The 128,067-nt window shown below is 49.3% G+C and overlaps 1 protein-coding gene and 4 long non-coding RNA genes across 9 annotated transcripts in view; 4 read left to right on the top strand and 1 right to left on the bottom strand.

The window, feature by feature from the left end:
* Positions 1 to 7,879: 7,879 nt before the first annotated feature.
* Positions 7,880 to 40,062, bottom strand: LOC139078997 (uncharacterized). The gene is made up of 2 exons (XR_011532245.1): positions 39,635 to 40,062; positions 7,880 to 10,738 (listed from the first exon to the last, which is right to left on the bottom strand). It is a non-coding gene; the product is annotated as an uncharacterized lncRNA (long non-coding RNA).
* LOC139079051 (uncharacterized) lies at positions 32,190 to 35,352 on the top strand. The gene is made up of 3 exons (XR_011532330.1): positions 32,190 to 32,476; positions 33,418 to 33,505; positions 34,238 to 35,352. It is a non-coding gene; the product is annotated as an uncharacterized lncRNA (long non-coding RNA).
* EMX2 (empty spiracles homeobox 2) lies at positions 39,938 to 46,982 on the top strand. Of its 3 annotated transcripts, none has more exons than XM_008525741.2 (3): positions 39,938 to 41,175; positions 43,091 to 43,275; positions 45,494 to 46,982. In XM_008525741.2, the coding sequence occupies exons 1-3, from the start codon at positions 40,767 to 40,769 to the stop codon at positions 45,659 to 45,661; spliced, it is 762 nt and encodes a 253-aa protein (XP_008523963.2). In that variant the 5' UTR covers positions 39,938 to 40,766; the 3' UTR covers positions 45,662 to 46,982. The 3 variants fall into 3 exon arrangements, 2 of the variants coding, with proteins under 2 accessions (XP_008523963.2, XP_070447715.1); XR_011532224.1 differs by having other exon boundaries at positions 40,299 to 41,837; XM_070591614.1 differs by lacking the exon at positions 43,091 to 43,275 and having other exon boundaries at positions 40,584 to 41,175; positions 45,494 to 46,348.
* A 4,405-nt stretch (positions 46,983 to 51,387) lies between these two features.
* On the top strand, positions 51,388 to 72,053 carry LOC103554431 (uncharacterized). 3 transcript variants are annotated; one of them, XR_011532180.1, is made up of 5 exons: positions 51,388 to 52,355; positions 54,615 to 68,599; positions 69,114 to 69,173; positions 70,185 to 70,231; positions 70,313 to 72,053. It is a non-coding gene; the product is annotated as an uncharacterized lncRNA (long non-coding RNA). The 3 variants fall into 3 exon arrangements; XR_011532184.1 differs by lacking the exon at positions 51,388 to 52,355 and having other exon boundaries at positions 52,773 to 66,193; positions 67,093 to 68,599; XR_011532168.1 differs by lacking the exon at positions 51,388 to 52,355 and having other exon boundaries at positions 52,773 to 68,599.
* A 53,103-nt stretch (positions 72,054 to 125,156) lies between these two features.
* Positions 125,157 to 128,067, top strand: part of LOC139078939 (uncharacterized) — a 6,056-nt gene continuing 3,145 nt past the window's right edge. The window contains exons 1-2 of the long non-coding RNA XR_011532143.1: positions 125,157 to 125,281; positions 125,580 to 125,726. This is a non-coding gene — a long non-coding RNA (uncharacterized lncRNA). The remainder of the gene's footprint in view (positions 125,282 to 125,579; positions 125,727 to 128,067) is intronic.

Genomic DNA, 128,067 nt, shown 5'->3' with positions numbered 1-128,067 from the left:
AGCAGCAGGTACTTGAGCACTGAGACGTTTGTGACTTTCTTTTCAGATTAATGAGCAGAGAAAGATTGGAGGTGGGAGGGAGCGAGAAGAGCAGGAGAGAGCAATTACACCCAAATCTTTTCTCTGTTGATTAGGGATTCCTTCTCCAGCCTGCTTTGGCTCCAGCTAAATCTTTTTCTAATGAGATGTGGCTTATCCAGATCAGAGCGCTGAGAAAAAAGTTGCAATTAACTTTAAGAAGAAAAGGAGTGAGTGAGAAAGAGAAGGAAGGGTGCAGAGGGAGCAGGGAGACTGAGTGGGGGCAGGGGCAGGGGCTGGGGCTGGCGGCCAGGAAGAGCGGATGCCGGATGCCGGAGGGAGCAGGCTCGCCTGCAGGCAGAGCAGCATCAGCCCTGCCCCCGCCACCTCCTGTGGTTCCTGTTCCCCCATTCCAGAGTTTAGGGAAAGTCCCCAGTGATCCCTGTGCCTGCCTGGGCCAGGTGTCTCAGCCACCCAGGCTCGAGTCAAGGGTGGGAAGTGGTGGGTCTCCTGGAGTCTGGGGCCTTCCCCACTCTGCACACCTGACACCTGGCGGGGATGCTGGGGGAGAAGGATGTTCTCAGCTGCATCTCTTTCATGCCTGAGCTCCTCCTTCGCCCACTTAACCCTGCAAAGACGTGGGGCCCTAAACCACCCGCCAGGAACCTCTGTGACCCCCAGATGCCAAGTTGGCAGGAACACTTCTCAGGTTTGCTGGGTTCAGCTCTCCACTGGCAGCCAGAAGAAATGGTCCTGGAGTGGGCCCTGGGCACTGACAGCCACAGCTGGAGTCTCTAACTCGCCTCACTGTTCCCATCTGGGGGTGGGGTCCCGAGTGATTTTCATGTGCGCCCTTAGAAGGGCGGAGAGGGCCTGGATTGAAAGAGACATTTCATACTGAGATAGCGAAGATGCCTCAAGCTCCTAGAAGCAACACAGATTGATCTTCATCTGCTTCTACTGATCTGTATCTACTGATAGAATCAAGCTTGACTAAGCTCCGCCTGGAGAATGGCCACTTCCTCCCTCTGGTGCTCAGTATCGTCATCTGTTAAGAACATGGGGCAGGGGGGCATCAGATCCAGGGTCCCTGCCAATCCTGATGCCCTGAGATCCTGTGAAAGGCAGTGACGCAGACTCTGGATGTCCTGAGTTCAGTGAGCACACCGTCCCTGACTCCTATGTTCTGCTTTGCACATCTACAGGACAGCTACAAATTCCTGTATGTCCTTATCTGTGTGGAGACTGGTTTTTGCCCTTTTTGGCAATAAATATCCAGCAATGCCTGAGGGCAGCTTTCACAAATCTTGAGGTCTCTAACTTGGCGTTTGTGGTGAGGTCTCAAATAATAACTTGGCATCTGTGTGCCGACAGAGCCGGGGACCTCAGGCTTGGGTGCGATGGAGTTGGGATAGGTGGGGGGATGGAAGGCCAGGAGCGGGCGCATTCTCCGTTCTCTTTAGTCACACAACCGCTTATGCTAAAGGAGTTTGGGCAGATCATCCCAAACTGGTTCCTTTAATCTCTCATCCCAACACTTCCTTTGCCCATTCCGTGCACCGCCCTGTGCGATAGAAAGGATTTTTTATTGCGCTCTTGGAGACTCAGTGGGAAAAAGTGAATCTGGGGTCTCTGAAATTGCCCCACCTGACAAGCCTGCCTGGTTCCCAGAGAAGAAGGGCCCCCGTGTGTTGGTGGCCACCCAGACACACAGGCCCCTCAGTGGTATGTCTGGGTGACCCTTTACTAAATAAGCCTTGAAGATGACACCAGGCCAGGGGACAGATGAGCTAAGCCCATTTTTCCTGTGTCTAACTTCTAGAGGGGTCAGCCTCTTCCTCAACTTCAAGGCCCAGGAATTTCCTTAGAGCCTGTTTCCCCAGGTCCCTGATGAGCCTCCTTTCTGCCTCGCCCTCCACCGGGGAGCTGCTGGAGACAATCCTGGCTTTCTCCTATCTCTCTCTGGCTGTTGCCGATCTAATACACATATGTGCTAGAAATACTAGCTGGAGAGCTAAGTTAGAAATTCTTCTTAAACATATAGTAAGGTCAGATGAAGAGGAAAAAAACCCCAGAAAACAAAACACAAAACCCCGAAACAGAAATTGGACACAGGAGGGCAGATGTAGACAGAACAGGAAGTGCTGGCCCTAGGCTAAATGAAACAGCTGTCACCATTGTTCTGGCCTGAAAACTGCCTTTGCAAACTGCGCGCGGCCCGGGCTCAGAAAGCAGATGTTAATAATTACAGCACATGAAACGAAGGGCACAGGATTAGGCAAGTGACGAAAAAGAAATGGTACCCGTAGATTTATAACTCGCTCAGGCAAATCTGTTGGGGCTGGCGGGGGTGGGCAGGGAGGCCTCGCTGCAGATGCCCCCACCCAATTCCCTTCCTAGTTTGGCATTTTGGGGGACTGTCTAGATTGTTTTAGGCTGGTGGGCTGTGGAGGCCTCTCCTGGCTGCCTTTCTGGGGACCCCAGGCCCGCAAGGCCACAGCCCATTGCCCCTGACCTAAAGGAAAAAGATAAAACTCCCAACACCCTACTCAAGTACCAAAAGGGGATATCTGGGCAGACGAATCCTGGAGCGGGATGGCTCACTGGCAAACAGGGACTCGTGGACACAAAGGCCGGCAGCTGTCCTGGGAGTTCTCGCCTTACCAAAGGGTTCACGTTTAAAGTCCAGGAGCTCCAGTTCTTTGCAGCTGAAAATGATTCACACTTTAAAGTCCGCCAGCCCCCAGCACCCTGGAGGAGGCAAGGGAGCTCTGCGAGAACGTTGGGACACTGGCAAAAAGTCAGCAGAGCCAGTTTCTTGGGCTAATTACATAAATAGAAAAGGCAGGGAGTCTTCACATGTTTTCTGAACATTCCGCAGAGCTTTTCCATGTGAGCCAGAGTTGTAAAAAGCAAAACAAAACAACACACACACTCGCATCCACCACCCCCTGGAAAGGACGTCTCTCGGAAAGGTTAGAAAGAAGGTAAACCATGTGTTTGCCATCTTTACGCCTGATATGGAAACCATATGCTTAAATACACTAGCAAACATACTTAATATAACACTCTCTTTTATTAAATGTGGTTTTATAAACGCTCTCCCCAGCCAGGGCACCTTTGCTTGCTGGAGGCTGGAACTTGGCAAAATAGTCTTCCCGCGGTTCCATCTATTGATACACATTTTTGGAAAATGAGTCTTGGACCCTTGGAAAATAGACTGGTTCTGATTATTATTGCAAGCGGGACGGGGCACACGAGGGCATCTTTTTTCCTCTGATAAATTAAAAGAACTGTAACGGGGGCTTTCTGCAACCTGTAAAAGGGCAGAGCCATCTGTGATTCATTTAGCAGCTCCTTACAGAAGATTTATTTGATTAATTCGGTCAGAAGAGAGAGAATATGGATTTTCCCCTGCTCTGAAAGGCACATACGGACTCACACATGCACACATGCACCCACCCATGGGTAGACATCTCAGGAATGAAAAATGACTAATCGTGTTATTGGAACTGGCCAACTCGGGGCCCCAATGGTGAGATAGCAGGCTCCCACCCTGCGGAGGGGAGGGCTAGCTTCAGAGGAGACTTAACATCTGTAGGCCCAATGCCACCAAAGAGTGATCCTAGAGAATAGTGCCATGGCCACCGGATCGCTTTTATTAGGGATGAGTACTGGTGTCGGGCTCTGTGCTGAGCACTTTGCATGCATCATCCCCTTGCACTGTCACAGGGACCCCTCTCAGAGGAGGCACTGTTACCGTCTCCCCTTTACCCACAGGGAGACCACCCCACTCCCAGGAGGCCTCTGCTCAAAATTCTTTTCCCTTTTTTCATGTGGTCTTTGGCTTTCTCAGTCCTCTGTGCCTAAACCATGTGGATAGAGGCCGCATCCTGCGTTTGTCTCAGAGTGGGTCATCTTGGAAGGGGTGATCCGCCTTGGCTGTGCTTCATGCCCTGTGGGTCTCAGGATAGCGTTGACAGAGAAAGACTCACTTTTCAGCTTATTTCCGGTCTCAAGGAGAGCCGGCCACCTCTGGCCTTGGTTATCACTAACTCTGGCCTTGGTTATCACTAACTCGCATGGCCCAGCCCTACAAGCAAACATCTGCAGGCCACTGTCAGTTCCTGGTGGGTGGGAACAGCCCCTGAAATAGCTCCTTGAGGAAGGTCAAGCAAACAGCACAGGCAAGAGGAATCATAAAATCCTACAAGATCTGGGGCAAAGAAGACTTCGGATATCAACGGCAGGAGTGGTAAATATATAGCAAGGGAAAGGGCGACTGCTCTCCTTCCCATCCTCATAGCAGACATTGCTAATGCATCCCAGCTCTCTCCCTCCCGCCAGCCCTCAAAACCCTCAACATGGCTCTGCAGGCAGCTTCTACGAATGGATCAGAATTAGGGTATGCGTTGAAAGCTGCTTGCAGTCCCTTCCAGTCAAATGTTTGATTTTGTGGGAGCAAGGAACAGGGACCCAGAGAGGGGACGTCAGCTATAAAGGCAGTTAGGAAGTTAGTTCCCAGCGGCTCTTCTCTGGCTTCCCTGCCCAGGATTCTTTGCATCCACACCCGTGGGGCTGGGGAGGCCCAGGAACAGCGAGTCAGGGACTTCTGTATTGTGCTGGGCCTCTGCTCTCACCCCTGCCTCCCACCCCCATAGCCTGTCACTGATGCTGCTCTGCAGACAGGATAAATGGTGTCCCTTGGACGGCTGAAGAAGAGTGAAATCTCTTTGTTACTTTAAAATAGTTAATTCCTAAATGGGGATCGAGTGGGGCAGCCTGCACCCACAACATTTTACAATGCAGGGCCTAGATTCTAGAAGCAACTGGAAGGTTTCGCTTTGGAAATGCTAGGGTCAGCAGACACTCCCCATGCCAGCCTTTCCCACCTTGCTCTCACTTGCTGGACCACAGGAAATGCCTACATCAAAGGCAACCAGGACTCAATAGGCTGAAGGTATGGACTGCTTGCCTCCACAGCGGCTGCCAGCTGTCACCCTGTCCTCAGACTTTTCAGCTAGGCGTGATTTCTCCTTGGGAGGAATAACAGGGTTTTGTGAAAGGAAGAAGGAGTCTCCAAGTTCAGAAGTCCCCTCCAGAGCCCCTTTCCTGCTGGTGGCTTCCTAGCCTCTGGTCTTCAACGTTTCTCAGCCTGGGGTGCCCCAGAGGATTCCGAGGCTCGCCACCTCGATCTTCTCAGTGTCCGATGGGCTGAAACAAGCCCTTTCCACAGAAGCGGTCTCTCCACAGGAAAGCTGAGGACCAGGGCTGGTTTGGAGAATCAGAGAGCTAGTCGGAAACACAGCACATCTTGGCGGGGGGCAGTCACGGTACGCTGAGTCCTGCGAGTCCTGTCACCATCTCGTTTAGCAAGGTACCTGCTGGGTCTCTAGGGCACCTGCTGGTGGAACGGATAAGAGTTGTGTGTCACTTGCATCTCAGCTGTGGGGTTGCTCCTGGGGGTTTCTGTGATTTTTGAGGAGGCTTGAAAACACTTTGTTTAAACATGCCTTCTGCAATCTTTTTTACACCTAGAATTTGTAAGGCATAGGGAAGAAAATGTTGCTAACTGAAACATCCTGTAGGCCAGCACAGCCTCTTGAAAAGATCACAAATACTGAATTAGTGAGGTCCCAAATAATGAGGATTTTACAGGCCCAAATGATGCCCCTTGAAGGGGTTTGTTGACCAACCCCTTGGGTGGGGTGCAGGTGAGGAGAGGGAAGGTGGGGAACGGGATGGAGGCTCTTGGTGCGCCATCTTGGATTCTACTTAGGGATAAATGGGCCAGCTGAGGTATGTATGAATTGCCCCTGAAGACACTAATGAAAAGAGGGCTCATGTGGCACTGGGAGTCACACACAAACTTGGGGACCAAGCAGATATTCACCAGCTACATGACCTTGGCAGGGGTTAGATCATCTCTCTGTGCTCCACTCTCTGTAAAATAGGGATAATGATAACACCTACCTCATAACTGGTTGTGAGGGTTAAAGGAGCTAACGCACTGAGAGCAGGGACTGGTAGGGCCGGCCTGGTGGTGCAGTGGTTAAGTCCACATGTTCCGCTTCTCAGCAGCCTGGGGTTTGCCAGTTCGGATCCCGGGTGCGGACATGGCACAGCATGGCAAAAGCCAAACTGTGGTAGGTGTCCCACATATACAGTAGAGGGAGATGGGCAGGGATGTTAGCTCAGGGCCAGTCTTCCTCAGCAAAAAGAGGAGGATTGGCAGTAGTTAGCTCAGGGCTAATCTTCCTTAAAAAAAAAAGAACAGGGACTGGCATATAAGATAGAGAAAACCTCATCTCCCAAACTGATGAATGGATAAACAAAATGTGGTATATCCATACAATGGAAAATTATCACTCCTACAAAGAAACGCAGGACTGATATGTGCCACCACGTGGCTGAACCTGGGGGACATTATGCAAAGTGAAATAATCCAGACACAGGGGCTGGCCCCGTGGCTGAGTGGTTAAGTTCATGCACTCCGCTGCAGGCGGCCCAGTGTTTCGTTGGTTTGAATCCTGGGCGCGGACATGGCACTGCTCATCAAACCACGCTGAGGCAGCGTCCCACATGCCACAACCAGAAGGACCACAACAAAGAATATACAACTATGTACTGGGGGGCTTTGGGGAGAAAAAGGAAGAAAAAAATAAAATCTTTAAAACCTCTTCCTTAAAAAAAAAAAAATAAGCCAGACACAAAAGGCCACATATTATACCATTTCATTTATATGAAATGTCTAGAACAGGCAAATCGATAGAGAGTAGATTAACGATTGCTTAGGGCTGGTGGGGGATAGAGGAACAGAGACGTGATGGTTAAAAGGGTACATGTGGTTCCTTCCTCTGTCTGGGGCTGGAGATACTGGGTTGACTAGCATTCCCCATCCCCACCCCAAGTTCATGTCCGCCAGAACCTGTGAATGTGGCCTTACTTGGAAATAGGGTCTGTGGAGATATATTCAAGTTAAATTCATACTGGGTTAGAGTGCCCCTAATCCAATGACTGGTGTCCCTATAAGAAGGAAATTTGGAAATAGAGACACACAGAGACAGAGGGAGGAGAATGCAATGCGAAGACGGAGGCAAAGATTGGAGTTACAGCTTTCTGAGCCAAGGAACGCCAGGGATTTCAGGCGCCCACCAGCAGCGGGGGAGAGGTTGGAGCAGATGCTCCCTCGGAGCCTCCAAAGGGACCTCCCCCTCCCCACCACCGACGACACCACAGTCTAGGACTTCTAGCCTCCTAAACAGCGAGGGAATACATTCTTCTTGTTTCAAGCCACCCAGTTTGTGGTCCTTTGCTACGGTAGCCCTAGGAAATTCATGCAGGGCCTGAGGTTTCTGCTCCCTCGTGTGTCAGTGCCATTTTGATGAAGGGAGGGAGAGAGAAAGCTGCCATGGGGGCACCGGTCACCTTCATGCACCATCCAGGCTCAGGAGGCTGCTGTGGGAACCTCCGCCTCTCCCTGGCCCATGACCTTTAGCACTGAACTAGACTAGACTGAACTAAGGAAGGCTGCTGGAAGCAGGGTTTCCTCATGTAATTTTTGCTATGATTAACATTAAAAAATACAATTTACATTGCAACCAAGTACACACATCCACAAAACGAGTTTCAGGAAACAATACTTGTTCTTACTTACATTTTGATATTTTCTATTCTGTATTTTTTAAATGTCGATTGCTACCCACTAGATTGATGTATGACCCCCTAATTGATTATAACCTACAGTGTGAAAAACACTAAGTCGGAGGAAAAGTGAGACTAGTAAGATTCGGCCTCCTTAAGCATATTCTTTTCCACATTTTTAGACCTCAGGGAGACAGTCTTACCATCAGCAAGCTTATTCATTCATCAAACATTTATTAGCATCTACTGTGGCTTTGAAAGGGTTGGGGGCTGGGAGAGAGCAGAGATGCCAAGATAATAAGATGCTTATAGAGCCACTCTCATATGCTAGGTATTGTGCTAAGCACATTATATGGATTTCCTCAGTTAAGAAAATTAATGCTGGGGCCAGGCCGGTGACGCAGCTGTTAAGTTTGCACGTTTTGCTTCTCGGTGGCCTGGGGTTTGCCGGTTCGGATCCCGGGTGCGGACATGGCACCGCTTGGCAAACCATGCTGTGGCAGGAGTCCCACATATAAAGTAGAGGAAGATGGGCACAGATGTTAACTCAGGGCCAGGCTTCCTCAGCAAAAAGAGGAGGATTGGCAGTAGTTAGTTCAGGGCTAATATTCCTCAAAAGAAAAGAAAAGAAAAGAAAAGAAAAGAAAATTAACGCTCAGATCAGGAGCCCAAAGTCAGACATTTAAGAAAACAGTAAGATCAGGATTTGAACTCAAGGCAGCTCAACCCAAGAGTCCATGAGCCTAACCACGTGGCTCTCCAGGAACATAAGGATAGACAGAGGGAGACTCATTTGTGAAAGTCTGAATAAATACAGCGAAATTCCACTTCTCTTCCTGGCAGCAACTACTGTTAACCATCTGTAGAGTGTCTATTCAGACCTTTCCCCACGTGTTTGCATTGTGGGTACAATCAGAAGTACAATCTTCGTTTGTGTTTGTGCTTATAGGAGGGTAAACTTGTCAGCTGTTGTTGGTAGACGTGTCTCTGAAGATTTTCACGTTAGTGCCTAGAGCATGGTCCAGTCTTCCTCACCCCTGCCTGCCTGTTCTCCTTCCTCCTACTTCTGGATATTGAGTTCATCTCTAATTTTTCATTATTACAATGAATATTTTTGTCTATGTATCTTTGTGCACATGCGTGACAATTTCTCCAGAGTGGATTACTAGAAGTGAGAGCACTGAGTGGGAGAGCAGGTGCTTTGTCGTAAATACTGCCACTCCTCCTCCAAGGAACCTGTGCAACTTACATTTTCACCATCAGTGCACAAGAGCATGTTTCCCTGCAGCCTCACTGCCAAGGATATCATCAATTATTTCAACTTATGTTAGTCTGATGGGTGCAAAACTCGTCTCTTTGTTGATTTATGTTCCCTTTGACAATGTGAAGCTGAGGACTGCATACATGGGATCTGTCACATACCCCAAAATCCAAATGCCAAGTATGTTCCTGTGCCTGGTCTCCAAGACCCCAGGGTGTGGAGAGGGAGGAATTGCCCCCTTGGGCTTCCATTGTGGGACGGGGGACCTGCCTCCCTCCATGACAACTTGCAACGGTGAAAGGCTGCTGTGTCCTGGAAGGTCAGCTAGGGTCAGGAGGAACGGAGTTGGGGTGCTGTGCAGGATGAACAATGACAAGTGGCCACAACCAACCTTCACGCGTTCCCTGCCTTTTTCTCCTCTGTGAGTCAGTGGATAAGCCCTTTGCCCATTTTCCTCTGAGACTGTTTGTCTTTTGTCTTGTTGATTTGTAGACACACATATCCTGCATGCTCCCTTTCCCAGATTCCTCTGCCATTAGGGCAGCTGAATTTCTGGGGGAGTAGCAAGACGACCACTCTTCCTTTTGGCTTCTTTCCAGAAAAGTACAGCCTTCCCAGATATGGGTGGCTTCTATCAGGGTTGCTGCCAGTCATGCAGGACCTCTGTGCAGGTTAGAAAAAGAGGACCCTTTCCCAAGACATGTTACTTCTGTCAGTTGGGAAAGTATTATACTGATTTTATTAGAATAGACACTTTATTGCAATCCAGAGAAATGGAATAAACATGCAGATCTACCATGTCCAAGATGTGATTGGGACCCCTTTGGTAGGGATGCCCTGATGCAGTGCACAATCTGCCCCACTGTGTGGGCTGACCCTGCTCCTAACTTCCGGACAGCCTCTTCATGGTACACAGTCCCTGTGTGCATCCTCTGGATGAGGCCTGGTGTGAGTGACTAGGCTCAAGTCCTCGCATCTCCACCGCCATCTTGCTGGACCTCAGATTTGTCACAGTATCTTTCGCAATCCCCATGGTATCTGTTCTGTCTTTCTCTCGAATGAGGCTTAAAGGACACATGGCCTGTGGGAAGCCTTTGAAGAGTCACACGGTACCTTGGTACCTTGGTACCTTGCAGAGGTGTTGTTAATACTCTGGAAGCACATTAAAGTTGACATGATCTAACCGCATTCACCAAATTTTCTTTGCAGGCTGCTGGTTCTGTGCGCCTTTGGCCACTTGTCAGGAGTGCACCATGCCCGGGCTGTGGCTGCCCTCGGAGGGGACACCCCAAGGGGCACACCCAGGATTTCTTGGCATCAGTGGTGGTGTATCTCATGCCATCTGGACTTGCTTTGCACAGTCACGAGGTGCTTCTGCGCCCAGCCAAGTTTCTGTACTCCATGCATTTGGAGGGCCAGACACCGAGTGGCCTCTCCCAGGAGCTGTCCTCTTCTTCCTCCCTCCTCGGCCTCAGCACTGCGGCTGGGCTGAGGGGCTCTGAAGCGGCCTGCAGTGAGGAGGGATGGAGGTGAAAGCTCGCTGACCTCTGGCACCAGCACCCCTGGCAAGAGTGAAATACACAGTCCAGGGATCCCGGGGCTCCGGGGCTGGCTGAGATTCTTCTGTGGATTCCTGAGCATTTTTGCAATTTCTGAGTCTCATGCAATGGTGTAGTTACTCCAAACAAGGTCACTTGGGCTGATGGACACTCCACATTCCTTTGCAGTGATCTGGAATGACATCAGCTGGACATGGTGACACCGATTCTCTCATGGTGGCCAGAAGCTGCCCAAATGGCAGGACTGCAGCTAGAACTTTTTCAAATAGGAAAGCGATTAGTACACAATAAATGCGTTTGCTTGGTAGACAGACAAATTGCACAATGTAGAACCGTAGGAAGGAGCCAAATATTGGAAAGAATTCTTGGGGGAGAAAAGCTTTTACTTTAGTTAATAAATACCTTTGAACAGCACCTGTGTGCCAGGCCCTGTGCTTGGGGCTGGGGACAGTGACATGCAAGAAAAGCAGGTCCCTGCTCCCATGGTCTGATGTGCTCACTGTGGGAGACAGTAAACAGAGAAACAAAAGTGACCTTCCTTAGGCACTTAATAAATGGTAGTTATTAATTTAAATGTCCCACAATAGGCGATTGGTTTAATATATTTTAACACACCCACACTTTGGACTATTTTGTGGCCATTATAAACGTGGTTTTTAAAGAATATCTAATGACACAGAAAAGTGCTCACAGTTCATTCATTCATTCAACAAACATTAGCAGAACACCTACTCCATGCCAGTCTCTCTCCTGGGCTCTGGAGACAGAACAGGGAGCAGCAGAGGCACGCTCGGCCAGCTCCCTGCTGTTCCGGAACTTCTATTCAGGGAGACAGTTAACAAGCAAGTGGAAAAATGCCCAGACAGGAAGAGGTAAGATGGAGAGCACAAACAGGGCAGCACCGTTGAGATGGCCTGGGAGAGGGCAGGGGGCTGTTGGAGTCTGGGTGGTCAGGGAAGGCCTCTCGGAGGAGGTGACCCAGAACTAAGAACTGATCAAGAGATGGCCCATGGGCGAAGATAAGGAGCCCCTGCATTTGACCATCTCTCAAGGGGCAAGGTGAGGCTGAGGAAGGACCACATGCCTCAGTTTGGCAGGTGGGAACTTTGCAGAAACTTTAGGACGGCTAGCCCTTCTTTAGTGCCATGGATGGGGAAACTGAGGTGATGCGGCTTGTTTTGGAAGTCAGTGGCAAAGCCAGATGGAACCTTGGGTCTGGGCTCCCTGGACAGCGCTCTTCCCATGCCATGTACCACCCTGGCTCTCAGTAAATGTCCCTCCTGGGTGCTTTTATGGTCCTTGGACCATACGAAGGATGTATCTCTCCATCAGGCAGGTCTCAAGGATTTCTGGAAGTCCTACACTGTGCATGGTGTGATGCCCAGAGCCATGAAGAGTATACCAGAGCAAGCCACGAGGGATCCACACCCAGCCAGGAAAATGAAAGCAGCCACACCAGAGAGCATGGATGTGGACCCGGCGTCCTGAGGTGCTGCCACCAGGCAGCAAGCTGAAGGGATTCCCAGGAGGAGAGGTCACTGTGGCCGGGTTGGGAGACTGAATTCTCATTTACTCACAGACAACTTCTCGACCGCCACTTCACGGGCCCCCAGCCCCCCACAAGGGGACCAGGGAGGAGAGGAGGCCTTCTGTCTGGCACCCAGGGTTGCAGATGTCTCAGACCTTCAAAGAGGCCCCAGCCCATCCGTGCAGCCACAGGAATGATATGGGACCGGCCTCACCCCTGCTCCTTTCTGTTCCTTGTTGCTCTGCCACCCCCCGCTGGCTTTGATCTCCGTCCCACTGAGCTTGGCCCAGCTTTGACGTCTCCTGCTGTGACGCCCCAGGCTGGGTCTCGGCTCACAGAGACTCTCTCTCTGTATCTCAGCCTGGATCTGGCCTCCTGCCTGCTGGGCTGTGGCAGCAGGATCCCTCGGGACCCAGGGGGAGGGAACAAAGGAAGGAGGTAACTTTGGGCCAGATTGGGGAGGCTTTTGTAGGCCAAGGGCAGCTAGGCAGATGCCCTCTGATGGGTGACAGGAGCCACCCCATGCCTGGCCATCGGAGTGGCCTGTAAGACCTAATGGGGAGGTTGTAGGTAGTGATCCAGGCATTCAGGCTTGGGGTGGGAGGACCTGTTCACATTCCAGTCTAAGCCGTTTCCTCCCTGGGCAACCATGGCCAAGTTCCTTCACTGTGTGCCTCAGTTTGCTCATCTGTAAAATGAGCAAGCCGCTTCACAGGGTTGTCATGAGGATTTAAATGAGGAAATACATGCCAAAGTGCCCTGCTCATTGTAAGCACTCTAAACTGTAGCTGCCATTGATGCTCAGGGCCCAGCCGACTTTGGGAGGAGACGGAGCCAGCCCCTTGGAAGCAGAGCTGCAGAGGCAGCGTCTTCCCTGCCCTCTGCATGAGAGCAGTCTGACTTCCCCTTCCTGCATCCGAGTTCTCCTTCCTCCTCTGGCCCGCGGCCCAGGTTGGATCTAATGACCTCTGAGGGACTGCCACAGCTTCTTGCTTCATCTTCCTGCTCCCAGCTTCTTTCTGCTCTGGCTTCTTCTGCTCACAGCTGCCCAGGGGATCTTCCAGCCCTGCTCAGAGTCCTCAGTGGCTCCCAGAGGCTGCAGAGGAGATGGCAACCTCCTCAGCATTTAAGACCCTTGGTAGTCTGACCTTTTCTTAACTTTTCAGCCTTATGTAGATCTGGGAAGCTTGAGCTTGAGTTTGAATCTGGGTTCCACTGCATCCGAGCTCTGAAACCTTTGGAAAAATCATACAACCTCTACGCACCTTGGTTTTCTTATGTATAAAGTGGAACTAATTATACCTGCCTTACCAGCTTCACAAGGATGCTTGAAGATCAGAGGAGTGGGGATGTGTATGCTGTTTGCAAGCTGGAAAGTGACTCGCTGTTTTTGGACCACGTTTTTGAAACCATGGAGTGGTTTCCTTTCTCTGGGCCTTTGTTCCTGCCATTCCCCCCACCTGGATTGCCTTGTCACCCTCTGTCCCCATTGTCCAAACGGGCACATCATTCAGAGCCCAGGGCAACCTCCATGTCCTCTGTGAAGCTGCTCTCTCCCGCCTGCCCGAAATGATCTCCTCCTCTTCTGTTTCCCATATCGTGTGCTCACACCCTCTCAGACACCGGGGCTGGCCTCACTTAATGCTTGTCCCCCCATGTCTGCCTTCTCTCCTTAGACCGTGAGCTCCTGGAGGGCAGGACTATACTTAAATCAGCTCTGTTTTTTCCTAGCACCTCATGCCCCGCCTCACCATAGGTGCCCCATGAGTCCTGGTTAAAAGGATGCTTGACCAGACAGATGAATGAAGGAATGTGGGTGGAATGTTGGTACACCGAAGCCAAAGAGATGCACCCAATGCCCTCTGGGGCCTGTTTTACGGCCCTAGGTGACTCTGTCTAATGGGAACATTTCCCATCCATGGCCCAAGTTTTCACAGATGGAATGAACCCAGAACACCTATGTGGGAAGGGCTTAGTGGCAGAAATCCAACTAGAAGTCGGGGAGGGGCCTGTCTGGAAGCCGTGTTATGCAGAGCATATACATATATAAGATTATATATGTAATATATACACACATATACGAGGATGACTGTGGATGAGTCGGTGCGACGCCTCACTCCTGTGGCGGGGAGTCTCCTAAAGCGCCTTCCTGGGTGGGGCTGGGGGAAGAGTGGGGTTGCATGGGAGCTGGGGAAGCGACTGCTGGTTCCACACACAGGAGCACCTGATTTATTACCAGGGACTGAAACACACGAGAGAACAAAGGGCCCTGGGGACATTTGTGACCCAGCTGCTCCCTCTCCATATCGAGCCAAGGCCTCGTGCTCTCAGCAGTGCTCAGAGCCACGGCCGCCGACGTCTTCGCGTGAGCCCTCTCAACAACCCCCCCACTGTGATGTTCTGGGGCCACACATTCCTCGGGCGATGGTGAATTCTAAGCATTTTAATGCCTGATATCTATCTCCGTATGGATTTTTGTTTTATCATGAGGCCACTGCAAAGTTTTTTGATATCTCTTTGAAACAGATGTCAGCAAAAGCTTCCAGCACAGATCAAGGGCAGGTCAAGGCCTTTGAGATGGGTCTGAATGTCCCTTTAACATCGTTCCATCTAATACCCAAATATACCTCGAGTCATTACCCTGTTTTTATAAGAAGCTCTGAACCATATGTTCGGGAACTAATTAAGCATACAAACCAAGCCCTGGGATCAGGTGGAACTCTGTCTAAATATCTTAACCTTTTATGATTATCTTAATTTAGAGAAAATTCAAAACACATTCAGAAGTCTTAGAAAATGAACTAACTAGGAATTTACTGGCCGGTTTCTTTTCTTGATGTTGGGATTGTTTCTTTACAAGCCCAGCCCGGATTCCTGGGGAAATCCTCTGTTCTCACAACTTCCCGGGAAATGTAGACGTCTGCGGGCCTGGGAAGCTCTGCCGGGGCTCCACCTGACTCCCTTCCACCAGCAGCTTCTCCTAGCCCGAAACCCCACCGCTGCCCACTGCCCACTGCCCACCCCAGATGTCTCCTGTTTGCTGGAAGGAAGGGGGAGAAAAGAGTGGACTCTGAACTTGGAAGTTTTCTCTTCTGTTTTAATAAAATAAGGGGAGGATGAAATGAGTTGGTGTGAGATATTCTCGCTGCCCATGTTTGGTGGGGAGCCACAGAGCAGGGCGCAGGGCGGGCTGAGATGGGAGCTGCACGGAGCTGGCTGCACGCCGGCTACAGGCGGCTGAGAGAGGAGCGAGAGCATGCAGGCCGCCCTTCTTTTCAATGCCAAGTTTATTCTGTTGGTGGGGAACAGGGACTGGGTGCTTAGTGGGTCTCTGTCTTCTCACCTACCTCACATAAAGGAGGTGCTTGATCTATAAGGCATGCTTAAAATATCTGTACTTACCAAATCTGACTGACTTATAACAAGGTCTCATAGTCTTTTGGTGCGCATTCAGTGCATCTTTATTGAACACCTATCGTGTGCCATGTTCTGTTCCAGGCACTGGGGATTCAGTGAGCAGGAAAGACATCGTCTTGACATGGATATTAAACAGCCTCTGACACAGGTGCCCAGTTGGTGTACCAAGACTGGATTAAGCCTCAAAAACATTCTTTCTTAAAGTTCTTAAGATCCTTAAACCTTTAGAATAGGGTTTCCAGATAAAATACAGGATGCCTAGTTACATTTTAACGTCAGATAAACAACAAATACTTGTTTACTCTAAGTATGTACCAATTATTGTGTGGAACGTATTTATACTAAATAATTATTTGTTGTTTATCTGAAGCTCAAATCTAACTGGGTATCCTGTACTTTTATTTGATAAATCTTGTAAGCCTACTTTATAAAAAAGGTGGAGGTAGGGTCTCAATCTTGGATGTTAAACAGTAATTTTGGAGGAAGTGCCCCAGAAAACAACCTTGCACCAGGCCCCTTTACCTATGATATTTCATTTAGACTTCATCACCCCTCCATGAAGGAGTTTCTATTATCATCCCCATTTTACCTATGCATAGACAGAAGCTCAGAGAGGTTAAGTGAGTTGCCCAAGGTCACCCAGCTGGAATCCTAGCCCAGCTCTACGGAACTGCAAAGCCTGGGCTCTTCCATGGAACCCCAATGCCAAGCCTATGGTTATCTTTGCAGAGTTCTGATTTTCCTAGCTTGTCCTGGCTTCTCTCAACTTCTTCCCCCTTTATCCACAAACGTTCAAGGAGAGATTCCCTCCGTCAGATCAATGTCACTGCCGTAATGAAAACCACCACCCAAGCCATGAAGGACGAGAGCTGGGGAACCCTAATGAGAATGGTTCCGATTATGCAAAAAGCAACCTCATGGTTATTCTAACGTTACAAGTAAATATAAAACATTTAGAAATACTTGGCTTAGGCTGTTTTTTTCAAGTACAGATGTCTGACTCCCTGCCAGTTTGTTATTAAAAATGCTACGGTGGTTTGGGTACAAAGATTGCTGTAAAAAGAAAAGCTGATGCACTCTGAGCTCTCGTTTTGACTTTGCGGGGAAAATCAGCAACGGTGAGGCCGGGGCAGATGGTGGCTAATGGCGGCTCTGAAGTGGGTACCCCAACATCCTCAGCTCCATCACTGGGCTGCGTAAGACCCTGCGGGAGCTTCCCGTTGTCCCTCCAGTCCCAGATAGGCTCCTGCCTCTCCAGCCCTGTCTGCTCCCTCTCCTTCTGGCTTACTGGCTTCTTCCAGCTCACCCTGACTCGCACTTGCTGCGTCCTCTGCTTGCTGCTCCTCCCCCAGCTCTTCATCCAGCTGGCACCTTCTCAGCCTCTCTCCTCCAGGCCTTCTCTGACCAGCTTCTCTGACACGGTCATCCTCCTTCTGCCTCCAGTCTCTCTTTAGCACGGCACTCGGCTTAGTTCCTTTGTTTCTCTTAGAACTCTCTGGAATAGATCTTGTTGCCTTTTTTGTCTCTCCCACCAGAAGGGAAACCTCATGCAGACGGGAACTCTGTCTGTTTTGTTTTCACACATAGAGCAGCAATGTTAAGGCACACAGTAGTTGCTCAATAAATGTTGGGTGATCAACTGAATGCATTTACCAAAGCACTTGGAGTCTTTATTGTGTCATCCCCTCTGGGTCCATGGACCAGAAGGAAAGGAGCAGTTTCTACAAATTTTAATCAACTCAAGGAAAACACGGAAACTTGGGAGAATCCTCAAGCTCAGTGAGCAGTAGTTCTGAGGCCAGCTGGAAGGTCCAGGATGGTTCTCCAGACCCCAGCAATGGAAAACACTTGAATGTGCTATAGCACTTGCCTATGTGTCAAAGGAGAAATGTAAAAGAGATAGAAGATTGAGGGCGCTCAAATGCACCAACATAAATACTGTCGCCCTAATCATCTTCCTATTCCATGAAAGGTGTTCGTGGCACCAGAACGGTTTTAGGGGCATGGGAGGGGGTGTACGTTCTAGAGGCTTTGCTCCTTAGCTTGGCATTCAAGGCTGCTCATGCTCTGGCTTCAATCTCCCTTCCCCAATTTCTTCTCTGACTCCCTTTATGCAGCCTGTGTTCAGTGGGTCCTGAACTGTTGCTCATGTCCCCTCTCCCTGCAAGCTTACCCAGCCCGTCCCTTTACTCTCGCTGTGCCCTCCACCTAGAACGCCCTTTTACCATCTGTGCAGATCCAAAGCCTGCTCACCATTAGAGCCTGGTTCCAAGATCATCTTCTTCTTAATCTTTTATTACATCCACCCCTACCTGGCAGTGATCTCTCTCTCCTCTGAACTCCCTGGGTATTTTTTTCTTTTCCTCATCATGTTCTACTTGATATCAAGCTTGATTTCCAGCTCCTTAAGGGTACGAGCTATGCCTCATGTCTGTGTCCCCCGCTGCCTCCAGCACAGTGATTTTTATGATAAAGGAGTTAATGACATCTCCTGGGCACACACAGCCTCAAGCCATTAGCTCTGGGCCAGAATGGGGCAGGGTCCGGAAGCTATGGCTAATCAGAGTCCATACCTTCACCTTTCTCTTTCCCCAGACATTTGGAAGAAGTGATGTGACTTACGGAATGGGCAATCTAAACTAGTGTCTACAGGACCCCGCGTGTCCAGATGAAAGGTCCAGAAAACAAACTGAACTTTCCCTTTTCCATTGAGATGTTTTCCTGTTGGGTGGCCAAAAGCCTGAAACAGCTGAATTCCTGGGCGCTCTACAAACCTCTCCCACTCCCAGCTTCCCAAATGTTCTATTCCAAAACTCTGTCCAAATAAAAAATCCCTAAAGAACCTTGAGCGCTAATACCGAACACATGAATCCGAGAGCTAGAGATCCGAGTGGAAACAGATACCCTGTTTTTGCCAGGTAAATGTTGTCAAATATATGAACATGCAAATATATTTATCTCAAGCGGGTTGTAAACAGAGCACTCCTCTCTCACAGGTCCAAATTCACTTGCGCAAAGATAGTAACCGGTTTTGGAGAATCTCACACATATTAAGCCAAGGATCCTCCCTTTCTGCATGATCCAGGAGGTTTGGAAATGTTCTGTGAGCAATGTGGTTTTCAAATGAAGCCCAGTACAAGCTTTCGATCTACACAGGAGAGTGTGTGCGCGCATGTAACCCTACTGAATCGGCAGGCTAGAACACTCGCCTCACGTACGGGATGTGGATTTACGATTGGGCTTTGGGACACACACATCTTTTGGGATTTCTACATATATGACACATGGAGAGGTGAGGGAGGGGTCCCGTGATCTTTGTCAGGCTAACACTCAAGTGTGGCCTTGGCAGCTGTGAGGCCATTGTCATATTTTCAACAAGCGACGGCTGTTACAGAGTGAAGTAGAAAATGTTTCCCTGAACTCATCGTGGATTGCAACAGGAGGAAACACTCCATCACTGGAAAGTGACACTAATGTATTCTATTAGATTTGCTTATCATGTTAAAGAGCATATTAAAAGGAAATGTTTGGAAAAGGGATGCCATAATGTGGTATGATGGATTGAAAATTCCTAATTTGGAAAAAATGTGCTAAGACAACATGATTGATGTGAGTGACCTACTTTATTTTATAAGAAAGTATGAGTTGCCTCGGGCTCGTTGGTACACATATTTGGAAAAAGTTGTTTTTTTTCCACATTAAGTTTTTATTAACATTTTCAAAAGAGCAGAAAGACCATAGAAGGATATAAGTTTCGACTTGTCAATGCAGATGTGTTTGTAGTCATTTGCTGCTGAGAAAAACTTATCTCCTTGCTGGAAGGGTTTCTGAATCAGGAGTTTCTTGCCAAGCGAACACCTGATGGGGAGAAATATGACACCTTTTCCACTGATAACAAAGACGGGGAAGGGGCGTTTCATTTAAAGCACAAATAGATCTTCTGCTACTTGTAGCTAGTGATCTCTTGGAATGAATAACATTTCAGGGAGCCCCCTGGCCACCATCCTGCTTCAGAGAGCAGACGATCGAGGCTGAATTAACCATTTTGTTTCTACTCTAGAGGTCAGAGCCTAAAGCTGAGGCCCCTCCTTGTCAGACGACGCTGCCCAGTCTGGAAGCGGGGAACTCTTGGGTTCATCCCAGGAAGCAGAAGGAACCGCAGAGCCTCCAGCAGAGGGTTGGTAGCTGAGAAAATATTCTGTTACTATTAAAATGATGTTGCTAGTGACTTTAAGAACTTAAGAAATGCTTATGGTATAATGTTTACTGAAGAAAGTGGGATACGGAGAAGAACTGGGTATTAAAAAGTGGAGGAGGGAGAATAAATTGGCACAAGCTTTCTGGAGGGCAATTTGTCAGTTCGTTGCCAAAGCCTTGGATTTCTGCATGCCTTTGGACCCAGAAATTCCACTTCTAGAAATTTCTCCTAAAGAAATAATCATGAATATTCACAAAGATTTAGGTAATAAGTTGTCCACTATGGATTTATAATATTAAAAAATGGACTCAACTAAATATCTGAAGTTAGGGGATTGCTTAAACAAATTCATACATTTAATGCAGCTCTTAAAATGATAATGTAGTATAATAATGTGGAAAAAAGTTTATAAGATTTTATTAAGTAGGAAAAGTGGGTTAGAAAATATGTATGGTACTATTTGAACAACTCTACGTACATGTCTACTTAATTCTTAGATATACACATATGTCTAACTGATAAATATACGTATAACATTATATATATTATAATACTATTTTAAGTATATATACTATGTACGTATATGTATACATGTATGTATGTATATATACGTATATCTGTGTATATATGCATATGATGTATCTGTTTTTTGGAAAGACATTCATCAAAATGTTACGAATGACTTTTTCTAAAGAGTAGATTTCACAGGCACTGTTTGTTTCTCTCTTCTTGTATGTTTTCATTTTTTACAATAGACGTACTTTATGTTAGTAATAAGTAAAGCAGTTATTAAATGGAAAATCCAAGAGATGCAACTGATTACTTAATAGAAACAGTAAGAGAATTCGCAAGGATTCCCAGACACAAACTAAAGAGTTTTCTCATATAATAGTAATAACAAGTTGAAAATATAAAATGAAAAGTTGGGGCCTGCCCCGTGGCCGAGGGGTTAAGTTCACGCACTCCGCTTCTCGGCCCAAGGTTCACTAGTTCGGATCCTGGGCGCGGACCTGGCACTGCTCATCAGGCTGTGTTGAGGCAGCATCCCACATAGCACAACCAGAGGCACTCACAACTAGAATATACAACTATGTACTGAGGGGCTTTGGGGAGAAGAAGAAGAAGAAAAGAAAAGATTGGCAACAGATGTTAGCTCAGGTGCCAATCTTAAAAAAAAAAGTTATTCCATTCACTATAGCAAAAACAAAACAAAACAAATCACCCACAAAACTGAAAATACAATGACTAATTTGTGTGAGGAACATGTAAGACCAGTTTAGAAGCAAATATTGAAGTACACCCAAGAAAATCAAAATAAAGTAAATTGCTGGAGTTCTGCTCGGGATGACTGGGTATTGTGAAGTTCTCACTTCTCCCCCAGACTGCTTTATAAATTGTGTGTGATTTCAATAAAATTTCTGAATAAAAGAACTGGTAAGTTGATTCTAAACATTATCCAGGAAAATAGATAATTTTTATGAAAGCAGAAAAATGAGAGGAAGCTTGCCCAATTGGCTTTTAAAAGATATCACAAAGTCAGAGTAATTAAGCAGGATGATAATGTTGTAGGAATATGAAATAGATTAATGAATAAAATAGAACATAGAATAGAATAAAACAGGTTACTGGAATAAAATGTATATATGGGGATCTAGTATGTGATAAAGATTGTATTTCCTGTTAATAGAGAAAGTCTAGATTGTTCCATAAACAGAATTGGAATAATTAGTTATCTATTTGGAGAGGAAAAAAGTGGGTTTTTACCTCATGCCACAGTCACAGAAAAAAAATTCCAAATGTATTAAAGATGCACACATTTTTTAAAATTATAAAATTTGCAAAAGAAACTAAAGAATAATAATTCCATAATCTTGAGAACGAGAAAGGCCTTTCTTAATAAGTGATAAACCTCAGAATCCTTAAAGGAAAAAACTAACAATTTTACCTGCATAAGTATTTAAATCTTTGGTATGGAAAACATATACTATAAACAGATGACAAACTAGGGAAAAAATGTAACTTGCATGACAAGTGACTGATAAAGAGCTTTACTATATAAAGTGCTGCTTCAAGATAAGAAAAAGACCATCATTCCAATGGGAAAATTGGGAAGACACTAGCCAGCTTTTCAGAGAATACAAATAGCCACTCAGGTGCAAAAATGACGCTGGACCTCATTAACAAACAGTTTAAAATGAGAAGAAAACAATATTTTCACTCATCTATCAAAGTTCTAAAAAGGAATGATAATATTCAACGTATTGAGGATGTGGAGAAATATTTTTGATCCAGTAATTTCATTTCAGAGAATTTACCCTGTAAAATAGTGACCAAATGGTCCAACAGATGCTGGAACACCATGCAGTTGGTTGAAGGAACGAGGCAGACTCATACACTGAAAGAGGACAGTCCAAGAGAATGATGCATCCTTGTGCTCTCACTTTCTGTTTAAGAAGCTTCCATAGCTATTTGTATAATGAGAAAAATTTTTGCGGCAGACTGTCAACGGTAGGGGAGAGGTACCCTCACTGACTTTTTCCTCCTCTGCCACATTTGCATTTTTTATGATCATGCGTCACTTTTATAATAAAAGACAATGTACATCTGTCCGTTGTGCCCAGAGACGTGAGGTGACTTGCCCAAGGTGACAGCGCGTGAGGACCAGAGACGCTGTATCTCCTGATGCCCAGGCTCCTGCTGCCCCCAAGAGTCCCTTCTCTCTGTGAAGGAGCCCACGGACCCAGGGAGCGCCTCTCCCCTAAATGAGCCCATAAGCGCCCTGAAAATACCACTTGCTGCCACCTCTCAGATTGCGAACATCCCATGTGCCAGGATTCTTGGCTCGGAGGGGCCCGCATACGACGCGTTGGTTTAATGGGTTTCAGGGCGGGGCCTAAACCCAAGGCAGTGATGGGGCCTCACCAGTCCCCTCTGCAGGGGCTGCTCCGCCAGTGCCAGCTTGCCTAGTCGCCTCGTAAGAGAAATCTTGTGAGAGAATCTGCTCGTGACGAGTGAGCAGGCCAGGGATTCCTTCCGCCGCCTCCATGACTACTCCTGCCCTCCGGACACTGAGAAACCTCACACAGCTTCGTGGCAAAGGGTGTTCCTGGTGGGGTGGGGGATGTAGAGGGGGAAAGCAAGAAGATGCATCGCTTCAAAAGGTACAACATCAGCTTGTATTTTAAAGTGCTTTCTAATTTACTTTTCCAGGTCGTTTGATCTCCAGAATCATCTCTTGAAGGGAGAAAACCCAGCACAATTGCTATTATTCCCATTTTACAGAAGAAAGAACTGAGGCTCAGGAGGTAGAGCCATTTACCTGGTCACACAGCTAGGAGGTATGGAGAGAGGATGAGAGGGTGGGTCACTTGGCGCTAATTCTCTGCTCCTGCCACACTGCCTCTTCTCCTCTGGGAGAACGTCCACCCATCCTCAGCCCAAAGAAGCAAGTTCCCTCTTGCTGGAGATTGGCCATAGTCTTGAGCTAGCTCGGCACTAGCTATCCATATGTAATATTATGGAAAGATCTCCAAAACTCGTGAAGGGAGGGAAAAAGCAAGTTCCAGAACAATACCTAATATGATCCCATTAATGTTTTCTGCACAGTCTAGGATGACTTCCTCCTCTAGGCCCTGAGTCAATGTCTAGGATGCCTGGGCTTCCTCCAGCAGCTTTCTGCTTCTTGGCTTCTAAGACCGGTTGGGCCCATTCTCTGGGGGGCCCCGGAGAAGAGCACAGACCTGAAGCTTCTCTGATGGAGGATGTTGTCCTGCTCAGGAAAGGCCTCTAACCACTAAAGCCCCAGCCTGTAAGCCCTGTGGTTGATTGGTTCACACTTGTGCTCCCACAATCTGGCAAAGTGCCTGGCAAAGAGCAGGCTCAGTAGAAGTTTGCTGAATCAGTGGATTGACTATAAGGACCCCTGGTCCCAACTCCAGTCTTTCTAGAGCTCACCCTGACCTCAGGCTCTCCGTGTTCCCACCCTGAGACTCTTTTTCCCTATTGTAACATGGGTGTGGGTTAGTCTCCAGGATCTGAAGCCATCTAGCATGGCTAGGGCCTCTACGAGCTTTATTTTCAGAACAAAGAGGCTGGAGGAACAGAGGCCAGCTGTATCCAAGAGATTTAGAGCCAGAGACTGCAGAGAAATTGAGGAGGATCTCCAAACTTCTATGCTGAGTCCAGCCTCAACATCCCCAAGAATTTGGCTTAAGCTTTCTGCTTCTCTGTTTGCCACTAGCACATGGTAAGTGCATGGGAAAAAATGTGGTCTCCTCTTGTAACAACTTGCCACAATTGAAATCACAAGTTTGAGACAGGAAATGACGTTATAAGCCATACAGTCCAACTGCCTCCATTGGAGACCCAGAAGCAGCAAAGATTTGCCCAGGGTCACAGACATTTGGGCAGGATGCATGAGCTGGTTTTCAGAGATCAGCCAAAGCTAAGGCTTTGGCTTGGTTTGGAAACCAGAGGGAGCCTATTGGGGGCCACCCATCACATACCAGAGCCCCCCCACTGGCTCCAGCCAGAGCTCAATTACTGCTGGGAGAGGCGTGAAGCTCCCATAATGAAGTCATATCTATTGCAAAGATCCTCGAGGCTACTTAACTGTGAAATAATTACATGTGCCTCAGAACTGGGAGATCAAGGATTTCTATCCAAGATCCTATGATGCTCTTAAAAAAGGCTTCACCATAAACTGCTGGTAGGGTGGGGAGAGGCAAGATTTCTGAGCCAGGACACCGTGTTTTAATTCCACCTTTTATGTTTTGGCATCATCAAATCTATGTGTATATATCTCCCTATAGACATATTAAAACAACATTAAAGGAGATTAAAAGAGTAACAATTGTCATCCACAATCATATTGCTATAACTCAATTAATTGCACCCACATGCATGTGTCTCCTTGTTTAATTACACGAGCAATACATGAATGCACTCTCATTGTCAGAAATTAAACAGTCAAGTATACACGGTAGTCAGTACAAGTGCCCTGTCCACACCACCCCTCCCCAGTTCCCCTCTCCTCTCCTGAAGTAACACAATTGTCAGCTGTGTATCTTTCCAGAACTTTTCTCTGAGATTACATTTAAGTATTCATGTGTAACTATATATTAGCGTGTGAATAAAACACACAAACAGGTAGTATTTATTTTAAACATTAATGGAATCATTGTTCTGGACCTTGCTTTTTCCCTCTCTTAACAGGTCTTGGAGATCTTTCCATAACACTACATACAGATGCTACTTCTATCTTTTAAGAGCTATGCAGTTTTCGGTAGCATGGAAGCATCATAGGTTTTTTTTAACCAGTCCCTATTAAGGGACGTTTACATTGTTTCCAATTTTTCAGCATTCCTAACAGTGAATATAGATAGCTTAGTTCAGCCTTAAGCTTTCTGCCTCTCTCACATGGCTGATGAGTTTTTTCACTCATGTCAGCAGACTGTCCTGCTGGGGAGTGTCGGCTCCACGAGGGCGGAGAGTCTGTCTGTTTTCACTCCTGGCTGTGTCTCCAGTGCCCAGAACAGTGCCTGCTCAGCAGAAGTGCACAATAAAAACCTGTTGAATGAAAAATTGACCGGCAAGGGGCGGACATAGCTGAAAACCATTTTAACAATTAATGCTCGTCTAACGCCTGCCCTTTACGAAGGCGTTTTTATTCCCTATTTGAATTCTGTCCTCAGAACAATTGTGTGAGGTCAGAAGATCCTGTATTGTTATTACCTTTGACTTACTGATGAGAACAGCATCAGGAGGAAAAAATATAGAGGATTTTATGTCTGGGCACATTAAATAATAGTTATCTAGTTCCCCAACTAGTCTTTGAGGGCAAGGATGGTAATTTACTTTATCTTTTAAGACTGTTAATTGTGGGTCAATTGCAAAGTTCCTTATAAATGGTGAATACACGATATTTGTTGAATGAATAAATGCTCCCCAAATACTATAAATATGTGACTTTAAGTGGTTCTGAGGGCACAGGGCCTCCCAATCCCACTGTTTTCAAGACAGCAACCAAGCTGTCCTGAGCCAGTGTCACCCTCTGGTGGCCAGTGTGGGGATGGCCTTTTCTTTCTTCCCTAGGGGTGGAGCTTATGCCTTTTCCTCCCTCACGACTAGGTCAAATCTACCTCTGACAATCCTTCTCCTAGGTTTGCATAGCTTGGAAATTTTCTTTCCTTTTCTCTTTCTTCAATTGCAAAGTTGTTTTTTTTTTAAAGATTTTATTTTTTTTTTCCTTTTTCTCCCCAAAGCCCCCTGGTACATAGTTGTATATTCTTCGTTGTGGGTCCTTCTAGTTGTGGCATGTGGGATGCTGCCTCAGCGTGGTTTGATGAGCAGTGCCATGTCCGCGCCCAGGATTCGAACCAACAAAACACTGGGCCGCCTGCAGTGGAGCGCGCGAACTTAACCACTCGGCCACGGGGCCAGCCCCTCAGTTGCAAAGTTTTGCCCACCTCTACTCCCTTCAAATATTTTGGAAGTCAAAACAGCCACCCAACCCCAGCCATGTGTGAGAAGTCAAACCGGAATGCTCTGCCAGCAGTGAAAAGGCAGGACAGACCTTGTGAAGGAGAAGCAGATCCAGGGCCACTGCCCTTCAAAGCGCCTCACGACCCCTTAGATCTGTCTGCAGGTCTTCATCGACTCTTCATCCCATCGACTCTCCCTGCTTGAGAATGTTTCCTTCGGCAACCAGCACTCACTTCCCTTTTCCTCTTTGGTTTGAGTATGACCAGCTCTATCCCAGCACCTGTGAGAGTTGCCCGCACGTACTTATTTACAAGGCAGTCTTCCTCTACGAGACAGTGAGCTGCTTGAGGGAAGATATCTTGACATTTTTCATTTTTGAATCCCAAATGCCGACATAGTGCAACATGGCAGATAGCAGGTATATTTTTGGGGGGATAAAAAAAAAAAAGGATATTGCTTTCCTCTCATTCTTTTTCATGGCACACAACCACTATAATTCAACACTTATGTTCCTACTGTGCTTAAAATTCTATATTTTATGAGTAGGCCTTTAATAGATTTTGGGAGGGGAGGGTGGGGAAGAAACTTGGAACCTTGATTACCATGTATAACATTGTTTCCATGGGGGGCAATATTCTGAGTCTCAGACAGCGACTAAGAAAGAAACTTTTGGAACATAATCTATTTGAAAGTTAACGCCTTCTAGCTCCCTTCCGGACTCAAGCACAGATTTTTGTTAGGCTCCAAGGGACCCCTACCCCTATCAGGAAATGCAGTGCGTCACTACCACCACGGCAGAGTAACAGCGTGAAAGACGAGAGAGTCTGGCAGATGCTGGGCCCCCGTAGGATCTTAAGATTACCCTTTGAAGCATTCAGCTCTCCAGGATTTACCTGCAGGCCCGTAAAGGGGGGATGCTGGGACAGGCTGGTATATGGGGGGCCACGCCTGGCTTCCCTCTCCACAGAGCTCCAGGCATTGTGTGTGGCTTGTCTTAGCTCAGCAGCTCATGCCTTTTAGCCCAGTCATTTGGTTCTTGTCTGCCTCCCCAGTTTGGTCTTTTGCTATAATATTTATCCAAGATTCTTTCACTTTCTTTATTGAGGTATAAAATTTTACAGTAAAACACACAGGTCTTAAGTTCGACGAGCTCTGGAAATTGTATACATCCGTATTACCATTGCCCAAATCAAGATATAGAACATTTCTAGCACGCCAGAAAGTTCTCTCATGCCTCCTTCCAGCCCATCCTCTCCCAGACGCAACCACGGTCTGAATTCTATATCCTGTTACGAACTTCTTGTAAACAGAACCACATAGCATGTTTCTTTCCTTTCTTTATTTACTAGAACAACAACGAAAATGTGTGGGCATAATCTAATTTCTTTTCTTTTCCGAGGTTTCAGAAGTTATCATTCCCAAATATTTGACAGTGGTGGCCTCCGACTAGGGAGAATTTAAGTGATTGTTACTTTCCTCTATACACATTCTGGTCTAATATAAAGATATACATATAATTTTATAATAATGAGAAAAACTAAAGCTGCTTCATGGGAGGGTGGGCCGTGACTTGTGGAGCGTGAACAGGTGAGGTTGAGGATGCGCATGGGGATGGAGGCCGGGCCATCCGGCAGCTGAGACCAGCTTCCCCCGGGCAAGGCTCCTGCTGGTGGCAGGGGACCTGGTACATTATCTCAAGGTCAGAGACCCCCTCGCGCTATTTCCTGTCTAGATTCTGGGCTGTCCCTTTGGATGTGGAACGATTTGAGCACAAGATTCCTCCAACCTCAAACCCTTCCCTGTGCATCTTAGCAAAGAGAAAATATTATTTATGCAAGGGTTAAAAATACTATTAAACTCATGAAAAAGCCCCCCACATATATAATTTTAAACTCTTTTGATCACACTTTTCAGTATTAGTGATGCACGTAAGGCAAATGGTAAATAGAGCAAAGGATACAATTGTAGATAGAATCTATACACCACGGTCTCTGAATATCATTGGAACACAGATAAGGGGCAATGCCTTCTCTTCTTTCCTTGACGGCCCTGCAACACAGATGGGTACATAACGTGGAGAAAGAATGAATAGAAGAGAGGCATAAATGAAGAGAAGGTTTTGAATCCTGAAAGAATATTTGCAGGAACACTTAAAGAGAAAACAACCTAGAATTTCACAACAGAGTGCAAGGCCTAACTCCACTGGGTAAGTGGTCCCATATGTGCTATCTGTGGAGCCGGGATGTTTGGAATGGGCCAGCCCGGGCCGGTGCCAGGGCTCTGCACACAGGGACTGGGCTCTGAACATGTTGTTCGACCTTACTGAGCCCATGTCTGCCTCTCTATCTGGGGTAATAACGGTAGAATCCGCCTCCCTGGATTGGTGGGAACGGGGACTGAAGGGAGGGGTGAACAAGCTCTTTGTAAACCATACATTCTACCCACGTATTATTCTCTCTTTTGGAATAAATGCACTGGAGAGAAGGTGGGATCCAGGCTCTGCATCCTATAGTCATCGACTTTTGGGGGGACTCAGAGCAAAGTGTTATCTCTTTCCTCTCTTGTGGTGTGTGTGTGTATTTTTCCTTACTGGGGGAAAGGGAGCATGTTGATAGGAATTAAGAGATGCAGGCAGGAAGCTGTTGAAGTCAGACAGAGCTGAGCTGGAATCCAGACTCCTTCATTTACTAGCTCTGTGTGTGTGTGAGCGTGGGTGGCCCCTTAACATTTCAGAGCCTCAGTTTTTCTCATCTGGAAAGGGGAAGAGACTGGGAATACTTCAAGGGATTGCTGAGAAGCCAGGATAAGATAGAGCCTTAGCAGAGTATCTGTACAGGTGCTATCAGTGCTAGAAATGGCCTGTCTCTCGTGCAAGATGCCCTGGTGGCAAATGAGCAATGAAGTAGATCCTGTCTTGTTCTCAGCACACCCTGAGCAGCTGCCCTTCAAACCAGGATCGTGGGGGCTCAGCCCAAGGGGCAGATATATGGAACTCTGATGCTTACACAATTAGGATAAAGTTTTCCACCATTCTGGACATGGGCAAGATGGATCACCTGGATGGAGAACATACTAAAGCTGGGCCAGGTGTGCCGAAGCCCATCTCGGGGAGACCCCCATGCACATGGTTGGCACTGTGATCCACTCTTTGTCTGGAAAGCTTGGCATCCTTCGGGTGTTCAGATATGGAGACTGCAGCCATGGGGGAGCAGAGGGGGTGGCTGTTTTATTTTTAGCAACAAAATGTTCTCTCACTTCCCTGTCCCCAGGTCACCTTAGCTGATACCCAGCAGCCCCATCAGGGACAGAGCTGGGAGGGCACAGCTTGCATGCACTCCTATGACCACAAAACCTTCCCCCAAGGCTGGGGATTGCACCAGTTAGAGCAAGGTTTTGCTGGAAGGGGGGAGCTCTCTCTTGGGGAGGTTTTAGCCCAGTTTCACTGTTTTGTTCCACAAGACGCTCACCGGGTAGCCATTTGGGGTGGGGTGGGGTGGGGTGGGGTGGGGTGGGGTGGGGTGGGGGGGCCGGGAGGTGGTTGCTTTTAAGAACAAACAGTCCACCAGTCCACCGCACCCTGGCGGCCTCTGCCTCCTCTTGCCCCTAGGCTAGGCCTTTCTCGCCCTCACTCCCATCCCAACTCCCACCTCAATTTCCCTTGACTCACGGGCCTCGGAAGTAGCCACCTCCTGTTCATCTGGTTATGAAGTTAGGGCGTTTCTCACTTCTGAGCTTTAGTCAGCCATACCTGATTTCGAATGTCTTTAAAAAATTTTTTTCTTTCTCTTTTTCCCTCCCAAAGCTGGATCTCTTGTGCGGTTCCTGCCTTTTAAAGGGGCGATAACGTGAGGACATCTGAAATCCCGACTTTCTTTTCCCCGGGCTCACCTGGTTTCTGTCCTCCTGCGGGAGCTCCCGATTGCCTGCTTCTTTTAGGTCTTATTCGATATTAGAAGCGGACTGTAGTGGAGACCGCCTGATCTGCAAGTGCTCCAAGCCACCGACAGCTTTCCCTAGCGCAGGGCAGGGCGGCAGCGAGCTGGAGCAGCGACCGACCTGCGTGAGCCCAGGGCGCCGCTGCGCGCCCGCCACCGGCGCCGAGGCCAGCCGGTCAGTCGGCGTCTGGAGCCCAGAACCGCGGGTGAAAGGCCTCCGCTGCTCTCCCAACGCCCCAGCCGAGCATATGCCTCACCACCCAAATTCATTTTTAATTCATGACATCAGTTTAGGGACCATCGGAGCCTCTAAACAGCCTCACTCAAAACCAAAACCACCACCTCAACACAAGCAAAGACAGGAGGCCGCTGTCGTCTGGTCCAGAACGTTGGCTCCTCTGTCCCCAGGGAATGGGTATTTGGAAAACCACCTTCCAGAGGGGACCTGCTGTCCCTCACACAGAGTTACCACCTTTCCCTGGAGCCGAAATGGACGGCAGGTATTTGTTATAAAGACATAGCTGTCGTCAAAGTGGTTTCGATTAGGACTTTATGACGTTGCATTAAAACGATCAGATATGTGCTTGCAGGGAGGTTAAAGGCTCCCCAAATACTTTTACACACACACGGAAGAATTAAATATATGTATAAGTACATATATACCCAGAACTATGTACAACATACAATACTGCATATATGTAGTACTACATGTATGTACTACATACAATACTACATGTAATGTATAATAAAACTCATTATATGTTAAGTAGTATAATGTAATATAGGAGCTAGATGTTAAATATATGCTAAATAGCAGTATACAATAAGATTACCGTATAATACATATTATATGTTAAATCATAAATAACACAAACGGCCCATATATGTAAAATATACTATACATCGCATATATTAAACAGAATGTCCTTCTCTGAAATAACCAAGGGGCTGGAAGCTCCGTATCGCCCGGCCCCAGCTTGGTACAGGACGCCTGAGAGGAAGGAGGGACGTGCACAACGGTTCCCCGGTTGCTGGTGTCGCCACCCTACTCCCTGCCCCGTCCCACTTCCCCATGCGCCCACGTGTCTTGGGGTGGACGTAAAGATTCCAAACGACCAGTTCCTTATTGGAGTAACAGTTAACACATTATCTCTTACAGAGGTCAGACTCCACGGGGGGAGGGGGCACAAATTTCGTAAACGAGAGCCGAGGGCTCCTTTCCCCACGTTCACTGCAAGCCCCGAGCATATGGCGTTTGGTCCCGCGAGCTAAACCCAAGTGTTCTGTCTTAGACACGTAAGACAACTTAAAGTGCCATTTTCCAACGCAGGCATTTACAAGCAATTTGGAAATTGAAACGAATCTTTATATGCAAGACTTGAACGTTCCAGAGGCCCTTTAAGGCTGCGGTTAGAAAGGCAGTTAAGAAACCCGCGGATGGGCTGCAACGAGATGGTTCAAAGCAAAGCAAAACGTACAGTTAGAAATTTGATATTAACCGCGCACTCGCAAGTAATGCAGCTTAATGATAATTGCCGCGTGTGTTTACCCTTTTTATGCTGGGGAAATGGGAGAAATACTTTGACAGAGAAGTTACCCTAAAGAGTTGCATCGTTTAAAAGGGGAAAATATCTCAGTGGCCGCCGTTGGTTTACTGGCGAACTAAAACTGTGTATGGGAATTAGTTTTGCTCCAGAGTTACCTGGAAACGGAGCCTCAAAATCAATTGCCTGGAAGAAGGGAGTGTGTGTTAAACGAGCGCTGTTTTCGAGGGGAACGCGCAGCGCCCCTCCTTAGAGAGGTCTCTGGGGCCTGAGACCCTCTACGGACCCCCAGCTCCGGGTGGAGGCCCGGGCGCACGGCGCGGGGAGCGCAGGCGGCCCGTCTGTCCGCGGCTCCGGGGCGCGCCGCCGTGCGAGCAGCTTTTATTTGCAATCTCTTTAACTCTCCATTTCTGATTCCCTTCCCTTGGAGCGCCCTGCCGCGAAGTGTTAGACAAGCCCTGTCGTCTGTGGGCTCTCACCTCAGAGTCAATATTATCTCAGATGGGCACAATAGACTGGAATGAAAAGCTAATATTGAACCAATGAGGTCCCTGCCCGCGCCGCCGCGATGCCACCCTTTGTTGCGCAGCCCACGGCGAGCCGCAGGCGGCCCAGCTAAGCGGAGGGCGGCTGCGGTCCGGCCTCTCCGGGCCTCCGCTCGCGGCGGGGGGCCACGCCGGACCCAGCGCGGAGGCCTCGAAGGCCCAAGCGGGCTTCAGCAGACTGCAGGTCCCTGGAGGTCCCCTCAGACCCCACTCTCGGCTTCTCCTCCAGCCACCTGGGGCTGGCCGCGAAGCGGAGGGCTCCGCGCGGCCTTGGGGGAAGCGGAATGCACGGCGTGTCCCCGCACGCAGACACCGGGGGAACGCAAATAGGGGAGTGAGGCATGGTGTGTCCAACCCCCTGGTGTCCAAATAGGGGCCCGGAATAGGAGTGTGGCGGGGGAGGCGGGCAGCTGCGGGGCGCGAAATGGAGGTCTCCTTCCCCTCACCCCGGGGGCAGCCAGGCCGTCCTGCGGTTGCCAGTTATTAAAGGCCGCCGGGGCCGAGGCAGGTTTGCTGCTGCTCCGAGAGCGGGTCTCCGTGGGAGGGGGGCAGCCTGATCCTCTCTGTGGGCCTCTTCGGAAGCTCCAGCGCCTGTCCACTCTTCTGTCCCCGCCTAGCTCCGCGCAGGCTGGGCAGAGCTGGGGAGGCAGAGGTCGCTGGACCAGGGCCTTCGGGCCGCCTTGCTGGCTGCGAAGGGAGCTTGGGCTCTGGTTTTTTCATCCGCCCGCGTAGGCGCTGCTCTGTGGGCACCCCCGGAGGTTTCCGAGCCGCTCTGAGTCGCCCACATTAGCAACGCGAAGGTGCGGAGCCTCGGCCGCGGCCCCCGAGCATCCCGGCCGCCCAGCGGGCCCTGCTTGCTCTCCCGCTTGCTGGCCGCGGTGAGGCCGCCCACCGCCTTTTAGTCCTAAACCCGGGGCTCAAGTCACCAGGAGGCGACCCGGAAAGAAGAAAGAGGGCGTGGGGAGAGACCTCAGGCCGGAAAAAGTGGCCTGGAGGACAATGGTGGGCAATTGGGTTCGAAGCAAGCTCCGGAGTTACACTGTGTGAGGCCGCCTCGACGAGCCTCGCCAGCTATAACGGTTTGGGCGCCCCCGTCCGCCTGCGGGGGCTCTTCTCTGCCTTTTCTCATTGGCTTGAAGGCAGGTGCCTGGTGACGCTGGGGAGGGGGCTGAAGAGGCGGGACCGTACCGGGGCTCCTGGTGGAGTGACCATGGCATGCACGGCCAGGAGGTGAGAGTGGTTTGTGTAACCTCTCTGAACCTCAGTTTTCTCATCCGGAAAATAGGCATCATGACTCCTTCCACACCAGCTTGTGCTCTTCACTGAGATCGTGGATGTGAGCAAACAGGCTTTTAAATTAATACTCGATACAGGTGAGAGTTCTTCGGTCTCCCCTGCATCCTCCCCAGGTTTCAAAGAGAGCTGCAGCAGCCAAGAGAAAAAGCCTCTAGTTTCCTTCTCTCCTCAAGTGGCCATGATGTCCTTTCTAAGTCCTCACCCAGTCCCCAGAGTCCAGAAAATGGGGAGGGACTAAAAAGAGACAATTAAGTTCCTGAGACAGGGGCTTGAGGGATGCCAGCGTTTCAGAAGCTGCCCCTAGGTTCCCAGGGGGATCACCACTGACAACCCCAAGGAGCTCCTTAAAGGACTGGACCCCAAGTTACAAGGCCAGGGACCAGTGGCTAGAACAGAGTCTCAAACGAAAAGATGCTGGACAAGGCAGCAGAGGAGGGGAAAGGTGGGGGCCCCGCCTCCCGTGCTAGTCCTGTGGCCTGCTGGAGGCCACCTTTTCTGGCCTCGGGAGCACCTGGTGACAGTCGGTGCCCTTGTGGTCCAATGGAGAAGCAGGTTTTGGGGAGGTTAGAGAGGTTTGCGACAACCCTACCCATGCAAGCCGGGGGAGACGGCAGGGGAGACAGCTGTCTCCACCCCTGTCGGGGCAGTTGCCTGAGCAAGAGCGCCCGTGTTCTAATTCCTGCTTCCCTGTCTGTGTACCTCAGTCTGTCCCTTGCCTACCCTTGCTCAGCGTTAGACTTTCACTTGAAATCAGCCGAGGGAGACAGAAACCGAGATCTCCTTTGACTCTGTTTCCTTGCTTTCAATAGTGAATCAGGACAACCTGAGTGTTGAGGGATTGACGGGTGTCAACGTCATAAAGGAGGGAAAACTCAGCGGCCAGGTCCTGCGTGTGGCTCCATGCGTCAGTCGGCGTTATTGGCTCTTCAGAAATCTTGAATCTCGAAACAGACGCTCACAGCCTCCCGCTAACGTCCAGAGAGGGGCAGCGCCTGTTTCCTGCAGCCGCTCTGGACTGGGGTCCAGACCCTCCCGCGAGGGCTTGACTCCCAGGTGGATGCTTTGAACAGTTTCGCCGAGGATGCCACATGGGTTTCCAGCAAACCCCACGCGGATTGCACAGCCTCACCTCACGGGAGGATCCGGGCTGCCCCGGGAGGGATGGGATCCGCGTGCTCCAGGAGGACAGGGCCGGTCACCCGGGCCCCGCTGCAGTTGTCCAATCCGGTTGGTGATCAATCGCCACCTCTGCGATAACCCCCAGGACCCTGTCTCGGGGCGTCCTTGGCCGGCCACGAGGGGGCGCGAAGCTGGGCGAGTCGCACCCGAAGACCCCAGCTCTTTCGACTCCACCCGAGGCGGGACATCTTGGGCCCATTCTCTGAGCCGCTGTGGTCTGGCGGAAGGATCTGGGACCTCAGGCATGGAGTTGTGGCCTCACTTGCGCGGTAGCTAGCCATCGCCCCGGCAGAGGTGATCAGTGCCACGCCGTCCTTTGGGGCAGAACCTATCCGCCCTTCCTTGCACCTTTCGGAAGGAAGCCGGACTCCTTGTGGAGCTGGAATACTGGCGTGAATGGTGAACTCGGAAGCGGAGAACTGCAGTGATGGAGGGAGGAGGGACGCATTTCCAAGTCGTCCTCTCTTCTCAGTGGCCACTGAGCCTCCTTAGACTTCCTTTCCTGACCCAGATTGCGGCTGCAGCAAGATCTTGGCAGTGGGGCGCAACCCCAGCACCCCCCCAGGCGCACGGGGCTCAGGGGCTCAGCGGGTATCCCGCCCGCGCCCGGCCCTCGCCACTAGGCGCCGCTGCGCGCACGCGGATCGGGGTCCCCGGCCGCCGCGCCGGCCCAGGGAGCGGCCTCTGGGAGGACGCCAGAAAGGGATTTGCCGTAATAATTTTTAAAAAGTTTTTAAGGTATTAATTCTTCTGTTCGTTTTCCCGACGCGTTTGGAGAAGCCGGGTGACTGAGAATCACAGTGGGTTGGAGGAATTCTTAACCCGGCTCCAACTGGGATGGGGATGGTGTCTCCCCACCCCGGGACACCTTTCCTCTATCCCCGGACCCAGGAAAGGGCTCATCTTTCACTGACGTCCGCGCTTCCCGCGCTACCTGACGCGCGCACCGTGCGGACTCGCGGTACCGGCTCACCGGGAGGGTCCTAAACGCCGCGCCCTGGCTGTGGCGGAGTGCTCCGGGTGGGCCGGACCGCAGAGGGCCAGGGCCAGGGCCTGCCGTTAACCAATATTTGAAGAACGGTAACTGTGCCGAGTGTTAGCTCACTTACTCCTCTCAACAACTAAGATACTGATATTTTCTCTTCTTGGACGAGAAAACCGAGGCTCAAGCAGGTGAAGGGCACACAGGTAGTGACTCCAGGCAGCACCTGGGCATCTATTTTGAGTTGCACGAGATTATGCACCCACCCCCGTTATCGCGTAGGCCTAGCAGGGAAAGCACTGCTGTTTGCTCCCCAAAAGGTAGGGGGCCTGGCGGGAAACCCAGAGCAAATGGTTATGGGAGATCCCCAGAAATCTCTGCCCTTTGATGCCTCCCACTAGCCAGGAATCCAGGCCTCTCTCACCCTAACACGGCCCTAAGGAAGTCCCTGGCCTTTAAGGGAGCAGGGAGGAGCTCTTGGCAGGAGTGTGAGACCAGCAGTAGCTGATGTTTGTACAACTTCATTGTTCAGTCTTGAAGTCCAGCCACAAGCCCTAGAGGTGGGTAGGCAATAATAATTACAGCCACATCAAGGACAAGAGCTTTTATTACAGCTCATTCATTATGGGCTAGACACTGTCTAAGCATTTTGCTTGGTTTATCTTGTTGAACAACCCCAAGGGCCAAGATGCTATTATTTATCCCTATTTCACAGAAAAGATAACAGAGTCATAAGAGGTTAGGTAACTTGTCCAAGGTCATTCAGGCTGGACTGGGTTTTTTTGGGAGGGAGGGCAGGTTTACTTAGGTATAAATTCCATACATTAAGATTCATCCTTTCTAGTATGCAGTTCTATGAGTTTTGAAAAACGCATACAGACGTGTAATTACCACCACAATCCGGAAGTAGATTTCTATGCTCCCCCAAACAGGCCCGACTCCTTCTCGCCACTGCCCCGCAGGCAGCATGGGCCGTATTTTCACAGACGACAAAATGGAGGTCGGGAGAGGTTGCCGTGTTGCCCAAGATTGCCCAGGCAGTAAGTGACAGACCTGAGATTCGAACCTACATCATGTGTCTGCTAGCCCAGTTACCGCAAGAGTGTAGATTCCTGAATCTACAGAGCCCAACCGCGGTGGCTTGGGGGCTGGGGGAAGGGAGGCCTGCCCTCTAAGATGGAGCCTCAGAAATCTCCCCATCTCCCATGGCACGCGGTACTGAACCAAATACTCGCCCTTCCAGGGCATCTAAGGAACAAAGAGGGGCCGGATTCTGCAAGGGCGAAGCCACGAGTAAAGTGAGTGAGTAAAGTGAGTGCAGCCGCGCGGTCCAAGAAGCGGGGGCCAGAGGCAGCTCGGGGTCCGAGTCCAGACCAGAGTGCCCAGCGCCCTGGCGCGCCTCCACCCGCCAGTTTGGTTAATGAGTTACTCTCCTAGTTAATTCCCCCGCATGTCGGGGCCTGGCAGCTCGGAACCTTCCCCAGCTCCTCAGGTCGGGCGCATGAATTAGCATAGATTATCCGGCTTCCAGGGCTTCCACGCGGCCCCTGATTCACTGGAAACCTGCTTCTCCCTTGTGGGGGCCGACACCGCCTGGGGCTAGAGGCGCAGGAGGCAGGGGAACTGGCGTCCTCTGCCCGCCGGGAGGGCAGGCACCAGAGCCTGCTGGCTCTTACCCTCGGCCACCTGCGGGACAGCTAGAGTCACGGGGCAAACCTGGCCTTCTCAAGGAGGTTTGCAGGAGGCGGATGGCCTGCTTGAGGGGGTTGCAGGAAGGGAGACTAGCTTCAGAGGAGCCTGGGCCCTCTGCCCCAGCCAAATGTTCCTGCCTCCAGCAGGAGGCTGAGGGGGCTGGGCTCCAGACTGTGGCTCCCTCCCTTGGGACATTCTATGGACACCTTCTAGGCAAAGGGAGAAAGGCTTTAAGGGGGTACTGACAACACCTTAGTGCTCAGCCCTAGAGTTTTGAAGGAGGGCAAATGCCCATACACGTCACTATAGTGGGCCTCACCCCACCTCCCAAACGCTGACTGGACCCCCCCTTTGCCCTCAAGGTCAATTCCTCTCATGCCCTGAGCCAAGATCACTAGTACCAACTGTGCAATGAATGGTCATTCTCCACCCTGCAGTCAGGGCAGGCTTTGAGTGCTCCCAATTTTCCACCTGGAGTTTCAGGCCGAGTTTTGAGGGCCTGGCCTGAGGTAGAGGCTGGAGCCTGACTCCCCAGCCCTCCTGGAGAACCTACCAGGGAGTAAGGGGCCCTCTCCCTCCCTCTCCAGGATCTGGGATCTACAGCCCGCCTGAACAGAGTGTTTCTTTCCAGCTTCAGAAATAGCGGGCTGACCTCTACCTCCACTCCAGGCTCCACGGCTGGCTGGCACAACCAAAAGACTTCCACTGTTCCTGGTGGCTCTAGGCTCCCTGCCGGCCTGGGCAGCATCAGGTTTCTGTGCCCACAGCCTAACTGAGGGAAGGATTTCTGAACTGGAGACAACATTTTCAGAGGTGGTAATTCAGACCCCAGGAAGGTGCCTCTTCGACTGCACCCCACCCCAAGAGGCCGGATCAAAGACCCTGTATCCTTAGGCCTGGGAGAAAGGATGGGGGGATGCCTGCAAAGCAAGGCCACGAGAACCCGTCAAGCAGCAAAACCCTAGCCCAGAGCTGGAGTCAGAGGTCTGCAACCTGAGGCAGGCACAGGTTTCTCTGAGTGTGAGGGCAACGCCAGGCCCACACCTGTCTCGGTGTGAATGTTTGCATGTGTGTGTGCCTCAGGGAGGTTGAGGGACAGCGCAGATGACCCCTGTTGGCCCCTCACTAAGGTCAGGCGCCCAGACAACCTCAGAAAACACACTTCTAACTCCTCTATTGCCTGGAGGGTTTTCCAAAAGGGGTTTTCGGACCCCCTCCCCCCAAACACAAACTATGCCTGGAATAAAGAAGTGAGAAATTGACATGAACGTAAATACACAGCAGATGAAACCAGAGAGGGTCAGGGAAGACCCTAGGGCAGGAAAGGGGGTAGCTGGCGAAGGGGGTGTGTAGCACGTCCTAAGACCTGGGGAGCCTCCACTGATGAATCTGGTGGTGTTGCAGCCTCGCTCCATCGACTGCGCTCTTCTCCCCCTCCCAGTGGACTTTTCGAGGGTCTCACGGCAACCTAGTCACCAACACAGGCATTTCTTCGTACTTAAGAGAAATGACATGGGCTTCCAAGTAATAGATTTAAAGGACGCCAGATTTTTTTTTAATCATTAATTGTAAACGTGCAAAATACCTGCTGGTACTTCACTTTGGAAGAATGTAATTGGCAAAAAGAAAAAAAAAGAGGAAAAAAGAGGCGGCTGATGAATAGATAATAGATCTTTAACCACCAATAAACAGAAAGCAGCGCCAGCAGCCTGGGGGATGTGATCATAATTATACCGCTGCGTGAGCCAATCGCGACGAGGGAACTCGGCCCTAAAATCGGCCCAAAACCGAAGGCAAGCTCGAAAATGCGGACACGGCCCGGGACCGGAGACGCGATCTGCCGTCCCTAGTTTCGAGCCCTGGGTTAGCAAAGCAACCCGCCCCTGGGACGACAGATGGCAGAATGATGGAAATAATAATAGCGTCAGTAATGATAACAATGACAACACTAACACAAGCAATAACGACAACGGAACGATAATAGTCGCACCACATCAGCTTCTCCTCTGACTTTGGACCCCCGGTCCAGATAATACAGAAGAAACTGTTTTTAAGAAGGAAGTGAGCACCCTCCCAGAGAGAAAACGCCAGAGCCTGTGGGGCGAGTTGGAAGCCCATAGCCCCGGCAGGGTCGTCGACTCCCGTCTCAACTTGCAAACGAACGAGCCGGGTCAAGGATCGCGAACGCAGCGACCCAAGGACCTCTAGGTTACGCGCGGTTGGGGGACCCCTCTCTCAGCCCCCAGGCTCCCTCCTCACCTAGGAAACCGCCAGGCGTTTTGCTGGGGGTGAGGACCGGTATAACCAAACGGCTCCGTTACCCCTCGCGCGGAACCAGCCCCTGCCCGCTTACCCTCGCGGTACTCGGGGGGTGATCCCAGCTCCCCTGACCCGGGGCCGCGGAGGGCAGCAGCGGCGGAGCGCTAGGCGCGAGGAATCTGCGTGTCTGTCTGTCCGTCTGTCCTACCAGCTCGGGCTCGGCAGGCTCAGGATCCAGGGGGCTGCAGCCGAGGCGCCGCCGGCCGGGACTCTGCAGGGACCGGGGTGCCCCGGAGGGAGTGGTGGCGGTGGAGGAGGAGGCGGTGGCTGAGGGAGAGGAGGTGGGGAAAGAGGAGGAGGAAGAAGAGGAGAGGAAGAAGGAGGAAGAGGAGGAGGAGGAAGAAGAGAAGAAGCTGAAGGCAGAGGAGGCGGCGAAAGAGGCGGAGGAGAAGCTGCAGCGGGCGCCGCGGGAGCGAGTGAGCCGGGAGCGCGGGACGAGGGCGCGGAGAGGCCGGGCGGCCTGGCGGGCGCCGGAGGCACAGCCGAGGCAGCGGCGCCGAGTCCGTTCCACTCTCGGCCCGGATCCAGGCCTCCGGGTTCCCAGGCGCCTGCCTCCCTCTGACGCACTTTAAAGAGTCTCCCCCCTTCCACCTCAGGGCGAGTAATAGCGACCAATCATCAAGCCATTTACCAGGCTTCGGAGGAAGCTGTTTATGTGATCCCCGCACTAATTAGGCTCATGAACTAACAAATCGTTTGCACAACTTGTGAAGAAGCGAACACTTCCATGGATTGTCCTTGGACTTAGGGCGCCCTGCCCGCCTTTTGCAGAGGAGAGAAAACTTTTTTTTGCCTCCCCCAAGAAACTCCCCCCCCCCCGCCTCTAACTCCGATCCCCCCACGCCATCTCGCCAAAAAAAAAAAAAAAAAAAAAAAAATTACCCCAATCCACGCCTGCAAATTCTTCTGGAAGGATTTTTCCCCCTCTCTCCAGGTTGGGCGCGTTTGGTGCAAGATTCTCGGGATCCTCGGCGTTGCCTCTCCCTCCCCCTCCCCCTCCTTTCCTTTTTCCTTTCCTTTCCTTTCTTTCTTTCCTCCCCCCACCCCCACCCCAAACAAACAAGTCCCCAATTCTCGTCCGTCCTCGCCGCTGGCAGCGGGCGGCGGAGGCAGCGCGCCGCGGTCGCCGGGAGCCGGAGCCCCGGGCGCCCGCTCCTCGGCGCAGCATGTTCCAGCCGGCACCCAAGCGCTGCTTCACCATCGAGTCGCTGGTGGCCAAGGACAGTCCCCTGCCCGCCTCGCGCTCTGAGGACCCCATCCGTCCCGCGGCGCTCAGCTACGCCAACTCCAGCCCCATAAACCCGTTCCTCAACGGCTTCCACTCGGCCGCCGCCGCCGCCGCCGCCGGCAGGGGCGTCTACTCCAACCCGGACTTGGTGTTCGCCGAGGCGGTCTCGCACCCGCCCAACCCCGCCGTGCCCGTGCACCCGGTGCCGCCGCCGCACGCCCTGGCCGCCCACCCCCTGCCCTCCTCGCACTCGCCACACCCCCTCTTCGCCTCGCAGCAGCGGGACCCGTCCACCTTCTACCCCTGGCTCATCCACCGCTATCGATATCTGGGCCACCGCTTCCAAGGTACGTGCCACGTCGCGGGGCTGCAGCGCGCCGCATCCCGCACTGCCCTCGGCCTGCTCGGGGTGGGCGCTCGGCAAGGCCTGGGCGGAGGTTTCTCCGGCTCGCTGGCCCTCGCGCCTGTTCAGAAACTGGGCGGCGAGGGGCCGGGCATGGTGTTGGTCCCCAGTCTCGGAAGCTGCGGCCGGTTGGGGGCTGGCCTGCGGCCGCTTGACCCTTAAGAAGGGGCACAGCCAGAGAAGTTGTCCCCGAGTGTTCTGAGGTCGAGGCAGGCTGGGACAGCCTTCGGTGAGTGCCGGCCGCCACGGAGTCCTGGAGCCCGCGGGGTCCCCAGGCTCCCCATCTCCTCGGCGATGCCCTCGCCTCCCTGGCTCCGAGGGGCGAGGACAGGGCCCGGCTGCTAAGTTCATCTTCTACTGCGAGAGACCCTGTTCGCCACCCACTCCTCGCCCCTTCAGCCTAGACCCACGACTTCTTGGTCTCCGGCCCTCTTCGGGAGGCCAGGGGACCCTCCGTGCCGCGAAGCAGAGTCTGGGGGTTTGTTCTTTTCTGTTTTTTGGAGGCCCAGGGAGGGGCTGGAACTCACGCGGGCAGAAACCTCCGGGGCCGGCGCTCTCGCCGCGACCTGCTCCATCGGGGCGCCGAGCGGCCGCGCGGGAAGTCAGGTTCGGTCTGGGTTTTGTTTTTGTTTTTGTTTTCCTTTTAAAAGAAATGAACTGAGTCGGGAGACGGGCTGGAGAAGAAGACCTGTTTGGGTGTTTGCCTTTCTTGCTATTTTTTGATTTATTTGGTTTTTTTCGGGGGGGGGGGTGTGGGAGGAAAGTTAAAACTCCAGAAAAAGTGTCGAGTAATTAGTTTAGCGATCGGAGCCGGGAAGAGACATACCTCCCGCGGCAGCTGATCAATACTCAGCGGCTTGTTCATTCTTTAACCCTTTGAGCTCCTGCCGAGCCTAAAATCTGGTAGATGCCACTCCCCCAATAATTTAAAAAACAAAACAAAACAAAAACCTTTCTCTCTCATTTCTGGAGACCGGATTTGCCTCCATTCCCGCCTGGACTGTCGGCTTGTTTTTCTTTGTGTTTTTAGTGAATCGATTTCCCACCCTAATGAGTGAACCCGAAACTCTCTCGCAAAGTTTAGGGCTCCCTTTCCTCATTCCCCGCCAGCCACGCTCTTGGTCCCGACAGCAGGCCCGGAGTAGCCGGGATTGTGTGGGGCCGCGGACAGTCCCAATCGGTGCCCACAGCTCGGTAACCCCCGAGTTTCGATCCCTTCGCTCGCGCCTCCTAGTTCTCTGCAGCCGGGCAGCGGGGGAACCGGGTCCTCGGGAGGCAGCGGCGGCCGAAACCGGGCGCACCCGCTGGCGAGATTTCGGTCCCAGCCAGGCTGCAACCAAATCCCCGGCCTCTGCACTTTCCCGGAGGAGAAAGATTTAAATAATTTTAAAGTACGTCCCTGAGAAAGCTCCAGATAGCGGCCCACCGCCTCTCCCCCCGGGGTCAAAGTTCTCCGAGGGGTTAGAAAGAAGAGAAAGCCGTTTCTTTGGGTCGTGGGCACCAATCCCCGGGCCGCCCCTACTGCCTCCTCCTCTGCCCCGGGCGCCCGGCGCGGGGGTGGCGAGGCCCGCGGCGCCAGGGCAGCTGCGAAGCCTGCCGAGGTCAGGAGCGTGGGGACTGGCCCCGCCGAGGCAGCTGCTGGGTGGGGGCCGCGCAGGTACAGCCCAGGCGGTCGGGGGCTGCTGCTGGGCCAGTGTCCTCTTCGCGCGCCTCCGGAGGGCCACCAGCCCCTCAGGCCGAGCCCCACCGGCTACGCGAAGGCCCTGAGCGCGGTGCCCCGCCAGCCCGGCTCGGGAGAAGCGGCCGGCCCCAGCCAGGCCGCCCCCCTCTAACCAGAACTTCTGTTGTGTCCCCCGCAGGGAACGACACAAGCCCAGAGAGCTTCCTTTTGCACAACGCGCTGGCCCGAAAGCCGAAACGGATCAGAACCGCCTTTTCCCCGTCCCAGCTTCTGAGGCTGGAACACGCCTTCGAGAAAAACCACTACGTGGTGGGCGCTGAGAGGAAGCAGCTGGCGCACAGCCTCAGCCTCACGGAAACTCAGGTGAGCCGGCCCCGGCACGACGACCCCATCCCAGATCTCCGGCCCCACGCAGCTGGCGCACAAGTGCGGAGCTGGGAGAGGGCCTTCGGCAAAGAGCCCGGGAGCTGGTTCCAGGCCGGGGCTCAGGATGTGTATGTTTCAAGGTGCCTGGCTTCCTTGGGCTCCAGCAGGGCACTGTGAGCCTATCCACCCCGGGCTCTAGGGGCACGCGCCGAGTCGCTCCTTCTGCCCGGCTGGGCATGCTTGGCAGCTCTTGGCTAAGACACCTGTGCACTTCGGTGAGACTTGCGGTGACAGTCTAGTGACTCGGCTGGGGTCCAGCAAGAGGGAGAGTGCAGCAGGGGGCCGGGGGTGTATGGGACTAGAGGCTGGAGACGGCTGGGAGCGGGTTAAGGGCGACTTCTGTGCGACTGCAGGCCCTCGCTCACACCGACGGCTCCAGTTACTCCCGTTGAGGTGATCGGAGAGTCAGACGGCAGCGGCGTAAGCCAGGCATCTTGGGTGTGTCCCTAAATCAGAGAAACAGAGCTGGAAGGCTGCGGAGAGGGGCTGCCCCAGAGGACAGACCCTTCCTGCGCCGGAGTCCCGAGGCGGGCCTGGCTCTGGCCTGCCCCGGGGCGGGGAGGGGGCTTAGGGCTACAGTAGGCGCTACTGTACGCGGAGCCGCGGGGCGGGGTCAAAGTTCTCGGCAAACTGTAACGTTTTCGGGCCGATTAAGTAGTAACACTTTTTCTGGGAGGCGCAAAGAGGTCGAAGCTTTTGTTTTAAAACGTCCCCCAGGACAAAACCGAGGAGGGCCTGGCGGGTTGGTGCGCGACCGCGCACAGGCGCGCCCGCGGCTTTCTCCTGGATGGCCGAGGCGGCGGTGGTCTTTGTCCGCCTCGCTGCCCACGCTGCCTGGGGGCTTTGTGTGCGTGTCAAGCCCCGAGCGCACCGACGCGCGCCTTGGGCGAGCGCCGGGGAGAAATGAACCGTCCTCCCCCTCAATTAGCAAACTCAAAGCAAATTAAACTCAGCCTTGTTCCAGCTCGGCTTTTTCATGGGGCACTTGGGGGGACTGGGCATTAGGGGAGAGCAAGCAGGAACCTGGGCTGGCCGTCTAAAAGGAGGAATTGGAGTGGACTTCAGGGGCCTGGGGAGCTGCTATCAGGATGGGACAGTCCCGGGAGCAGGGGAGTTGCAGTCACCACATTTCCCTCACCAGTCCCTCACTGCTGGGGACCTGGGACAGTGTTACTGTCTAGTCGGGTCGCTGAATGAGGACCCATCACTCAGCTTCCCCAGAGGGCAATGGGGCTTGCAGCCCAGTTTGCCTCATTGCTCCCCAGACCACTGGCAGCTGACCTGGGGAGGCCAGGCCACCAGCCCTGTCCTGGTGAGAAGTAATGTGACCCGGTGGGAGCTGACCCAGGCCAGTCCTGGGGCTGGTTAAGAGGACGGGAGAGAGGTCTCTCCCTCTCTTCTGTTCTCTTTCTCAGTTTCTCTCTTATTTCCCCTTTATCCCCACGTCTTTCAGAAGCTTTCATTTTTGAGCCTGTTTTCCTAGCTGGAAAGGTACAACTGGGTTGGTGCCCAGGCCTCTGCATCCCACCGTGCCCCCTGGCTTCCTCCAGCAACCCCCCCCCCCAACTCCTGCTCACCTGCAACAGCCCTGGGCAGGGAGGAGGAAGCTCAGGCAAATCTGAGAGCTTACCCAGGGCCCGGGCCCCTGCAGAGGAGGCGCTTTATTTAGGCAACGCTGCGGAAACCGGCAGAAAATAGAAAGCACATTGGGCCCTGCCGGAAGCTGCAGCAGGGAACGAGGTCTTTCCTGCTCTGGCTAGGTAGAGGGAGTTAGGAACACGTCTCTTTTTATTTTTTCTTACTTACTATTTTTATAGGGGTTTCCCATGCTTTGCAAGACTTTTGCTCTCAGCGGGACGTGGGTGTCCCGGGCAGGGTAAGGCAAGAAGGGGCGCTGTGCGTTTCCGGCTGCTTGGGCTGGGGAAAGCGTCCAGGAGGGCTCAGAGGGCGGGGAGCCAGGCTTCTCACCCTCCACGCACTAGCACTAGGAGCACTGCTCTCCCAAGGGAGGCCATGGGGAGGTCGGTCCTTAGGATACGCCGCTGGGGGACCGGACTCTTGCAGTCTCAGTCCCGGGTGTCGGCTGGCCAAAGGAGGAAGAGGCAGGAGGGCGCTCTAAAGGAACTAATGCGCCCCATCTGCCTCTCGCCCGCAGGTAAAAGTATGGTTTCAGAACCGAAGGACGAAGTTCAAAAGACAGAAGCTGGAGGAAGAAGGCTCAGATTCGCAACAAAAGAAAAAAGGGACGCACCATATTAACCGGTGGAGAATCGCCACCAAGCAGGCGAGTCCGGAGGAAATAGATGTGACCTCAGACGATTAAAAACACAAACCGAACCCCACAGAAACGGACAACACGGAGCAAAACAGACAGGGAGAGGAGGGCAAGAAGAAGGAAAAAACCCTACAAAACAAAAACAAACCGCACACACACATTCACCGAGAAGGGGAGAGGGAGTCAGAGAGCAGCGGCGCATCGCAGACTTTGGGCAGCGAGGGCGCAGAGTCCTGATCCGAGGCCGCGCCAAGATGGCAGAGGACCGGAGGCTCCTTGTTCAACATGCAACCCTTGTCTAAAGAGGCAGCTGAGTGAGTGAGAAAGAGACAGAGAGAGAGGGAGAGAGAGAGAGAGAGAAAGAGAGCGAGAAAGATTGAGAGAGAGAAATGTGGCAAAGCCGAAGGCGCTCTGACAAGGGGAGCTGTCAGTCAAACGCTAAACCAGGAGACAAGATGATTGGCAGGTATTCCGTTTGTCGCAGTCCGATTTTTAAAAAAATAATGATAATGATGATAAAAGAAAAAACCCAACCAGGCACAGGACTTTTTATTTTGCACCTCGCAGTGTTTTTTCCCCAATTTTTAAAAATAATTAGTAATAATAACAATCGAAATTCCACATCCAGCCCCATCCCACACCTGTTCAGAAACTTGAATTGCATGTAGCAGTTGTTGGGCGAATGGTGTCTAAAGATGGAAAATGAATTGTAATTTTCTTTTCCTTTTAAAGACAGGTTCTGTGTGCTTTTGATTTTGATTTTTTTTTTTTCGAGAAATGTGCAGTCTGTAAACACTTTTTGATACCTTCTGACGTCAAAGTGATTGTGAAAGCAAAATGAAGTAGGCTGAGCGATAGGGGTCCTCTCACAGAGCTATGGGGAGCAGGATTGGGGGCTGGGGGTGGCAGGGGAGGGTGCCCACAGGAGGAGTCAGGACTTGTGCTGGAAAAAAACCCCTAAATTAATTATATTTCTTGGACATTCCCTTTCCTAACATCCTGAGGCTTAAAATCACGAGGTAAACTCCTTTTAGTGGTTGGAGATATTGGCTGAGTTCAACCATTCTTTGTAAAGTCCATTCCAAACTTTAAATCTATCTATTGCAAAAACTGAAGGACTGTAGTTAGCGGGGATGGTGTTAAGTGTGGCCACCGACCTGGTGGCAAGTTTTCGAGCACTGAGTTTCTATTCCAAGATCATAGACTTACGAAAGAGAGTGACAAATGCTTCCTTAATGTCTTCTATACCAGAATGTAAATATTTTTGTGTTTTGTGTTAATTTGTTAGAATTCTAACACACTATATACTTCCAAGAAGTATGTCAATGTCAATATTTTGTCAATAAAGATTTATCAATATGCCCTCAGAGTAGTCATCTTGGGAAATGCAAGTGAATTTTTTAAAAAAGTATCTTTATAATTTGAGTGTGGTCTTTCCCCAACTAGGCTCAGGAAACCCAGGCTCCCCACCCACAAAAGGGCCAGACTGATGGATTCTTGGGCATTTTGAAGGGAGCTGGGGGTGGAGAGGGGCGAGGATTAGGAAAATTTAAGTGCTTCGGAAAAGGGATGGGAGAGTTTTTCCAACCAGACCTTTGCCCATTGCAAGGCCCACTGAGGGAGTTTAGTTTGAATTTCAGGTTAAAAATGCTTACTTCTCTTAACCTCTAGTTATTTTTTTAAAAAAAATCTGGACATATAGTTATGCATTGAAGAATAGTCCCCTGCAACTGGGGAAAACGCTTAGCAGAATCAGAATCTTGCAACTTTTAAACTATGTTTCTGAGTTCACACCCCAAAATACAAGTTTGTCTCATTCTCTCTCTTTCTGTCTTTTCCTTCCTTCCTTCTTTCCTTCCTCCCTTCCTTCCCTCCTCCCTCCCTCCCTTCCTTCCTTCTTTCCTCTCTGGCCCCGGTCTGCCGAAGGTGATGAGGCAAACCCAAGGGCCTCAGCAGCCTTATAAGGCAAGCATTCTGAGAAACCTTCAACTCTTCATTTTAACATTAAAGAAAAAGTTGTAACCAGTCTTGGAGGAAACTTAGCTTTTTTCCCCCTCCTTCTCCCTTCTAGGGGTACGAGGTTGTTTTTGCATGCTTCATTTGCTTCTTATCCTGATAGGCTGCATTAATCAGTTTTATTTCCATTGATAGAGAAACCTCGTCTGTTCTGTTCGAGCTACAAAGCGTCCTGCAAGCTTTTGTGAAAGTGCAAATCAGTTTAAGCAATTATCATACCAGGAATATGAAGGGGAAAGAGGAGGCCTGGCCCAGTGGTCTCCTTTAATCTCTTAATCCACGGATCCAGGGGGGCTGCCTGGACATAATTTAGGACAATCTCCCCACCCTTTACACTGTGATAAGGCCAAGTTACAATGCAGGGCAAAAATACAAGCTTTGTTAACATCCTGCCTTGAAAAGTTAAGATTAGACATTCCGTGCACGTGTGAGGACTATAGGGCACTATGGAAATTTTTCCTCCTTTCTTTTTTTTCCTTCCCTCCTCTCCTCTAAAGTCTAATTCATTCTTGGTCTCTCTCCTTCTTTTTTTTTTTTTCTTTATCTTTTCCTGTCTTTTCTTTTTGCTCCGTCTCTGTTCCTCTGGAGAACCCTGGCCGCTCATGGTGTGTGTTCACGCAGCCTCCTCTGGGAAGGTGTATGTGTTGTGGGGGAGACTGGGCTGCAGGAGGATGCCGGGGCGAGAGGGGGCTGCCTCGGGAGACCCAGCCTCGCCTCTCTCGGGGACAGGTGCTGCCCTGGGTATCCTGGAAACTGAGGAGTTTCCAGCCGCTAGGACAGCGGAGACCTCTGGTGACTGACAGCTGTCTTGAGTGCTTTGCGGTCCCTGCTCCAGCGAGGCATATCTTTCCTTTAAACAACTAGATACCTTTTCCTTCTATCACTTCCCCCAAACCCAGATTGCTTTAAACATGAGCACAGACCTGGTAAGATTCAGATTGGCCTTTCCAGAAGAAATTTTTCCTGTCTTGATTTAAAAGACTTATTTCTGCAGGAACCATATACTTTTTTGAAGTACGAGAAAAGGGAGAGAGTGACGAAGATTTTTTTTTTTTTTGGTAAATGTCCTATGTAGTGTAACAGCAATAAAATCATCAGAGAATACTATTAGCTTTGAAAAAAAAAACCTAAAAGCTTTATTACAAACCAAGCTTTGAAAATAGGGGGGATTAGGCGGCTGAAAGGGTCCCACAATGGTAAGAAGAAAAGGTTTCATGCTAATGAGGTTAATGCCCTTTGTATCTCAGGCCTCCACATCTTCATTACGCGCTATCTCCGGCTGCACCGAGCGGCTCAGAGAGCCGCAATCCACTCCAACGCCCCCTTCCCGGCCCAAAGAAGGATTTGATAGCAGCTCTGTTCAAACTAGATAATTATATCTTTTCAAGTCGGAATTAAGATAAAGAAAGTGAAGCAGAGGCGGCTCGCCTTGATCCACTGCAAACAAATTTGGCGCACTTTCGAGTCCTTCTCCCCGCCTCAAAAAGGCAGGACAGTCAGCTTATTAGCCGCTCGTTTGCTTTATTAATTCATCTATTTAAAGTGGCAGGATTAGAGCGTCTAATGTGGACGCGGGCTGCCGTGGCGCTGAGGAATATAAATATTTGCGAGATGCCATCCCACGATGACTCTCTGGGCGCGGGGCGCCGGGGCGCGGGGCAGGGTGAGGGGCGCGTGTGCCTTGCGGCTACGTGCCCTTCACGATGCGCGCGTGCTGGGCTGCAGCTTCTTGGGCAGGGATGCGTGGGAGCTGTGCGCTCTAGGTCTGTGTCCTCCTTCGTGGTACATGGGTGCCAGGCCTGGATGCCCCTGGCAGGGCTCTCTGGGCACCGAGGGCCAGCTTCTGCATTCCTCCCTGCAAGTGATAAACTGCACGCGTGATGCCTTGTGTCCTGCCGGTTACCCTGAATGGGGACGTAGGTTACAGGTTTGGCCTATTTCCTGCCCCCTTGTTGATTCCTTGTGGGCCTTTCCTGTGCGTCCCCCTGTGGCAAGTGAATGTGGGTGAGACGAGAGGCGTGGGTTCTTGGTTTGCGTTTCCCCGAGAGTGTCAAACGGAATGTACAGTGCCAGTGCGCCCTGGCTGCGTTCTCCGTCCAGCGAGGTACACGTGGGCTCCTTATGCGTTTCTAGCTTGGGATCTCATTCCCTCAGGCCCGGTAGGCGTGCGCGGGGCTGGGTATGGGGACGGGGGAGGGGGGCTTTTTCAAGGCACCAGAAACTCGTGGGATGAGAGAAGCTTTGGATAGTTACCCCTTTCTGCCTGTCGCTCTGGGTGTCCGGTGCCCCCAGCTCCCTCCGACTCTGCTCCTGGCAGCCCAGCCGAGCCGGAGTGGGAGCGTTGGCGGCGGCCCGGAACCTGCCGGGCCACTTTTGTGCTAGGGGCGGATTGTGGCAGGCAGAGAGCCGAGCCAAGCAGGCCAGGCAGAATGGGGGCTCGGGCCTGCGCGCGGCCTTGGAAACCTCGGCTCCTCCCCGTCCCCGCCTCGAGTCTCAGGAAACAAAGTCTCGGAAGCGCAGGCCGATTGGGGAGGAACTCTGGCGTCTCGGAGGCCTGGCCCCGGGCCGCGCTCTGCGGTGGGGGCATCTAGCGTGGCTGCCCGCCTGTAGGCAGTTTCAAGTCGGAATAAGGGTGTGGATGTGAGTTAGGGCGAGAGGCTGTGGTAGTCTGTACGGTTGAGTGTATGAGTTAGGTCTGTGAAACAGTTGTGTTCGTGTGAGATGCAATTATGTGTCTGAGCCAGGACTTCAGTCAGGATGTGTAGGTGCTAACTGCGCTAATCGCCTGAGTTGGAGGCTGGAGGGGCCAGGGCTACTTGTATAGGTTGTGAGAGTGTCCAGGTGTCCAGCTTTCCTCGTGCATCTAGACTGCATTGAGTTAGGGCAAGAATGTGCAGTTGTGCGGCTGTAATTAGAGTGCCTACAAAGGTGTAGAAATGCAGTTCTGCGTGGAATTTGTGTGCCAGGGTCTGGTCGCCAGGCCCACGCTCCTTTCGTACTGGAGTCTGGCTGTAGTTGTGGATCTCGGAGGATGGGAATGGCCTCAGTGTGTGTGTGTGACTCGCGGCAACATTTCTCCGCGTCCGAGTGGGGTTCTCGTGTGATGGCGTCCATGCTCGGCACCAGGGCAGCGTTTGTGTGTCTTGGGGTCCGGGCATGTGTGTGTCTAGTGAGGAGGCTTGGGGTCGGGTATTGTCCCCTTGCCGCCCCACTCGCTCCGGAGTTGGGCAAGCAACAGCCGTTTTTTGTAACCGCGCATTTTTCAGGCCGGCCTTTATTATTCCAGGGATCAGCGCTTGATTTACTCGGGTGCCACCTCAGCGCAGCGCCCGCCGGGCCAGGCGGGAACGGCAACGGGCCTACAGCGTTTGCTCGCGGGGCCCCGAGGCCGAGCTGCGGGGCCGCCGGGGCGCCTGGTCCGCAGCTCCGCTCTCGCGCCTGCCGCTCGGCCGCCGGCCTTACCACCCCCACCCAGCCCCGGAGCGAGGGGGAAGTGGGAGTTTTGAGAACCCGCTGACCCCAGCCGTGACCCGGCTCGGGGAGGCTGCTTCTCCAGGCGCGACCCTGTACGCCAGGAAACCCGAGGCGGTGCCACGCTTGAAAGCGAAAGGTCCATTCATCAGCCGCGCCCCACCGTCTAATTGGCCTTTTGTTCATCAGTGCCTGATGCCTGGCGAGGGGGCGGGAGGGACTCGGCAGGGTCCTGGGGCTGCAAGTAGGGGTGTCCAGCGGCCGGGGCTGGGGTCTGGGTGGGGCAAAAAGGCGTCGCACTCCTCCCAGGGGGCGCCAGAGCGCGCTAAAGATCACGCCCACGTGCAAAGATGCTCGGCGGGAGGCTGGTCTCCAAGCGTTCCGGCCGGATCCTCCCAGCTGCGGAGGCCCGGGGCCTCGTCCTGCCTCCACCTCCACCTGCACTCTGAGCCCAAGTCTTTCCTCCGCATCCCCGGGATTTCAGACCTGCCTTCCTGCCTCTCCCAGGTTCCCACCCTAGGCGATTGGGGCTGTGTTGGGCTCACGTCCCGCCGCCTTTCTCCGTGCGTCGAGTTCGTTCGCCCCGGCCTCGCCGCGTACCACAGAGAGACTCTGGAACCCCCTTCCTAGGCACAAACCAGGCACTGTCGTCAGGCCAGCACCCCGCTTCGCCGGGTGGGGGGATTAAGAGAATTTCCTGGCCGAAGCCGAGGTCCCCACTACTCCAAATTCGACGTCTCTCTCTAAATCAAACCTCAGCTTCCCACTCCCTGTCTCCCACCCACTGTCCAGACCAAGCCCGGCAGTCCCCCTCTCTACCCCACACCTACTGGCCCTCCACACTCCACCAGGGGAGCCCAACAGAAGGCGCAGGGTTAAGGTCTCCTCTCTCAGCATAAGCCCAGGCCGACACGCACCTGAAGGGCCGGGGAGGTGCCTGGGATAGGGGTGGGGTCGCGTTTGGAAAATGGTCAGGGCCCCCAGCCCCAGCCTCTCCTCTCTGTCGGGGAGGACCGACTTTGCCTGGCAGTGGTCTGGCTGCCCGGCACCTCGCGGCTCCCCGCCTGAGCCGGGCCCCAGGCTGCCCCTGCCCCCAGCCCGCTCCAGGCCCTATATATAGCGCGGATCTCCTTAGTCCTCGGCTGGACCCTGACGTCAGGAAGAACTTGATCTTGCCTGCTTCGCTCCTGCTTCTGAAACTGATCCTTGAAATGAGAGAACAGACTCTACACAATTCCCATGGCCTTGACATAAGGTACAGCGATAAATATACACCACTAATGAGCAATTACCATATAATCACCTTCCAATTAGCTCGCATAATGATGAATTAAACATTCTAGCAGGCGGGATTAGGTTTCTTACTTTGTATATTATTTACGAAGGCTATAGCTTCTGCAAAGAACCAAATATCAAATTAGATGGGGAATTTTCACTTGGGGGTAATTATGCATTCAGGCCAGCGGGTGTGTTCTGGTCACTTGTCAAATGAGGCCTCCTGCAAGGTACTGACCAGTTCGTTTGGGCGTTTATTTCTCCCTTTTTCTCCTCTCTTGAGGTTGCAATCGCCTTTGCTCTCGCCTTTACCATCCTAGCCCGCGGGGTGGGAGGCTGGGGGCTTGGTTGGGGGGGAGGTAGGCGGGGTTTGGGGAGGGACCTCAGTCTAGCTGGGAGGATGCGGGACCCGCTTCGAGGCCCTCGCAGCGCCTGTCCCTCGGGCCCTGCCCGCTCTGGCCTCGGGTCCCGTTCTTCTCCAGCCAGGGAAGGACGCCCCGGGCGCGTCCCGAGGCCTCGGAGCGGTCTCAGCGTTCAGGGAAGAGCCGCGCGGGCTCGGCGCTCCTGCAGAGCGCGGGGCCAAGGCGGCCGCCCTCCCACCCCCAGCGCCGGCGTCCTGCCCCGCCCCGGGCGCCGCAGCCGCGCCTCGCTCGGGCCTCAGTGCGTCTATTCCCACTTCCACCCGCGCTCGCACCCCAGGAGCAGGCGGAGACGGAGCGTGTGTGGGGGGAATACTGAAACAAACAGCAAACCTCTACCCCGCCCGCAGCCACCTCTCCTGTTCGGAAATGAATTTTGGCAAGAGATTAGCTCCTAATCTGATCTAACGCTGCTGACATTTGGGAAGAAGATGAAAATGGCAGCTCAATTTCATTCAGAAACGGGGTCACTTCGCGGGGCTTCGCTCTGCTCCCCAGAGAGCGTGGATGCCCCTCCCCCCAAACCAGAGGAGCTGGCGCAGAGCTAGGGAGGCAGGGAGGCACCGGGGACCGCCCACCCCCGCTCTAGGTCGGCGGGCGCCCCCGAGGCTCGACCCTGCCTCATCTCCGGTCGAATGGTGGGGATAGAAGCTGGCGCATCGTCTTCCTCCTCCCCGCCTCTCTTCAGCGCACCGTATTTGGGCAGAGGTCGGGGCTGCTGGGCCCCCATCTAGGACTTTTTAGGCTGGAGAGCTGTTTTTGTCGGAAGGCCCAGGGGCGATAAGAAAGTTTCAGGAGTCACCAGACATGAGGTCGTTAAAGCCAGGCGTCCCAAGGCGTGCCTGGTGTCATTTTGTCTGTGCTCCCTGGGCAAGGAAAAGTGCACCCGGGGGCTAGGGGGTTGGATCCGGCAACCTTGTCAGAGGGTCTGGCTTATTTAGAAATCATGGCTCTGGACTTGGCCTCTCCCCATTTGGCTCCAAGAGGCTGCAAAGTCTGGGCAGGTGGAAGCCAGGACTCCCTGGGGGCAGAGCTTCCTTGTCCCCCAAACACCCGCTCCCCCGCTGCACACCCAAGAGGTGGGCTGCCTGCCCCCGTGCTCTTGGCCACCTAGAGGGCCCCACTGTGCCCAGCCTCTCCCCTCGCCTGGGACTGTGTAGGCAGTGGCCTCATTCTGGTGCCAGGCAAGAAGGGACAGGTGGAGTCACTTTTGGGGCGCTTGCCTGATCAGTGGAGCTTGAGGCAGCATTCCTGGGGGCCCTCACACTTCTGAGGCCTGGCCTGTAGGGTGTAAGGCCTGGGATGGGGGTTGAGCCTCATCATCAGCCAGACTGAGGACAAGCATCCGCGCCTGGGTCCCTGGGAGTAAGCATGGTGAGGAAGAGAGTTTTGTGCCTGAGTTTGGCCCTGTACCTTGCATACTGGTGGCTGCATACCTTGCATACTGCTGGCCGCAGATGCAGATGCATGAATGGCTGTACCTGAATGTGCTTGCACGGCATCTAACTTCAAGCACGTGGATCACATACATGGATCTGTAAGTGTGCACATGGCCTCGGGGGACAGAGGCTGCTGTACCCCATACTGTGATGGCAAAGCTTAAAAAAAGACATCCCTTCTTCTAGGTAGATGTTTGCCCTGTGGCTTCGAGAGTGAAATGTGAGCTAGATTTCAGTGAATAGCGCCCCCACACCCCGCCCCGACCTCTTATGCCATATATAATCCGTGTTGCACACATTTGAGCTCTGGTGGGCATTCTCTGTGTTGGGTGTGATATTATTGAGAATCAGCTTTGTTCTGAGCAGTCCCTCCTTCCCTAGCATGCTCTTAGCTGAGGACTGCCTCCTGCCCCCTTCCCAGCATGGAGGTTTTAGATGCAATAGCCACCACTATCTGCCAGCAGAGTTTCTGAACTTCATGCAAGAGGCTGCTAACCACAGGTACGCGTGAGTGAGGCTGAGTAACTGTGAGTACGAATGCACCTAGGAGTGTTGGAGAGTGTGTGAACGTTTGTGAACACTTGTTTGTGTTCGTGGGTGGGGGCCTGCAAGTGCTGTGTGTGGGTGAGCACAGATGTGACCACAGCAGGGGGCATGGCTGAATGTGTTGGTGGGAGCCATGTAAGGGATTGGGGGCACAGCTGGCTCCTCTGCTCTGGCTCCTCCAGCCTTGCAGCACCCGCTTTGGCCCAGCAGTTTGCTTCATGAGGGGCTCACCTCACGCTCTCCTCCCCTGCTCTCCTTGTCCCACGCTCTAAATGCCTGCACTTATGTCTTCCGTGAAACACAGAAGAGGTGGCTAATCCTGCAGATCACTTCAAGCGGAATGTCACTGCTTGTTAAGTCAACCCTGCTGCCTTGATTCAGATGTCGCTTTCCCTACTTGTCATCTAGGGGCACAGAGGGGACTTTTCAGCTCCAGGGACCCTGGTGGAGGAGGCGGTGGCAGTCAGTGCTGAAGTTTATGGCAAACCAGAGCTGTTTAAAAGTCCCTCTTCTCTCCCCACACTCCCTGCCGTCCACACAACCTGCTCCCTCCCAAACCTTGAGTTTTCCCAGCTGAATAGGAGATTTTATTTAGAATATTCTAGTCCAGCCCCACCTATTGCCCTCAGGAGGGTGGAAGAAGAGAGATGGTTCCACCAGTCTGCACCCGTGTAATGTGCATGTGGGGACTAATAACCTAGGTCCTCAGTTGCTTATTGCCCATCAGCTGTCTGAACAGGTTTTGTCAGAGCAAGTGCAGTGTAAACCCAGGAAGAACAGTCTAGAGGGGTCACTTGATTCCTGGCCCCGGGGAAGGGAAGAGGTTGGGCCAGGAGCCTCTGGGAGTCTACACTGGGTGTGATGTTCATCTCAGAAGCTCCCTTCCCTCTGCTGGCCCCTGTGCGAGATTGTAGGCCAACTCGTGGGCAGGGGGTGAGTAGCCATTGCTTCAGCGCCCAACATCGACTATGTGCCAGCAGTTTATGAGCTGTATCAGTCTGGCACCACCCTCCCCGCCCCCGCGGCCATAGGTCGGGGTCTTGTTACTGCCCTCCAGCCCGAGGCCCTCACTGGCCTCTCCTTCTAGTGCAGACCAATGGAGTGATGGAGGGCACCCATGAGGGAGAGGACCCCTGACTTGCTGTCTCCTACCAGTCAAAGGGACGAAGCTGGGATGGGGTGGGGTCACTGTAAAGAGATAGGAACTCAGCATAACCCCATCCTGACCCTGTGTCCTTCCTGCTGCCTGTCTGATTGTGGTTTTCACCCACCTGCCTGTGTCTGTCTCCAGGAAGGATGGAGAGCCATTCGCCTGAGCCCGGCCCCTTCTCTGGGCATCTCTTTCCTCATTCCCTCTTTTTCTTCCTTCATTTGTTCATTTGTTCCTTCGTTCGTTCGTTCCTTCCTTCCTTTCTTTCTTGCTTTCTTTGCTTCCTCCCACCCTCCCTTCCTCCCTCCCTCCCTTGCTTCTTCCCTTCCTCCTCTCTTCCTTTTTTTTTTTAAAGATTTTTTTTCCTTTTTCTTCCCAAAGCCCCCTGGTACACAGTTGTATATTCTTAGTTGTGGGTCCTTCCAGTTGTGGCATGTGGGACATCGCCTCAGCGTGGCTTGATGAGTGGTGCCATGTCCGCGCCCAGGATTTGAACCGGCGAAACACTGGGCTCCCTGCTGTAGAGTGCGCAAACTTAACCACTCGGCCATGGGGCCAGCCCGCTCTCTTCCTCTTTTCTTCCTTCCTCCAACAATCTTTCTCTCTCTCTCTTTCTTTCTTTGTTTCACTTATAGGGATTTATTCCACAGATATACTCATTCATGTGAAGTGACATATATATAACATTGATTACTAAGTATTGTTTGCTATAGGGAATTATTCGAAGCAATCTAAATATCCATCAGTAGGGGATTGGTAGAATAATTTACCCTAGGATAGGATGTTATGCAGCAGTTAAAAAGAATGAGGCATAATTTATGTGCTCAAATGGGAGAATCTCTAAGATATGTAAATGGTCGTTGGTAAAAGCAAAAAGAGTGTGCATGGAATATCATTAGTGTAAAAGAAATACATAAAGGGTGTGTATATTTGTTCGAAGTTCCTTATCATCTTTCTGGGAGGATACAAAAGGAACAGGTAAAAGTGGATTCCACAGCTCTTTCCACACCTGGCTGTTCCCCTCCAGATGTGACCCTGTGGTTCTTAAATGCTTGATGTCCCCTTTGTGATGGGGTTCCCCGAATGGAGCACCAGGATCCAGATGTTTCCCTCCAGTTCTAAGTAGAGCGGGACTCCCCCTTCGCTATTCTGGCCGTTCGTTGTACTTCCGTTAGTGCAGTCCAAGACTGCACTGGCTTTTTTGGCAATCAAGAGTTGGGCAAAGTCCTAGAAGTTGGCCGGGCCAGCTTCCCCCCAGAGAAGGAATCCTGTAGAAGGCCCCACTGGTGGCCGTGCAGCCTTGGCTTGGATTTTTCCAGAGCTGGGAAGCTCACTACCTCCCAAAGTTGCGTTGTCTCTTCTGAAACAGCTCTGAATTTTAGGATTTTTTTTTGAGCTCTGGAGAACAGGTCTTATCTCCCTGGAGTTCACTTGGTGAGATGACAATTGTTCAAAGCATTGCCTCCTCAAGTGCCCCTTCCCTCCCATTATGATGAAACATGTTGCCGACTTATACAATAGTAGAGTGAATAGTGAAATGTGTACATCCTCCATCTTCCATGATGTTAGGAGGTGACTTGTGCCCCTCCCCCACCGATTCTTATGTTGAAGTCCTAACCCCCAGGACCTCAGAATGTGACCTCATTTGGACACAGGGTCTTTACAGAGGTAATCAAGTTAAAATGAGGTCATTAGGGAGGCCGTGATCCTTTATGGCTGGTGTTCTCATTAAAAGAGGAAATTTGGATCCAGACACAGAGGGAAGACAGAGAGAAGGGGGCCTTCTACAAGCCAAGGAAAGAGGCCTGGAGAGGATCCTTCCTTCCCAACCCTCAGAAGGAACCATTCCTGTTGACGCCTTGATCTTGGACTTCTAGCCTCCAGAACTATGAGGAAATAAATTTCCGATGTTTAAACCACCCACAATGTGATCCTTAGCAGCCATAGCAAACTAGTACCAACTATCGACTCAAGAGCGATCTTGTTCCACCTGAACCCACTGCTATTTTGAAGCAAATTCCTGACGTTGTATCTTTTTACTAGTAACAATTTTAGGACATATCTCTAACAGGATTCTTTTAAAAGCTAAACCCCAATGCCATGATTCCTTAATAATTCTACTGTGAGGTGATGCACAATTTGTGAGTAAACATGGGACCACATGGAAACACCCTCCAGTCCCCTCCCCCGGGTGTGAACTCCCTGAGGGTCTGTGTGAGGACAGCCCATCTGGGACATGGGCAGGCCCTTCTACAAACACTGGTACCCTCCTCCCATCTGAAGGGTTTCCTTTCCAAGAAGGTCTGCGTGTGTGTCTTTTGGGGGTAATGTGGGTGCCTCCCTTTTCCTTTGTGGGGACCGTGGATCTTGGTGTTGCCAGTCTGGCCATCTTGCAGACATTAGAAGGGTTCGAGGGTCTCAGGAGGGGGGCTTTGCTCCCTGACTAGGGGCTTTGGTGCCTGTGGTCATGCGCCTGTCCCCCTTGGGTACCAGCATCTTCAGCCACCCTTCCCCTGCTCTGCCCCGGTATGGGTACCCATGGGAGCCAAACTCCAGCAGGGGCTATGAGGATAGTGGAAGCAGAATGTGGGCAGAGTGGTCATACTCTAGAGTCACCTGCTTGGAGGGGCAGCAGGGAGGGACCCACTAGGAGGGTCCGTCCAGGAGGGTCCTCCTAGTCACTCTCTAAACACCTCCAGATGGACTTTTCTGAGCTTCCTTGCACCCAGGTCACTTCCAGGAAGCAGCTGGGCCAGGGCTGCCTTCCTTTATACTGACTTGCTGGGGGCCAGGGCCCTGGAAACCACAGTTATGGGGCCGTAGCCTTGCCAGGCAGAGCTGAGCAGGGCTCCCAATGTCCGCAGCTGTGGCTGCATTGTTAAGTAGTGTCCCTGGCAAGTAATTACACCCGCAGCAGCTCAGTTGCACCCTAAGCAAATTAGGTGCTGATCGGAAGGTGTAATTAAGCAATAGCGAGGCAATTTAGCAATTGCAAGGGCCTCTCGTCACTGGCACAGCACCCACGGGCTGAAAAGCCGATTCCAAGACCTGTTGGAAGCCCGTTTTGTTCGGGACCCTCCCTGCTCTAAGTCTAGGTGGAGAGAGACCTCGCAGCCAACTTCTGTTTGATTTCTAAATATTGGGGGTAAACCTTCGGATGTGTCAGGGTGCTAAACATAATTAGCATTCTTTAGGAACAAAATCCACAACAAGCCTGCTATTGTTTTCTTAATTATATGTTTTCTGATATGAAACAATCCCTTGGTGTTGGTGATGTGTTGATTAATTATCCCAAACAGTTCCTTTTGAAAGGTGGGAAGCGTGTCTCTTGGCCTCCTTCTCCATTTCAAGGGAGCCGACCTCTCAGGTTTCCTCAAGAGCATTGTCGTTACCTGTGCTGGAGTGGTGGAGGGAGAAGCGGGTATGTCTGGGCGGTGGTGGGGCCCGGCTGGCCCGTGGGCTCTGGGGGGCTTGTAGGCCTCGGGGCAAGCAGGGCTGCATGACTTTCTAGGCTGACCCACGGAGATATGTCTGCAGCCCCTCTGTGTGCCCCAGGCAGGGGGTCCAGTGGGGGAGGGACGTGTGCAGGTGAGGATGGAGCAGTAGTGGCGTTTGTCTCCAGTCTCTGGACCCTTCGGTCAGGACATCGTGGTGACTCACTGAGCAATCTCTCCCCATGGCCACCCCCGAGGGGCCACCTCTCACTTTCTCCCACCCTCTTCTGTGTTTGAAGCCTCCCAGCAGCCTCTGAGAAGCGTGCCAAGGCCAGGCAGCAGAGGGCACAAGGCCTGACCTGAGACATTCCACAGGGCTGCAGCCAGGGAAGGGCTTGTGGGCTCTGTCGGGTGTGTGTGGGTGACACTGTGTGTGCTGAGGGGTGGGGAGAGGGCCCCTCACAAAGCCATGGGTGTGTATGTGTTTATGGGTGTGTGTGTGTATGAATGTGTGTGTGTATGGCTGTGCATGTGGGTGTGTGTGTATGTATGTATGTGCATTGTGGAAATGGAGCAATGGTGAGGAGCTTTCCTGCTGGGGTTTCCTTTTAAGTTCCTGGTCTCAGTCTTTGCTCACAAGGGCCTAAAATACCTCCTCCTGTCCCCTTACTGTTCTGTCACACCTTCCTTGCCTTTTAGGGTGGTCTCCAGGCCTTTCACCTCCAGGAAGTCTACCTGGATTTCCCAGCCAGCCCTCTGGGGCCTCTCGGTCATTTCCCCATCTTACTGCCCCAAACAGTTACTCCTGTCTAAGCAAGTCAATCCAGTTTCTCCGATGGGAGCACGTGGGAGCAGGGCTGGTCCTCGCCATCCTGGTCGCTCCTCGGTGCCCAGCTCCACAGTGCTGTTCCATCTCTGTTCCGTTACCTCTCCTGCTGGTCTCTCTGCCCTGCTCCCTCCCTCAGCCCTGGGCTCTTCGTGTCATGCCTTCCCTGTCACTCCTGCCAGTGTCTGTGTGTCTCTCTGTGTGCCTGTCTTTCCTGCCTCATTACAAAAAATATTTGGGGGGCCCACAGGGAATATAATTAAACTTAATTAATGATATCTATGAGGTATAAACAAATTATAATGTAAAAATAAAACAGTAAAAGGTCAATACTGGGGAAACCATACATTAAAAGAATCATGATGGATGGGGCTGACCTGGTTGCATAGCAGTTAAGTTCACGTGCTCCACTTGGGCAGCCCAGGGTTTGAGGGCTAGGATCCTGGGCACAGACCTAGCACTACTCATCAAGCCATGCTGTGGTGGCATCCCACATACAAAATAGAGGAAGATGGGCACAGATGTTAGCTCGGGGACAATCTTCCTCACCAAAAAAAAAAAAAAAAGAGTCAAGATGGCAGGTGTGGGGGTTTAGAATGCCAAATAAGATCCTATTACAGTTTCTGTTAGCAGTATTGATTGTTGAGTGTGCTTTTAGCTGGCCTCTGAAATTTATGTGCATTACATCATTTAATCCTCTCAATAGCAACCCTAAAGATGAGGACTCTCATACCTCCATTTTATAGATGAGGACACTGGGCTCAGAGAGGTTCAGAGTCTTGCCCGAGGTCACACAGCCAGCACATGACAGAGCAGGGATTTGAGCTGAGGTGCTGTCTGGCCTCAGACAAGCCCATCTGCAGCTGGTACCAAGGAGTAGCAGGCTCAGCCTGGGGAGGAGGAGGACCTCACGGAGGCAGCAGCGAGCAGGGGGCAGGCTTTGGGGAGCAGGGTGCTGAGAAGGGTGGACAGGAATGTGGGAGGAGGGTAACCCTGACCGACCCAGGAATGTCAGGAGGTGGATGAAGAGTGATGGGGGACATAAGGGAGGCCAGGGGGCAAGGCCGGGCAGTCAAATCTAGGTTCCAGAAGGAGGGAGCAGGGAGAGCAAGCAGATGCAGCCAGAGGGTCCTTGGAGGTGAGATCCCACCTGGCAGGGCGGCCCAGGCAGCCCTGGCTGCAGGAAGCTGAGCCCCTTCCCCCCGTCACGGCAGGTTGAGGCCTCTTCCAGGAGAGGAAAAACAGCCTTGTCTTGGGGCACACCTGGCTGCCCCACTGGGCGGGCATTGGGTTTCAGGAGCACTCAATAACATGCCCGGGGGCAGTCCCCTGGGGAGGGGCTGTGTACCCCTCTCTGCCCGTATCCAGTCCCCTTTACTGGCCGCCCACCAAAAAACTACTTACTTTCCCGAAAGCAAGGACACAGTACACCTGTGTGGTGTCGGGGGCACTGGGACAAACGGCTGCTGAATTAAGTGGCTGGACTGAACTGAGGATGGCGGGGAAGACAGGGGCGGAGGGTGTGGGGGTGTAGAGCCAAGAGCCATTCAGGAGGAAAGAAGAGAAAGTGTCTTGTCTCAAGGGGCACGTTGAAAGGCAAGGTTTACAAGGTAGAAACAGGATCACTTCCGGCCCCCTGTCTGGGCCGTCAGTCTTGGAAACTCTCTTAGTGAGGTGGGTTTAAAAAAAACTTAGCTGAAATTAACGACTTGGGCAAGAAGGGAAGCGGCTAGGAGATGGAGCTGCCCTTGGCTTGGAGAGAAAGGGTTCAGACCCTGATGATGAAATCCTGGCCTGTCTTAATGGGCCTCACTCACGCCAGCTTTTCAGAAAGAAGTGTCTGCAGAACCCGCTTTATCTAACACTAGAAAGCCAGCTTTCTACCACGGTTCAAAGTGTCTGGTTAAAGTGACCATGCACTTAGCAGCTGTGTGACCTGGGGCAAATTTCTTGGCCTCAGTTTCTTCATCCATAAATGAGGGCAGTAATAAAACTACACCATGGAATTGCCATTGTAAATTAAGTAAGCCTGGCATGCAGGAAGAGCCCAATAAATGCTAGCCACTGTTATATTATTTCTGCAGTTTGGGGAGCAAATGGCTCCCACTGAATTCTCAAGAGTGCAACTTTCTCTTGACTGTGCCCTGCTGTAAGAAAGACTCAATTTATGCAGTAAGATGAGCCCTAGGCTAGAACCAGGAGACCCTTATTCCTGTTCCAGCTGTTTCTCTGGTGGCTGTGTGACTTTGGGCAAGTCCCTTTCCCTCTCTGGGCTTCCGTTTTCTCACTGGGGCAGTGAAGGAGTTGGACCAGAAGACTTCTCAGCCGGATAGGTCTGTGATATTCCTTGAACATCTCATGTAGAGTGGCTCCAGGAGGGGCCTCCGATCAGTCCTCAGAGAGAGGCCTGGCAGGAGGGATGCTGAGTTATAAGGAACGATTCCAACGGGAAAGGTGATTGGGAAATTTTTCCTCTTAGTGTAGCTCACCCAGACCCCTGGTGAGTCTTCCTGTACCTGGCATGCTTTGTCAGAGCTGGGTGGAGATGCCCTGTAACCATGCCCTGAACATGCTTATACCTGTGCACACACAGAGCACACTCCCCGTGGGCATGGGAGCCCCTGTGCCCATGCACACACGTAACACACACACACACTCACAGAGCTGCTTCCATGGTCCACATAGAAACTAGCCCCCTGCCCCCAGCCAGTGTGGGTATCGTTGCTGGTTTCAGAACGCCTGGACCCTGCCAGGGGGTAGCATGGCCAGACTTAGCAGACAAAAATACCAGATGCCCAGGTAAATTAGAAAAGAGCTTTAACGGCTGAAGTTTTGTCATTTATGGACAGAAACTGAATACTGGACATTTAGTATGTCCTGCCGGCCCATCCAGGACGCAGGACACAGTCAGCAAACACAGGCCATGTTCCATGTGCAGGGGGCCTGGTAGCCCTGTCCTGGAGGCCCCCGAGGCTGAGATGGATCAGACTGAACACTGTGGAGAGCTTCCTGCCCGGAGACAAGCAGTTCATTTGGAATGCTCTCAGGCTGGGGGTTTGGCGAAAGAGAGAAAATAAAGGAAAAGGTCCCTGGGGCTTTGTTGGGGGAGGGGCCCGGCTGCATTGTCTTCAGGGAGCTGATCCGCCTCCCTCCCTCAGGGACCAGCACCCAGCCGCCAGCTCACCCCTCCATCGCCTGTTGTTGCGGGAGCAGCCGGGTGGGAGTTGCTGCTCTTCCAGGACGGAGCTGACTCAGGGAAACACCCCCTTGTCAGGAAGAAGTGCGAGTGGGCAGGACCCGGCTCAGACCCGGCTCAGACCCTGCTCCGACCCCCATCAGGTGCCTAAGTTAGGAACAGCCCTCTTTCTAATTCTTTGCTCACCAGCCCTCCGAGTGGCCAGGGACCCTCCTCACTTTGTAGATGAGCAAATGGACATTCTGCCTGGGCCTCTAAGAGATTTGCCGTGGAAGGGGAAAGAGGCCGCCAGCTCCTAGCTGAGCCCGAGTTGGACTGGCCTCTCCTGACTTGTGTGGCTTCAGCTGCCCCAGAATGGGTGGGGCTGCAGTTGGTGGGCATCCCTGTGCATAGGGGACCAACCAAGCTGTGTGGCAAAGCTGAGGCTTAGGGAGGGAGCGTTGGCCAATCCATCTTCTCCCATCCCCTTTACCTTCCCAGATCAGATCAGAGAGGGGCAGATCTCATCCCAGACGCCTCAGAGGACTGACCTGCCTCCAGTCTCAACACAGGGCGTGGGGAAGGACACAGCTCCGGGCCTGCAGGCTCGGGTGCAAATTCTTGCTTTGTCCCTTTCCTTGGACAAGTCTTGGCTCTCTGCTCCTCGTCTGTAACTTGGGAATAATAGCACCTGACGGGGTCGTTGTGGGATTGAGTTAATGCAGGTCAAGTACTTGGCCCAGTGCGCAGCACATAGTAGGGCGTCGGGAGAGGATCGTCACTGCTTTATTAGCGTGTATCAAAGTGGTGCTGTAACTCCATCTTCCCACACACATTTATAGAGCAGCTTCATCGAACCAGGCACTGTGCTAGGGACCATGGGGTCCTCAGGGCGACTACTGAGTGCTTCTTGTCCCCTAGGAGCTGCTGACAGTCTGGGTGAGGATCTAAAGAAGCCACATACAACAAATTTAGTGAGCAAGGCAAGCTGGTGGGAAGAGGAAGTCATGGAACTTGGTTTTAAAGCATAGGATGACTTCGAAGGGAAAGGCTGTGGTGGTTAGGGAAGGCTTCCTGGAGGAGGTGAGGTTCAGGCTCTGGTCTCGTCCACTGTGTCCTGTTCAGTGCCCTGAGCTTGTAACAAGGCCTCACTGAGGCATGCTCTTGGTGAGTGGCCCTGGCCATGTGCCCAGGGTGTGGACAGAGGCTCCTGGGAGGAAGAAGAGAGGGGCAAGTGTTCATGGCTAGGCTGGAGTTTGGGAGGGCTGGGAAGACCTCAGCTCTTCACCTGCTCCAGGACCTCAGGCCCAGAGAAAAGACAGGTCAGACCCAGGTGTTTGCCGCCTTGTGGGCCTGGCTGGGAGGCTGCTCTGCTGAGGGGTAGATAGCCAGCCCCTCCGACTAGGTGCCCACTGTGGGCTTTGTCCTACTGCACAGGGATGGGAAGACCCTCTCCTCGTCTCAGGGATTCCATCTGGTTTTTATTTTCATGTGTAGCAGTGACGAATGTTACCACAAAACCCGAAAAAGGCAAGAGAAACATACCTCCTCCCAGAATGGGAAGTTTCATCGCTTCGTGTCCACACTGCCTGGCTGATGGAATTTGACATTCTGAGCTCGTTAGCGCTCAGAACTAGAGTCCCTTACAGCAGCAGCTTGCCATGGGGAGGTCACAGAGGGGCTTTCACTTTGGCGTCAGTGAGAGTTTGGCTTCCAGGGAGAAGCTGTCCAGCGGGACTGACCCCCCATCCCGAGGCTTCTCCTTCTGCTCAGCTGAGGCCCAGCCGGGCTGTGCATCCCCTTCTCGAGGGAGGAGGGCCTTCCTGGGTCCCGGAGGGCAGTCATGGACCCTCCTTCCCCTTTCATCTCCCAGGTTAAGACTCCGGATTGTCAGAGTTGGATGAGATGCCAGCAAGTCCTATTCCAGAAATCTGCAGGTGGGGAAACTGAGGCCCAGGGAGTAGAGGGATTTGCTCAAAGTCACTCAGCGTGTCGGGAGAGCAGTTGCCAATAAGAGCGTGGGCCCTGAAAGCAGAAAGATGAGGCTGCGAGCCTTGTGCTGCCCCTCACTGGCTGTGTGACCTTGGACAGCAAATGCCCTCAACTCGTAGGACTGCAGAGGGGACTGAGAGAACATGTCTAAAGTGCCCAGCACTGCCTGGCACAGACTGAAGGCTCACCACATGCTAGTTATTGCTATTCTTCTTGATGTGGTTATTGTCCTTAAGCCCAGAACTCTGGCTCTGCAGCATGGCCTGTTAATTCACCGGAAGGACTTTTCTCTGCCTTGGTGATCTGCCCAGCAAAAGTCTAACAGCCTATCTGTGCTAGCTTTGTCCTGTGGCCTGGAGCTAAATCATAGAGGCCTCCCGAGACCGGGCCACAGGCAGGCAGGGCTTTAGTAGGAGAGAAAATGCTCCCTGTGGGCAGCGGCACGTGTCGTTATTGTCATCACCCGGCCTAGCTGGGTTCCAGAATACTCCTACTGAATGAATGAAGGATGGAAGGTTTGCCTGTTGATTTCTCCAGACCCGGGCCACCTCTGGAGCTTGCCTCTAAGGCAGAAAGCATGAATTTTGGAGCCAGCTGGCCTGTTTCTTCATCTGCAGAAGGGGTCATGTTTGTCCTGAAGGACGCAGTGGGAGGGTGCGTGCAGAGCATTTGGCACAAGGCAGGTGATTCTGCAACAGAAGCTGCTACTGGGGCTCATCCCCTCTCCACCGGCACAGGCACGCACCTCCTTCTACCCTGTTACTCCAGCCCTTTGGACAGGCGGAACACGCATTCCTACTCCCACTGTGCAGGAGAGGAAACTAAGGCCCCGAGAAGGTAAGTGACTTGCCCAAGTAACCATCAGCAAAGCCAGGGCCTCAGGCCAAACCTCTGGGCTGCCCGGCCATCCTCCTGCTCCTACAGGGCTTCCGGTTCGGCAGGCTGACAAAAACAGGGCTGAAAGGAAGCAAGTCAGCAGTTTCTCAGCCCTTCTCTTCTCCTGCCCTGGGCGATCCGTTGCGTTTTCCTCTTCCAAGGCAGAAGCAGCCCTTCGGGTGAGAGTGTATTGGGTTTCCACCCACTAGATCTGGCTCTAGCTTTTAGCAGGGCTCCAGGAAAAACGGAAGGGGTCCTGGACCACAGGATGGGCGACGTGAGCAGGGGCCTGTGACCCCAGGCCGGGGGTCCTGTTTAGGCCGGCTTCCAGGTAAAATGTGCAGGATTTGCTCCCTGAGCGCCTCTCACGCAGCCCCTGCCACCTGGCCCAGCGTCCTGGTGATTAGGACTTAATGAGCTGGCTGCAGGGAGCTCAGCGGCTGGGGCCGTTCCTCCAGGCCCGCGGAATGCACCTCCACCCCAGTTGGGCCTCTGAGTTTTGTGTTTCAAGCCAACCTGCTCCTTGTATATCTATGTGGAACCAGCAAGCCCCCCAGAGCATTTTATCGGGTTATTCTGAATTAGGAGTTTTAACAGCCTGCAGTGCAAATGTAGAAGTCTTTAAGGAGAGAGAATAAATGAAGTTGGCCTGGGGGGAGTGCGCAGGGGAGGAAGGAGGAAATCCCAGGCTGAGTTTTGGAATAGCGCTTGATTATGTTGGTGACAGCAGGCTGCATCTTCCAGGACAGGAGTCCCCCTGTGGTTTACAAAACACTTTGCCACACGTAATTCTATTTAAACCACCCAACCACCCTGAGAGATAGCGAAGGTTTGTTTGCTTTATTATCTTGATTTTACAGATGGTGAATCTGGAGCTCAGAGAGGTGCTGAGACTTGCTCAAGATCACACAGCAAAGAACAGGCAGGGCTGGGATTCTGGGCCAAGGCTGGTGTTCTCTTCCTGACACGACAGTATTACCCCAAAGTCTTTGTTTTCCATTCTCAAGTTCAACATCAGTGGTGGAGCTGTAGCGGGGGCTGCCGAAGCTCCGCCCAGATCCACAGGGCCCCTTTATCCTCTTGGTGTGACCACCGCCCGCTTCTGTGCGCTTTGCTTCCAATGGCCCTTGCCTGCAACCTTCTTCAGGAGGCGACCCTTGGGCCCTTGGAGCCATTGGCCCAGGCACAGGGCTGACCGTGCCTGCGTTCACTGGGGTCCATCGCCAATGGCTGACGGGAACCAGAGCATTAAGCCCAGCTCCCTCAACTCGAGGCAGGACAAACTCTGAGTTGTGATTTACCCTCCAGAGCTCCTCGTGCGCTCAGGCTGGTCCTAGGACTTTGCCTGGGATGGGATGGCACCTTGCTTCGTTTCTCTCTCTTCCCTGTCCTGCTCCACCCACTCCCTCCCTCCAGTCTCCCCTGGGAGCACTTCCTTAATACATGCATTATAAATAAATTCTCACTTCAACGTCTGCTTCTGAATGTGACCTAAGACAGGCGCTGACCAAGGGCTCCAGCATCAAGATTGCAAAAAGAGATGGGATCAGAGAGGGAGGGGACGCTCCTTTGCTAAAATCTGACCTTCGAGGGGAGCCCTTAGTGAAGCTGTGGCCAGCCACGGAGGTGGGGAAGAAGTCATCTGAGAATGTGCTGGAATCTATTTGCAAATGAGCTGTGATCTTAAAGGACTGAGGTCTCGTCCTCTCCTCTGAATGACAGAAGTGGGAGCTTGGGGAGTGAGTCCTGGCTCTGGCCAGGGGCGCAAACCTGCTGCGTGCTGCCTTGGATCTGAGACAGAGGTTAGCGTGCAGGACATCTGCTAGAGGTAGATTCTTAGGAACAAAACCTACAAAGGAGTGAGGAAAGCAGGATTGGGCTGAGAGAGATGGGATTTCGATGCAATTGTATCAGAGCTCCCAGGGGATCCCACGGAGACCTCTGGGGCTGGGAGGGCCCTGAGAGACGTCCTCAATCAAGGCCAGGGGCTGGGGTCTCATACTCCTGCCAGGACTCCAGATGAGGACAAGTTCTGGAGAAGGGCTCAGCTGTGAGGGCTCTCAGCTGCAGAGCAGAGCAGACACTTGTTGACTGACCGTTGACCTGTTCCCACCTGGCGTTTTCTTGTCACTGTTTCGTCCGATCTTTGAGGAGAGAAGTTGTAGAAAGGAAACCTGTCTGCTTTCAGTTTCATTTAAGTCCACGTAGATTTCCTGAGGACTTCCTGTGTGCTGAGCCTTTATAGGCCCTGTGGAGGACCGAGAGATGAAGAAGTCAGGGTCCTCACGGAACTTCAGTCCAGCTGGAGAGACGCAGCTTTGCCTATGACAAGTGGAAGGACAGCTCAGAGGAGCTGTTGTCATAATGGTGAGTATTTATTAAGCAGTTACTGTGTGCCAGGAACTAGGCTAAGTGCTTTATAAGCATTAGCTCGTTTATCCTCTCCTAACAATTCTTGATGGCTAGAGGGTCTTTTAGCCTCATTTCACGGATAGATTCACTGAGTTTCCCATGAATAGCTGGTAAGTGGTCAAATTGGGATTTTTAGCTTGAGACTTCTGACTCTAAAGCCTGAGCTCTGAAGAATCACCTTCTACTGTCTATGTAGGAACTGAGAGGATGCTGGAGTTCCCTGTAGAGTAAGGTAAAGACTATCAGGGAAGACAGCCTGGAAGCGGTGGCACTGAGTCTGGTACTGGAGCATGTGTGTCGAGGGGGTGGGTTTTGCCCCAGTGCACATAGAGAGAAGGCAATCTCTCACTGGATAAGTGGTTTACAAAATGCTCTCTCCTTCTAGAAGTCTTCCTAGATTAATCAGTGGAAGTTTAATGGTACCCTCACACCTGAGTGGAGAGAGAACTTTCTTGTCTGTCCCCTTTAGCTTTTGCAGTGGCCTTCTTCAGATCCCATCCTGTCTCTGCTGTCACCCAGTGATGCACTGGTAAGTGTTAACAACTTGCTCTCTGAACAACAACAACAACAACAAAAAGCACCTGACTTGTAGTGTTTGCCAATTTCCATGGTGTAACTATCTCTACTATGGCGCATTCATGCTACTAACGTGATGTCGCTGAAGGCAGAGTTGGGAAGAAATGCACGGTTGGCTCTTGTAAGCCAGTGTGGCTGGCTCCTGCAGACCACTGCAAGTCCGTTAGCTTTGGTGTCTCCCATACCTCTGTTGCCAGAGCTAGATTCTAAGGGCCAGATCTTGACTTTTACGGTGTCCAGGAAGAGAAAGGATTCCCTGGGTCCATTTGGCCATGGCGCCATGGGCGTCATACTGACAAGCTGAGGACATGGATTTCATCGTGAAAGTCAGCTGTTTCCACAGAGTCACTATCTCCCACCCCCGGCCCTACAGCATCACCCTGCCCACCCACCTTCCTCTGTGTCGGATGCTTCCAGGTCTGGGGTCTGCACACGGCCCACGCCTGCTCTGATGTCATGATTCCCCCTCACGCGTGGAGAGCATTTCATAGTTTGCAAAGCACTTTTCACAGCCGTCTTCTCTCATAATCCTCCCAACAAGCCCCGAGATTGGCTGCGCGGGTGTGATTACCATCGCTTTATGGTTGAATAACTCAAGGCTTGGGGAGGTTTAACGACTTGCTCAAGGCCACACTGACTGGTAAGTGGTGGCAGAGCAGGACCTAAATCCCATGCCCTCTGTAGCCCAGTCAAGTATATTTTCGTCTGTTTTGGACGGATTGAGCATCATGGATCTCCCAAAGTGCCTGCTAAATCGAAAGCTGGGTTAAAAACCATATGCCTGGATTTATCCTTTTAATTTAGAAATATTAACCTTAAAAGTTCTGCCAACTTATATCCAATTTTTTTTTAACATCGTTCCCCTTTTGGTCTTGGTAGGTGAAAACCAGGAGATTTGGGGAGGGGAAATGATACTATTCACAGGTGATTCCACCCCTCCCTGACCTGTCCATTCTCTCCCCAGCCTCCCCCAAACCCAAAAGCTGTGACAGCCCAGGTGACCACGGAGAGGTAGGCAGAGCTAATATTTCAGTCCAAGGTGTTTCAGGTCAACAGCTTCTTAAGTCAAGATGACAAAGGTATTTATTACAGGAAATCCCTGGCCAGAACAGCCTCTGCTTCGCAAAGGGACAGCAATAAAGGCAGACTTTTGCCCGGAGCACCGGACTTCTGAGGCTGGTCTGCACGGATCTGACTGAGGCGGCATTAACATTCCTGCCGGAGATGGAATCTGCTCTTCTGATTAGGACTTTGTGAACATTACACACCCGCGCTCCAGCCGGGGAGATTTCTATCTGTGACTTTGCTTATGATCTGCTGTGCCCTCAACTCCGGGGATGGAACAGCTGCAATGTTTGACTGGACGTTCAGAAAAGATAAACCTGCCGTCCGTGGGTTTACACACCCACTCACCTGCACACCCACACCACACTCTGTGAAGTCTCACCTTTGTTTTCTTCCAGTGCAGTGTTAAATGTGGGTGAATGTTTCCCAAACCTGCCTGATGGGGAATTTGCCAGAAAACACAGATTCTCAGGTCCCCTCCCAATCTGATTCAGCAGGTTGGAAGAGGGGTTGTATTAAGAAGTTATAGTTTTAACAAGACCACAGGAAATTCCTATGATTGGAGGAGTATGATTGGATAAATTCAGCAGGGGTGGCCCAGTGCTTCTCAAACCACAGCAGGTGCCCGGAACAGCTGGGCGGCTTGTTAAAAAGAGCTGACCTTCTTATCTGGGCCTGAGAAGTTACATTTCTGACACACTCCCAGGTGATGCGGATGCTGCTGGCGTGGAGACGACACTTTGAGAGCCACTGGTGGAGACAGACGTAAACTGCTCAGCCTCGGTTTCACCATCTGTCACGTGGGGTTCATCAAAATTTATACCTCCTGGGTGTCGTTATGAGGATTAACTGAGTTAATACTTGTAAAGAACTTCCAGCAGTGTCTGGCACATGGTAAATTAGTATTCCGTGTTTGTTAAATAGACGAACTAAAATGCCAGCCTAGGTTATAGGTAACTTTTCATTCATACACTCAGTGAATACATAATGATACCACCCTGTGCTGGAACCGTCTTGTAAGTAGGGAGCACGCGGTGGTGCAGGAGGCAGATAGAGTCCCTTCTCATTCTGTGGTCAAGAACGGTGGATTTTCTGGTTATGGCTGATGCGTTCTTCCAGCATGTCATTCTTGGAAGCCCATGTATCTCCCAAGACCTTAAAAGCCCAATGATATGATCAACATCAAGACCCTGTCCTGCTGTGCTTGCACACTTGACTTAGCCTTCAAGGCACCCATCCTGATTCTTAACCGCACATCTGTTCGTGCAATGGTTTCACAGCTGCTTCCTCGTGGATGGCACGGTTGGTAAGGCCAGGCTCTATCTCTGCGGCTCGTCCCTGCTGAGTCCCCAGCACATCGTGCTGCGTCTGGCACATCATAGCTGCTCAATGAATTTGTTGAATGAGTGGATGGTGGATGGATGGACAGACAGATGGACAGACAGACAGTTGGAGCCTGGTCACTCACCGGCCTCTCCCAGGTGACCAAGCAGTTTCCTGTCAGGCTTCCCACCTCCATCCTTGGCCCCTTCAATCCATTTTCCCCCCTGCAGCTGCAGAGATGGTTCTAAAACCCAGGTCTGATCCTCTTCCATGGCTCTCTCTTTTAATAATTTTCTTCTATGGACCACGTGTAAATCAAACTCCATAACTTATACGTTAATTCATGTCTCCATTTACAAGTAATCAAAGTCATGTGCCTGCCAATCGAATTGTTGGTTACCAGGAGATAAGAAGTGCTAATAAAATTTCAACTCAAAGCAAAGAAACTTGATGTCTTACTGAACTATGCAGCTTTATCCTGGGTAAATGTACGGTTCCCGCTAAGCTTCTAGAATCGCTGAAAATAGCTCATCGATCCCCTCTCCCCATAGCTGCTACTTGGACTCTCAGGGGTCAGGACGCCTGATGGGGAAACCACATGATTAGGGGGAAAACGCAAACTTCCTGGCCTGGAGTATAAAGCCCACATGCTTGCCCGATCTTTCCTTTTGAGTTTCGTCTCTTGCTACTTCCAGCTGGTTGGCTGCTCATGGGCATCTCCTTGACCAGGTGGGAGCTCCTGGCCGGAGTCTAGTCCAGTATAGCACACGCTCCAAAGCTGTGGATGAATGAACAGCTCTGCCTTGTGTACAACAGATTTACTTTTAAGTTATCTTTTCAGATTCTTTTTTGCTTATACTCATAATCTGAGTTTTTCAAATTTTAATGCCCAGCAGGCCTTTATGAAGACTGTCTGTCTAATTTCTCCATCTAGGTATTTGTCTAGATATAATAGGGTGCTAAAATGTTACCCCCAGGAGGTTATAAAAGGATTGAAATAAAGAGGCCAGGCAGAGGATTTCTTTGAAGGGAGTGGTTGGAATGTGGTACATTTCCCCATTTCACAACCTTTTCTGCCCTAGTCTCTTCCCATTGCTTCCCCAGGAGGTGGTATTTCCTCCTCACTTCAAGCCAAGGGAGACAGCCTCAGGGGGGCCACTCAGAAAGCTTAGCATATGTCCCCTAGGACTGGGGGCCTGGTTGCACGAGTGTTCCCATGAGACAAGGGGATCTGCAGTTGGCCAGTGGGGCCATGTGACCCCAACTGGGAACGTCTGAGTGGGGGGACCTTTGAAAGCCCAGGGCGTGGGGTGTCCCGAGTAGCAGGAGAAGTTTCAGACAAACCCAGAAAAAGCACCCTCCCCCTCAAGAGAAAGAGTGAGGTTTGAACGTCCACAGCAGCCAGCAGCCTGGGATTACACGGCAACAAGGGAATTACAAGGGAACAAGCTCTCTTCTTCCTCCTCTCCTCCAAACCAGGTGGGCTGGCGGGGGCTGGGGGAGGAGGGGAGGAGAAGCACAAGGCCAGGAAGCGGAGAGGCCTCCTCATCAATGCCCACGGCGGGCCTCCCTGGCTAAAGCTGGCCAGAGCTGGGGAGGCCCCTCCGTGGGGCGAGGGGAGAGGGAGGGATTATAACCCTGGGCCTGACATTTTAATTACTGAAGTGAGGCTGTGCTTGGGACTGAAATTGACCGCAGGACTGTTCATTATCTCAGAATGGCCAGAACAGCCGTGGGACCTGCCTGAGATTTTATCCCCGGGGCAAGAACGCCCTGCAGAGCTGTTCTGAAGGGACAGTTGGGCGCGAGGGGGGAGAATGGAGAAAGTCGTTCAATATAATGGTCACACAACTACATTTCTAGAGACCTATGAAAGCATATTTACATAAATATGCAAATATAACAGTTTATATCAATATATGTACATATGATATAGCCATATGTATAATACGTGTATTCATATACACAGACTGCTGTTTTTGAGAATCCCTTACCAAAGGTGTGCTAGGCCAGGCATTTTTATATATATTAGCTTTAATCCTCAAATAAGATAGATATCATTCCTATACAACAGGTGATAAGACTGAGGATCAAGGACATGAAATCTTTTATCCCAAGATCACGTAGCAGGTGGCAGAACTACTATTCGAATGCAGATCCCCTCTCATCCAGACTGTACCTGCGGCTCCCCTGCTAGGTGCCAGCCCTGAGTTGAGCCTGTCCCCACCGCCCAGGTCTTTCCCATGGCCTTATTCGGCTTGGAGGTCTGTCAATTGCTGCGTCTCTATACAGAGATTTTTCTCTCTCTGCATAGATAGGTTGTGATTAATCCACAGGCTGCTGGTCCAGGCTAAAGGATTCCCCCTCCCTCTTAGCTTGGTCACGTCTCACGTGGCTTCTTCTGAACAACACGAAGTCACATGGCGAAGGCAGATGAGGAAGGTGAATGAGCTGTTGAAGCCTTGGGGTAGGCAAGGTGGACGCAGCACAGAGCCTGAGCTCACAGCCTGATTATTTGGTAAAATGGGCCCCCTTGCCCTGGTTGAATTTCATGGGCAAGTGCATCTCCCTCCTTCCCCTTCCAGGGCCCCCCTCATCCCCAAATGCTGTGGCCAAGAGAAGTCCTTTGTCCCTGGAACAGTCACCATCTGTGACCACACATAGGCCACACGTGGCCATTCATCCCATCTCATTTGACACTGTTTTAGGAGCCTAAATCTGGTCTCCCTAAAGCAGGCTGTAATCCCTTGGTGCTGTCCTGGGCAGAGGTGGGGCAGAGCTAGGGCCATGGGTGTGCGACCTGTGCACTTGGTTTAATGCTCTGCTGGTGTTGTCTTGACATTCTTTGAACAAGTTACCCTGCGATTTCATTTTGCCCCGGGCTCTGCAAATTGTGTAGCCAATTCTGGTGGGGGGCACCTTTGTCTGACAAACCCAAGCGTCCTCCACAGAGCTCAGCACCATGCAAATTCAGCCCAAACCACATGGTGTGTGAAATTGTTAAGCAAACAGCAACAGGTCTGAGCTGTGTGTGGTCGGTTTGAGGGTGCCGTGGGAAGGGTGGAGAGGTGTGTGTGTGTGACAGAGGAAGGGACCTGGTGTCCAGGGTTCTGCCCCATGGCAAGAAAAAATCCTCTATCAACTGGAATCTCAGTCAGGAAGTTACTCTTCTCAGCTAAAGGAAAGGGATAAAATACTCCCCCCATTGCTGCACTAGAGACGAACTCCAGAAACAAATACGCAGAACCACGCATCTGGCCATAAAACCTTGAAAACAGAGAGAAGCCATCCCCTTGGGTCATAAGGAATTAGCAGGAGGTATTTTACTAAAAAGATCAGAGGGATGCAAAGCTTCCTCCGCAAAGCAATTGATAGAGAGCCCACACTTACAGTGGACTCTGAAGAAGCACATACACAACGACAATTAATGTTCTGCAAGTCCCAAGGGTTCTGTGTACCGGGTGACCAACTGTCCGTACGCAGTCAGGGGCTGACCAGGAACAAACAGAAACCACGTCAAGTATTTATAACAGAGGGAATGTAATACAGGGGATTTATTACACAGGTGATATGGAGGAGCCCAGAAGACAGACAGGGTTCAGTGAAGTAGCTCAGACATTCGTCAGAGCAGGAAGCCACTCCCACCTGCAGCTGGAGAAGCAAACAGAAGGGTTGGTGTTACTGGAGCCCAGTGTGATCTGGAATCAGGCAGGCCTGTTCAGAAAGCCAGAGCCATGAGAAGCTGCTGCTAGAGAAGACGTCCCAGGCAGAGGGGCGGGAGGAGAAATACCCTGGCTTCTTCCTTTTCCCCCGCCCTCCAATCTCTCACCAGTGCTTCCCACTGGCTGACACAGGAGTCTGGGACATGCAGCCTGTTGGATGAGCCCCTCTGTGATGCAGAGCAGCTCCATCTTCTCCTGTGAAGTGTCTGTTCACATCTTTTGCCTGTGTGTTTTTCTCATGGGGTTGTCTGTCTTCTTACTGAGTTGTAAAAGTTCTTTTTTCTGGATGCATATCCTTTGTGATATATATATATATATATAGTGGATTTTTTCTTATGGTCTGTTGCTTCCCTATTCTTTTTCTTCATAGTGTTCTTTGAAGAGCAGAAGTTTTAATTTTGACGGAATCCTTCCTTCTAGGAATTTTATAATTTCAGCTTTTATGTCCAGGCCTATGATCCCTTTTAAGCTTATTTTTGGTGTATAGTGTGAGCTCTAGGTCAAGATTCATTTTTTCCTGTACTGATATCCACTTATTCCAACACCATTTCTTGAAAAGATTATCCTTTCCTTCATAGAATCAGCTTGGTGCCTTTGTGAAAATCAATTGACCATTATGTGTAGTTCTATTTCTGGACTCCGTATATCTATTCTTACTCTAATACCACTCTATCTTAATTGCTATCGTTTTTTAGTAAGTCTTGAAATGAGGTAATGCAGTTCCTTCAAGTTTACTCTCCATGTTCAAATTTCGTTGACTATTCTAAGTCTTTTGCATTTCCGTATACATTTTAATCATCAGCATGTCAATTTCTACAAATAAGCCTGTTGGGAGTTTTATAGAGATTGTATTAAACCTATAGATTAATTTGAGATGAAGTAACGTTATCACAATATTGAGTCTTTCAACCTGTGAACATGGTATATTCTTCCATTTATTTAGTTTCTTTCAAAAGTTATTAATTTCTTTTGGCAATGTTTTGTAGGTTTCAGTGTAGAGGTCTTACAAATCCTAAAGCTTTTGTTCCAAAGTATTCTATGTTTTTATTGACACTTTTGTAAATGAAATTGATTTTTAAATTTAATTTTCTAAGTGTTTCGTACTAATACAATTGATTTTTGTATATTAGCCTTGTCTCTTGTGACCTTGCCAGATGATTTGCTAGTTTTCATAGTTGTTTTATAGATTCATTCAGATTTTCTACCCAGGCAACAATGTTATCTGCAAATAGAGACTGTTTCACTTCTTCCTTTCTTAAGCCTTTCTTTTTTTTTTTTATTGCTTTTTATTGCTTTATTGCTGGTTAGGATCTCTAGTACAATATTGATTAGAATTGGCAAGAGAGAGCATTTTGCTTTTTCCTTGATCTTCAGAAAATACTTCTTTTATTTTACTTGATCTCTCTTTCACCGTTTAGTGTGATGTTAGCTGTAAGATTTTCATGGATACCATTTATTAGGTTGAGGATGTTCCCCTCTAGTCCTAGTTTGCTGAGCATTTCTTTCTTTCTTTCTTTCTTTTTTTTAATCATAAATGTGTGTTGAATTTTGTCAGATGCTTTTTTCTGCCTCCATGAGATAATTATATAATTTTTCTCTTTTATTCTGTTAATGTGGCGAATTCCATTGATTTTAAAATTTTAAACCAACCTTTCGATTCTACTTGGTCGTACTGTATTACCCTTTTAAAATGATGGATTTTATTTGTTAATATTTATGAAGAATTTTTATGTCTATGTTCATCAGAGATATTAGTCTGTATTCTATTCTTTTTTTTTTCTTTCTGCTTGTTATCCACAAATCCCCCCAGTACATAGTTGTATATTTTAGTTATGGGTCCTTCTAGTTGTGGCATGTGGGACACCGCCTGATGAGTGGTGCCATGTCTGAGCCCAGGATCCAAACCAGTGAAAGCCTGGGCCGCCTAGGTAGAGCCTGAGAACTTAACCACTTGGCCACAGGCCGGGCCCTGTGTTCTGTTCTTTTAATGTCCTTGTCTGGCTTTGTTATCAGATAACGTTTGCTTCATAGAATGAGCTGGTAAGTGTTCCTTCCTTCTCAATTTTCTGAAAGAGTTTGTGTAAGATTGATGTTAGTTATTTCTTAAATGTTTGTTAGGATTTACCAATGAAGTCATCCTGGTCTGCAGTTTTCTTTAGGAGATTCTTTTCTTATCATGAATTCAATTTCTTTAATTGATATAGAAATCAAATTTTCTCTTTATTCTTGCATTAGGTCTGGTAATTTTTGTCTTTCCAGGAATTTTTCCATTTCATGTAAGTTGTTGAATTTATAGGCATAAAGTTGTGTATAAAATTCTCTTATGTGTTTTCTTATGATCCTTTTAATGTCTATAGGATCCGTAGTGATGTCCCTTCTTTCATCTGTCTTGGCAATTTGGCTTTTTTTCTCTTGGTTTTCCTTGTTCAATCTAGATAAAGTTTTATCAATTTTATTGATCTTTTCCATTAGCCAAATTTTGATTTCATTGATTTTCTCCATTATTTTTAAATTTTGTATTCCGTTGATTTTCATTCCTATATTTATTTTTTCTTCCTTCTATTAGCTTTGAGTTTAATTAGCTCTTCTTTAATTTGGAAGCTTATAGATAATTTATTTGAAGCATTTTTTCCTTTCTAATGTAAATACCAAAGCTATGATTTCTCTTTAAGTTCCGTTTGGCTGCATACTACTGATTTTGATATGTTGTATTTTTATTATCATTCAGTTTGAAATTTTTTTTTGCTTCTTGTGATTTCCTTTTTACCCATGGATTATTTAGAAATGTGTTAATTTCAAATACTTTGGAATTTTCCAAGTGTCTTCTAGTTATTGATTTCTAATTTAACTCTGAGAGAAAATGCTATATAATTTTCAATCATTTGACATTTTTTGAGACGTTTTGATGATCTAGCATATGGTCTGTCTTAGTGAATGTTTCATGTACACTTGAAAAGAATGTGCACTGTGCTGTTGTTGGGTGTGTGTTCTATAAATATCAATTTGTTGTAGTTTGTTGATAAAGTTGTTCAGATATTCTATATCATTACTGATATTCTGCCTGTTCTATTAATTAAGGAGAGAGGAATATTAATTTATTTCTCCTTTCAGTTACGTCAGCTTTTGTTTCACGTAATTTCTAGGTGCATACACGTGTAGTAGTTACGTCTTATTGATGGATTGGCCCTCTAATTATTATGAAATATCCCTCTTTATATGTGGCAACATTCTTTGCCCTGAAGTCAAGTTTGTCTGGTGTTAACCTTGCTACTCTAGCTTTCTTATGGTTGTTATTGTCATGTTATATCTTTTTCCATGCTTTTAATTTTAATCTATCTGTGTCTTTATATTTAAACTGTGTTTCTTGGACAGAATATAGCTGGGTCTTGATAATTTTTATTTGGTTTGACAGTATTTGCCTTTTAATTGGTGTGATTATTCCATTTAAATTTAATGTAATAATGGTGTGGTGGATTTAAGTCTGTCATCTTACTCTCAGTTTACTTTTTGTCTCATTTATTCTTTTGTTCTTTATTTTTGATTTTTCTTGGATTAGTTGATTCATTTTTAATACTTTATGCTATCTTCTCGATTGGCTTATTAGCTATACTTTTTTCTTTTCTCTTTTTCTTTCTTTTACTAGTGATTGCTCAAGGGTTTACAAAATGCATCTTTAACTTTATCATAATCTACCTTTAAACAATATTATATCACGTCATATAGTGTATGAATCTTATAAGTATATGCTTCTATCTCCTGTCTTTTGTGCTATATTGCCATATATCTTACTTTTACCTGTGTTATAAACCCCACAATATGGTGTAATTCTTTCCTCTTAGTTAACTATCTTTTTAAAAAATTGAAAATAAGAAAAAAATATTATACGTTGACCCACGTATTTGTCATTTCTGACACTCTTCATTTCTTCATGTAGATCGATCTGAGTTTATATCTGGTATTAAGTTCCTTCAGCATGAAGGAACTCCTTCATCATTTCATGGTAGTGCAGATCTGCTACCGATACATTTTCATAGACTTTTTGGTTTCATTTTTGTGTGGGGCATATGAAAATGTCTTTATTTTGTTTCCCATTTTAAAGGCAATTTTTTTCTGAATGTAGGTTCTTGTTTGACTATCATCTATCTATCTATCCATTCATCTATATCTATCCATCTATCATCTATCTATCTGTCCATTCATCTATATCTATCCATCTGTCATCTATCTATCTGTCCATTCATCTATATCTATCCATCTGTCATCTATCTATCTGTCCATTCATCTATATCTATCCATCTATCATCTATCTATCTATCCATTCATCTATATCTATCCATCTATCATCTATCTATCTGTCCATTCATCTATATCTATCCATCTGTCATCTATCTATCTGTCCATTCATCTATATCTATCCATCTGTCATCTATCTATCTGTCCATTCATCTATATCTATCCATCTATCATCTATCTATCTATCCATTCATCTATATCTATCCATCTATCATCTATCTATCTTACTTTCAGCACTTAAAAGCTGTTATTCTGTTATTTCCTACATTGCATTTTCTTATCAAGGGTCAAAAGTCCTTCTTACTTTGTTCCTTTGTAAGTTTGTTTCTCTGCTTTTGAGATTTTCTCTTTGTTTTTTTTTTCCAGCCATTTGACTTTGATGTGGCCTGGTGTGGTTTTCTTTGTGTTCATCTTGCTTGGAATTCATTGAGATTCTTGGATCTGTGGATTGAATGTTTCATCAAATCTAGAAAAATTTCAGCTATTTTTTTCTTTGCATATTCCCACCCTCCCGAATTCTGAAATTCCGATTATATGTATGCTAGACTGCTTAATATTGTCCTACATGTAACTGAGGCTCTATTAATTTTTTTCAGCCTTTTTTTCTCTCTGTGCATCTAATTAGGTGGTTTCTGTGTCTCTGTTTTCAGGTTTACTTATATTTTCTTCTGCTGTGTCTAATCTGATGTTAAGTTTATTGAGTTAACTTTTTATTTTATTTATTATATTTTTTCAGTTTAAAAGTTTCATTTGATACTTTTTATATTTTCTTTTTTCTTCCTAATTATGTTAATGTTTTCCTTTAAATCTTTGAAACTATTTATAATAGTTGTTTTAAAGCTCTTGTCTGCTAATTCTATCATCTAGACCATTTGTAGGTCTATTTCTATTGGCTTATTTTTCTCTTAGCTATTGATGACATTTTCTTGCTTCTTTGCTTGTCTAGTAATATTTGATTGGCTACTAGACATGTTATTATTATGTTGTCGAGTGTATATATTTTGTTGTCTTTAAAAAGTTTGTGTTTTATTCTTCAAGCAGCTACGTTACTTGGAGGAATAGCTCCATCATTTCAAGACTTGTTTTTGGTAGGGTATATCTAGACTAGCCTTTAGTTTAATACTTATTTAGCTCTATTCCTAAGGCATGGACTTTCTGGGGTCACTACAATGCTTTGGTTGTTGAAGGAAGTCTCTCAAATATGGCTGGTTTGTACTTGAACATCTCCCAGTCCTGTGTGAGCTCCAGTAGTTTTTCTTACCCTAGTAGTTGTTCTTTGCTTGGTTCTGTGGACTCTCTTTCTATGCATGCACTGCTTGGTATTCAGACAAAGACTCAAGGGATATCCATGGAGATTTCTGGAAAATTTCTCTACGTGGGTTCCTCTTCTCTAGTATTCTGCTTCCCAAATTCCAGCTACCTTAACATTTCTAAACTCCAGTCTTCGTCTCCTTATCTCAGCAAGCCTACCATACTCCACATGAGTTCCCCCTCTCTGTGCCACAGTATAAAAAGTACTCTCCACCCCGAGGCAGAAAAGTTGGGTCTATAGGAGGGCTCATCATTTTTATTCCCTTTCTCTCAGTGTTCACAGTCCTACGCTGCCTGCTTTTCAATGTCAGAAAACAGTTGTTTCAATTCAATCTTCTAATTGCTTAAGAAGGGATGGCTAGTTTTTCCCTCATGACTGTAGGTGGAAATTCCCTCTCTATTAAAACATCTGTATAATATTCCATTGTGTTGTGCTATAATTTATTTAACTAGTTTCCTATTGATAAACATTTATGTAGTTTCAATCTTTTCCTTTCGTAAACAATGTGGCAGTATAAGTCATCATACCTAATTAATTCCATACAAGTCTGAGCATATGGGTTTTTTTTTGTTTTTTGTTTTTTGTTTTTGTTTTTGTTTTTGCAGAAGATTAGCCCTGAGCTAACATCTGCTGCCAATCCTCCTCTTTTTGCTGAAGAAGACTGGCCCTGAGCTAACATCTGTGCCCATCTTCCTCTACTCTGTATGTGGGACACCTACCACAGTATAGCTTGCCAAGCGGTGCCATGTCTGCACCAGGGATCCGAACCAGCAAACCCTGGGCTGCCAGAGTGGAATGTGCTCACTTAACTGCTGTGCCACCAGGCTTATCTGAGCATCAGGCACCCTGAGCATATCTGTAGAATAAAAGTGACACTCCTTGAAAGTGTCAATCAAGGATCAAACAGCATGTTTATCTTTAATATCTCTATATATTTTTGCATTTGAAATTTGGTAGACATGTTCACATTGCTCTCATTGAATTTTCTATTTACATTTTCACCAACAATGTAAGAGCATGCCTCTTCTCTACACTTATGGCAACTTTTTGATTTTCACATATTTGGTGGGTAATCTTCATTTTTCTTATTATGCATCAGGGTGACCATCTTTTCATATATTTAAGAGCCATTAGTGATTCTTTTTCTGTGAAACGTCCATTCACAACTTCTTCTCTACTTTTTGTAACTAAAAAAATCACACAAGGGAAATGGAAATAAAAACATAAATAAATGAGGGGGTTGGACTGGCTCTTTTTGATCTTGACATCTCTAAGATTTTAAAGCAAAGCTACCCAAATGCAAGTCAAACCAACAACAAGAACAAAAAATAAACTCTAAATGACACAAACAGACCTTGACATTCAGAGCAGAGAGTTGAATCAAGGAAGTTAAACTGTAACAAAGATAAGTGTAAGATTCAGGTATGTATTAATCCAGATGCAACCACCTAATGAGAAACCAAGGGAGTGTGGCTTATTGACATGTGTGAAACAGACCTAGTTGGCTGAAAGGAAGTCAAATATGAGCCCAAAGTCTGGGAGGAAATGCTGCTCCGATTTCTATCTGTGCAGATAAAAATGCTGTTGCTGGGAAGTGGGGTTGTGGGGGGGGGGGGACTTTCCCTGCTCCGGGTATGAACTCACCAATGGCTTCCATCCTTGGCTTTTGGAGCTACAAAAAGAAGTAGGAACCTGTCCAGAGAAGAGAGATCAAGTTGCTGAAGAGACTTGAAACGGGGTCATGTGAGAAGTGACGGAAGGAACTGGGGATGTCTGACAGGCAGAGAAGGCTCAGGGGCTCCATGAATCAAGTCCTCAGACAAAGGAAGACGTATCCTATAGAAGAGAAAACCGACAGGTTCTGCCTGTTTCAAAGGAGGAGATCAAAGATTCACTAGTAGGGTAAGCAGGGAGATAAATTTCAGCTCGCTGTAAGCAAGGACTTTCCAATTTGAACTGTCCAAAGATGATAAATGCTTCCCCAGAAAATGGCAAGTTCTCTGTCATCAGAAGTATTAAAGTATGGGCTCCATCTCCTCCACTGGGAAGGGATTCAAGTATCTTGTGGTGGGTTGGACTAGATGGCCTGCAAGATCTCTCGTAATTCTGGTATTCTCTGATTTTTACACCCTTTCTACAGATGAAGAAAATCAGGCTCCAACAGAATGACTTGCTGGGGATTAAATGACTGAGAAGTGGTAAAGTCAGGTCTAGAAGCAAGGTTTTGAAAGTCATCATGCAGTTTGTTCTAATCCATCTCCATCTGTGTAGTCTTGGATTTGAAAAGTTGTGGGTGAGGGGAGGTATTATGATAGCATGGACATACCTGGAACCAAATGGAGGAGAACTGAGCTCTAATTCTGGTTCTACCACTCTCATTGTGCCAGTCATTTCATCTTTCTCAACCTTAGTTCCCTTATATACCAAACATCAATGATCCCAAGTTGCACCATGTCTACTCAACCAGCCCAGAGGAACTTCTCCTTCCTCAAAACTTCTGAGGATTTATCATCTGCATCAAGTATTGTCTCCTCTTCCTTGTGATTGTCCCACGTGTGCGTACTCTCTGTGGGCAAGGACCAGGCCTTGTGGCTGCTTGCATTCCTGAAGCTCCTGGTGCATGCCTGGCACTTAGCAGGTGCACCCTAAAAAGCACCTTGTTTTCTAACATCTCCTTGACCTCAATTTCTGGAGCCTGGGGAAGCTCCATGAGCAAATGAATGGGATCTCCCTTTACATATGTTGGGAGAAGGTAATAAACCAATAAAGGTGTTCAGCAAGATAAAAGGAAGATCAGGGCATCTGCTCTGCCCAGGTGGTTGAAATCAGCATGTTTCCTGAGGAAGTTTTGCCCAGTCACCTCAAAAGTGTCTGCTGTTTTAACTGTGAGAAGGGGTTTAATGATAAAAATATGTCCTGGACACAAGTCTCTGTCAGATATGGAGCTCAGCCAATAGCCCTGTTTTCAGCCCTGACTGTAAGATGCTGGTCACTTTGGATACCAGAAATGATGAGAAGTGTCAAAATAGGCAAAATTGGACACTTCTACTCTGATATAGGTAGCCCCATGACCTCAGAACTTTCTCCTCTGTGAGAAGATGGAACCTTATCCCCATGCAATCTCTCCAGCCATGTCAACCTTATGCTGATAGAGAGGCTTCAGGGAAAGTACTGGCCACCTGGAAAGACCAGGCTGGCTGACCTGCTTGTTACCTCCGGCTTTCAGGTGACTGAGCTGGGCTAGGGGAAATGGAAAGGCGAGAAGAGTTAGGGTGGGAGGTTGTGGTAGATTGAAAAATGGAACACTATTCTTCCCTTCTATCTAGAAGTATTCCACATCCATCTAGGAGTATTCCACATCCACACCTTTGCCATGGCTGCATGGTGGGCAGGGGCAACTTCCTGCTCTTTGACTTTGGGCTTAGCCATGGGACTTGCTTCGGCCAACAGGACGCTTGCAGAGGTGATGTGAGAGAGAACTGAAATGTGATTGTGTGGTTGGGCTCTCTCTCTCTGCACTTCTGCTATTGCTCTGAGAAGTGTGTGCCCTGGGTAGCCACTGCCCTTTCAGTCTAAACCCCAGAAGGTGACATGTGGAAGAGAGCAATCCCAGCCGAGTCACAGACCTACAAGCAAGAAAAATGAGTATTTGTTGTAAGTCACTGGTATTTTGAGGTTGTTTGTTATGCAATATTATGTGTCAATAGCTGACTAATACAGACGTGAAAGCTGGTGTGTGTATGGGAGGGGTCATGTTGGTAGAAAGTTCCAGTTCCTTCTCAGTGTTCCAGCTGGGCCTGACAGCTCTCAGCGAGCTACTTCTTGATCTCACTGGCTCTCCCGGTGGTCTTCCATGCTCCGCTTCCTGGAGGAGTTTATGGAATGTGGGCTCAGTCGAGCCTGTTCTGGGTTCCCTAGTGTGGTAGATTGTTGCAGTAATGGCCACCAATAAATCTAATGCTTCTCTGTCGATGCATTTGTATAGTTCCTTTCCAGAATGACTCTGGGCTTGGCTGTGTGACTTTCTTTAGCCAAGAGACATTAACAAATGTGATGCAAGCAGAGTCTTAAAAAGTGCATAGGCACTGGGTTTGCATCCTCCCGCTGCTGGGAACTTGTCTTCCATCTTGTGAAATAGCTGGACTATCCTTCCTGAGAATGAGAGACCATGTGGAGAGAGGTCTTAGTCATCCCAGAAGTCTTGGACATGTGAGTGAGGATTTCTGGCCCCGGCTGAGGAGCCCAGACCAGAACTGCCAGCCAACCCACAGAATCATGAGAACTAGCACGTGTTTGTTGTCTTAAGCCACTACATTTTGGGGTGGTTGGTTATATATCAAAAGCTAACTAATACACCTAGGCAAAATATAGTTTGGAATATCAGTGAGACATCATTCATGCATATATACATTTTTGGTGAGGAAGATCGTCCCTGAGCTAACATCTGTGCCAATCTTCCTCTGTTTTGTATGTGGGATGTTGCCACAGCATGGCTTGATGAGCAATGTGTAGGTCCATGCCTGGGATCTGAACGCATGAACCCCAGGCTGCTGAAGTGGAGCGTATGAACTTAACCACTATGCCACTGGGCTGGCCCCATGCGTACATATTTTTTGAGCACTTACTATGTTCTAGACATTGTGCTGTGGGCTGGACTTGAGATCTTGAAGTAGGAGACAAGTTTTACTTTTCAAATGCAGAACCAGAAGACAGATGGCATTGCAGGGGCTTTGTCTAAAGCACGATTAAGGTGGGTCCTGTGAGCGGTGGCTGTTGACAGAGCGGAGGGCAAGACACTCAAGGCAGAGAAGAGCAAGCTAGGGAAACACTGAGTACTACGAGAGCAGAGTCTGAGCTTCGGGCCCAAGTTAGGCTATGAGAGCAGCAGCAGGGGAAGAGGATATAAGGGCCTAGAACCTGGGAGATGCCTGCTCCAGACAGGAAACTCCTGCCCCTTAACTCCAACAGGAGGATAATGAGAATAACCCTGACATCTGTTGAACACCCTCACACCTATTTTCTTATTTGATTCTCATGACCCTGTGTGTAGGTGGGCCAGGTGTTCTTAGCTGCATTTTACCAAAGTGGGACTGAGCTAGAGTGATGTGCCCTGGGCTACATGGTCACTACGGCAAAGCTAGGACTCTGCTTGAGTCTAGGGCCCACTACGTATACCTGTCCGCTACACTGAAAATCTTCCAGGACCTGGAGCCCAGCACTGATCCCTCAGTAGCCCTGGAAGTTCCTGAGGATGCAGACCCATGGGGGAAATAGCAAGCGCTGGGGTGAAATGGCAAGTGCTGCATGTTGGTCAGGGCAGGAAATTAGGCTCAAGGGAGTTGGGTGGGTGCCAAGGACCCTGGAAGGAAAGGTTGTACAGTGGGCAGGAAATACATTAAACCAGTTCCTGAACAAACCAACCTCTCTACTACCCATCCACCCAACCATAAACCAATCATTCATTTACTCATCACCTATCCACCCATATATCTATCTAACTATTCAACCACCCACCCAACCAATCAACTATCTATCCACCTAACTATTAACCAACTACCCATTCATTTATCTGTCCAGTTAACCAACTATTCAATCAATCAACCATCCAAATAACCAACCAACCAGCCAGATTCCCATCAGACAATCAACCATCCAACTATTAATTTGTTCCTGTTGTGAGCAAAGAAGGGCACTAGAAATAAGGGGCATATAAAAATGATGCTGAGTCTCACTTGATTCTTTTTTCCCTCTCATACCCCACATCCAACCCATCAGCAAGGACTTAAAAATATCTACACTAAAAACCTATTTCAAATCTGACTCCTTCTCTTCATCTCCATTGCCTCCTTCCTAGTCCAGGTCATCACCATTGCTCCTTGACCACTGAAATAGCTCTTATCTGGTGCTTCTGGTTCTGCTCCGCTGTTCTGCAGTGAGGTGGATCACATCCCTCTCTTGAGTAAAGCTTTCCAATGGTTTGCTCATCACACTTAGAAATAAGTCCAGGCTTCTTCCCAGGCCCTCTTTGCTGGTGCCCTGCTGATGTCTCTGATCTCATCTTCTAACACTCCTTGCCCTGTTTACTCCATTCTCACTGATCTTTTCATTACTCATGCACATAGGCTTGTTCCTGTCCTAGAGTCTTCTCACTCGCTCTATACTCTGGAATGATCTGTCCTCAGTCTCAACAGGGTTGCTGCCTCCTCAAGAGTCCAGTCTCAATCAGGTGTCGCCTCATCAGAGAGGCCTTCAACAAGTGCCTGCTCTAAAGGCCACCTCCAGTCTCTCTCTCTCGTCATCCTGTTTCATGCTATTCATAGTATATATTGAGTTATTTATTTAAACTCAATGATAGATAAACTCAATAATAAACAAACTGTGAGTTGTCTGTCTTGACCTTTAGAATAAGCTGGATGAACTCAGGGCTTTGCCTGTCTCATTCACCACTGTGTCTCTGGTGCTTAGAACAGTGCCTGACACATGGCAGGACCTTAGGAAGTGGCAGTTGTTGATATTACATCCACCACCCGATTTCTCCTTGCTATCCGATTTCTTTTGTCCCAGACTGCACTGGTCAGTGTTCACTTCCACAGCAAGGAGCCTTAATTCTTTCCGAGGGAAGGTGTGCTCAGTTCTTCGTCATCCTCCTCCCCGCAGGCCCCTTGGGGGATGTCCACGCCATAATGAGCAGCAAGGCGTGTGCTGTGAGGGTAGGTACTGACCACAGCCCAGCCCTGGTGGGATTTTAGCTTCACTCTCTGGTGCGCTCTGCTGTGGTAGCCTGGACACCTGCAGCACTGACTCCCATCCCCACAGATGGCAGCTCATTCTGCACCTCTATTCTTAGCCCCACAGAGCCACAGGGGCCACCCCTGTCCAGGAGGCAGCACAGCTTGCACAGCTGAAACACAGTGGCATTCCTCCCACTCTTTGGCCCTTTGGACACTATGTCCTCTGTCCCTGCCCATCAACGGTCAGAAGATGCTGGTCTCACGGAGGAATTCTCTTGGGTCACTCAAATGATAAGGACTAGTGATCTGGGAGCACTTTGCGGGGGGTGGCGTAGGGTTGGGGATAATTTGAGAAGTCTTAATTTTGCTTAGTGTCGCTTAAAGGCTTCTGGCAGCTCCTACGGAATCATGTGGACCACAGAGGACACAAAGCCTGCATGCCATTTCTGTGCAAGGACATCCTTTACCCTTCTTTCCTGGGGCCTTGCCCCCTTGGAGCCTCCCCCGGACAAGAACTCTCCTTTTGGTGTGAAATCAAGCAGATGGAGTGAAAGCGGAGCCTTGCAGGGTATGGCAGAACCTAAGCACATTCGAGCAGGCATCCTAACCGGAGAATGGTCACCCCCTTAGTAAGCAGTGGGTTAATGCTGTAGACATTATATAGTAGTCAGCCCTCCGGAGTAGAGAACGTTCTAGATAACTGTGTTTTCATTCAAGTTCCAATTCTTAAAATACACTTTTAGTAGAATTATTTTGAAATGCATCATCCATGTTACTTCCTTATTCAGAAGAACCTACAGAATATAGATAGTCCTTGGCTTCCAGGCTTGGGGTTCTTATTCTGAACAAAAGTGATTTCTGAACTGTAACATAATGAACCCGGTGACCACAGGACTAATGGCCCCAGACCATGGAGATCCTTGGGTCTGCCTTTTTAAAAAAAATAAACTTTATATTTTAGAGCAGTTTTAGGTTCACAGCAAAAGTGAGTGGAAGATACAGACATTTCCCACATACCCCCTGCCCCCACATGTGCACAGCCTCCCCTGTCATCAACTCCCCCACCAGAGTGGTACATTTGTTACGATTGATGAACCTCCATTGACATGTCACAATCACCGAGAGTCCATAGTTTACCTTGGTGTTCACTCTGGGTGCTGTGCATTCTATGAGTTTGGACGAAGTTATAAAGACATGTATCCACTATCATAGCATCATATAGAGTAGTTTCACTGCCCCCAAAATCCTCTGTGTTCCACCTATTCATCCCTCTGCCCCAATTCCTGGCAACCACAGATTTTTTTTTTTTTTACTGTTTCCATAGTTTTCCTTTTTCCAGAATGTCATATAGTTGGAATCATACAGTATGTAGCCTTTTCAGACTGGCTTCTTTCATTTAGTGACATGCATTTAAGGCTCCTCCATGTCTTTTCATGGCTTGATAGCTCATTTCTTTTAGCACTGAATGATATTCCATTGTCTGAATGTCCCACAGTTTATTTATCCATTTACCTACTGAAGGACCTTTCGGTTGTTTCCAAGTTTGGGCAGGTATGAATAAAGCTGCTAAAAATATCTGTGTGCGGGTTTTTATGTAGATCTACGTTTTCAATTCATTTGTGTAAATATCAAGGAGCACAATTGCTGAATCGTATGATAAGAATATGTTTAGTTTCGTAAGAAACTGCCCAACTGTCTTCCAAAGTGGCTGGACCATTTTGCGTTCCCACCAGCAATGAATGGGAGTTCCTGTTGCTTGGGTCTGCTTTTGATGGCTTTCTCTTTTACTGTCAGTTATTGTCGCTTGTTGTCACCACTCTTCCCTTCAATATGCTGCCTCTAGTCACGTTCATTTCCTTTCCAGTAAAATGGGAATAAAAAGAGTTGCTTATTCTGTACGTTTGAATGTTTATCCGACAGACACCACTTGAATCCTCCTATGCACATTGCGCGTGGAGAACACAGAGATGCCCAACGCAGCACAGAGCCCACGCCCTCAAGGAGCCCATAATCTAGTAGTGGTGACAAAACAGAAGCATCCTCAAGGAAGGTCCCCTTGAGAGGTCAGATGGACCTGGAGCAGAACCTTGAAGGTTAATGCTTTCCAACCTGGGCATAAGGAAGAGTTCATTGCTGGAGAAAGTTGGAGGTGGCCTTGGGGACCTACCTAGTTGTTGAGGGGATGCGGCTTATCAGCCATCAGTTGAAGACAGACTTGAATGGGACTTTTCTGGCAACAGCCTTGCCTTTTCCACCTCCCAACTCAAGAGCCAACATGTCCCCATTAAATGTGGCCTAAGGACTGAGGTCCAATCTGCTTTTCAGCAGCCCTGCTGTGGTGGATTGACTCTCACCGTCAGGAAACATTTGTTTGGAGTCTTTGTCATATGCAGGCACCTCCGCACTGAGGCCCAAGATGGTGGGATGTGGCCTGGGAATCATATACACTTGGTGTGAGTTCTGCTCTGCCATCTTCCGGGTGGTGGTGAGTTTTAAATTGGAATGTCTTTTGAATAGTTGATACCTTTACATAGTTCAACACTCCCAAGTACATTCAAGGAAATTTGTATCGATTTTGTCACCTGGTCGCCCAGCACTCCCTGCTAGAAGGTGCCTGCAAGAAGCGGTAACCACTCTTCTTGGTGTCTTACATATACCTCAGGGATTAAAACACAGACACAGCAAATGCCACTATTGATTCTTATTTTCCCCTCATTAACACAAAAGGTAATAAATTACTGGGTCATTTTTTCACTTCATAATATATCTTGGAGATCTTTACATTCCCATTCAGAGACACCTTGCTTATTTGTTTGTTTATCTGCTTATTTATAGCTACATAGTATTCTATTGTATGGCAGCTCATATATATAATTTTTTTTAAGCAGTCCCCTATGGTGGACATCTGAGTTGCTTGAGTAGGAGTTTTAAGCACAGCTTCGGAAGGCTCTCCCTGTTGGCCTCATCCATGGTAAGGGCCTCTCTCTTGGCAGGTGGCCGGTAGCAGTGGATGGCTGGCCGCAGCCCCTAGAGAACCATTAGGGTACATAGGACTAAGGCCAGCCTTGGAGATGATGTCCCACTCAGGGAAGCAGCCATGAGCCTCCATCAGTGGATGGAGACTCATGCTTTGAAGGCAAAAGAGAAGGACCTGCTTCTTTGCGCAGATGGGGAAGCTTTGTGAGTCTTGAATTCCTGGGTGCATCTGCTGCCTGGAGGCTTATAGGGGGTGGGCAATGGCCCATGCTTGGAGCAGCTGCTCACAAATGTGTCCCTTTGCAGCCCTAAGAAGTGTGTTGTGCTTGGAGGGGAATATGGAGTAGTAGACCTAAGGTCTGAGTGGGTGGTGTGGTGGTTTATGGTAAAACCTCTCATTGCTAAAGTCTCTTCTTTATTGGATGTGGGACCGAGTCTGGAATTCTCCCATTCCTAATTCCTAGCCTTGCAGGGCAGAGGTGACCCTAGTTATCTGGCAGCTAAACTCATAAACTCATTGTTAGTCATTGATGCCTTTCTGATTGGCTAATGGGAGGTGGACCAAATGGGAGTCCTGGACAGGGTAGCAGGTCTTGCTAAAGAGGCATCTGGGGCACAGGAGGGAGGCTGCCTGTCCCTTAGTCGGAGCCAGCACAATGTAAGAGAAAAGTGTATTATGGAGGTCTCCCCCATGCTCATGGGAAGGAGAATGCATTTGAAAAACTAGGAGATGAGTGGTGGGATGGGGATTCTGCCTCTGCCCTTGACACAGAGTCCTAGAAGGATCAGGTCTTCGGAATCGTGCAGACTAGTCCTTGTTTTAAGTCCTGGCTCAGCCACTTACAAGTTGTGTGGCCTTGAGCAAGCAACAACTTCTCTAAGTCTCAGTTTCTTTATCTATACGATGGGGATACTAACACCTACCTTTCAGGGTTTCATGAAAATTAAGCGAGGTGTGGGTTTGAATGCCTGGCATATGTAGACATCCAATGCATACGAGCCTTTTTCATCTCTCCCTGCTTAAAAAGACAAAACCCTTCTTTTCTTCCCTCTTTCCCTTCTCTTCTTCTTCCCTTGTCTGCGTGTGAGCCATGTGCATGTTATTTAAGTACTCTGTAATTATGAAGCTTGGAAATTGGGCAGGAAAGCCTGCAAACCTGTTATTTCTGTGTAGATTGAGCGTGTGCATATGTGTGTAGGAGAGATGGGGCGGAGGGGAATTTAACTTCCCGCATTCTAACCACAAACGTGCTATAGGTACCGCGACCTCTGTCTCCTCTTTGTATCTCGAATGATTTATTTTAAGGTCTGCTAAAAACCAAGACATTGCTTAATTGTCTTGCTATAAAATATGTAAAGTATTACACTACTGGGGCTCATTAGCTAAAGCAGAGCTGCTGTTTAGTAATCCATAAGGTGATACTTGTTAATGAACGCTGCAAATGGTTCTCCTAACTACCTAAAGAGTAATAATAGATCTGTCAGCTCGAACAAACAAGTCCCCGGTCCCCAGGGGGCGTGGAGACATTGGATCATAATTAGACAGAGGGGCAGGGCAGACACTTGTATTTTCATGGGTATGGCTCTCGGAGTGCCTTTCCATCCTCCCTTCCGGGTCTGCAGAGCTGGGGGGACTCTTGTGTCTGCAGCCTTGTTTGGGTGAAGGATCTTTCCCTACTCACAGTGGAAGTCGCCCCTAGGTGTTACTGAGAGTCAAAGTTCCAGTCCCCAAAATGTGGGGCAGTTGAGAGCCTTCTTTAGAGGCCTTTTTGGCAGAGGGGTGTTTTCAGTGGCCCTGTCGATCCCTTGAGGCCAAAGCTGAAGCTCATTATCATTATCCACTCCATGGCTCTGAAGTCTGAAATAAAGCAGAGAGTAGACGTGAGGGGAGGGGAAGTATTCTTGGGCTCTCGTGTGTTAAAAGCCATTTTGTCCTTGGAAAACAATATGGTAGTTCCTCAAAAATTAAACATAGAATTACCACATGGTCTAGCAATTCCACTTCTGGAATATTGACCCAAAAGAATTGAAAACAGGGACTCGAACAGATATTTGTACATTCATGTTCATAGCAACATTATTCACAATAGCCAAAATGTGGAAACAACCCAAATATATATCAATGGATGAATGGATAAATCAAATGTGGTATGTACACACACTGAAATATTATTCAGCCTTAAAAAGATATAAAATTCTGATACATACTATAACGTGGGTGAAGACATTATACCAATTGAAATAAGCCAGACACAAAGAGACAAATACTGTATGATTTCACTTATATGAAGTACACAGAAGAGTCAAATTCACATAGATAGAAAGCAGGACAGTGGTTCCCAGGGGCTGGGTGGGGGTGGTGTGTGTGAACGGGGAATCATGTTTAATGGACACGGGTTTAAGTTTATGATGGTGAAAATTCTGGAGTTGGATAATGGTGATGGTTGTACACATTGTGAGTGTACTTAATGCCACCGAACTGTACACTTAAAAATGGACAAAATGGTAGATTTTATGTTATGAATATTTTACCACAATAGAACAAAAAGCCAGCTGGTTCTAATTTAGGTCAAACTGGTACCCTGTGGTCAGATGTGGCTAGGAGCAGGGCCCACCTTATGCCCTGACCCAGTAGCAAGGAGGACATGGGATATGGACAGGTCAAAGGGGTACGCAAGTGTTGGGATACTTTGTGGGCAGTGACCTACGCCAGCTCAGGAAAGCTGGGGCTAAGGGCAACCGACAGTTGTCTCTGGTGCAATGTCGTGGGCTTCGGTCATTGCGAGATGCTTTTGGGATCTGTGCTGCCTCTGTTCTTTGCTTTAGTCCTGACAGTGTCACTGGACCCCTTGACCATGCTGTGAGACCCTAGAAGCTGACATTCCTTCTCTGGGTTCATTTTCCCCTCTGTCAGGGGAGGGGGCTGCTGGAGAGGATCTCAGAGGCCCCCTGACCCCTCACATTCTAGGAAGCCAGGGTCACCCCCAGAGGCCTTTGAGAAGTGAAATGTCCCCATATTCGGGGCTTATTCAGAGCTTTTGAGGTTCTTGAGGTTGGGGGTGAGAGGGTGGTATCCTGGACCCCTGCTCAGGCTGGGCCAAGGTAAAACCATCTCTCTAGTGCTTTTTGAATTTTCCACATGAAAGGGGTAGGAGCCAGGTCTTGGGAGACTGTGTTCACGTCCTGATTCCTCCACTTACTGCTGATTTTGGCATATTAACCTCTCCAAAGCATCAGTTTCCTCATCTAAAATAATGAGACTAGCGTCATAGGGTCATTGTGGGAATTAAATGAGAGAACGTCAGGAAAGTGCTCTGTATGTGCCTGAAACGTCACAAGAGCTTAGTAAACAGTGGTTATCATTGTAATTAATAATTGGGATTTTTAATGGTAGAAGAGAGTGCACCTGTATTCCTGTGGATCTTGGGCAATGGCCTGGACCAGCCACTGCAAACTCTAATATTTATCTTAATAATTTATGAGCTCAGAGGGCACAAAATGAGAATCTATGAATTCATACTTATGATATAAATAAATAAATGAATAAATAAAGAGGAGGGAAGCTTTTCATTACAGTGGCTTTCAAATAATAGATGTAGGAAGAACAATGGAATTGAAAATTAGCATTTGACATCTACTATAGTTAAAGTTGTTTCAGGCAAGAATCATCAATGGATGCTAAAATTATTGGTTGGAATTATGAGGAGAAACAGGATGTTGACATAGTTTCAAGGTCTCCCGCCACAAGATTCTTAAAAATTACAGAGGAGCAAATGGTAACTCTGCAGTAGAGAAACCTGGCAGATAGCACATGACCTAAGGATCAGAGGTGACGTTACAGTAGCAGGGACAAATCAACCTCGCGTCCCTGCCAGTATGATCCTCCAAGAAGGTGTAACATCCTTTCTGTAGTATTCCTGCTAAACATACACAACCGGAACGGGATCATAGGAAAGTGTTAGACACGCTCAAATGGAAGGCTATTCCACAAAATAACTGCGTTGACTCTTCAAAACGGTCAAGAGCAGGAAAGATAAAAAGCAAAGTCTGTTCCAGATTCAAGGAAACTAGAGACAAGACAAGTAAATGGAATGTGTCATCTTGGATTGGATTCTGGAACAGGAAAAGGGCAGAAGTGGGGCAGCTGGTGAAATCTGAGTAAGGTCTGTAGATTAGACGAAGCTATTTTATCAACGTTAATTTCCTAATTTTGATCATTGCGCTGTGGTTATGTAGGAGAATGTTCTTACTTTAAAGGAACTATACATGGAAGTATTTAGAGATAAAAGGTCATTATGCCTCCACCTTACTCTCAAAAGTTTCAGAAAAAAATTTAAATCTATACACAAGCGAGTTTGTATATGTGAGAAAGAAAATGAGAGAGAGAATGATAAAGCAAGTTGGGAAAATGTTAACCTTTGGGGAAGCTGGGTGAAGGGCATACGGCAGTCTTTGCACTACTTTTACAAATTTTGTGTCTGAAATTATTCAAAAAATACTTTTTAAAAAATTTTTTAAAAATTATGAGCATTATTTGACTATACATTTTCTCTTACCACTTTTCTCATTTAATTAATTTATTCTTTAAGATCACCGTGGGAGGTAGGTACTGTTATTTTCCCCATTTTACAGATGAGAAAATGGAGGCTCAGCAAGAACACTAACTTGCCCAAGTCCCAGGGCTGGGGGATGGCAGAGCTGAGATTTGACGATCGGTGGTTTCAGCCCAGTGCCTGCGTGGTTAAACAACACTTCATAACAAATATTAATTGTCTATTAGGTGCTAAGTACTAAGTATACTAATGCTTTACTTAATTCTTGCTGTAACCCTTTGCCACAGGCAAAGGATGGGAACATGGCTGCTCAGAGAGGTTAAAGAAACCTGGCCAACATCCTAGAGCTAAGAGACAGCAGATGTGGGATTTGAACTCAGGTCCTCCTGAGGCCAAATATGTCTCTTCACTATGGCCACAGGCTTCCAGTCCGGGTCCTGGCTGGGAATAATCCACAGAGAATCGGGATCCCAGCTTACATCGGGCTGGTGGGTGTGCTGCCCCTCTTCCTTGGGAAACAACTATCTATCAGTCACGACCACAGGCTCCATCTTCCAAATCTGGGGAGCGAAGTGCCAGCTGCACAGCAGGGTGCCCCGCCACTGGTAAGGAGCCACACTGGTATCAAGGCTGGGAAACCGGAGACTCCTCCGGAAACGCCTACAGAGAACGCGATCCACACAATGATCTGATCCCGGGATGTCGTGCCTGGCTCTTGACGCCCCCTCACTGGGAGAGGGAGTGGGCCGGGGCGGAGGCTCCTATTCTCCCAGGAGCGTTTTCACTTGTGGCCGGTGGGACTTGAACTCAGGGACTCATCAAGAGGGTCTGCAAAATCTGTCCCCAGCCTGCAGGCCTGCCTCTCTCTCTGAGGGGCGGCTGTGGACAGCTTTGACTCACAGTTTTGGCGAGGCAGCTCGATCATGAGTTATGTATAAAAATATTCAGGGGAAGACAATGACTCATAATTGGGGAATTCGAGGGGACACACGCGATGTAACGTGGTTTTAGCACAAAATCCAAGGGGCCACCACAGTGTGAAAGAACTCCATCCACAGAAGAAGAGGCCCCAGGAGGGCCTATTAATTCCTGTAAGCAAGCTGTACATGTCATCCTGATATTTTCTTAGATTAAAAATATGTATGATGTTCATAGATGTGGGTCTTGGAATATACAAATACATCCGCTTCCGGAACAGAATCTTAGGCTGTGAGCACAGGCCGGAGCCGGTAGATCGTGGAGGTCAGTGCCCACACTTTGGCCAGAGAAACTGAGGCTGAGGAAGCCCCACCAGGCCTGACTCCCAGCCCAGGGCTTTTCTCACTAGGTTCTCTTTGCCTGGCGTCCCCTCTGAGGCCTTCCCTGGCTCACACAGGCCTGCATGCCCCAGGCTGTTTTGCATTAGAATTCCCCTAGGTCCGTGGTTCTTAAACTTCTTTATTGTATTACCCACAATGAGAAATATGTTTTTTATCGCGACCCAGGACACACAGACACACAGAGACACAGAGACACACACACTGGATCAGCAGTAGTCATGTTCCCAGGAGGAAACAGAATTCTTCCGAACGATTCAAATAAAGACACTGTATTGAAGGGTCCGGTGAAGGAAACAAACACCGTCTGCTGAGGCCCTCGGACACTAGCGACAGGGGGAGGCCGTTACCGCCTCCAGGCCTGAAGGGACAAGATGAGGAAGGGTGTTACTGGGGCCCGTGAGAGCTGGAGCCGAGAAGGAGGGTCCTGGCAGGAGCTGTGGCCCTGGGAGGTGCAGCCTTTATTGAAGGCGTTGTGCTGAGGCTGAGCTGTGCTGAGGCCAGGAGAGAGTGGGCAGAAGCATCCAGCCTCTCTCTCCTCCAGACTTGTGATCTCAGACAGGGCCAACCACTGGCCAAACCCAAGGAGCAAAAAGGCAAGGAGACGCATTTGAAGGAGTCCACCCGCAAGGGCCAAGAGCAGAGCCGGGAAGGGTGGAAAGTGGACAGTGACTAGGGTGTGGCAAAATGGATCAGAGCCAGCTCGTGCACACACAGATACCATTAGCCCGTGTGGCACCATTGTGAGTGTGAGATAAAGGGGCTCCCTCTGAGTAGACACAGCCTAGTCAGCACACAGCCTGGCACACAGGAGTGCACACCGGAAAAAGAGGCCCTTTCCTCCTGTGGATGTGACCCCATGTCAGAGCCTGGGGTTGGGGAATGAAGCTTGGGCTGGAGCACAAAGGCCAGCCTGCCAACCATTCCCCATGGCCCTCACGCACAGGCGCAAAAGTGAAAGAAAATTTCCTGAAACAATACTTACATTTGCTGGTGTCGTGTTGATCTAGCTTATTTCCATTCCATTTTGTTCCAGCCCATCCCAACCCATCCCATTCGACTCTTTTGTTAAAAAATGCTGGCTTTGACCTAACTCATGGGTAGTCATTGCAGTTTAAGAATGCTGCAATGTGGGTTGGGGGCTTTCAGAGCCCAATAACGAGGTGCAGCGTTATTTTCAGGGCACTGGATGGACTTCACCTTGGCGCTGCTCACCCCCTAGGGCCAGACTTCTCAGGGGGAGCCCAGGCTGCCTGCAGGGGTGCACAGGGCTTGGGTCTGTGTGGCATTATTGTGGTTCTGACGTTAAAAGGATTTGGGTTCAAACCTTGCCTCCAGCATGTGTGACATTGGCTAGGTGAAGCAACCTCTTGAACCCTCAGTGTCCTCCTCTGTAAAATGGGCATGATAATTACCCAAGTCTTAGATTTGTGTCAACATGAGATTAAACTAGACGAGGTCAGTAACACACACAGCACCCGTATGTGCTCAAAGAGTACTGCAGCTGTTATTACTATTGTGATTACAGCTCCCAGGGCCCCTTAGGCCTTGCGAGGAGTCATCTCCCACCCTTGGGGATGGCAGGCAGAGACCGTGGCAGATGTTAAAGACTCGGGGTGACCTGGTCTGGATAAAGAGTTGGCTACCAGCTTCTGCTTTTCCAAACTGTGAGCTAAACAGGCCAAAGGTCAGCTTCTATGGGCCATGGGGCACTTGGAGGATGGGTGAGGCCCCATATGGTCACTGGACAGGTATGCACAGCGTCCTTCTGTTTACCCAGAATCTGGACTGGAAAGTTCAAATATGCAACATTTTTTTCTGCACTTTGCTTTTATGAAGGGGAGATACATACAGATGAAGTAGCTGAGAACTGGGATTTGTGCAAGAAAGCAATTTCCTGGGCAGGTCCTAGAGTGAGTACAGACTCAGTCCTTCCACACCAACAGTCCCCATACAGCCCACTGCCATCACCCCAGCCTCGGTGTGGAGCAGCCTCATCTCCTCAGTGCACAGCACCGCAGAATCTAGAGTCGCCAGCTATACCCTAAAGAGAGGATAGTGTGTCACCCTTTCCTTAAGCTTTGCTTGGTCCAGTTTGAGTTTTAGGGTCTCACCTTAGAACTCTTCGAGAAAGCCTCTGTTCCCATCCCAGGTCTAGGAGCCTCGGTGCTCCCTCCGTGCCCACACAGCTCCTCCCACACTTACTGGAAATTCCCTTTGCTTATGGGACCCCTGGGTGAGACAGAGGGCTACCTGGAGGCAGGACCCGTCTGACTCGTCTTTGTGACCCAATTCCAAGCAAGGAGCTTTGCACGTGGCGAGCACTCGTTCCGTGTTTGTGAAATGAATGGAGTGAAAAACATTCAGATAAAGACTTTTGGAACTTTGTGGCATTTTCCCTGTTTGCTGTGAGCTGACTGTATTTTGAGAGGGCTACTTAGTTAAATTAAAACCAAATGCAAACCCAGATGAAATCCCTCCCACCCAAACGTCATTGGTGGAAGAGGACCAACAGGCAACAAAACTTTGGAGACGGAAAAAATCAGGGTCCGCTGATTTCATGATGTTTCTTTCTCTTTTTCGCCTCTTAGGTGAGGGTTTCTGGATTCTTCCTTGTGCCTTGACTCCTAGGCCACTGGGATTTGCCCTCTCACTCCCCTCTCCAATAAAATAGCTTCATGCTGATCACCAAAGTCATACATACTTATCATGAAGAATCAGACAATACAGGGGGGAAAAAGGGAAGAAAGTAAAAATTACCTGTAAGCCCAGTCCTGAGAGATAACCCCACTATCGGATTTGAGTATGATCTTCCAGACTTTTCTTAGTGTACAGATGTACATTAACACATTTAAAAATAAATGTTATCACCACTTACAGAGTGCGTTGTAACATGCTTTCATTAATAAGCATCACACCATGACAAGTTTCCACAACAAGAAATACAATTCTGAGCCCTGTCGTCATTTTAAAGGCTCCTTCATGTTCTGTTCATTCCATGGCTTTACCTGCAGTCCCTCACGATTGGACATGCAGGTTGTTTCCACTCCCTCTGCTAGTGAAAACACTTGCTTTGGACACAGCCAGGAACACATGCCCAAAAATCTGGGTGGAGAATGATATTTCGTGTCCTGTGAAAGGCTTGACAGTACAATTGACTGTTTATTCTCCCACTAAATGGACTAATTAGTGTGTAGACAGCCTCAGAGTAAGAAGGATGTTTTCTCTCCTGCCAAGATGATAGGCAACCTTATCAGAAGGAAGAAGCAGCCTTTCAGAGGGGGGGCGGGGGTTTCTCAAGTTTGAGAGGGAGATCCCTGCAGCCCGCTCTAGCTGAGTGAGCTCAGCGAGGAGACTGTTTTCCCTGTGGCCATCATGCCCGCCCGTCTTAGGGGTTGAAGTCCTCCCTCTGCCAGTACACAGATGCGTGTTTTACTCTCTGGCATGACAACCTACTAGGGAAATACAGACAGAAAGCCCCAGAGAGCTGGATAAAACGACATAAACATGCCTATGTCTAGAAGGTGAGAATTAAGACCAAGACCTGAAAAGCTCCTGTCAACTTCCTTCCTTTTCATGAAAAAGTGTTTTATTCCGACAGCCGGTAATCAAACGCAAAGGCGAGCCCCATGGTACAGAGCCTTGGAAATTCGTGAGCGCCAAGAAAAATCCTGGTGATGCAACTTGATTGCGTTGACAAATTAACCTAATGAGAATAGTTTCCCACCACGAATTCATTAAGCAAAAATGTGCAAAGTAGGTATTTGCAGCCTGTTAACCCTTAATTGGCTCAACACCGAAAACACTTGTGACGTGTGTCACCAAAATCCCTCATGTAGTTAGTCGCTGTTAGACTTACAAAATTATGCATTTTAAATGATGATCTTTAATTAAAAATTATTTAGGATTATCTTTAGCCCATGCTTTAAAATGAGCAGCTTTGTTACACTTGAGGAAATGGTGGCAAAGACAATAGTAGCGGGAGTGTTGTTTTTTGCTTGTAATCAAACTTGGACACATGGGAAATATGGACATAAGATACAGGCGGTTTTGAAATAAGCTTTGAATACTTCAAAGTGGGATGGGGGAAAGTGCTGGACCAAAAGAGAGGAGGGGCTCATCATTTCATTGCTGTGTGATCTTGGAGAAATCACTTTTCTCTGGGACTCAGGGTCGTGATCAGCAAAATTTGGGGGATTGGGTTAGGCTGGATTTGAAAAAGTCTGGTGCACACGGGAGAGAGATGAAAAGGAACATTTTAACAGATCCATGGGTCCAACAAAAGTCAGGACACAATTAATAAGCTTCTCACTTGATGGGTCAATGAGCGAAGGTGCCGGAGATTCTAAAACATACCATGGAAACAAAAAAATAAAAACAACAGAAAAAGGTGGGGCTCAATTAGATTTTCTTTCTGGCTTGTGACACATCTGACTTCAGAACATTCACTGACAAAGACATCTAATTGCCTTCCTCCTTCCTTGGTGATCCCAGTAGGTGGGTAGGAAACTTTTCATCTTAACCCGCAAGCCCCATATTGCAAAGAAAATAGTTTTCCTAAGTTAAAAGAAAAACAATTAAATTCTGGAGTTGTGCTAATCTTCTTTGTACCTTCTATATCCTGCACGATCCATTTCAGTGTTCAAATACAAATTATAGTAGCATCTTTCGGCTCCCTGGTGATCCTTTCATCACGTACACAATTTTAATGATCTATATTCTAAGGTGGTTGAACAGTGGTCTCCCCCAAGAGACTTGGAAGTCTCCAAGGTGTGTGTTCAAAAAACACAGTTGATGGCAGGCCTTGAAACCTCAGTGGGGTTGAACATGGAGCAGGTGGGGGAAGGGAGGAGGCTGACACGATGACCATATCTGCACAGACTTCTGCTGCCACCTCAGCAACATGGTGGCCTCTGGCATTAACCACAATAAAAGGAGAAGTGTTGGGAAGAGAGTAAGGATGGACTGGAGTGGAGCTGAAATGCCAGAAATATCAGTCAAAGGGAAATTGGGTGCTCTTTTTCCTTTGTTCAAGGCCAGGAGTAAAGAATGCCAGGTGGTCTGGGTGAGGCTCACCTTTGTTCTAGTGTGGCGCGGTCGTAGTCAACTGAACTTCACCCAATAGTCATTGAGTGCCTCCTGGGTAGCAGGTTCCATGCTGGGCCCTGTGAGCCATGCTAGGAGGGAACGGCGCCTCCATCCACTTCCTCCTTCTCCTTCCACCTCTCCCTCCCAGCCAAGGGGCTCAATATAAACAGACCATAGCTGCTCCCCGGCCAGCTCTAGAGTTGTTGCTGGCCTGTTCTCCCTGGGGCTCTAGGCTTGTTGACCTCTACTGTTTGGGCTTGGCTCTACCCTAGACTGCCCTCCTTGTCAATGGGTTGGACTCCGTGGCTCTTTGGCTCACTATGCTTGGATTGGGCTACTTTTCTGGGCCTCCTCCTGGCTGGGGTAGGCACCGTGACTGCTGGTGAGAGGCACCCACTTCCACCACCACAGGGATACCCTGCCCAGAGAGGGGACCAGATGACACATCATAAGGCATCACAAGGCGGACACAGAGCATGGTCTCTGACCTCATGAGCTTCCAGTCTGGTGGCGAAAGGCTCATGGTGTCCATGAACTATAGGGTGGCATGGGTCCCATGAGGAGTCACACTGAGGAAAGCCAGAGGGAAGTCCTTTGCAAAAATCTGTACAACCTTGCCCCACTCCCCCAAAGAGAAATTCTATATCACCAGGTAAACAGATAAAAGTTGAAAGCAGAGCGTTTCTGGCTGAAGTGAGGGATGGCATCTCCAGAGAACATTTAAAAGATTATCAGCCACTCAGTGAATACTTGCCCCTGTCAAAAAATTAGAACATTCAAAGGTTAAGCTAAAATCTATTGGCTCTCCACCTGCAGGCTTGCTTCCCTTGTGCCCTTCCTAGAGGTAACCAGTTACAATTCGGTGGGTATTCTTCCAGACCCTTATCCCATGCTTATAGGCAAATCTTTGCCTACCTACGTAGCATGGCCTTGTGTGTGTTTTATATCAAAATTACCACACTGTGGACCTGTATATACCTGGTTCATTCCTTTTAACTGCTGTATAGTATTCCACCCCATTTTACAGAGCAGCCTCGTATTGATGGGCATTTAGGTTATTTTCCATGTTTCATGGTCACAAACAAAGCTTGTACATGTCTTTTTCGGGACAGGTGAGAGAGTTTCCCTACTGAGGAGAATTTTCCTGACGGCTTGGAAATAGTTGTGCCAGGGACTTGGGTGGGGGGTGGTGGTGGGGTGGGGTTGGGAGAGGGGAAGGACAGGATAGGAAGGCCTCACAGAGGAGCTGGGCTTGCACCAGGCTTTGAAAGGTGAGCTAATACTTCAAGTAGATGGAGAAAAGGGAAGGGGGTGTCCAGAGCAGAGAGAGGCTGGTGGTGTGGGCAGGGGCGCTGACACAGAGGGCACAGGAGGTTGGAGTCTGGTGCCAGGGTGGGCTGGTGTGGCTGGAAGGGCATAGCTGTGAAGGGGATGCTTTCTGGGCGGCGGGAATGGGGGAAGAGCGGCTCACCGAGGTGCTCACAGGTGATGGTGGACCCACGGCTGGCCCTTCATTAGGCACCTGGGCTCACCTCTGCCTTAAAACACCTGGGAGGGGCTGAGCTTGTGCCAACCCTCCTCCTCTTCCCCTGGTCTGGTAACCCAGGCCTCTGCTCTCTCTTGCCAACCTGCTACTGCTCAGCTGTCACCCCTGCACAGCAGAAGGGAGGAGCCGGCAGCCAGCATCACCAGCCTCCCCAGGGGTCGGGGGCCGGTGGGCAAGGCCCATCCAGATGCTCGCAGGACCCTCAGGAGGCTGGGAGGGGGTGACTCGGGTGAGTCCTTCTCTTGGGCCCTGGGTGGAGCCTTATTGCTTTTCATGACGCCGATCACAGCCATTGCCTGCTCGCACTTTTGCTGTGAGACTGGCAGCGAAGGCCTTTAAGTGGCCCCTCAAACTACTCTGGGGATGTTGGGGGTGCCCTTCCAGATTGGCACTGGGAGGCATGGAGAGGAAGAGGGACATGGAAGCCAGAGGAGGGGGCAGCTCTAGTGAACTTCCCCCCTCATATGATGGGACATCATTCCCAAAGCTGATTCCTGCCCCAGCACGTTCATATCAGCAGACATCTCCCAACTGTGCCTTGGTTTCCCTATGTGCCTCAGGACTGGCTCTCAACTCTTGACATCTCCCAAAGTTGGCCTACGAGTCTGTGTCCTGCCTCCTGGGTGAGAGGTTCTGAAGACCAACAGGGAGTGGGTGCATGGTGTGACAGTGTGTGGGAAGTCTCAACTGTCCTTCCATGATCGGTCAGCGTCTCTGCCAGCTGCCTCTTTCTCTAGCCTGTGTGGTCAGCATGTGTTCCAAGCAAGAGGTCCGACACTCGGTGGGCTTCCAGGAGGGGGTGAGGCCTGAAGAGCGGGACTAAGGTTGGAGAGTGGAGGGCTGTGGGGTTAGAAAGGAAGCTGTGGCTGCCTCGGGCATATCCTGAGTGCCAGGATAAGGAATTTCAGCCATTTCCTGGTGGGCAATGGGGAGCCACTGAAGGTCTCTGAGTGAAAGCAGCAAAGCGATCTGCTAAGGAAGTGAAGGATGGATTGGGGGGCGGGGGGCAGAGACAGAGTCCAGGTGGGAGAGACTGGGTTGTCCAGGTGTGACAGATGAAGAGTTGAACTACGAGATAGTGGAGCAAGAGGCAGGGAGGGAAAGGCTGCAGGAGAAATTCTGGAAAACTCAGTAACTGTCTGCATTGGAAAGCGGGGGAGGTGATACACACCCAGTGGGACAACGTGGCCCAGCCCCCACCACCTGCATTTTCTTTGGGAGAGCCTTCCTAATTAAGATGACTTTTGTCAGGTGGATGAGTAATTAAAACAGCAGAACTTCTAACCTGTGAGGCCCTTAGCAGTCCCAGGTCAAAAATAATGGTCCGGTCCTCAGAGACACCTAATGCCAAGGTAAGGGGGGGAGCCTCCTCCACGGGAAGATGGGGGCCACAGCCTACAGCTACACCTGCCTCTGCCCCGACTGGCTGTGTGCCCCAGAGCAAGGATGAAACCTCTCTGAATCTTCGGTTTCTTATCTGGCAAATGAGCAGTCTGTATGTTGCGGAGCGATTAAACGAGCTAATGAGTGCTGTGCGTGTAGAATGTGGAGCCTGGCACACGGCGAGAACTTCATAAAGGGCAGTTGTTAATAATGACAACCTGGCTGAGGCTTTTCTGGAAGGTTCTTCCTTCTCTCAGTGCCTCTCAAGAGTCCTGGCTGTTTGCAGATGGGTCTCTGCTCTCAGGATCCCCCACACGTCACTGTGACGTGTGCCATCACAAGGGCTACTTGAACCTCAGCTGCTTGTGGTTCCATGGGGCTCTCCCAGGCCACAAGGGAGTTGGGACTCAGTGTCTCGCCCAGCTGTGAATTTCTCTCTCCTTTTTCTTGGCTGGCGATATTGAAGGCAGGTATTTTTCTGGAACCTGGGGTGGGGAGAGTTGCGTGCTTTTTGTCTGTAACATGCACCAGAAATTTTGATGGTCCAACACTGCCAAGTATTTAAGACAATAGCTTGGCCAAAAGCAGTGACATAAAAGGGACTTGCTAACACTCTATCCAATTAGCGTGTAGCTCTGAACGCAACGCCTTCAAGTGTCCTGCTGCTCTTATCGCATTGGCTGCTTCTTCCCGGCGTTAATAAGGTGGGTGGATGCCAAATGTTCAGCTGAGAATGGAGGGGAGGAGCCTCTGGTGCCTCTGGGGTGGAGAGATCTCAGAGTGACGGGAGGATGGGTGCATCTGGAGTGCAAGGAGGCCAAGTTATTCATTGTCTGATGAAAAATGCCTTTATGGAAGTGGCCTGTGGCCCAGGGCTGAGACCCATGAGTTCTTGGAATGTGCCTGATGGAGAAAGGGGAGGATGGGTGGGTGTTAGGATTTCTTCCCTTTGCCAAAAATGGAAATAAGGCAGAGCATTGAAGTCCACTTGAAGCTGGTGGGGAATTCCTGGCGGAGGATGGAGCTATCCCTCTGACTTCAGAAGTCCAGAGGATTTTGTTTTGGGGGAAAAGTCTACTTCCTTTGCATATCCATTCGGATTTGTGTGGGTCCCTGGATTTACAGGAATGTGGATGGAAACAGGTGCATCCATTTGAGGCCTAGTCACTTGCCTGTGCATTGTGGCTGGAGGACTCTGTCTTAGGAATGCAAAAAGGGTTAGTGAGCGTGACTTCATATGTGCGGGGCAAAAGGAACATGTGGGCAAGAAGCCTTGCCAAGCAAGTCCTAGAATCTAGTAGGCTGGAGGCGACTGTAGATGCTGCTTAGTTGTTTTGTTTTTACTGGCTCAGCATCCATTTCAACCTTCACTGGAAAACACAATCCATTTTTTTCCCCTGGGAGAAAATTGTCCCTTTGTATTCTCAAACCATTAGGTTTGAGTGGATTGACATCACTTCCTGATCCAGTATCAGCACATGAGTCAGGCCTGGCCAATCAGAGCATTCTACCCCCTGTTGGCCATGATGAATGGTTCAGGGATGGGGCAGGTGACCCAAGCCCATCTGATGAAGCTGAATCCAGAGATTTTTCTTGGTACTATTGGGAACGAGGAACATTTCTTCTACCAGCATTTAAGCCTGGAACTATTAGCGGTCATGTGGGGAAGCATATGTGAAAATAAAGCAATTAGAAAGGAAAGAAGAGTTTAGAGATGGAGAGAGACAGATTCCTTATAACGTTGTTTGAGAACCTGGATTGAGCCATGCCTGAAGGCCACTCAAACTATTAGTTATATGAGCCTACAGACAGCTCATCCTCCCTTGTTTGACTTGTGTTTAGGTCCCTATAACCCAAAGAATACTGGCTAACTCGAGGTCTTAGAGGTGGACTAATCCAATTGCCTCTGCTTGAATACCTCTGTGGATGGGAATGTCATTCCTTCTGGAGGCAGGAAGACCTAGATTTAAAGTAGAGCTCTTTCAGAAGCATGAGTTTGTGTGCATCTCTTCTGGAAGAAACTTGTAAATGCTATGAGCTTCTGACTGTCCTTTTTGTTAATTCTTTCTGCCACACTCAAACTTGATTACACTGCCAAATGCTCTGACCTGGGAATGCCTGATATGTGACAATGTCCTGAAATTGGTTAGCAGGCCATCTTGGAAAGGCAGGCAGCTGCGGGGAACTCAACACTATCCAATCCCCACACTGGAGCTGTGGGCTCATGACCAACTAAATCAGGCACATGAAGCTATGGCACCATCAAAATACCTGCCTATTTATTTTGCCACCTTTTTTTTTCTTGTCCAACAGTGAGGTTTTTTCCTTCAAAGATAGGACTTGGCTACATCCTGGCCCACCTTTTCCTTGCCTACTTACTGGTACTTTGCATGTGAAGACCCAGGCTCTGAGAGTGTCTGGGGGCTGCTCTTAATGTGGTTGCTAGAGTCCTTGCAAAGGGTTTGCAGGGAGCCATCTGAGCTCCCTATGAGGGACCAATTTGTGAAAAGAGCTTGAGGGTGCAAGGATGAAGGTTGCATCCACAGAGCAGGCAGTGTGAACAGATCAGCCCCATCAGTTCCAGACCCTACTGATTTCAGCCTGGGCAGACTGTGGGGCAAAGCTGAGTTATGCAACTCCCCCGCTAGGACCATGGCATTTATTGACTTCCACTGCATAGCAGAACTGGAAAGTTCATGGGGTAGACCTGGCTTCATCCATGGTTTAAACAATGTCACCAGAGCCTCTCTCTCCCCCTTGTCTCTACCCTGCTTTCCCCAGCATTAGCCTCATTCTCAATTCTCAACATAAACCCCAGGCTGCCATCTTCCTGGGGCCAGTGGTCCCAGACAGAGAGATAATGCCCTCTTTCTCCCACATCTGTCTTAATCTCTGAAACAGACTCTGATTGGCACTCTTGAGTCACACGGCCTCCCCAATCAAGTACTAGGGTTTGAACATGGAGTACTCTGATTGGCCAGCCATCCTGGAGGAAGTAGGTGTGGCCTCTTGATTGACAGCCCTATCAAAATCAGGGGGAGTCAGTGTGGTTAATTTCCAAAAGGAAGGAATGCAAGGCAGACCCAAAAGTAAGTGAGTCTTCCATAGCCAGCACAGTGATAGATTTCTTTTCACATGCAGACTCCACCAGACTGTTGTTGGCTGCCCACAGTTAGTGGATTAGAAGGCTGCAATGGATGAGCAGGGTCTGCCATGGATGCTCCGTTTTTTTTGCTGTGCCTGAGCTTCTAGGGCGTGAGAGGCTGGAAAGTTCACACCACCTTAGTTTGGAGAAAGTTCCTAGTTGTACATCAGAGGAGCTGATCCAGAAATCCCAGGGCACATCATTAACTTGCTCCCAGCCTCTCTCCCCTGTCCTATTTCCCTGCTTCACAGGAGCGTTTCCTCCCTGTCAAGGGCCTCTGCTTGGGCTGGGGGAGGAAGCCCAAGACACTCAGGCCGAGGGCCCTCCTCTTCCCATAGTGCCTTGCAGAGGTCCTCAAATATTCCCCTTCTTGGGGGGAGGGGCTGTTCTGGGACCAGATGCTTCCTTCTTGCCTTTCATCCTGGGTGGAGAGGAAAAAAACCAGAAGAAGAGAAGAGAGCTCTGAAACAATTTGGGCGTTTTGCTCTGAGCTGGTTGTTCTCTCCCCAGTCAACAGCATCCTGGCCGAGGAAGGGAGACGGGAAGTGACCTGAACCCTGGGTTTGAGAGCCAGCTCTGACTCCATGAGTGGGGACCCTCGGCACCTTCCCTGGGCTCAGTTTTCCCATTCCTAAGACACGGGGTAGGAGCTTTACAGCCTTCTGCAGCCCAGGCTTTCTGGGGCTCAATGGCAATGTTGGAATTAAGAATGAAATCCAAGAGTAGCTGTTGTTTCCTTCTCACATGGTGCAGCGAGAGTGGTTCTTTCCAGTCACACACAAGCAATCCCATTGCTTTTTTTTTTTTTTTTTTTGCAAAGGTAACTTTCAAGAACAAAGAGAACTTGGACCCACACGGTCCAGACACATTTGAACTCCATGGGCTTTACTCTCGCAGGGCGATGGTTTAACTGACCTCCAGTCCCTTTTCAGTGACCAACTCTGCCTTTTTTTTTTTTCCTTTTTGCTGGGTGACCTTGGGTAAATCACTTTGCTTCTCTGGACCTTATTTTCTTCCTCTGTAAAATGGGGATGAGGATATCCACCTTATTGGGCTGTTAAGACGTTCAAATATGATGAGGGCTTTGGGATCATAAATAATGGTACAGGGATGAGCTGTTACTAAACTCTCACTCAAAACTGGCCTAGGAATGGGCCAGAAATTCCTTTAGGCCTGTTTGTACTGTGCCTTGCACGTAGCGGACACGCGGCAAATATTTGTTGAATGATTGGAATCCCAGGGGCTGTTTGATTGTAATGCAACTAGACACGGCTCTTGAGCTGTGCTACTTTATGTCCCAGCAGCAGGTCTCTGGTAGGGCAGCTGGAGTGGCAGGTTCGGGGCCAGGACCAGGGCTGTCTGGTACCTGTGTGGTGCTGAGGCCACTTACTGGCCTGGGATTGGGCATCTGTCAGGCAAGATGGGGAGACAGACTCCTAACAGCAGACGGGGCTGGGAGGGGGGGTTTGTATTTTTCTGCTCGAGTTGTAGCTGTTTTTCCTCTTTCCTTTTGGGAATAAATTACCATGGTTTTATAGCCCCTACAGGAGTTTCTGGAAACTCCGACTGGATGAATCCCAAAAACGGAATTCTTTTTTGAGTTCCCAACTCCTCCAGATCCTCATTAGAAGAAAATGGGGTCAGCCTCCTTGCCTGACAGACACCCATCACCCTCCATGCAGGGTCACCTCTCCTTGATCTTGGAAGATTTTTTTTTCCCCAATGATCTCCAAGAACATGGCTGAGTCGCACAGACCCACAGCCACCCCCCGAGGGTGAAGAGCCGTGTCACCTCCTTGATCAAGTGCTCAATCCAATCAGGACAGAGCTCAGGGCGAGCGGGGCCGACTTGGTGCCCAGTCTCATTGCCCCGGCCTGTGTTTCTTGCTCCTAAGAAATATACAGCGACAGCCATCGTATGCTTTACCCCCATGTAGGTGCATTTAGCTTAATAAGCATGGCCATGCCATATTGTCAATTAAATTAAACAGCACCCCCCCCCCCCATCTTAGAAAAATGCTCTCTGCAGCCAAACAGCTGTAGCTCTGGATATGTAATCTCTGTCTGTTTTGTTTTGCTCCAGACAAAATGGTGGAAAAGCTGAAATTTATGCCTTTGGAATCTGAGGCATTAACCATTGTAAATCAGCCTTTGGTGCCCAAAGGTAACAATTACTGCTCTCATTAATAGATTTCCCCAGCCTGGCTCATAAAACAACTCTGGAAATGTCTCCAGGGACAGGGTGGGGGAAGTGTGCCCGGGGATCATTAACAGCCAAGTACCCTGGGCGGAGAGGGAGGCCCCGGCCCTCTCCCCAGGGCCTGCCCAGCGGACGTGAGAGAAAGCGCACACAGGGGCCTCGAGACAGGGCTGGGGTGCTGTGCACGCGGTGGGTGTGCTGGCTCAGCAGGAGTCCCACGTCCGTGCGATCCCTCCCAGGCAGGGGTTCAGAAGCTGGCTCTGGAAGAGGAAAGGACTGGGGCCGGGGAGGGAAGGAAGGCTTACGCTTCCATCATGACAGGTCATTTTCTTCTCTTGGGAGCACCAGGGCTGGAAGGGATCTTGGGGTCATGGGGTCCACTCCTTTAGTAACCACGCAGGGACTGCAGGGGCCCAGGGACCTGCCCAGGGTTGCCTGGCAAGTCAGGGGCTGAGCTGGGTGCCATGACAATGAAGAAACACGCAGAGGGCTGCCAGAGCGTTGAATGTGTTTCTCCAATGGCTTTGGACCCTTCTCGTCCCTGTTTGGTTGGAACATAAACTGGATTTGAACCCAGGAGTGCTATCTTCTGTTCTGTGGGCGGAACAGCGGTAACAGTCCTGAGTCACCCCTGTGGCCGCTGGAAGTGGTAGATGAAGGGCTGTGCTCTGCTGCGTGGGAGGGGCCACTCCCCGTCCAGGCATCTGTTTGTACCTGGGTTGGATGTAAATGCTGGACTGTGGGACAGAAAGAGCAGACAGTTCTTTCTGCTCCTTGATGATACCCCATCCTAGTTTTATTTTATTTTTATTTTGGGGTGGGATTCTTGTCTCCTTCTGGGATACTGGTTTGTTGGAAGAATCCATATGGGGTTGGAATATGACAGGACCTGTGTAAGAATCTCAATTACATTGTTGGTTAGTGAGCAAGCTGTGGGGCCTTGTAAGTTGCAGAACCTCGCTGCTCCTTGTCTGCGACGGGCACCCCGGTTCTGCCTTGAGACGGTGCTGCAAGGGCAGGTGCCTGGCTGCGCTATGTGTACCTAGCAGAGCATTTGATCAGTTGTAGGTGCTCACAAAGTGTTTTTGAGTGAATGAAAAGAAAAGCTATCTATGGTAGCACAGGAGGAGGCCATGCTGCCCTCCTGGGCCAGTTTAATTCCCCCCTGCAATTTATTCAGATGTAAGTAACCAAAGGCGTCCTGGTCTCTGGGAAGCCCTTCTGGCTCTTGGGCAAAGCTTGGCTCAGAGAGGCTGTCGTGCTGCTCAGGGCGCACAGCGCCATGACTAGCAGGCAGGCGGCTTCCCAGGCTCCATGCCTCCTGGCTCTGGACATCATTTGCAGCTCATAGCAACTCCACCAGGCTGATTGACAGGGGCACTTACTCCTGTTTGTTTGTTTTAGTTGTGGTAAAATATATATAACATAAAACTTACCATTTTCACCATTTTTAAGTGTACAGCTCAGTGGCATTAGGTACATTCACACTGTTGTATAACTGTCACCACCATCCATCTTCAGAACTTTTTCATCATTCCTGCACCCATTAGACAATAACGCCCCATCTTCTTCCACCCTGCCCTTGGTCACCTCTCTTATTTCCTATTTCTATAAATTGGACTACTCTAGGTACCTCAGGGATGTGGACTCATGCTTTTGTGTCTGGTTTATTACACCCATCCTCCTGTCTCTAAGGTTCATCCATGTTGTAGCATGTGTCAGAATTTCATTTGCTTTTGAGGCTGAATAATATTCCGTAGTATGTATTTACCACATTCTGTTTATCCATTCAGCCGTCAATGGGCATTCGGATTGTTGCCACCTTTCGGCTTCTGTGAATAATGCTGCTATGAACGTGGGTGTGCAAATATCTGGTTGAGTCCTTGCTTTCACTTCTTTCGAGTATATGCCTAGAAGTGGAACTGCGAAATCTACGGTAATTCTATGTTTGAGTTTTTGAGGAACCCCCAGACGAGCCCTTCTTTGCCCAATGGAAGGGCAGCGATGCAGGCTGGTGTCTGGTGGGACCATCCGCCACCTCGCTGGGCCTTTCCTAAGTTAGGAATGGGGGCTGTGGCTGGACAGGGTGGGGGCGCTGGAGCTGGCATGGGGCCCCTCGGCGGTTCAGCATCCCCCGCCCCACGCACCAGTTCTACACTACGTCCCGGGAGAGGAAACACGGGAGAGGAAAGCTCTGTCCCCCACGCAGGCAAAGGGATTCTTTTTGTTCCGATGATTAAGCAACAGCTGAGTCCCCACCCGAGGCACGTATACGCAAGCTCCAAATCTGCTTCAGAAAAGAGACTTAAAAAGTTCTAAGGTGTTATGATGAAACACACAGGCGTTGGTGCCAGTTCACATTCTGGTTCAGTCACTTACTAGTTGGGGCAAATTGGATAAATCATTGAACCTGTGAGCCTCAGTGTTCACATCTCTAAAATGGGGGTCACGGGTTGTTGTGGCCCCAGAGAGACGTTGTATGTGAAAAGCTGTGTCTTGGGCCACAGGCAGTCCTGTCCAAGGACTGGGATTCTGTTCTTAGAGGCCAGTGACCACACCAGGAGTGAAGGTGGTAGATGTCCCCGATGGGCCGTTTGGCTGTGCCCCGCCTGCCTGCTCTGGCTGTGGAGGCCCACGTGTGGCAGGTGCTCAGGCCCCACCTTGAGCCCTGGGGTTACACATTCACTGCAGGGCCTTCCGGATCTTAAGGCTGGCGCTGCCCGTGGGGAACGCTCGCAATGGAAAATGGCCCACAGTGGGGGGATTTATTATCTCTGGTCTCTGGTGCTTCACGGGTCGTGTGACATGGCTAATCCTTAATTACACCTCATGTTAAAGGTTAGTCCACCTCTGGGATGTTTCCCAGCTTGAAGATGCCTATGGAAAATTAGTTCATTCGTAAAACAACGTGTCAGGTTACAGACCCACACTCTGGCGGAGATGAGGTTGGTGGGGGCTGCTGAGAAATCCCCGAGCTTGCCTCCTGCCTCATACATTCCCTCTAACAGGGTGTCGGGTCAGTGTTTTGCTTCCAGAAAGATAGTATCGTGCCCAGAGGAAGCGCTAGTTAAAAGGGCTTCAGAAGCACTGGACGATCACTCAGATGGACAGAGGTCAGCGTGGGGAGGGAGAGGCCCAGGAAATTACATGGTGACAGTTCAACTTCGCTGTTGCTCCACCACTGTCCCTCACCCCCACTGCCGCTGTGCTTTGTATGGTCAATGGAGACATGGCTGAATTGCTGAGAGGGGCTGGGGCCCCCAGCTCCCCCCTGGGCAGTGCCCCACGCGGCCCAGAAGTCATCACAACCAGGCACCCGCGCTCCAGGGCAGCTTTGTCTGGGCCAAGTTCTACTTGCTCTAAGAATGAGTTCCTGTCGGTCCCTAATTTATGTCCTTCAACAAACGTTTACTGGGCACTCACTGTGCCAGGTACTATTCTAGGATCTGGGGATATATTGCAGTGACCCACAGAGACAAAACAAAGCTGCCTACCCTCCCACAGCTTACTTTCTAGTGGTGGGAGGTGCAGACAGAAAATGAGCGAAATATATTAGTAAAATGATAGTGCTATCAGATGGTGATAAGTCCTATGGAGAGAAAGAAAGCAGGGGAGGGAGAGAGGAAACGCTGGCCTGGGTGTGGGTTACAAGTTTTGACAGGGGAGTTAGAGGAGGCCTCACTGAAAGTTGAGAGTGGAGCAAAGAACAGGAGCGGGTGAGGGGATGGGCCACGAAGAAAGCTGGAAGGATGGATGCTCCAGGCAGGGCGAACAGCAGATGCCAAGGCCTGGAGGCAGTGGGATGCCAGGTGTGTTTGAAGAGAAGCAAGCAGGCTGCGTGGCTGGCGCAGAGGGAGCCGGGGAGGAGGAAAAGAGGAGGAGGTCAGGGAAAACCAAGGCCGTGCGGTGGTTTCTGTGCGTCCAGCCCTGTGCCCAGCCTTTCCTGCCTTGACCAAGGTGTGGCGTGTCTGTGCAGTTTTAGAATGGGGATCAGCAATCTGCGGCCCCTTGGCCAAATCCATCTGGCTGCCTGGTTTTGTAAATAAAGTTTGATTTGAACACAGCCACACCCGTTCCTTTACATATTGTCTGTGGCTGCATTCAAGCCACAGGGTCAGAGTTGCCTACTTGTGACAGTGACTGGATGAGTGGCAAAGCCTAAAATATTCATTCTCTGGCACTTTATAGAAAAAGCTTGCTGACTTTTTAGGTCCTGGGCTTTGCAGTTAGACTCCGTGGGATCAAACCTCTGCTCATTTATTATCCAGGTGCCCCTGGGCAAGTTACTTACCTTCTCTGAGCTTTAGCCTCCTGTCTGTAAAATGCTGACAATATCCATCTTATCGGGCTTTGTGAGATTAAACAACTAACGTGAAACACACACAGCACCTGATGGGTCCAAATGTTTTTGTTAGGAGGCGTCAGTGGGCGCAGTCTTGGACTCACAAGGACAAGATCACATGGACGAAAGGCGTCAATGGTCTTCATCTCTGTTTCCCTGTCTATTAAGTGGGGATATTTATTTACGAAACTAAAATGAGATGAAGTGTATGGCTTGTAGGAGGCACACCTTAAATGGAAGTTGCTGATTTTGTTGTCGTTAGCCTTACTCTCCATCATCTCCTATGTGCCAGGGCATCTGCACATTCTCCAGGATCTGGGAGAAAAATCCAACATCTGTCTCAATATCCGTGTGCCACTGCCATGCCACTGGCTCCCAGCACATTCTCCAGCTGACAGTGCCTGGGAGGGGGTGGGTATCACGGGGCCTCCGTTTCTACAACTTGGCACCTGGCCTAAACCCACTGCTACCTGAAAGGGTGCCAGCCTGTTCAGACATTTGAATTTGCAAATAATCTCTTGTTTACTGTCGGAGTACCCACAAATGCGAAGCTTGTCATGGGTTTTATTATGCTGCAATGGGTAGTGTTGGGAAAGTCTATCTTTGCAAAGCCCAATTAGTGTATTCATTTACTAGGATCTTGCGTCATCAGGTAAGAGTAGTAAGAGGATCATGACAGCATTTTGCCCGCTAGACCCAGTTTGAGCACATGCTGTTTTGCAGGGGAAGGGAGGAGGCAAACAGCAAGAGTTTTGGTGACGGATAGCAGTCTGGGCTTGGAAAATGTTCACCTTGTTGGAGGACTTTGTCATGCTGCTTGGCTGTGATGACAATCCACTTGAGTTACATTGCATTAAAAAAAAAAAAGGTGGCGAGAGTCCAGTGGTTGAAATGCAGACACCCACATGTATTTATATTTGCAACGCTTGGGCCATGTGTGCGGTGATACGGTGGACTAGAAAGTTGTGGAACTGAAAATAACATATGTCGGTCTCAAGTGCCAGAGGAAATTGTAGCACTGGCGAGGAGAGGAAGGGTACAGATTTAGAGAGGGGGGAAGAAATATGCTCCTTGTTCAGCCGTGGTGTTTATACACAAGCCCTCATTTCTCCTCACACATAATGAACAGCCTCAAAACCGGCAAGAAAACAAATGCAAAATGGGGTGAGTTGATTGGTTCTTTGTGAGCTGGTTGGCTTAATCGACTTCTGGATGGGAAATAAAGTTCTGGCAGGTTGAACTTTGACCCCCCCACCCCTTGCTGTAGTTTTCTGAGTTCCTTGGGATCCTGTTCATGAGAACGATGCTGTGGATGTGGCTGGAACAGGTCGAGGTGGAGATGGTAAGAAAGGAGTTCCCCTTTGCCACAAAACCTCCTTGACTTACAAATGATTAAAAGAAAAATTACAAACCAATTACTTTTGGTCTCTTGAGAGTCAGAAGATTGGCTAGGATTTTTCTGGACTCAGGGACCCCTAAGATCACATTTCTCTCCTGGGTGGGGTGCTATTTTTAAGGCTTGGTTACCACTCTCCCCCTCTAATTCCATGTGTCTATACATATAAATAGAAGTGACTAAATTAAAAAAGAAATAATAGCTTGAATTCACATCTTCTTTTTTTTTTAAATCTTCATGAAAGAAGCGGCTGGTTTGACTTCATTTTCCACGTTTCACTTTGCCTTTCTGACATTATCAGACACAGTCTGAGAACCAAGGCACATTTGGTCTTTGCAAGCAAAACTCAGTAGAGTCTGTGAGTCATCTCTCAGGGTCACCCTGACAACCCGAACCCCAATCCAGACCCCAAAACCAGCTGGAAGCCTCTTATCACAGCCCTTGGCTTGAAATGAGATCACCAAGATTTTAACATACACATTGGTCAAGCCGCTTACACCCTGCCTCACATTTTCTCATCTGCGGAATGGACATAATCCTCTCCCCACCTGCCTGGGCCAGAAGAGAATGGGACAAGGTGGGGAGACACCCAGGGCTGGGCTTGGAGGAGCTGGTGAATGGACAGCCTCTCAGCTCTACACGTCCTGCCTCTCTCTCACCTTACAGGCAAAGTATGGTCAACACCTAGTTTCCATATTCTAATTTCCCTTCTGTTCAGGAGTGAGTTCAGTCTGTCGGGTGCACTGGGCCTGAGACCTTGAGGCTGGGGGCTGAACTACCACAGCGCGAGCACCTCTCATGGGCTGACACCCAGCACTAGGTACTTCACCTTGGTTTGCTCAGTACTCCTCACCTGCGAGAGAGGCATCGCTGGTCCTATTTCACAGAGCAGAAGACTGACAAGCAGCTGCTCCTTCAACACCATTTGGAACTTAACACCCCCAGTAGTTTAAAGAATATTTTACAACCGACCAAAGAAAATGATGCAGCTGTCTGTGGAGAAGGATGGGCGGGTATGCAGAGCAGGGCATTCGAAGACTGGAATCTTGGGAGGGAAGCACCGGATCCTTCCACATCCTGTGTAGTGGGTTGAATAGTATCCCCCTAAAATTTGTGTCTGCCCAGAATATGACCTTTGGAACTAGCATCTTCACAGATATAATTAGTTAATGATCTTGACAGGAAATCTTCCTGGGTTTAGTATGAGCTCTGAATCCAATGACTGGCACTCTTAAAAGAAGAGGAGAGGACCCAGAGACCCAGAGGGAAGAAGGCCGTGTGAAGACAGACAGAGATTGGAGCGATGCAGCCACAAGCCAAGGAGTGCTGGGAGCCACCAGAAGCCGGAAGAAGCAAAGAGGCATTCTCCCCAAGAGCCTTTGGTGGGAGCGCGACCCTGCTGACACCTTGATTTTGGACTTCTGGCTTCCAGAACCGTGAGAGAATAAATTTCCATTGTTTTAAGCCACTGAGTTTGTGGCAATTGGTTATCGCAGCCCTAGCAAATTGATACATCCTGCAGTCCTTAGGGTCAGCCGTTCAGATATGGTCGCCAGAGATAAAGGCAGGCAGGAGCTTGTGTACTTAAACATAGGAACGCCTTGGCTCTGTGAAGGGAAACGTTAAATCTCTTTGGTAAAACAAAACAAAAGGCAGAAATTCCCTTGCTCTTCCCTGGGAGCAGGCCTTAGAGATGGGACCCCCGAGTCTGCAGAGGGGTCCAGCAGCGTGAGGGGTGGGATGGGGGAGTGACGTGAGAGGATATGATTTGTTGCTTTGTTACACAATGTTTTCAGCCGTGGATCTTGCTTTCAAGCTTAAACTGTTGCCGAAATAACAGGCAGGGCAAGGGGATATGAACACACAGAGACTCTCTCTGGTGAAGGGAGAGTGAGCATGGCTGACTTCTATTGGGAAGGTGGGAGGTAAGCGGTTTGAAGACTTGATTATGGAAAAACTGCCCGGGGGGACCCAGATGACATCGCCAATAACTTAGTGACACAGGGTATGGGGAATATTGAGGTAGGCTGGCTGAGCCATATCTCTAAGGGAATGACACAAAAAGTCCTTCAAACGGGGACCGTAACTGGGGGCCTCTGACCCCAGCAGGTGAGCGGGCAGTGGGGTAATTAGCATGGCTGTGGCAACCGAGAGCCCCAACTCGAGGCCAGATTGTGAAGAGGACAAACGATATAATAGATGAAGCAGGACCAGCCAAGAGCCAATTACAGCAGTTCAACTGGGAGATGACTAAAGCAAAAACTACAATCTTGGCAACTGTCCTCGTTAAGTATCTATCCATGTGTGTGAGGGCGTGTGTGTATGCGTATTGTATTTTTTAAAAGAGATTAAGATCTAATAATTACAAGGCTTTATTAAGGCCTCCGAGGAGTCAGAAATGATAATCTTCCCCAAAAGGACACCCAAATTTCTAACCTGGGGCCGAGGGTGTGGCTGGGATGATCTAACCTCAGGAAACTGCCATCTGTCCTTGGGGGGAGGGTGAAGACAGACCTGCTAGGGTGGGGGGAGGAGCTAATTCAGGAGGGTGGGAGGGGGTTCCCGGACTGAAGGGCTCCTTGGCTGGTCTCCACCCAGCAGAGGAAAGACCTCATGTGTGTGTCCATCTCTCTGTTGGTGTCCAGGGAGCTGGGCTTCCCATCAGACTCTCAATCTGCAGCCAAATCGCAGAGGTCAATAATTATTCAAGTCGATGGAAGTGAAGATGTGTTTCATAATGAAACAACAGCTTCCCCAGGTGGAAGGAGACAACACTGGGCAGTGGCTCAGAGCCTTGCTCTGGAGTTTCAAGCCGGAGTTTGAATCCTGCCTCTGGCTGCATGACTCAGATTATGAGATCAGCACCTTGTAAGAGATTATCGCATTGCCTCATCTCCTATGTTGGAGGATTGCGTTCTAGCACTATTAACAGCAGAAATTGAATGAAATGATGTGTGTGAATGAGGGCGTGCCGGCATGTAGTAAGCCCGAGCCAACATAAGCTGTTGTTTCAGGGGCTGGCTCTTTGCTGAACTACATTATCCCCTTTAACATATGCTACTGCCTGGCCTGGGGACATAGGTGCTTTTCCTCCATTCACGCAGGAGGAACCATGGACGCCGGGGACTGGAGGCATCTGCCTGAGCTTCCTCACCTGGTGAGCGCAGGGCCAGCATTTGAATGCAGGACCGTGAGCCTCCAACTCTACTGCCCTGGCTCTGGGTACCATATTGCTCTGTCTCAGATCAAAGTGAAGGGACAAGCAGCAATGGGCACTCCCGTCCATCACACAAGTTAGTGGTGTTGCTGTCCCAAAGGCACCACGGAAGGGCCGCACACCCAGGGGAACAAACCCACTCCATCCTGCTGCCTCTGTGGCCCTGGTACCTCCACATTCTCTGTCTCCTTGTCTCAGTCTTTAATCTTAATCACCATTTGGATGTTCATGACCTGCAGTAGCAGATATCACTAACACACACACACACAGACATATACGCACAAACACCCGTCAGATGCCTGTCTCATGGCTTCTTGCTTTGACAAGCTCCTCGCAGAGTTTTGTCAGGTTCCCTGGAGGTGCACAGGTCCAAGACAGAGAAGGGATGGGAGGCCACTTGTCAGGGCTGTCAAATGACAAACCTCCCAGATCCAGAGCCCTGCTTTTTGGTGGGAAGGAAGCAGTCTCAAGACAACTCATGGGTCCCCTCCCTACTCATTCCCTCCCACCCCTTCCTTGGTGGTCGGTCCTGTAGCATTCCAGGCCCCATTAGCCTCTCTGCTCTGCTGTTTTCTGCCTGGGGATGGAAGGTCAGGCAGCTGCTTGGGGGTGGGTGTATCATTCCAGAACTCCTCTGGTTGCCTGCACAGCCCTCCTTCTGTGGCATCCTTATTACCATCTATATCCCATTGTGTGACTACTACTCAGTGTGTGTATCATCCTCTTGCTGATGGATACTCGGATGGTTTCTGGTTGCGGGCTACTGGGAATAATGCTGCAGTGAACATTCCCATACTTTGGAGCACATCTTTGTTGAATATATACCTGAGAGGAGAATTGCTTGGTTATAAGGTTATGTATATGTTCAACTTTAGAAAAATTCTGCCAATTTTTTCCCCTGTGCACTTGTACCAATGTATATATTACCACTGGCAATGTAGAAGCAAGAATTCCAGTTGCTCCACATCCTTGTCAAGACTTAGTATAATCTTTTTTTTTTTTAACTGTTCTAGTGGGTGTCTAGTGGTATATCATTGTGATTTTAACATGCATTTCCAAAGTTATTTATGTTGAACACTTTTTCTTATGTGTATTGGCCATTCAGACATCCTTTTTTGTGAAGTGCTTAAGTCTTTTGCCCTTTTTCTATTGAGTTTGCTGATATGTTTCTTATTGAGTTATAGGAGCTCTTTGCATATTCAGGATCTGTCTCTTAGGCTTGCCTTCTCACTTTCTTTGTGGTGTTTTTGTTGAACAGAAATTTTAATTTCTTGAGTAAGTTAGTTATGTTTTAATAGATGCTAATGATGCTAAAAGACTGCCAATCATCATAGGAATTATTTCCTTTTGAATGTTATTTCCTACATCATTAAAAAAATTTTTTTAATTGTGGAGAAATTCTTAATTTTAATTATGATTATTGCTTTTTGCATCTTGTTTTAAGAAATTTTTGCCTATCCTGAGGCTACGAGGAATCCTTTTATGTTATCTTCTAGAAGTTTCATTGTTTAACTTGCACATTTAGGTCTATATTCTATCTGGGATTGGCTTTCATGTATGGTGTGAGGTTGGGATGACCATTAGCTTCTTCCACATGTAGACATCCAGTTGGGCCCTGTCATATGCGTGGACCATCTTTCCTCCATGCATTGCAAATGCATCTTTATTGTAAACTGGGTAACCATTCGTGTGAGCATCTGTCTCTGAACTCTGTTCTATTGGCTCAGTGAATACTTCAGGGATGAATGGTGGCTGGTCTGGGCCTCACCGTGTCCCGAGGAAGATGGAGGTGCCAGGCTCTTGCTTTCCGAGGCGATCCTGTGCTTCCTCTTCTGAATCACTTATTCTATCTCTACCCTTTTCTGACTTCTTCCCATAGACACAACTGATTAGCTGGCAAAATTACCAAAATAGCAAAAGCTCATGTAACATTTACCATGTGCCAGGCCCTGTTCTAAATCTGCTTTAACTCATTTAATCTTTACACAAACCCATGATGTAATTACTATTATTATCCCCATTTTCCTGATAAGAAAACTGGGGTACCTGAGACCACACAGGTGGTATGTGCCGGAGCTGGAATTTGAACCCAGGGATTCAGTCTTGAAGTCCATGTCCTTAAGCGCGACACCAGGCTTTCTTTCAGCCAGTGGCAAGAAGGGAAACGGTGGAGGAGGCAGTCACCCTGGCAGAGAAGTAAAGACATCTGAGTTCTTGTCTTGGTTTCTACACCTACTGGATGGGAGATTTGGACCATTAATTAATTCCTCAACTGGAAAGTGAGAGAGTGACGTGATATCTTCAGCTCTGACATTTTACAGCATCATCTATTGGGAAGATTCCTAAAAAGACCGTGGGTTTTTTGGAGAGAAGAAAATTGTGCAGCAGAGACCTGGGTTGAGGCGTAGACGAGGAGGAGTTCAGAGAGAGTGGTGGGAGCTGAGTGAGGAGGTGAGGAGGTGGTGGGGAAGTCGGGGAGTGGCAGGAAGGAACAGGCCCTGCACTCTGGTCTCATCCTTTCCCATCTGCTTATCCCCCTCCTGGACCCTCAGATCCAGCCTATCAGGTTACATGCCAGAGGAAGGGGTGATTGCTAGGTACCAACTTATCTAATTGTCGCCCCTTCTGGAAATTAGTTTGAGAGCATTCCTGTTTATTCCCAAGGCCACGGGTCCTGTGTGAGCCTCTGGGGAGGCAGTTTCTCTGCCCAGAGCTGGCTAATTGTTCACCCACCGTGTCCATTCGCTGGTGAAAATCACCCCGGGCTCTTCTACACGGACACCAAGTGTCCACGGGGGGCAGTCACGTGACCTCGGAGGCCGTCACAGCCCGGGGCTGGGGGCCTGGGAACAGCCTTTTGTCATTAACTCCTGGACAGGGACAGTGGTGGTGGTCGGGGGGGAAGCAGTTAAAAAATAACTTGGAAATGTCACACAAGTAATATCTGCTATTTTAAGAAAAATTTAGAAAATTCGGATACAGAAGAAAAAGGAAACATAAAGTTACCTGTAATCCCTTAATCCAGAGATAGTCACCGTTAACATTGAGTGATTCTCTTTAGAGGTTTTTTGGATCTTTTCATTTCCCTCTTTCTTTGTAGATCTCTCTCTGTCTCCGTATGTATGATATGTATAGATATAAATATGCAATAAATATACATACACACATATATATTTACCTTTTTTATCAAAATAGATTCCACTTCTCTGGAGCTAGATTTTCAACTTTGGCAGCATATCATAAGCATTTTCCACATCGCTCAACGTATATTATTACCCTTAAGACCTGCATGAAAGCCCAGAGGAGATCGTTTCCCGTTAAACATCGTGAACATGCTTATTCAGGCATTTTTTAACACAGTTTTGATTATTTCCTTAGGAAATTTTTGAAAATATCAGAATGAGTATGTCCCAGTGATTTAATATGTCCCACTGGTAATAAAGTTCTTAATACTGTCTTCATCATTATCAATAAACATTTATATGCAGTCATGCGCTGCCCAACAATGTTTCAGTCAATGACGGACGCATATATGATGGTGGTCCCGTAAGATGAGTACCATACAGCCTAGGCGTGCAGTGGGCTGTACCATCTAGGTTTGTGTAAGTGCATGCTGTGATGTTCATACAAGGACAAAATTGCCTAAGGATGCATTTCTCAGAACGTATTCCTGTTAAGTGAGGCATGACTGTAGTACCAACAACATTAACAAGTACTTTTTAATCGAATGCCTTATATATTACCAACTCTGTCTACATGTAATCTCATTTAATTTTCCAGAGAGGTATGTAGCTATTAAATTCATTTATTCTCATTTCATAGCTGTGAAACCTGAGACCTCAGGAGGTTAAATGACTTCCCCAGGTCACCCGACTGAGAAAAGGAGGGACATGGACCAGGTCTGGGTTGCTCTCGCTCTGCTGTGCTCCCCGCACCCAGCAGGTGTGCGGGGCCTCCTGGAATGAGGCCCAGCTCTCAAACGCTGTGGACGGGAGAGTGGTGTCTACAGCTGACTGGAGATTGGCATCTGCCACGGGAGAAGCCGCACGGGGCGTGATGCACGCCGGGGCTCTGTGGGGACAGGTGGGCTGTGGCTTCAGAGCAGCCTTCCTGGAGCTGAGCCTCCAACGATGGGGACAGGGAGACACAGAGCTGAGAGAGCCCGCCAAGCAGCGGGCACAGCCTGAGCAGAGGGGCGAAGTCAAGGAAACCCGACAACTCCCTTGGGCTCACGTCCCCTGTACCAAGATCCGCTTACAGCAGACCTGTTCCAGCACCTTCTCCAGACACTGACATCGAATGTGCAGTGTCACAGGCAACAGGGGTAATAATGGAAACTTAATTTTCTGTTAAGCCGTCTTATATATATTTAAATCATTTCATTATATAGATAGAAATGTTTTCTGATTTCTTTTTCCTCAAAATGGTAATAGCCTTTCGCCTGATTATAAGAATGATATCTATTCAATTGTGAAAAATAAAATTTTACGCAATACAGACAAGCATAAAGACAAAAGCAAGAACAAGCAGAAACCCCCCACCCTGGGATAAATACTTGACATCCCAGCTTCCAGCTTTCTGAGCCCACAGCCTAGAGGAGTTCTACACAAATGGGATCAGGCCAGACTCACTCTCCTACTGCATGTTTTCCCACTCAACAGTCTGGTTTGGACGCCTTCCTCGTCATGACGTTTGGATTTCCATCATTATTTTTATTTATTTTTGCAGAGTCTGACTTACAGTCATTCAAATGGACAGATTTCTGGTGTATGAAATGATCATTAAAGTGCACAGAAATTGGGGTTTGACTCTTGAAATGACGTCCTTGAGCTTCTCAAAGTGACGCGGGCTTTGTGAGCCGTGGTGGCCCGTGCATAAGGGGCCTTCCTGTCTAGGTTTTTTATGTTTACTTTTTTATTATGCAAATTTTCAAGCTACTTAATGCAGAGAGAACAGTACAATGAACTCTCAAATGCCCATGGCCGGATTTGACGACAATCAAGATTTTGCCGTATTTGCTTGGTCTCTCCCTTATTTAGTTTTTCTTTTGCTGAAATATTTTAAAGCAAATCCAGTTATCTTGTCACTTTATCCCTGCATCACTTAGAATGCATCACTTGGGGAAAAAAAGATACTTTCTTATGTAGCCATAATGCCAGTACCACACCTAACAAAAGGAACCCCAATTCCCTGGGGTCACCTGGTTTGTCATCAGATTTCCCTATTAGTCCCCAAACTGTCATTTTCACAATTGTTTTGCTTGAATCAGGAACCAAACAGGGAGAATACTTTTCATTTGGTTGTTGTGTTTCTTAAGTTTGTTTTCTAGAGCTATCGTCAAATATTAACTTACACAGCAAAATAGTAATTCATGAATTTCAATTATCTTTCAACCCTTGTGTTTACATCAAGGGGAAAGTCTCAGCTCATTGTCAGTAGGTTTTTAGCCCTTCTCTAGAGGACTTCTTTTTTTTTTTTTGGTGAGGAAGATTGGCCCTGAGCTAACATCTATTGCCAATCCTCCTATTTTTGCTTGAAGAAGATTGTCACTGAGCTAACATCTGTCCCAATCTTCCTCTTCTTTGTATGTGGGATGCCACCACCACACAGCTTTATGAGCCATGTGTAGGTCCATGCCCATAATTCAAACCCGCGAACCCCGGGCACCAAAGTGGAGTGCGGACACTTAACTACTATGCCACCAGGCGGCTCCTCTAGAGTACTTCTAAGATCTCCCCTGCTTGCTTATGATTTTCTTTCCGTCCAGCCCTCCTTTCTTCCTCACTTTCTAAGTAAGCAGCCCTCAAGCCCACAGTCTTAAACAGGCAACCTTATCAGACAGATCTTAATAACATTCTTTCCTCTGCATTGTGGTTCCTAGTACTGGGCCATTTTCTATTTATGGCAACTGACACTGATACTCTGTTGAGGGTTGTATGGTTCTTGGTTTTTTTTTTTTTAAGAAAATACATTTATCTGAGTAAATGAATGGAGCAGTTAAAGGACATCCATGCCAGGGATGACATGCAAACACATCAGCCCTTCTGGAAAGTGGCTTCAGGACGGAAGACGCTGCTTTTCCTTCTCTTCTGAAGGGTATTTAGAGCATTCCCAATTCTTCCAATAGTAAAAACAATGCCATAATGAATAATCTTATACGTATACTTCTGTGCCCCTGGCTGATTGTTTTCTTAGGATACATGTTTTAGAAGTGGAATTGCTGATTTCAAAGGGTACGACTCTCTTAAAAAGCCGTGGCTCCCTAATCAGAGTGTGTTTGCTTAATTGAACGTTTGTTTCTGTTTCTATCATTTGGTGACTCAGCGTCATACTTGGAACATCAGTTGTACAGGGTTGGTCTCAGGCTTCCCGGACTTTTTCTCTGTGTCCCCAGACTGTGATGGTGGAGTTTTTACCCCTGCTTTCCATGGTCTTTCTGCCTCATTCCTTCCAGTAACTTCCTTTCTCATTCTTCTACCCTCCCTAATATGTTACTTCTCAAGTACGATGAGCTGGGAAATAGATAAACAAGTTTGTTCTGATTGTGTCTAAATTAAGGGTAAATAGGCTCTGAGTGAGGGTCGGATGGGAGGAATATGAGGGAAGGGCAGCTGCTGGTGATGATAATGGGAGTTATTGCTACTTATGGCAGATAAAGTGACAACGAGAGGATCATCGGTCCCTTGCAGTCCCATGGAGATTTTACGGGATACAACGTGGGTTTGCTAACTGCCTCCCTCTGTCCTTACAGCAGTTTGATGGAGATGGAGTCAGCATGGTGACCTTCAATTTGTGGAGGAGGATCTACGGTTCAGAGAGGCCAAGTGATTTTCCAAAGGCCACACAGCTGGCTCACGGCAGAGCTGTGATTCAAATCCAGATCTCAACACCAAATCTGGTGAGTTTTGCACTCTTTCCTCTTGTCTGCTCACTGCCTGGGCCAGAGGCACCCTGGGGGTTCTGAACAATGAGTGTCTGCTGGAGGAGGGGTGCTAGGCAGGGAAGAGTCTTCTAACAGCAAAGAACCAGCACGTCATGGGGCTTGTGCCCAGCCAGAGCATGGACAAGGTCCAGGGAGGGGGACAGGCAGATTCAGGGGAGTTGGGCTGCTAGGGGTGAGGCTTTTCCATGGCTCAAGATGTCCTCAGCCAAAAGGACAGCTGGGCAGGACTAGGGGCCAAGAACTCTAAGTCCCCGTGACCCCTCAGCCTCCCGGCTGTGGAAGGAGGAGCAGGGCCCCAGGATCCCTGAGCTGGTTCTGGAGCCTTCATGGCTGTGTGCCCTGCGCCAAGAACACCCCATCTCTGAGCTTCCGCTGAAAAGATGGGCTCGGACCCAGCTCAGGGGCCTTTCCCCTGCAATCCCGGGGAGGTCAGCCTCCCTCGGCCCCTCTCTCGGGAACCCAGCAACTAAAGCAGCTCTGTTCTTGTTTTCAGTTTTTAAAAAAATTCTTAAGACTTAACTGGAAGGATTCTGATGCCAACAGTTTTCTGAACAACTGAACAAAATGATCTTGTATGTTCCATTCTCGTCTCCTCCTGAGTTTCCACTCCTGGGTCACGGTACTCCCCTGGCCCCATGTTAGGCAATGCCCTGGGAGATAGCTTCGGGTGCTCCACCTCCTCCCCTCCAGTGTTTTCTATCCATCCCACTTCCTCCATTTCCCATTTAGCCCCCTGCCACCATCCTGGCCCTGCACAGCCTCCTTGCCTCCTCAGTGGCCTCCCTGCCTTTAGGGCCCTGTGCTCGGCTCTCCACACAGGCGTGATCAGAGGCTCTCGCTGTGGGCAGGAGGAAGCCCAAGGTGGGAGGCGACCCAGCCCTCAGTCCTGCCCTCCTCTGGCTCTCCTTGCCCTCCTGCTCCGTGTCTAACCGGGGAGACTTTTTCAGGTTTCTGAACACTCTCTGTTCTCTCTTGTATCGGGCCTGTGCCCAGGCTGTGCCCTCTGCCCCTTGTCATCTCGAAGCCATCGGACTTGTCCTGCAAGACTCAGCTCAAGTGTCGTGTCCTCACTGGGTCTCACGTAGCACCCCGCCCCCACGGCCAGGTCACTCCTGTGTCCCCACAGCTGTTATGAAGCACTACCACATCCCTCCTCCCAGGTCTGGGTTCCAGTGGACTCGTAGATCCTACCTGCCGACCCTTGGAACTCTCCGTCTGCAGCTTTCTGAACACAAACTGTAAAAAATCCAAAATGTACAACAACGAGGCATTTACACTGAGCACCTAGAGCAGACGCCATCACGCCGATTTCGTTGATTGATTATTTTTCTAGAGAGCACAGTTAAACGGTTCCTGATTTTCTTCCATTATCATCAGTATCAATTCTTTTCCAGGTAGACTGTACGGTGAATATTTGTGTCATTGATCAGTTTTTTGGCCCTTGTAAAGTTTTATAAGTTATAACAGTTTCTGTTGGAATTTTCTTTTGTGGGTGTTATTTCTACCCAATCCAGGCTTTCTGGAACAAATTTTGTGGTAAATTTAAAAAAATTAGTTAACATTTGGGGCCAGCCCCGTGGCCTAGAGGTTAAGTTTGGTGCACTCTGCTTTGGCGGCCCAGGTTCGAAGGTTTGGATCCCGGGCAAAGACCTACACCACTCATCAGCCATGCTGTGGAGGTGTCCCACAAACAAGAGAGAGGAAGACTGGCACAGTTGTTAGCTCAGGGCTAATCTTCCTTAAGAAAAAAAAAATTATTTTTTAGAGCAGTTTTAGTTTCATAGCAAAATTGAATGGAAAATACAGAGAGTGCCCATGTACCCCCTGTCCCCACACATGCACCACCTCCCCACTGTGGACCTCCCCCACCATAGGAGTCCATTTGTTACAACAGATGAACCCACAGTGACATGTCATTATCACCCAAAGTCCATAGGTTGAGTTAGGGTTCACTCTTGGTGGTGTGTGTGCTGTGGGTTTTGAAAAATATATAATGACCTGTATCCACCATCACGGTATCATACAGAATATTTCACTGCCCTAAAATTCCTGTGCTCTGCCTATTGGTCTCTCCCTCCACCCAACCCCTGTGATACAAATGCCATCAGGATGACTTCAATCTCTTCTTAATTCCAAATCTATTATAAGTTTTAACATGTTCAATTTGAACTGTTGTCAGTATGACTGATTAAAAATTAATCCGTATTTATTTCTCAGGTTATTTATGTGAAAATTGTGAGGAACCTCCCATTGGATGTTCCAGGCTTCCTCTAGGAGCAAAGATTAGCCAGGTGAA

The sequence above is a fragment of the Equus przewalskii genome, chromosome 1 (genome assembly GCF_037783145.1).
Source record: "Equus przewalskii isolate Varuska chromosome 1, EquPr2, whole genome shotgun sequence".
Classification (NCBI taxonomy): Eukaryota; Metazoa; Chordata; class Mammalia; order Perissodactyla; family Equidae; genus Equus; species Equus przewalskii.
This window is presented reverse-complemented; position numbering and strand designations above follow the sequence as displayed.

Bases quoted from the DNA above. Each gene is read 5' to 3' on its own strand.
- EMX2 (XM_008525741.2), top strand. From the start codon at position 40,767: ATGTTCCAGCCGGCACCCAAGCGCTGCTTCACCATCGAGTCGCTGGTG. The intron at 41,176-43,090 runs GTACGTGCCACG...TGTCCCCCGCAG, and splicing joins TCTGGGCCACCGCTTCCAAG to GGAACGACACAAGCCCAGAG. The intron at 43,276-45,493 runs GTGAGCCGGCCC...TCTCGCCCGCAG, and splicing joins TCAGCCTCACGGAAACTCAG to GTAAAAGTATGGTTTCAGAA.